This window comes from Schistocerca serialis, chromosome 4 (genome assembly GCF_023864345.2).
Source record: "Schistocerca serialis cubense isolate TAMUIC-IGC-003099 chromosome 4, iqSchSeri2.2, whole genome shotgun sequence".
In the NCBI taxonomy this organism is placed as follows: Eukaryota; Metazoa; Arthropoda; class Insecta; order Orthoptera; family Acrididae; genus Schistocerca; species Schistocerca serialis.
In genome coordinates, this window is record NC_064641.1 from 226,308,647 (window position 1) to 226,452,825 (window position 144,179).

The following is a 144,179-nucleotide window of genomic DNA, read 5'->3' on the forward strand; positions in this document are numbered from 1 at the left end:
GTGAAAATAGGATTGTTGTTACTGGATTTGTATGTTAAATCCACGGACTGATATAAGCACATGTACACATAATACATTGAATGTGCACACAAGGATTTGAAAGAAAGCCTAGATGTTTAATTATTGTTTAAAACTTAAGAAACTATTTGAGTGTAAAGCAAGGTGCTATGAAGTCTATAATTTCGTTTCAGATGGAAGATACTGTTGCTATGACTTACTGAAGATGTGAGTTGAAAAACAGTTAACGTTGATTTAGTTTTTCTGTACCATAGGATTGTCACATCATCATCTGTCTCTGGGGACTGTGAGGTGTAGCAGATTGCTTTGGCTTAAAGCAATGTGTTATACCTTGCTCTTCAAACAGATGAACATTATCCAAGGTTTTCAAAAGGAATTTTCTGTTTCTCTTTAGTAGATGTTTACGACTTTCCTTCTGTGTGCTCTTTTTTCCCCTGTGTGCTGGGGTGAACACAGCATATCTGCAAAACAGGGAGGCGATATTGTGGCACATTGTGTGACGTTTCACCCACTTTATTTATTTTTTCTTTTTTTTTGTTTGTTGTCCTCAGTGTCGACATACTGCGTTGCTATATATGATATAGCCAACAGGTGCACATTTGTGTTTCACAGTTGTTTACTTTCAGTGTTCACAACCCCCAGATACACATTTAATATGGCCAATGCACTATTGTTTAACTTTTGATAAGCCTCATTAATAGCTTGCAGGCGAACATCCACATGCTGCTACAATAGTTTACTATTGAACATCTATGAGCAGTAAAAACCTAACCACACAGTTCTTGAAGAATAACAAGGTATGTATGGAACAGACACTGTCATTGTTTTAACACACAGCCTAATTGTGTTACACTTATTTCACGGGTGCATTGTTGTTGATCTAATCAATACAGGTTCCTCGTGTAAAACTCGGACATGGACTGACTGACTCGTGACCAAAAATCGGGCCCTTATGCATCCTCACAATAATAAGTACTGAAACTAAACATTGTTCGAAGTTAAATTTACAGAAATTACAATTAAAACTTAACTCATTAAATTCACTGAATACATCAAAAAATTGGTTCTTTTTAACAGTTTCTTCTACTACAAGGGTTAAGCCAAATTGTTGGTCTAAATCATGAAATTATCATTTATAGTTACACTAACAATACTTTTGACAAAACTACTAATTACTTTGGAATTAATTAAGGGCTGGCTTTGCTAACATGTTTTTGAATAGAGCCAAATGGCTGCTTTAAGAATACTACTAGTTGTTCCTCCAAATGTTTATCCAATGGCTGCTTTAAGAATACTACTAGTTGTTCCTCCAAATGTTTATAATTAGTACAGAATTTATATTTGTTTATATGTCATCAATAGAATTTAAGTTACAAAACAATTACTGATTTCACCCTATAACAAAAGATACTAACTAGGAATAGTCAAAATAAATTAGAAACTCAATTACATACATAAAGCTACACACAAAATTAGATCTGGTGTTGCTGTTGTTATGGTCTTCAGTCCCAATACTGGTTTGATGCAGCTCTCCATGCTACTCTGTCCCATGCAAGCTTCTTCATCTCCCAGTACCTACTGCAACCTACATCCTTCTGAATCTGTTTAGTGTACTCATCTCTTGGTCTCCCTCTACGATTTTTACCCTCCACGCTGCCCTCCAATACTAAATTGGTGATCCCTTGACGCTTCAGAATATGCCCTACCAACCGATCCCTTATAATCAAGCTCTGCCACAAATTTCTCTTCTCTCCAATTCTATTCAATACATCCTCATTAGTTATGTGATCTACCCATCTAATCTTCCAGCATTCTTCTGTAGCACCACATTTCGAAAGCTTCTATTCTCTTCTTGTCTGAACTATTTATCGTCCACGTTTCACTTCCATACATATACTTTCAGAAACGACTTCCTGACACTTAAAAATCTATACTCGATGTTAACAAATGTCTCTTCTTCAGAAACGCTTTCCTTGCCATTGCCGGTCTACATTTTATATCCTCTCTACATTGACCATCATCAGTTATTTTGCTCCCCAAATAGCAAAACGCATTTACTACTTTAAGTGTCTCATTTCCAAATCTAATTCCTGCAGCATCACCCATTTTAATTTGACTACATTCCATTATCTTCATTTTGCTTTTGTTGATGTTCATCTTATATCCTCCTTTCAAGACACTGTCCATTGTGTTCAGCTGCTCTTCCAGGTCTTTTGCTGTCTCTGACAGAATTACAATGTCATCGGCGAACCTCAAAGTTCTATATTTCTTCTCCATGGATTTTAATTTCTACTCCGAATTTTTCTTTTGTTTCCTTTACTGGTGGCTCAATATACAGATTGAATAACATCGGGGAGAGGCTACAACCCTGTCTCACTCCCCTCCCAACCACTGCTTCCCTTTCATGCCCCTCAACTCATAACTGCCATCTGGTTCCTGTACAAATTGCAAATAGTCTTTTGCTCCCAGTATTTTACCCCTGCCACTTTCAGAATTTGAAAGAGAGTATTCCAGTCAACATTGTCAAAAGCTTTCTCAAGTCTACAAGTGCTACAAACATTAGGTTTACCTTTCCTTAATCTATTTTCTAAGATAAGTTGTGGGGTCAGTATTGCCTCACGTGTTCCAACATTTCTACGGAATCCATACTGATCTTCCCCGAGGTCGTCTTCTACCAGTTTCTCCATTCATTGGTAAAGAATTCCTGTTAGTGTTTTGCAGCCATGGTTTCTTAAACTGATAGTTTGGTAATTTTCACATCTGTCAACACCTGCTTTCTTTGTGATTGGAATTATTATATTCTTCTTGAAGTCTGAGGGTATTTTGCGTGTCTCATACATCTTGCTCTCTAGATGGTAGAGTTTTGTTAGGCCTGTCTCTCCCAAGGCTGTCAGTAGATCTAATGGAATGTTGTCTACTCCCGGGGCCTTGTTTCGACTTAGGTCTTTCAGTGCTCTGTAAAACTCTTCACCCAGTATCATATCTCCTATTTCATTTTCATCTACATCCTCTTCCATTTCCATAATATTGTCCTCAAGAACATCACTCTTGTATAGACCCTCTATATACTCCTTCCACCTTTCTGCTTTCCCTTCTTTGCTTAGAACTGGGTTTCCATCTGAGCTCTTGATATTCATGCAAGTGGTTCTCTTTTCTCCAAAGGTCTCTTTAATTTTCCTGTAAGCAGTATCTATCTTACCCTAGTGATATGCTCCTTTACATCCTTACATTTGTCCTCTAGCCATCCCTGCTTAGCCATTTTGCACTTCCTGTTGATCTCATTTTTGAGACATTTGTATTCCTTTATGCCTGCTTCATTTACTGCATTTTTGTATTTTCTCCTTTCATCAGTTAAATTCAATATCTCTTCTGTTACCCAAGGATTTCTATTAGCCTTCGTCTTATTACCTACTTGATCCTCTGCTGCCTTCACTATTTCAGCTCTCTAAGCTACCCATTCTTCTTCTACTGTATTTCTTTCCCCCATTCTTGTCAATCTTCCCATTAATGCTCTCCCTGAAACTCTCTACAACCTCTGGTTCTTTCAGTTTATCCAGGTCCCATCTCCTCAAATTCCCACCTTTTTGCAGTTTTTTCAGTTTTAATCTACAGTTCATAACCAATGTGGTCCACATCTGCCCCTGGAAATGTCTTACAATTTAAAACCTGGTTCCTGAATCTCTGTCTTACCATTATACAATCTATCTGAGACCTTCCAGTATCTTCAGGCTTCTTCCATGTATACAACCTGTTTTCATGATTCTTGAACCAAATGTTAGCTATGATTAAGTTATGCTCTGTGCAAAATTCTACCAGGCGGCTTCCTCTTTTCATTTCTTCCCCCCAGTCCATATTCACCTACTACGTTTCCTTCTCTTCCTTTTCCTACTATCGAATTCCAGTCACCCATGGCTATTAAATTTTCGTCTCCCTTCACTATCTGAATAATTTCTTTTATCTCATCATACATTTCATCAATCTCTTCGTCATCTGCGGAGCTCATTGGCATATAAACTTGTACTACTGTGGTAGGCGTGGGCCTCGCATATATCTTGGCCACAATAATGCATTCACTATGCTGTTTGTAGTAGCTTACCCGCATTCCTATTCATTATTAAACCTACTCCTGCATTACCCCTATTTGATTTAGTATTTATAACCCTGTATTCACCTGACCAGAAGTCTTGTTCCTTCTGCCATCAAACTTCAATAATTCCCACTATACCTAACTTTAACCTATCCATTTCCCTTTTTAAATTTTCTAACCTACCTGCCCGATTAAGGGATCTGACATTCCTCACTCTGATCCATAGAATACCAGTTTTCTTTCTCCTGATATCAACATCCTCCTGGGTAGCCCCGCCCGAAGATTTGTATGGGGGACTATTTTACCTCCAGAATATTTTACCCAAGAGGATGCCATCATCATTTAACCATAACGTAAAGCTGCATGCCCTTGGGAAAAATTACTGCTGTAGTTTCCCCTTGCTTTCAGCCTTTCGCAGTACCAGCACAGCAAGGCCATTTTGTTTAGTGTTACAAGGCCAGATCAGTCAATCATCCAGACTGTTACCCTTGCAACTACTGAAAAGACTGCTGCCCCTCTTCAGGAACCACATGTTTGTCTGGCCTCTCAACAGATACCCCTCCGTTGTTGTTGCACCTACGGTACGACCATCTGTATCGCTGAGGCACGCAAGCCTCCCCACCAATGGCATGGTCAATGGTTCATAGGAGGAATCTGGTGTTATATTCTTTAAAACTGAGGGCCAATCTTTCTCTTTTATTAAAATGCAGATTAAAGTCGTGTATGTTACTGCTAGTTAGTTAAAAGTGAAAAAATGAATTCAAGGAGGCAGATGGATAAACAAGAGAAGAAGTAAAAATATCCCACCTTGCTTCGTCACAGTTGTAATGAGCAGTTATTATATGCTGCTTACACCCAGCTTAGGAAGTATGTTCCACTCCATGGAACCCCCAAGAGTAGGAAATTTTGCTGTTGACATCTCTAGTAAGAAAAGTCAATCATTGGCAGACAGTCCTGATATAAGAGACATTGTAAAGTGCTAATGTTGTAAACTTGGAATTGTAAGTAAGTGTAAAAATATGATGTATTTGTTGTAATGGGAATGTATTGCAAAGAAAGAGTCCAAACTCATTCAGTAGTAGCTTGTTTTAAGCAAATACCTGGGCCACGATTCTTCTGCAACTGCTTTCAAATGCAGGATGATAAACAATTGTAATCTGTGGCAACTGTGAAATAAACTCATAAATTGACACTTACAGACGCCTGATTCATTGCTCTAAGGAGATATAGCACATATTGTGTCCCATGGTTCAATACTAGTGCCAGTTCTGTTCCTTCTTCACATAAACAACTTGCAGTTGAGCATCAGTGCCATTAGTACACTCTAAGCAGATAAAACTAGTATCTTCACTACCGGCGGAAATGACTCATGAATGCCAAAAGGCCATAACTGCAAGTGCAGGTGAGTTGTATGATTGGTCTGACAAGTTACCTGACAGTTAACACAAAGGACGCCACCTTTCTGAACTTTCACCAGAGAACCTTAGGCCTGTGGATCCAGGACAGCTTAAAATGGTGCAGACACATCAGGAAAACTAGAGTACACTAAACAAAGTGTATCACATCTTACACAGCCATGCAGACTGCAAAAACCCAGATACTCTTGACAGTCTCTACATATTAGAAATGTGTGTTTGTAAAAAGTAATTCTGTAAAACTCAACAAAAATGTGAATGCCCATGATCATGGTACAAAACAGAAAACAAAACTCCATGTTCACAAAACAAGTGTGCTGCTGCCTTTGAAAATTCACCATTTAACCAAGATAATGGACTTTACAACAATCTGGCGAAAAAAAAGAGAGAGAATGACCCAAGACACTTATATGTATAAGGTTCATTTGATAAGCCAGATAAAATTTCCATGAAAGAACAGAATATTTTTATTTATTTATTTATTTTTATGCCTTCATCGTTGGTAAGCTTGATTATTCCAAGGATCTTATTAAGAATTTCAAAATTGTACAGCATATAGTTCATTGTTGACAGCCATCTGAATTGGTCAGTGTGTCAACTGCGATAGAAAGTGGAGAAAAACGAGTTTTGTGCCGTTATTAAACATTTTCATTTGAAGGGGTGGACTGCCGCACGAATCGAACACAGATTGGATGAAGCTCAGGTGGATTCTGCACCATCATTGGATACCATTTACTTTTGGGTTAATTAATTTAAAACTAGTCGGAAAGCACCAAAGACAAAGCATGTTCTGACCATCCAATTGAAGTCGCCACAAAGGAAACCACTGTCAAAATCGACAATATGGTATTGCAAGACTGCCGAATAAAAATTTAAACAATGGAAAACTCAGGATGGAATAATGACAATATTATTAAAAGGTACGGTTGCTATTCTCCATATAGTGGAGATGCTGAGTCACAGACAGACACAACACAAAGACTTAAGGCCAAAACGCCTTCTTCAAACACAAAAAAACACACGAGTGTGGAATGCGCGAACAGTCTCGGGCCAGTGAGGTCATGAGATTGCAGACTCTATACGCATCTCAACTGAGCGAATGCATTATATTCCACAGGGAGAACTGTTTAAGAAGAAGCTGTGGATGATATGAACACCACAATTGTTTAGTCAACCAAAGGTGCATCCAGTACATTTCAACAAAATGTCTGGTGATGTTTAATCGCAATCAACAAGGCGTTTTACGCCACTTTACGACTGTTAATGAAACCTGGATCCATCATTTTATTTGCTGGTCAAGTTCTGTAGGACTAAATTGAGAAGTAAATCTCCAAGGTCATGGAACATGTCAGTACATGAAACTACAAAATAAAAGTAATAACAGATAAAAATAAAATGTTTATGAACCCAAAAAGTCAAGCCATAAGTTTAAGTAAATGCAATCAACAATATAACATAAGAATCAACTTTACTTTTCAAGGAACTCTTCAACAGAATAGAAAAAGTGACCCATGAGGAAAATCTTCAGTTTCGATTTGAAAGTGCTAAGATTTTTGAACTCTCTTGGTAGCTTATTGAAAATGGATGCAGCAGTACACTGCACACCTTTCTGCACAAGAGTTAAGGAAGTCCAATCCAAAGGCAGGTTGGGTTTCTGCTGAGTATTAACTGAGGGAAAGCTGCTTATTCTTGGGAATAAGCTGATTGTGTTAACAAGGAAGGACAGTAAAGAATATGTATGAGTATATTGAGAGGCCAATGTCAAAATACCCAAACTAGTGAACAGGGGTCAACAAGGAGTTCGTAAACTTACACCACTTATTGCACAAACTGCCTGTTTCTGAGCCAAAAATATCCTTTTAGAATGGTAAGAGTAAGTCCAAAATATAATAACATATAACATAAGCAAATGAAAATAACCAAAGTAGACTAATTTTTGTGTCGAACGATCACTTACTTCAGATACTGTCCTAATAGTAAAAATGGCAGCACTAAGTCTCTGAAGAAGATCCTGAACATTGGCTTTCCATGACAGTTGACTATCTATCTGAGCCCCTAGAAATCTGAACTGTTCAGTTTCACTAATTGTATGCCCATTCTGAGAAATTAAAATATTGGTTTTTGTTGAATTGTGTGTTAGAAACTGTAAAAACTGAGTCTTATTGTGATTTAGTGTTAGTTTATTTTCTACAGGCCATTAATTTATATCATGAACTGCACTATTTGAAACTGAGCCAGTGTAGCACACATTCTTTACTACCATGCTAGTGTTACCTGTAATACTAGAGGGCATATCATTTATATAAATAAGGAACAGGAGTGGCCCCGACACTGATCCCTGGGGCACCCCTGACTTGACCGTACCCAACTAAGACCTCACATCACAGACATCCTGTGAAATACAGTACTTCATACAGCCTATGAATCTCTTCAACATCAATCTCAGAAAGGCATTTGGCAAGAGAGTTATATGATTCCCTTTTGCTGTTCTGTTGTTAAAGTAAGAGGTGAACCAATTGTGGGCTACTCCCCATATTATGTAATTGGTCCAACTTCTGGAGCAATATTTTGTGACCAACACAATCAAACAAACGCCTTAGTTAAATCAAAAAATGTGCCTAATGTTCGAAATTGACCATTCCTAATGGAAAAATTACAAATATGGCTAAGTACAGAGCTAATATGTGCAGCACAGTACTTTAAAATTCTGCTAGGTGCTCCATCATATCCATGAGAGTCCTTACTCTTCAGAGATTAATTATTGACTCAATCACCCCCTTGTCAGTATCACACAGGACTATTTCAGACATCAATCTTGGAAAGGCATTTGGCAAGAGAGTTATATTATTCCCTGCAGAAACTAAATTTTTATTTAATTCATCAGCGATGCTCAGAAAATGATTTTTAAATACTATACATATATCTGCCTTATCAGTATCAGAAATATTTGACTACAGACTGACTTTACATCGTCGACCTTGTGCTGCTGACCAGACACTTCCTTCAAAACTGACAATATGGCTTTAATTTTATTCTGTGAATTAGCTATTTTATTTGTGTACCACATACTCTTTGCCTTCCTAATAACATTTTTAAGCACCTTACAATACTGATTGTAACGCGCTGTTGTAGCCTGATTGTGCTACTTCTTACATTTTGATATAATTCCAACTTTGTTGTACGCGATGTCCTTATCCCACTAGTCAGCCACCCTGGTTACCTTTCACTGCTAGTACAATGTTTAGAACATTCTAATGGAAAACAATTTTCAAAGATTATGATAAATGTATTAAGGAAAGCACTATATTTGACATCTATGTTATCGGCACTCTAAACCTTCTGCCACTCTAGTTCCTTAACGAGGTTTAAAAAAACTCTGTATTGCCATTGGATTAGCTTTTCTACATAGTTTGTGACATTTGTTTGAGTACAAAATCCTTTTGGCGTTAAAATTTGTGCATCATGGTCTGAAAGGCCATTCACCCTTTTACTAACAGAATGCCTGTCTAGTAATGAAGAATGAATAAAAATATTGTGTATGGCTGTACTACTGTTCCTCTGCACCCTTGTTGAGAAAAACACAGTCTCCATCAGATCATACGAATTTTGGAGATCTTCCAATATACTTTTTCTTGCACCATCATACACAAAATTTATATCAAAGTCACCACATATACCTAATTTTTGATATTTCCTATAAACTGAACCAATAACCCTCTCTAGCTTGAGAAGAAATTATCTGAAGTCAGAGTTAGGGGACCTATAAATAACAACTAGAAGTTGGGTTTCACTAAATTCAATTGCCTCTGCACAACATTCAAATATCTGTTCAGTGCAATGCTGTGATGCGTCTGTGGACTCAAACAGAACAGTTTTTTACGCACATGGCCACTCCTCAACTCCACAAGGAACTCCTTGAAAAACAGCCAACTAATCTGTATCGTGGTAAAGAAAGCCTCTGAATTGTCAAATTATTTGAGCGTTGCTCTGATATACCAATAATTTCAGTCAACATCTATAAACAGTTCACTAACTTTATCTCTAATACCTCTTATTTACTGATGAAATATACTAATTCCTTCACTACTTCGAAACATCTAAAAAAGATGCAGCTGTAACACCAATTACTACAGGATTTTCCCACCACCCACTACACCTATAAGCTTTGCCAGTCACTCCTTTCCGTACCTGTTGTGGTGCAGGCCATGCCTAGTGAAACCCGATATACTGATAGACTCAACTGGCACCACTGCACACATCACAGTCAAAATACTGGACAGATGCCCTGCAGAAGGCAAAGATCATTTTGTCACCTGGTACGGTGATTGCCACTTTTGTGATTCCGAAGGGATAATCCTCTTAGATTACTTGGGAAAAGGCAGGACCGTAACTGGAACCTATTGGAAACTCGTTTTGGCTGAAGGAACACTGAGGATGGCACACAGGAAAGTATTCCTATATCAGGACACCCCTGCCCCGTCCCCCAATCAGTTAACAATGTTGAAAGTCCATGAATTGGGCTTCAAAATGGTTCCTTATCCACCCTATTCACCAGATCTAGACCCAATTGACTTCTTCCTGTTCACTAACTTGAAACTTTGGCTTGCTGGGAAGAAATTTTCATCAAAAGAGGAAATGAGAGTTGCAGTCAACAAGGGGCTTGATGAAAACTATTCTTTCGACGGATGAAAAAGCTGGAGGATCACTGGACCAAGTGTATATCCCCCGAAGAAGACTTATGCCTAGAAGTAGGGTGAGCTGTTTAAGAAAGAAACATTTTCTCCTTGCTTTTTTTTTTACCAGACTTGGTTTTCTTTCCTTCCATCCAACAGATTATCTGATTACAAAACATGGCACCCAGAGTAATAATGATGATGATGATCATGATCCATGTAGAAGTTGGGCAAAACAAAACTGGCCTGGAAAACATTCCCAAGAATGACTCTGAACTGACCTCACTAATGAGCATAACTGCTCATCACAGAAAATATTGGATACAGTGATTTTGAAGGACAAATCAGTTGTTACATATACACTGCCGATGTGCCCTGTCCCAAGTAGTTTGCTGTACCATTACATTTAAGTGATGGGAGCATACATGTTTAGTGAACACTTGAATGCAACACAAAATGGCCCTCACAACAAAGCAGCGCGTTTTCAGTGTCGAGTGTTATGCAAAGCACAATTCGTAGAAAATTTGCAGAACTGTTTGTGCAAGTTTAAGACAAAGTGTTTTGGCCAAATATCCCATAAAGAGTGAAAAAAAAAGAAAGCTACTGCCATTAAAGAGGCTTTGTGACTAACAAAAACTAACTATCCAAAAGAAGTTCAAACACCAAAGAACACTACACAGGTGGTGGGAAACCTGGAGCAAAGTCCAACAAAATATAAATACAAAATTGTTAAGGCTATCGTCATGGCCACTTGTTGACAAACTGCCTATTGGCTTCTGTTTCGGGTTCTTCAGCCAATGTTCATCTAATGATTTTACTGACGTTTTGCCAGCACGAGTGGCTGTCATTGTCAAAGCTTCACCCTCCATTGCCAGTAGTGACCTGGAGCCGATCTCACGGCCGCAGCCTATGTGTACCTGGCGCGCCAACGCCCGAAGGCTTCTCCTCAGTCATTTCCGGTGAGGTTCTCCTCTTGCTACCTGCGACGGTCGTTTGCTGCGGTACAGGAAGCCAGGATCTGTTTACCTTACGGCTTTCCTCTTTCTTGTTGAAACTGTTTGCATGTTTTTGTATTTCTACAGCTTCTCTGAACAAGCGCGTATGATGGTGCTTCTCTACAGCCAGAACTTCCATGTCGGCAAATTTTATTACGTGCTCTGCCACAGCCGATTTCTCAACCTGCCCCAATCTGCAATGTCGCTTATGTTCTTTGATCCTGGTGTTGATTGATCATCCAGTCATTCCGACATAACCTTTTCTGCATGTACATGGTATACGGTATATTCCAGACATTGCTAGTGGGTCCCTTTTCTCCTTTGCCGGTCTAAGACTCTCTTTGATCTTCCTTGTCAGTTTGAAAATCGTCTTTATGCCATGTTTGCGCAATATACGGCCGATTCTGTCCGTCACTCTGGGAATGTATGGCAGAAAGGCCATACCCGACATTTCTTTTTCTTATTCCTTACTCTGCCGAGTATTTGGCTCTGTCACACTTCTAATATAATTTGTGGAGTACCCATTGCTCCTCAGAACACTTTCCAGGTGTTGCATTTCGTGTCTGAGGTGCTGCGGCTCACATATTCATCCTGCTTGCATTACGAGCGTATTAATCATGCCTCTTTTCTGGCTCAGGTGGTGGTTTCATAGTCTGTCCGCATGTGTTGGTTTTCGATACATGCTGTGTCCCAGGTTTTTGCCATCCCTTGTGACCAGCACATCTAGAAATGGCAGTTTTTTGTCCTTTTCTACTTCCATGGTAAATTTTATGTTGGCATCTAGGCTGTTGAAGTGTCTTAGGAAATCACCGAGCTGTTCTTCACCATGGCTCCACACAACGAAAGTATCATCGATGTATCTGTACCAGCTTTGAAAGTCGCCAAGTCCAGTGCCTGTGCTTCGAATTGTTCCATGAAGAAGTTGGCCACCACTGGACTAACAGGACTACCCATGGCGACACCTACCAGCTGTACGTAGAAATCAACATTCCACGTAAAATAGCTCGTGGTGAGACATGCATGGAAGAGCTTTGTGATGTCTTGAGGGAAAATGGAACCGATGTGCTCCAGAGCGTCACTGAGTGGCACTTTCGTAAACAAAGAAACAACATCAAAGCTGACCAGGATGTCGTTTGGTGCAAGTTTCAGTTTCTTCAGCTTCTTAGTGAAATTTCCTGAGTCCTTTATGTATGTGTCGGTCTTCCCCACATGTGGCTGGAGCAGAGGCCAAGTGTTTTGCCAGTTAATACATCGGTGAGCCAGGAGCGCTAACAAGCGGTCTTAGTGGAATGTTGTTCATAAGGATCTTGGGAATCCATACAGCCTAGGTGGTAGGGCTTCTGTGTTGCGCAGGTTTCTCTGTATGTCCACTGGCAGAGAAGACGCCTTGATTAATCGATTCGTATTCAGTGTGATACGCTGCGTCGGATGACGCACTGAAAACTAAGCGCAGATCCTCAAGACATCACAAAGCTCTTCTACGCATGTCTCACCATGGGCTATTTCATGTGGAATGGCGATTTCTACGAACAGCTGGTAGGCTTCGCCATGGGTAGTCCTGTTAGTCCAGTGGGGCCAACTTCTTCATGGAACAATTTGAAGCACAGGCACTGGACTTGGCCACTTGCAAACCTAAGCTGGTACAGATACGTCGATGATACTTTCGTCGTGTGGAGCCATGGTGAAGAACAGCTCGGTGACTTCCTAAGACACTTCAAAAGCCTAGATGCCAACATAAAATTTACCATGGAAGAAGAAAAGGACAAAAAACTGCCATTTCTAGATGTGCTCGTCACAAGGGATGGCGAAAACCTGGGACACAGCGTGTATCAAAAACCAACACACGCGGACCAATACCTGTACAAACTATGAAACCACCACCTGAGCCAGAAAAGAGGCATGATTAATATGCTCGTAACGCAAGCAGGACGAATGTGAGCCGCAGCACCTCAGACACGAAATGCAACACCTGGAAAGTGTTCTTAGGAGCAATGGGTACTCACAAATTGTATTAGAAGTGTAACAAAGCCAAACACTCGGCGAAGTAAGGAATCAGAAAAAGAAATGTCGGGCACAGCCTTTCTGCCATACATCCCCAGAGTGACGAACAGAATCGGCCGTATATTGTGCAAACCGACAAGGAAGATCAAAGAGTGTCTTAGATCGGCAAAGGAGAAAAGGGACCCACTTGCAATGTCGGGAATATACTGTATACCATGCACATGCGGAAAAGTTTATGTTGGAATGACTGGACAATCAATCAACACAAGAATCAAAGAACATAAGTGACATTGCAGGTTGGAGCAGGTTGAGAAATCGGCCGTGGCAGAGCGCACACACTGAGTGAGACCGACCACGTAATAAAATTCGCCGTCATGGAAATTCTAGCTGTAGAGAAGCACTATCACAAGCACTTGTTCAGAGAAGCTGTAGAAATACAAAAACAAGCAAATAGTTTCAGCAAGAAAGAGGAAAGCCTTAAGGTAAACAGATCCTGCAGCAAACGACTGTCGCAGGTAGCAAGAGGAGAACCGCACCGGAAATGACGGAAGAGAAGCCCTAGGACGTTGGCACGCCAGGTACATATAGTCTGCGGCCACGATCTTGGCTCCAGTTCACCACCGGCAATGGAGGGTGAAGCTTTGACAATGCCAGCCACTCGTGCTGGCGAAACGTCAGTAAAATTATTAAATTAAAGTCGGCCAAAGAACCCGAGACAGAAGCCAATAGGCAGTTTGTCAAAATATAAATACCATTTATCAGTGCAAGTGGGAACGAAGATTGTGTCGTGTCAAAATATTTAAAAAGGAACTGCATCTCCATCCTTACTAGTTTGCTGTTGTACACAAATTAAAGCATTTAATTAACTTTTGGATCTTCAACTTTTCCATTTCTTTAGAAGAGGCCTTGCTCAGCGATCAACGATGGCCAGTTCCTGCATCATAAATGATGTTCATGAACACATTTACTGCCGCACACTTAGTCATGGACGTTAGGGCAAAAACATGGCATTTGGCTATGCTGAAGCTGGCAACAGTCAATATGTTAACAATGGTCAACTCTGTCAGTCTTATTGTAAACATTTTCCAGGCCAGTTTTTTATGCAGGAAAGCAGTTAACTAATTGAGTTGCCACTCTGTTTTAGGTGTATCTTATGCGCATCACTTGCGTACTGTAGGAATTATGAGAGCTAATGGACTCAAATTCAGACAAACATCTTTTGTGACCAATACTCTGAAGTGAAGCTATCAGTGCAATAATGGTCTAACCCACTTTTTTTGGAAAAAGAGAGAGAATCGCACAGAACATCACTTTACACCCTACCATTATGTCCTGCAATCGTCAGACGTGTGATCGGACATCATCGACAAGTTGGCAGCATCAGATAAAGTTTATGCACTGTGCAGTGCCATACGATACAGGGCGTAATAGTGGCCTATGCCGCATAGGGCCACTAATGGGCCATGAATGCATAGGGGTGTGTGTGTGTGTGTGTGTGTGTGTGTGTCTCCATTTCAGACCTATTTTGTTCGGATACTACTACTGATGCCTCAAGACATGGAATGTGCACCTGGACGATTCAGCCAGCATGGAAGTGATTCAGTGGATGAGTTGTGTGTGTGTCATGTTAGCAGAGCCTGATCTACCCATTACACCTGATACCAAACCCACTACGTCAACCATGGATGTATCAGACGGGGATCGTAGTACTGGTACCGTAATTGCACCACAATGAGAAAAAAAAACATGTCCGGAATGCACACCTGTGGGCACAAAATGTTCAAAAAGAAAAGCAATCAAAAGGGGAATACATTAACGTGAAGGGAAATGTAGTGCCAAAGAAATGTCCTACCCTCAGAGCATGCGCTTCTCAGAAGGAATGTGGTTGACACATTTCACCTAACACCAGCAACATCTATGACGCATTCTATGCATTGGGGTAGTTTCAACTTGCAGTCGGCATACATTTTTGCTATGGTGAAGGTAGTCCCTACGGCACATGTGTATTCTTCTGCCACTACAAAGTCACGAGTAACATGCCTACCGTATTTACTCGAATCTAAGCCGCACTTTTTTTCCGGTTTTTGTAATCCAAAAAACCGCATGCGGCTTAGAATCGAGTGCAAAGCATGCGGGAATTCTGAAAAATGTTGGTAGGTGCCGCCACAACGAACTTCTGCCGTCGAATATATGTAGCGCTACACAGGCATTGTTTGTAGGCACAGAGATAAATACTGGCGCCAAAACCTCTGCGTCAGTAAATAAATTTAAAAAAAAAAGGTGGAAGACGAGCTTTTTTTTCTCCGCCCCGAGTTTCGACCACTGCATTTTCATACATTATCCAACGAAGTAAATACAAACTCCGTATTGTTCATCTTCGAATGTAGCAGAATTTCAATGTACTAAGAAAATCCGACTGGCAAGACTGTTTGGGATGTTTGTCAATATGGCCAACTCTACGTACTGAAATTTTTCCTACCTGTGACAAGAGATGGTTGCTAATAGGAACTTTTATGAATTGTGAATCACATGCAGTATTCTCTTCACCATAAGAATAATATGAATATAAACATTTTGCCATGTTTTCTTTCGTGTTTGCTGCTATCTCATTTAAATCCTGCCTGCCTAATAAACTACGAAACTAGAGTGAGACAACAGCAAACACGGAAGAATATATGTATTGTGTCATGTTTATATTTGTATTAAGTGATACAGTCAGAAATGAAGCACGGCAACTGACTTGATTTGCAAATCTAATTCTAATTTCTGTGCAGAATTTGATGTACTAAAGAAGCGGCCGCAAAGATTTTCAAACGGAGAAAAATTTTCGCCTAACTCTCGTTCAGAACATGTTCTATCATACGCAGTCTATTATTTGGTTCTTGTTGATCATTATCAAAGAAAGCAGCAGTGTATAAGTAACATCAAATAGCAGTCTCTTGCCATTGTTTCGCTAATGAGACGATTCCTCTTTTTTTTTATTGTTAGCAGCAGTAGTGCGCACAAAAGCAGGCCATGCCGCGAGCAGCGACAGTCCGTAAACACGCACTATCAGAATGCGATAAACAATGCATGACACAGTACAGTAATGCATTTTCAGCTTAGAGTGACGTAAACACCTATAACAAAAAAAACGGCACTTATCAGATCGAAGCAAAATAAGCAATAGATTCAAACCAGACGAAGCACGTGACGGAGCGCCTGACGCATAGCAATGGCTACCTGGTAAAGCTTAACTGCTAAGCTTACGACTCGAACCAAACTACTGTAGCTGTATCGTCATTCATTAGACCTAAATTGTGTCTCATATTGCAATGGACCAACTTTGATTCGATTTGGAGGTGCGGCCTAAAACTTTTCTCTCCCCTTGAATTTCGAGTCTCAAATTTCAGGTGCGGCTTAGATACAGGAAATTTTTTTTCCTTTATTTAGAGTCTCATTTTTCAGGTGGTAAATCATTGGAAGCGGTAACGACCGTAAAATACTTAGGAGTTACTATCCAGAGCGATCTGAAGTGGAATGATCACATTCATCGGAAGAATTCTAAGAAAATGTGACTCATCGACGAAAGAAGTAGCTTACAAAACGCTTGTTCGTCCGATTCTTGAGTATTGCTCATCAGTATGGGACCCTTACCAGGTTGGATTAATAGAAGAGATAGACATGATCCAGCGAAAAGCAGCGCGATTCGTCACGGGGACATTTAGTCAGCGCGAGAGCGTTACGGAGATGCTGAACAAGCTCCAGTGGCGGACACTTCAAGAAAGGCGTTACGCAATACGGAGAGGTTTATTATCGAAATTACGAGAGAGCACATTCCGGGAAGAGATGGGCAGCATATTACTACCGCCCACATATATCTCGCGTAATGATCACAACGAAAAGATCCGAGAAATTAGAGCAAATACGGAGACTTACAAGCAGTCGTTCTTCCCACGCACAATTCGTGAATGGAACAGGGAAGGGGGGGGATCAGATAGTGGTACAATAAGTACCCTCCGCCACACACCGTAAGGTGGCTCGCGGAGTATAGATGTAGATGTAGATGTAGAAATACGGTATACCATTTCCAGAATGAAGAGGGAGTGGACGTAAAGATGTGTAAAACCTTCTCAAAGAACATTTTGCAGATAAGATTACAAGGGTTCTTTCGCACAAAGTGCAGCGCTAGACTGAACCCATCGATAATCGAGGCGCATGCTCTGCTAAAAACAAAACACCAGTATCAAAAACAGTTGCGGTAGAGAACTTCATAAAACGGTTTCGAACATATTGGACCATTATGCACAAATGAATGAAACAGTGGATTGAAAGTATTTGTCACCAAACCTGAGCATTGGAAGTTACACCATTTATATAAAGCGAGCACGATATCTGGTCTCGTACTACATGTTTGGTGAGATATTTAATACAAGATTTAATCTGTCCTTTCATCGCCCTGTAAGCGATTCCTGCTATAAATGTGACCTCTATAACATCAAACATGCTGCAGCCGACACTGCGAAAGAGAAGGTTAATGGGAACTTGAAAGCACCGCGAAAGATAAGGGTATATGTGTACTTGAAAGAATTACATCAATGAAAGGCCAAGAGCCCACAGACGAGATTGCGTTAGAACGCAGCAGAATGATATGACCGTGGTTGCCTTTGATTTGATGAGGATGTCACCGACACCGGTACTTCCGACATGTATTTGTTACTACAAGCTGCAATTGTGGACATACTGCCTTGGAACACACAACTTATGTACCAAGAAAGCTACCATGTATGTATGTATGTATGGAGTGAGGATGAAGCATCCCGAGGACCGTAAGAAATTGGATCGTGTCTCATGCATTACATTATACATAACATCCACGCAAATCGACTGATTCTGTACTCGGATCAATGAGGTGGGAAAAATCTGAATATAAAAATGGCCTTAACGTGTCAATTCATGGTTCTGCACGCAGACTTCACACTGGAAGTAATCCACCATTAAATTCCTAGTCAGTGAACATTCATACCTACCATGCGACCAGGACTTCGCTATCATCGCAAAGAACAGGAAATTTCACCTGAACATATACATACCCTCTGACTGGAGAAATATCATCACTGCATGAAAAACAACAACCCTTCGCCACTATACAGATGCCACAGAATGTTTTCATGTCCAAAGCACGTTTAGAGAGAAACACACACAACTGTAAAGTGTAGTCACAAAACACCAGGATGCAATGGCTCTATACTCAGTGGCTTCAGTATAACGCATCCTCCCCCCATATGTTAAAGTACTCCAATGAGCCAATGTCCCGTTTGCCAAGGTCAGTTTTGCTAAATAAGGGTATACCCCAATGGAAATGCTATTAGCATGTTGAAAAAGACAGATTTAATGACCTTGCTGCAATTCGTACCCCTGGTGTATCATGGTTATTACCGTAACTTTGAAAGACATCTGTGACACCATTCCTGTAACTGATGAACATTAACACCTCATGTTTATCTTTAACTACAGTGTGTAAAGCAGTAACGCTCTATCCCGCATGTTTCGTGTATTACAGACATGTGTGCCGAAACAATAGTGGCCTAACCCACACAAAAAGGGTCTAAAAACACTATTATGGGTAACTACATATAGCCGATTACTGGACACCATACCACAATCGTTGCTATATGCCAGAATCACTACCTTAACACATCAATTCTGCAAATGTCAGTATCTTCCAGTGGGCATTCTCACAAACTAGTGTGCTGAGGAGTTAGGCCACTATAGTGCTGACAGCCTCATGTAATCTAGAAAAAGAAAACAAATAAATAAAAATAAAAAAACTAGTTGTCTTCACAGATTCAGCCACCCCTCCCACAACTTTTCGAATTCCATTAAAGCTCTCCATCTCCTCTTATAATAATTCATTTTGGAAATACTATTCCATCTGCAGTCTGAAGGAGCAACGCACTATACCTTACATTAGACTGATTATTTTCAATGACAAATTTCCTGGTATCAGTAAAATCACAGCACTCTTAAGTGATCTTAGTGCAAATAATCGCTGCAGTGTGCAAGAAGACTCATTACATCATTTCTGCAGGAATTAGGTCAAACATGAAATAAAAGTACACAAATTAGTATGAAATGTGGTATTTTAATTCTTCATAGCAATTTGAATTTTGTTTTGATTGCCTAGGAATGTCTTTCAAAGACTAAATGAAACTGGAGGAAATGACATTTTCAACCAGTACAGAGAGCACAAAAATGTGACAAATACATTTGTATGGCCAATTTTACAGTGCACAATTGTTGTTCCATATTGTGGACAGCCAAAAATTATCAATTGGCATTAAAATTTCAAATTCATAAAATTAAATGTTTTTAATTCATATGGCTGTGATTCAGAAGAGGAACTGGGCATGATAGAATAAAATTTGCACTCACAGTAAAAAACAACTGACATATAAAAACACACAGAATGAAAAACCTGTTATTAAAAATCAATAAATTACAAATAAGGAATTTATTTCAGTTTACACCAAGTCACAAAGCCACACACTGATCACAGTCAAACTGCAACCATGCTATTGTGCTAAAGGTGATTTCTTTTTAAAAATTAACAGTGCCATTTATCTGATCCTGTAACCAGTGGCTAAGACTTACTAGAACATAATATGCAACTACTACATAATCCCACATGCGATTGATAACAGATCATTTAGAATAAATATGAAATTCAAGCAAATTAATTGGACACACACAAGTATTACAACCAAGTATCATGGGGGCTACAATTTGTATTATAATAAATATGCATACCTACAGGCCTGTGGATGTGTCCACAATCTCATTTAATAAGGATGTATAGTAAGCTTTCATGAATAAATTGGCAATTGTTCAAGGCACACTAAGTTACAAATACATGATTACAATAGATGCTAAAAATTAAAAAATGTTTAAAAAGGAACGTACAAAATGAGAACAATTCACGAGGAAACAGCAAAAACTGAGTGACATTGTTAAATACAATATTAACTATGGTTTGCCTGTTAACAAATCCTGAGAGAAATGCATTTAAAATTAGTTAACAGGTCATTTGTATTTAAACAGTATACTAGTATAAAATTGAAATCCACTTTTACAATCAGCTCTCACAGTATATACTAATCTGTCAGTGATTTAACATCACCATTTCCTTCCAATGACAGATGAAACACCGTTCCACCTATACATCTGCATGCAAACCTTTTACAGTATCCTATGCATTGTCAAGAGCCACAAATAAACAATCTGAATAAAAATTACAACTTCAAATTACTGTAATATTTATTAATCTTTACTAACTTTCTTTTCATTTAAATGCATGCATCTGATTATCAAGCATATTGCAACTGTTACACAATACTTTCATTTAAGCCCAGCCGGATGAGTTCACGAACTTTACATGCATCAATTGGCTAATACTGGAGCTATAATTTTTACAACCCATTGTCAATTGTCTCCCTCATCTTCTTCTTCAGACTCTGCTTCTGCAAGCCACATCAGCCAAGTATTTACCTGCAAAACAATATTCACATGAGAACAAGATATTTGCTGCATACAAGTTGCTGCTTGTTGGGAAGACAGTAATTAAGCATTTCTTCTATGCACAGAAATTCAGAAAATATTTCACATACATGTACTTAAAATACTGTGGATAATCTTTAATGCCACACTGTCTCTACTTGGTATGTATAATTTTTTTGCAATACATTATTTCACTCATATTCTGAATTTGGAAATTGTCATTAAACATAAAAATACATGAACACTTTATGCACACACAAATAAAAATCTAGTGCAGAAAAAAAATTCAGTGGGTGGGAAATACCTGGAACAAAGCTTGACCCTTCCCTGGATACGCATCAGTGATATCTTCTTTCCATTTCAAGAAAGCTTCTTCCTCAACCACTTCCAGATTGTACAGATTCACAAACCAACGCAGAAGCATACCTGTAAGACAAATTAGAATGACCTTCCTATAAACATCAGATGTAATGTTTACCAGTTTGGCATGCAATCACATCACAACAATCATTACCAACACTGAAAATCTGTAAAATGTTGTGATACTATTAAGTATCAATTACTAGCTTCTGTTGGCTGAACTTGTCTCTATTCAACAGGGATTACGTAGAAACGCTTTTTTGTTCATAAAACGACAAAACTGAAGCAGATGAAATTAATTGTGACAACTACTGTAAAGAAACAGCAACTAAACCAATGGAGCTACAGTTAGTGCATTATTGCATATGCAAGAAAGTTAACCTGCTCGGCCTCATCTAAACTCATCACAAACCCCCTTAAATGAAAGGAAGAAACTACAGTTCCACAGCTCATTATCCATATTACCATTATACACTAACTGAAACAATAATTTGGGAAAATGATATAGGCAGAAATTCTAACATAACACCTTCACCCAGCTGGCTGTGCTCAAGAACTGCATGCAACTCTTCAACCCTTCAACCCTTTATGCAAGATGGTTTCATAGTGTACCTCCAACATTTTGAGAGCAACTTAGCAGCTCCATAAAACCACCATGTTGCTGCACTGTGCTACCCTCTGTCCGGAAACTCTACTCACTGCTGGTTTGGACATCAAATTGTCATGTGAAGGCAACAAACGCACTTAGCTGCACAGAGTAGTCCCACATTAGCCATAGTTCAATATCATATATTTGATATCAGCTATATTATCTTTCAAGTTGGTGTAGATCTGACATTATCAAAGTTAATTATAAAGTAGACTAATACTTTAGAGTGATCCATTTCTTGCATGCATGGGATGTAACAGAAAATTGTGAGTGATATCACCACCCAACCAGTGACAGTTTAGTGACAACTGCTGTTTTAGGTTTGGAGTGTGATCATGTTTTCAAGAAGAAAATTCAAAGCAAGTTAACTGAACAGCAAAAGCAAGTGAATCACAAGCCAAAATGTTAATGGAAACACTTTGTGGAATATCAAGTGATACTGAGTATTGTACATCAAATAGCGCATTTCGACAATGAAATACAAAATTCTTCATTTCTAAATTAATATACTTTCAAAGATGAAGCTATACAGCTGTGAAATAGAGTGAACAAAAGGAACTGGAAACAAATAAGCTGATAATGCAGTTATAGGAGAGCATTTTCCATCAACAAAAGCTGAAAGTTTCGTCATGATACACGACCTACACTGAAAGAGACAGCTTAATAGACATTTTCTGTACACTGTTCCCTCCAGAGATTTTACAGGTGATAGCATATGAAGCAAATCTATAAGCAACTAAAAAGATGGAAGGCTCAACAAATGTTGTGCATATAAATTAAGATTAAATATGTAGATTTCTTGCAATAAATCTACTAATGGGCATAAAGAGATCCCAAGGATTAGGGGAACATCAGGTAGTATTAACACAGGGCACAGTGTAACATGTGGATTTGTGTTTTACGTTATGTTGGCAGCCTTTTGTTTGACTTCTTTACAATCATTTTTTGTCACCACTTAGAGCAAGCATACTTTGCAAGCAAGTACAATTCAGCTGTGGTGTGTAGGGGGGGAATCCATTTTGAGATATGATAAGTAAATTTTCACCATTATATAACATCCTATTGTTCATAATTTTCTTCTTGTTTGTAACAAACAAAGGCTGTAATTCAGAGTAATATTCACAGTCATTATTCTGTATTATTCTGCATTTTGAAGAATTTGTGATGTTTTGCAGTTTTTTCGAAGCTTACAGAACTATATATAGTTGCCCTGTAGGCACAGTGTAACAATTTAATGTGAGGCACAGTGCAATACTGTTACTGTATATCCCATTACATTACATAGTAATAAAAGATAGTTATTTGCCTCTAAGATGATGTGTAAAGACACATAAGAACACAATATAAACTGTCTTACATAGGGACATTCAGTTACGGACTGTCAGTGATTCCTCAAAGAGCAGAAGAAACCGATATTGTTATCTTTACTGAGGATGATAGGAGGGCTTCTGCCAAATTGGTGCTTTCAGCACAAATTTTAACAAAGGCAGCACTTTACAAAAAATAGCAAATCAGTTTAAATTACACAATTTATGTTTCAATACATTCCAGGTATGCTAAGAGTAAGGAAAGATGAAAAACATATTTGCATGTGTCCAAAACATGTTTGTCAGGAATCATCCCTGATTAACAAGAACATTCTTTGGTATGCTACTTGATGAAACATATTCGAACATGCTACAGCCTAACACTGTAGAAGTTCCAGTTCATCAACGGTTGCTGCATTCAATGTAAAAAAAATGTTGGAATATTCTTTAGCAATCAGAAGAGTATTTTGAATTTTAATTCAGCTTTTAGTGACAGAGTAAAGATATTCAATCTGGATGAAATTGGTACCTCAACAGAACAGACTCCAAGAAAAGTTTTGTTGTGAAAGGAATTAAGCAGTTTAACAAGGTTACCAGTGGGGAAAATCTTATACCTATAACCACGCATAAGAGGTGCTTCTGGTACTTTTCTTCCTCCAGCAATGACATTCCCTAGTCATTTTCAAGGATCACATGCATACAGATGGCACATTAGAATTTGCAGCTTCAACAGGCTGCAGAATACGAAATTGTTCCCACATGTAATGGAGCATTTTGTGAAGCATAGACAATCAACGAAAAGTCTTTCCTATTCATTTTAATTCTGTGTAATTGACCCTGCTGAGAAGTCTCGTGAAATTAAAGTTTAACTACAGATCCTGTGACAGATGAAGCTAACAGTACAATCCCTGCTCTAGGAGCCACTGAGGGTCAAAGTGAGCCACAAACAGACCCTTCTATCACCACCATGGGCCCTATTCTGTATCTTTCCACCATTTTGCCAATCGGTTCGATACGCGAATGGACCAAATGGCCTTTTTTCGAAACAAGAGCCACAACATTATTTAGCAAGCATTTCAAAAGTGATGCCGAACAGTCCTAGGGAACTGAAATGCTGTTGTCAGTTCTCCCCATCCCATGCCAACCAATGAAAAGCAATCCGCACAGATCCGCGCAGGTGCACTGCAGTGCCACAAACTAAGCAGCTAGCAGCAGACATAAGCATGCCATTTTTCGCCCAAAAAGTGTGGTTAGAGTATGTAATACTTTTCGAATTTCGCTGACCATGGGCTTCCATGAATGCATGATAACGACAATATTGGCTGTGTTCTGGAAACTGTCGTAAATGTCACATTATGTCATTTTATTCCCATTCACATCGACGTCTTGTTTTGGATTTTAGGTTCCGGAATATGAATTAGGAATAGAGTGTAGTACCACACTGTATAAATACATCTATTTGTCATTTTTATCCTGTTTTCCGTCGTTCTTAAGTTGCTTCAAACTTCACGGAGGTACGTTCCATCTATGAAACTAATTGAACGCAGTTTGTTTATTGTCATACGTGTTTCGTTTCCTTTATTCGTGATGATGCTTCACAAATAACAGAAGCTAAACGCATATGGGAATAAACTGTCTTCAATTAGTTGCATAGACGTTAACATCTCCATAAATCCACAAAATTGTTTAAGACAGTGTCAAAGAATAAGAAGATGCATAGAATGTGGTTATAGCTTGCTCCTAGAGATCCAAATGATGAAGCTGCCTATTTCCCTATATGATACCTCAACAATTTGGTTCTTAAAAGCAAAATTTTAAAAAATGTCTTTTCATAAGCATGTGGTGAGTTCATTGTACTTTATAACATGCACCTGAAATCAAAATGCTTCATATATGGTGGTATAGTCCGAAAATATTGTGGTGGTAGCCTTCCATCTTTGTCTACTGTTAAAGATTTGATCACAGATAAATACCTGTGACACGCTAGAGTATAAAAATGATTGCTGCTACTTTCATTCACAGTAATTTACGTTGCGCACTTAGATTCTTGTCTGACCACATTCTTTGAAATCGCTACGTATTTCGAAAAAAAAAAATGTTGAATTATTTGTGACAAGAAGTATAAATGTCACTGTCAGTTGTTTCATGCACAGTAATTTCATCCTTCATTTATTGAATATATGGAGGTCACGAAATCGGAGATACTCGTTACTGAGAAAGCAAACTCTTAAATGTAAATCACAATGAATATTTCAGAAAAATGCTTATCTTTGACGATTAACGCAGTCTCTGAGCGTGTTGCAAACACGATGACGAAAAAAATATTTTTGTATTTGGCTGTATACGAACCAACGTCCTTTGCAACGGCAGTTCGTTGCCTTACTGACTTTGCTACTTCAGCTCGCGTGCTAGCGGAGCTTTATTTTATGTAATTGCTGTTGAGAGACACGCTGGCTGACTGTTGCCAATTGATGCGGGCGTAAGCCGTAAATGCATGAAATTTTGGAATGTTTCCTCTATCAGGCTTCACAAAATTCCTTTGCATTGGTACTTAAAAAGTTTTAAATGCATTTCGACACTTAATAAGTAAACCATTTGCGGACAAGAGTAGGCGAAGTCACTAGAACTTTCAGCTAACACTCGTTTCTAACAAAGGAAAATAGTCTATTATAAACTCACTTTCCAACTGAATACGTCCTGCAGTGATTCTTTAGTAACACAATCACTAAATCCAAAGCTAAAACCACTCAATATGTTTAAAATAAATTGTAGGTGTAAATAAACCACAGCTAACTTAATGGCAGGGCCATAGTGAAATCCAAAACCTCTCAGTACAATTGTCGAAAAATCGGCAAGATGACTATTCTGCAACAGGTCTCAGAAGCTTACTGAACAGGAAATTCAGATAAAGAACTAAAACTGATGTCACTACAGAGATTAACCTATTGCACCGATCAGTATGAACGATACAGGATACCGCCCCAGGCGAAGATCCACCATGCACGAGTTTAGCTGGCCCCAATATTTACAGAGCTTTCCCTAAAGCTGAAGAAAGAATGAGCAGCAGAAAAAATAGAAACATTATAACAAATATCCATGTAGAAGAAATGTTCGTCAGTATATTTGAAAGAATCTTAGTGACCTGGAATAGTTGAAGATAAAATGTGTAACCCTTTATGTTACCCAGACAGTGAACACATTAAAAGTAAAAAACTGAGAATGAAGAAGAAAACTGGCCAGCTGTTCTGTTTGCTTGAGAAAAACCAAGATACCATTGATGCCCTAATTAGATGTCAAATTAAAAAGTCTGATCTTTGATGCTTTTGAAAAAAATTGAAATTATTTTCAAAGATTCTAAATATTAATTCTGACACACACACGCACACGCGCGCGCACACGCACACACACACACACACACACACACACACACACACACTTGCAAAACCACAATGAGTTGTGAGCTTTAAAGGAAAACACAGACATATTGAATAGAAAAGCATATTCATCATAATTTTTTTTTATTTAAGAAAAATTCTGTTGCATTGTGTTCCACCTTCTCCTTCTGGTCTTCTGATCCAGCAAGGCAAAATGCATTTCTTCAACAATCTCACAAAATACAGTTTTCTTGGTTGCTGGATATCCAACATCTAAATGACAATGACAAGCAGCTACAGAAAGAAGAGGATGGCTATGTTTAATATAATACCCTCTCTTTTATGTTTTCTCTCCTTCATTCATCTTATAAACCAACAAAGAACGTGAATGAGGATGAATTGATAAGACAGCGACATTACGTTTGAAGCAATATTTACCCCACAAGCCAATAAAAAGGAGTTATATAATATGGGTGCATGCAAATGAAAATTGCTATATCTCTCAATTTGAAATACCTTCTGGAAATGTTGGAAATGCTATTAAAAAGTTAGGCGCTAAATTTGTCAGAACTATGACAAAGTCCCTATAGACTGAACTACAATGTATTTTTAGATAATTATTTCACTTCATTACCTCTCATGAAGTACCTTTAGTAACAAGAGTGTAGGTGTGTGGAACTGTTCAACACAGCAAGTTGGGACACCTTTAGATTCCACTGCCGAAAAAGTTATGGACAGGATTTCTGAGAAAGGACTTTCTGCTATATCATGGAAGGATTAAAAAATCTTGTTTCCCTCAAATTACCACAAAGTGGACGACGTCAACAGTCATGTAAAAAATAAGGATAGCACAGAGCTGTAATTTCATGCTCACAACTTTTAGGATCGCAATACCCATACAAGATGGGTGTTGAAATCACTGTGTGAAACTGACAGAAGTACAAAGTGGTAGCACTGTATACGAAGTAAACTGTAGCTGTGAATTGTGTTCTCATACCTGATTTTTGAAAGAAGAGCATGAAGGACAGCAGATTCATGTTGGTCAAAGAGTTTTACCTTTCAGTCATTGCATATCTGATGGGATCTACAGCTGTACACCACTGGTGGAAAGAGACTTTAATGGAAAAAATACTCTTCACTAAACAGATTTAGTGCAATATCTCTTAACTTCATTTTAGTCAGTGATTTCACTATACAACCATGTCTGATAAATGTGTTAACCCTGATGTACTGTTCTCACTCAAAGTGTTGTATGTAATATTTGTAATGTAAAATATATAGTTTCTTCTCCTCAAGAAAAGATTTTGGTGTTTGGGATTGGTTGGTTTAAGGGGGATGTTTAGAGTCACAAAGCATTAAAAACTGCATAAAATTATGTGAACAGCACTCACAACAAGATATTCACTAATTGCTTTGTTTCTGATGTGTGTCCTACTTTCTGTACACAATGGCACAGAAATACCTTCAATGCAATAAATGTTCTTCTTCTTCGGTTATCAACCCACAGGTTGGTTGGCAGCAGCACGCCATTCCGTTCTTTTGTCAACTTTCTTCTTCATATCTGCATAGGTCTGGCACCCGATGTCATTTATTACTTGTTGAATGTAGCTTAATCTAGGTCGTCCTCGGCGAGTTCTTCCTTCAATGATTCCTTCTAATATTCTCTTAATGAAGTTGTTATGCCGTAAAATGTGACCTATGAAGGTTATTCTTCTTTTCTGTATATTTCGCCAAAGAGATCTGTTTTCTTTCACTCTTCTGAGGACATCTTCGTTTGTAGCCTTGTCTCGCCAGCTGATTTTTTCCATTCTCCGGTAGCACCACATTTCGAATGCCTCTAATCTTCTCTTTTCTTCTTTTCCACTAGTCCAAGTTTCACATCCGTAAAGGGCTGTACTCCACACATAGGTTTTCATGACTCTCTTTCTTACGTCTAAACTAACATTTCTACTCGTCAGTAAGTTTCTTTTTCCATTGAATGCTATTTTGGCAAGTTGTATTCTGTTTTTAATGTCACTTTTGCTCCTTCCATCTGCTGTTATTTTGCTACCTAAGTAGTTAAATTCTGTAACCTGCCCTAGTTTCTCTCCCTTTATTGTTATTCGTATGGGTTCATTGTAGTTCAGGGCGCCACTCACCATCACTTTAGTCTTTTTCTTATTTATTTTCATTCCATACTGTTCTTTTAAGGTGTTTTCCATTTCATTGAGTGCGGCTTCTAAATCTTCTTTCCTTTCTGTAATTATGGCGATATCATCTGCATATCGCAACATATCTATTTTCATTCCGTTAAGTTTTATTCCTACTTCAATATTCTCTCTTATTTTGTCTATTGCTTCTTGGATATATGCGTTGAAAATTACTGGAGATAGTGGGCATCCCTGTCTCACTCCTTTCCTTATTCTTGCTGTTTCTTCTTTGTTTTCCTTCTTAACTAAGGCTGTTTCATTTTGGTATATTTTAAAGATTATCCTTCTATCATTATATTTCAGACCAGCCTTCTTCAGAATTCTAAACATTTCTGGCCATACAACATTGTCAAATGCCTTTTCGAGGTCTACGAAGGCTATAAATACTTGTTTGTTTTTGGAAATTTGTTTCTCAATTATTAGTCTTAAAGATAAGATTGCTTCCCTCGTCCCTACACCGCTTCTAAAACCGAATTGGTCTTCACTTAGAGTGCTATTCAATTGGTTTTCAACTCTTTTCAAAATTATTCTTATTAGAATTTTTGATGCGTGTGAAAGAAGACTGAGTGTTCGATGGTTTTCACAGTCCATAGTAGATGCTTTCTTAGGTATGGGGAATATGATGCATTTCTGATAGTCTTCAGGAACTTCACCTGTTTTGTATATTTTCTGTATGAGTTGCAGTAATGTAGCTTTCATTTTGTCTCCTGATTTCTTAATTAGTTCAGAAGGTATACCATCAACACCTGCCGCTTTCTTATCTGGTAGTTCTTTTAGTGCTTTTTCAAATTCATCTTTCAGAATTGTGTCCCCTAGTTCTTCTTTCTCTACTTCTTCGCTTAATTCTATCATATTATCTGTTAGAGGGTCTCCTTGATATAGCTCTTCAATGTATTCTTGCCATCTCTTCAGCGTGTCATATCCAAATAGTACCTTGCCCTCTTTGTTCTTTACTGTCAGATATTTCTTCAAGACTTCTGCCAACGCCGTCGTGGGTTAAAATCCCATTACAGATTGCATTATATCTTCAATGTATTCATACATGTGCACGCGCAATAATCTCCACTCGGCTACCAGAAATAATACTCTTTCGCATTTCCTGGCCAAGTTTCATACCATCTCTCTCAAACACCGAACTAATGACACCTCTCCTCTCCTCCCCCCCCCCCCCCCCAACACTAATCTTGATACTGTGCACAAGGCTTTTTAATGAGGGTACACATCAAAAGCAATCAAATTAAACTAACCTTTTGGAAATTGTTGTGAATAGCAGAAAACTTGTAAGGAGTAAACTGCTGTTACTTGAAGGTCTACATGCTCATGCAGGAATGCTTGCAATACAGCTTTGTACTTCTCCAACAAAGTCTTCTCCTTCTCAATTAAAGTTTTATCTGGAGGGGTGTTGGGATCACATCCTTCTGAGAGTGTTGACTCCTACAAATTAATAATAATCTTATTACTTTAACAAAAACACTGCAGGTATAAACAATGTAACAACTAAATGAAACGACAACTCATACCTGTGTGATATATTTCAGTAAAACAGTCATGAGAGCATTGATAAATCCAGGATCTGTGTGGTGTGAAGGATCAAGATTTTCTTTGATCCACTTGTAAAACTGTCCTGGATTTGGATCTGTCTGAAGCTGTTTCCACAGTTCAGACTGAATACGTAGTAAGGGAAATAAGAAACTAAGTCCACGACCTTCCAGAATATCTGCTAAACGTTCTTTTGTGCGATCCACTTCAGGAAGCATGTTGAGGAGATTCACCTGAAATCCAGGGAAACATTCATGAGGAGGAAACACACAAGCACAGTGAGCTTAAGAATGTCTGATATTGGGAGAGAAATGATGTCTTTAATAGGTTATTTAACATTTCTTCAGAAAAATTCATGTTTTTCACCTTTTATTTGGCAACGATATTTTTATTTATACTTACAATTGGGATGCTGACTTTTAGGCAGATACAAGTGTTTTCCTTATAAAGTGACTATATTTAATGAGTGAAAGAATATAAAGTAAATGGCTACCCAATCATTACAAAATTTAGAGTAACTACTGAATTGGATAAAACTCAGTTACCTTGCTTTCATTAAATAGCTGAGTTAATTTTGATTTATCTTGAGTCTTGAGAAGTTGTTGCAGTATAAGCAAGAACAAAGGGTAATGTGCACCGTTTTCAGTTACTTCAGAAATCTCTGCTAATGTCAGCAGTCCTTCAGACACAGCACTTGCAGCAAATCCTAAAAATTTAAGAATTTTATGACTACAGTGAAACCATAAACTATTACCACCAAACTGATAAAATTTCTCTTACCTGCCACATATGAATATATACGCGGTATCTCTTGCTCTTTTTCAGCCATTATTACAACCAGATCACGGAATGCGTCCATAAAGTTATTCGAGGTGATGAGAGACTCTTTCTTCATGGCCATAATTAAATTTGATGCCAGTTCCCTATCTGAATCTAGAACAGAAATGAAATGAGTATTAAGGACTTACCTATATTGCAATTATCTTTTTGTATGCTGTAAGTGGGTAAAAGAGCACTTACAGGTGACCTGGCTCATTTGTTGCATGCTGCAGTTGGTAACTGTTTGTACAATGAGCAATGTCAAATGAACAGGACAAATCACAAATCTGGCATTGCTCATTCGTAATTTTCTTTCCTTTGTAAACAAGTTAGATAGCATAAGCAGAGTTTAGGTCCCACCATAACCACCACCTTGGAATCACAGTGCATTTGTAAAAAAGAGCCACATGTGTGACAACCAAGATGAGATATGGTTCTCACTGGGTACCTCATCACCCAACTGGTTACAACAGACATATTGCCAACAGTAGTGCCCTACAGAAGAGCCTGGTACTGAATGTACACTCTAGCCCTGTTAGTGTTTGCCATTACATTTATTCATAGTTACAGAACTAAAACAGGTGGACATTAAACGAAATCCTAGTAACAAATACATTTGTACACAAATATAAAAAATTTTCCTTCTCTGCAGTAGCACATTAGACACCATAAGCTCAAGGTAACAGAGAAACTCATTTTTAGTGTCATTTGTTCATCATCAGTTTAATTCTTACTTGCTTCGTTAATATGTCATGAAGTTCAAACTACAATCTGCCACACTACTAAAATCTCTAATGCATTTGCACTAAACACTGTCTACAAAAACGTTTTAAATTTGTTCACAATTACAGTCTATGTATACTCTGGAACTACGTATGTCCAGTTTCCTCATACAAAAACAGATGCCTGAAGAAATGTGACACTTATGATTTTGGGACATTCAAATAAAGCATGTATGAATAGATGCAGTACACTTAACACAGCAGCATAAACAACTAAAATGAAGCATGTCTTGTGTTTTAGCACAAATAAGGTATAAAATTAGAACAATACTATTAAATTACTGGAAATATATACTAAGACACAATAATGCATTGGTCCACCTCTGGTGCTGATCCAAGCAGTTATTCAGTTTCACATAGATTAATAAGAGTTATTGGATATCCTCTTGAGGGACATTGTGCCAAATTCTGTCCAACTGACTTACGAGTCCTAAGCTGGTTGTAGGGCCCCATAATGGTCCAAACATTTCTCATTTGGGGAGAGATGTGGCAATCTTGCTAGTCAACACTGGGTTTGAAAGGCACAAACACAGCAGAGAAATTCTTGATATGTGCATTATCTTTCTGACATGCAAGCACAATATGACTTGCCATACACGGTAACAGAGGATGTAGAATATCATTGACATACCACTACACACAGAAGAATACCATAAACATACTAGTGTGCTTCAGACAACAACCAAAGAGGAACCGCTATGAAATGAAATGGCTCCCCAATCACTCCCGCATTGTCAGGCCATACAGCAGGAGACAGACAGCTTGGTACCCAACCGCTGTCCATGGCATCTACAAGCCCATCTTTAACCTGGAATGTCCTTTAATGGAATATAATTGTCTTCAGTGAGTAGTCATGTTTCGAATGAAACTCCAATGATCAGTGAGGACATATCTGGAGACACCACAGACAGTGGTGGGATAGCAACTTGACTTTTGCCCACCACACTGCCTGACATCAAGGAGTCTTAGTATGTGTGCCACTTTTCTTGCCATCCACGGCATCCTTACAGCATGCTAGTATGTCGACCATATTCTTCAGACCATTTTGTTGACCTGTATGGCAAGCCCTCTTGGGCCTACACTTCAACATAATGCCTGTCTGCACACACCAAGAGTTTCTACTATATGAGAAACCCTACGTTGGCCAGCAAGGTTGCCCGATCACTCCCCAATTCACGACATTTTGAGCAGTACTGGCAGGACCCTACACCAAGATCGTGATTTTGACACTAACACACCAATTGGACAGAATTTGGCACAACATCCAAAAAGTCTATCAAACAATGCCAAGCAAAATAACTGCTTGCATAAGGGCCAGGAGTGGATGAATGCATTACTGATATGCTGAATTTGTGAAGCTCTTTGTCTTGAATAAATAAAAAATTTCTGAAATTGTAATCATTTGTTCTGTCTTTGCACATACATAACATCATCTGATTTCTTGCCTATCTGACCAATTCCTTTAAGTGTATGTTTTTTGTCTTAAGAGTGTATTATTATACACAAAGCTGTCAGTATCAGGGAACTGTTCCACCTACAAAACACACTAGTACAAAAAAATTTAAGAATACTAACTGGGTGATTCCTTAATTTGACACAAAAGACCATCTCAGGCTTCTTTCATATTAGGTCACCAAGAAACCCAGATAAGAGATGGGGAAACTACCAGTTTTCAGAGGTATATGACAATTGTGAAGTTTTGGGTCTGCAAAGTCTGAAAACAAATTTACCTGCTTATCTCAAAATAAATGACTATATTTCTGGTTCTAATCCAGATACAGCAATGGAATTTTTATAGCTGCAAAGCTAATGATTATAGAGTTTTACACCAATATGCAACATGGCAGGTTTCTAAGTCTTTTCACATTCAAGATCACTGACCTTTACTATCTCAAAAGACCCCACTCCCATTTTTTAGAAATTACTGCAGTGCTCCAATATGCTACTATATACAGTGAAACCTCTTTATAACGTTCCTCCATATAATGTTTTCCTCTATGTTACATCTGTTTTTTTGGTCCCGACTAAAAGCCCATATAAACAATGTTAAATTTTCCTCTTTACTGCGTTTCCTCTATATTACAATTTCCTCCATGTAATGCTCATATTTTTGGACCCCTGGTTAATTATTTACCTCTTTATAACATTTAAGTGACTGGATGTAGACGCATCATTTTCCGTTCTGTGGATCCACAGTTTGCACCGGCTCGGAAAGCCTGCACTCGGCGTGTTTCATATGTCAGCGGCAGAACCTGGTCGCATTACATGTGACTCTCATTCTGCTTGCAATCTTTTTGGCACCATTTACTTTCACCCATCCACCTACCGGGTCCCATGTTTTAACTACAAAAACTAATCATTTGATACATTGATCATTTGCAAATGAATATCATACTACAGTATTGTGAAAGTTTAAAATGTCATCTATGGCACCATTTGTCAAAGCTGATTAGTGGTATCCTGATCTTCAGTAATGCCCTGTAATTATTATTTGGAAGCCTTCCTCTTTATAGTGTTTTCCTCTACACAGTGTTCAGAATTTGTGGTCCCTTGAAAAATGTTATATAGAGGTTTCACTGTATATGGTGAAAATCAAGATGACCCCCAAAGGAATTAGACTCAAAAATTTATTTTCATGGCATCAGTACAGAACCAAGTAGTGCACAAATATCAAACACACGTTATTAAAAAGTATTCAAGTAATGTAGTAAAAACACAGTTTATATTACTGCAGTGGTATTAGGAACAATGAAAAAGCAATAAAAAGTGGTTAAATCTCCTTTCACAAGTCTTCAATTAGATCGTTAATGTTCACCAGATATGATTCAAGGAAAGTGTGTCCTTCCAGAGGGTGTCACTGGATGCAGTCTTGTTGAGAATGTCATATCTTCTGGTAATACAAGTGACTGGTTTGGCAGGGAACTCGGGGGGGGGGGGGGGGGGGGGGGGGGGGGGGGGGGGGGTGATCCATATGGAGGCAAGAACCTGGTGTGTACTTCATTAAGTCTGTGAGATATGCATCCACCAATTATATAGGCAGGCAAAAAAAATTCACATATTTTACTTAACAGCATTTCACTCCCCATAGCAAAGAGTAATGACTCACTCTTCTCTGCTCACTAAAGAAGCAGTATTTCTTTTCACTAGTTATGTTAACACGTACTACACAATGAAGCTTATGGGTACCTACAATTCTCATTATATTCTTGAAATGATGTTTCAGCTTGGTTAACGTCTTTATAGTGAAGGGAAACCAATGTGTAGTCAAAGGCTCATTAAGGAAGATGTACGTTGCACAACAGCTGCTTTGGTGTCAAAAAATACGGTTTTCAGGAACTAGCATGAGGCTGGCAAGTGTTGCTACTCTCTTTACAGTCTCTCAAACCCACCACAAGGTCCTTTACCATGTGCTGTCACAAAAACATGCTACTCTGCTTTTACATCATCTTCCTTAGGGTAGGACAGATTCATGAAATTCTTTCTATTTTTGTATCGGGCAGCACAGCCACCAGAAAAGTAATAAATGACCCTTGTAGTTGGAAAGTGACAAACCGATGAAACTGTGCTGGAAAGTACCCACACGCATACATAGAGAATATCATGCTTATGGCAATCAGATATTTCCACATATTATATGGTGTGTTTTATCAGCATTTGCATATCAGAAGTAATCTACTAGAAGACAAATTGTAACCTGTGAAATATTCCAGTGAAATCTGTGTACTTCGTTCTGAACAGTGATGGAGTAATTCTCTGCAAAATTACAGATTACAAGATATTCATTTACTTTTTATTCTTCTTTAGCGATTTTAAAGACTTGACTGCCGCAACATGATACAGGAGTGTGGTAGGAACTGTGTAAACTCTATGCAAACACATCAATGGAATTGTCTGTTGATTTAGTTATAGTTTCTGTAACTACCCAGCTTATAGTTAACCAACCATTACACGTAATTTCGTCAATGAAGTTCATTATAGTTTATTTTTTGTCCATTGATCAATACCAACCTGACAGCCATGTCAAACTTTGACAATAGGGGTACACTTAAAACGTGCTGGAAGTGCACGATTGCATGTAACAAATGCTGTACAGTGCTTTTATTATCTAGAATTCAAAGAATACAGTGTCAGGACCTGTACAATTTCCTTTTCATTTAACTACTTTTCTGGAAGTATTTAGCTCAGCTGAGGCAACACCTGTACCCATTGACAAGTTCTGTGATACTACCTTTCTACATTGGCTGCAAATTTTTCTACCTAGCAATACATTAGGACACTTGTTTACAATCCACTCCTGAAAATTCCTTAAACTGTTATGTATCCTTGAATGCCTTTCTTTAAATGAACTGCAACACTACATTTTTGACGTGGAATTCATTTTTTACAAACTAGTACTTAATACTACTTAACAGCACTTTTACACAACAATGACTAAACAAAACACCATGGAATAAAATTATCTGGCTGTTAACAGCAAGAAATGTTCACCAATTTGTCAGAATAATAGTGACTGCTGCTGTTTGCTGTTCTGGAGAAAAAAGCCACATAGCCAATTACAGCATTTTGTTAGTGTAATAATGTTGACAAATTTTTTAGGCACGACACCTTTGGTGTGCTATCTTGATTATTTACCATATTTATAGTAGCATATTGGATTAATGCAACTATTAAAAAATGAAGATGGAGTGTTCCGAGACAAGATCAAAGGTTGTCAATGACCTTGAATGTGAAAATTCTTACAAACTCCTTATGTTTCATATCAATGTAAAGCTTTACTTATTAGCTCTTCAATTAGAGAAGTTTCAATGCTGTATCTGGATTAGAAGCTGAATTATAGCAATTTACATTTAGACAGATGCACGCAATTATCACACAATATCCAAACTTTCCATAATTGTAACTTTCTTCACATCAGTCACATACTTTTGCAAAATGATAGTTTTCTGCATCTTATTTGGGTCACTGAATGCACAAAATTTGGAAGAAATCAGAGGTGTGTGGGTCAAGATATATATTTACTTCTTACCATTTTTATCTAAAGTGTGTGTCATAATTTTGAGGATGACATATCGTGAAAAACGTTCTGGTACTTTTTGTTCCTTATATGTACTTATGGCATCTTCCAATTTTGTGGAAGATTGGTAATCATTCATAATTGACTCAATCTTCTTTAAAACTTCTTCTTTGTTTGGGCCCTGAAAATTCGTCATCTAGTTAGACTTTGACAATGCAATTTGAGTAACAATTTCTTTAAGTTTTGATCCACAACTTACCTTGTCTTTTTTATTGCTTTTTTTGCCTTCTTGTGGAGATGGTTTGATGAGGATATTATTTTCCTTCAGTAAGGGAGGAGTTGGTTTCAATACAGGAGAAGAATCTGGCCTTAAACTTGTCTGGCGTGCTATCAATTTAGAAGAGCAGAATTGATTAAGCTTTGACCTTTACACTGCAATTATAAACACATTAGAACAAAATGTTAATAGTTAAATCACACACCAGCATTAAGCCCAAGGGCTGGTTTTGCCATTGCCTGCTTGTAGACAATAGAACTTGAGGGAGGCCTTAAAGAAACATCATCCAAATTCTCTGGTCCCTGCGGAATTATTGTAGGTCGCTTGAATCTTGGTGGTACATCCTTTACCCCTAATACAGATAAAATTTTAAAAAATGAGGTGGTATACTTAAAGAATTTCAACAGTATGAAATATTAGTTCATAAAATACAAACCATTACTAAAATTTTGCTGATGAGAATTGTTCATGTTTCTGCTTTGTTTCCCATGATTCTGTCCAAAATCCTGTCTGTTATTCCCACCACCCGAATAGAAACTTTGCTGCTGCTGACGTTGCGGACGACCAAGACCACTGGTAAATCCATTTCCTGATGAGTACCTAGAAAACGAAGTGACATCCTGACAATTTACAAAACTTCTCTGAACAGATAGTAATTATCTTGCGCAAGATTAGCACTACTTACGGGAACTTGTCATGTGACATGCCAATACCACCAAGAGGAGGAGGACCTCTTAACGGAAATGAAGACATTGCAGGGCGTGAGAACATATCACTTGAGCTTCTGCTTCCTGGTACGCCAATGTGAGAACCAAATCCAGGGCGACCACCTCTGATATCATCATCTCTTATCTGGAAAAGAAGACAAATGTATTTATAAAACCTGTAACAAGAACACAGACTTAACCAGCAGACAAGAAATGTTTTTACCTGATGTATAGGCATTGGGCCCTCAACACTCGCCGCCTTGCGAGGAATCCAGTTGTTTTGTCTGAGTTCTATCACATCTTGAAGCATGAAGCGGATTCTCATTGGCAGATCCTTGTTATCTGCATGAAGTGCCATTCGTTCAAAGTATTGATTCATCAGCATCTGCAAAATAATGATACACATTCATATTTGGGGAAACAGTCACTGCTTCCTGTTCTGGATGGAAGTTCAGAATTTGCCTTACCTGGGCCCTTTCAGTGTCCAAGATGCGCCCACAAGTCTTCATTATCTGACAGAGGCACTCCAAATCCTCCGCCAGGTCTTTCGATGAGCCACCACGACTCTTTTCGTGTAATAAGGATTGAATACACTGATGCAAGATACTTTCTGCAAGGATTTCCAATTTTCCCAGTTCTCCAATGAACTATTTAACAGGAAACAAAAAGGGAAAAATCAAAAATTTAAGCTTAAACTTTCTCATTTAAGATTTGACCCATGTCAAATCAACCTACCTTAATGTTACCAAGCATTTTGCGTTTTGCGAACTGCCGCCTTTCCTCCTCTTCTGCCCCCAACGGTCCATTGTGCCCTTCAAATTCTTCAGTTGCTCTTGATCGGTTTTCAAATTCAGCGCGACACTTGCTGAGCAGCAGCCGACGGAATGTACAAGGCCCAGGTGGTGGTTCAAGATTTGGTGCTTCCTCTGACAATTTCTTGCACAACAGTGCATACATAGAACTGTACTTCGGCTCATCTAGTGCCTTTTCGAATATCTGCATGAAAAATTATGAAGAAACTTCAGTATCAAACAGCATTATATGGAGAACACACTTCTATGCAAATTTTAGTGTCATTCAAATAAACATCCTTCAAGCAATACTACACAAATGCAATCGACACTTTTCAATACTGGAAAGTCTGAGTGTCAAGTTATACTGATAAGCATAGCTCAAAAAATTGACAAAAGCAATCAAATTGTCTACTTTTACTAATACTATCAATTCAATTTCACAATTCAGAAATTAAGAGCACAGTACTCAAAATAACATAACATACCAGTAATATAACTCCTGTAAGAATCTTTGGGGATTTGAGGTCTGTACGGAGCAGGTCATCACTCAGCTTCTGGAATTTTTCTGGGGTAAGTTTATTGAGGATCCCCCGCACCTGAAAAATTAAACTATCAGCATCTGCAACAGCATGGGTTTCCTCTATTACCTGAACTGTGAACAATTCGAATTTTAAACAATTTATCTTCAATCTTCGCATCTGGATAAATAATCTATAGCGGTGAACTTAAGCAAATACCTAGTATATACCAGAGAGACAAGAACATGAAAGGAAGTTCCAACAAAAATGTTAAATGACAGTACTTTCGCAAGTGGCCTTTTGTCAGTCAAGGGTAAAATACTGACAGGATTGGAATAAAATGTCTTTAATGGCTGTGTGGGGCAGTTCTTGCACTTTGGTCTTTTCACACAGATATGGGTTGTAATTATGAAAGAAATTTATATGACAAAATGACCAACTTGAGAGCAAACATATACACTTTACACATTTTTTATAACTATCTTTTTGGCAAGTTTTTTGAATGAGATTACCAGTTTTGATTATGCAATAGCCATCTTCAGGGCCTAATTACTCCTGTTGTGTATGTATGAGTGAGCGACAACCTTTTCGGAAGGGTTGGAAAAATTATGGAGTAGTTCCTCACTTCAATTCAACAGACCTGCCCAAGTATGTGGTGTAGCTGTTCTAGGGTTCTAGGGACGGTTAGGGGTGTCTCTTGCTCGTGTTTGGTGGAAATTTACCAACAACTGCTACTGCATAGGTGAGATGCCTTCTCCCTCCAACATATCCTTTGTTCTCACAATCCTCGTGGCTTCAATTTATTTTAGTCCCTCTACTGAACCTACATTTCCCCATGTTCCTACTGGGCCATTCTGTGCCAAGTGGTCTAATATTGAGAAATGTTCCCACATGACCATCATGGATTTTGATGAAATTTTGTATGAACATTCACACATGTTCTCAATGAACACTGGTAAAGCTTCAGTTTCAGAAATTCAATACTTGCAGAGATATAGTAACTTGTTTGAAACCATAGCACAGCTTCCAATAGTGCATCCTTGAATTTTCAGCAACTTCGAGATATCTCGATAAGTAACTTGGCCACCTTATACACCTTTTAGAGCTCTAAAAAGTAAAATATTAAGAAAAGGATTTCTGAGCAATTTTCATATAGATAATTTGAAGCAAAGTTGGGTGAAAAAATAGCTGCTTAAAAAAAATGCGAACTTTAGTTTTTTATATCTCCAAAAGTAATTGTGGGATGTACATGAAACTTTGCACGCCATAACTCACCAACACAAGGTCTTCGAATATAAAATTTCATTCTCCTGTTGCTTTCCATTATTTCACAAATCTAGGGTGAAGTTGACGATTTTTCAAAAAGTGCTAAAAATGGGTATTTTTAGTCAAATTTTTCAAAAAAGTGTTTTCTCCAAACTCTTCTAAACTATGGTCATTAGAAAGAGCATATTCTAAACTATCTAGAAAAGTGAGTTTGGTTTTGCAATGCAAGCATATAAGGCCCTAAAAAGTAGCATCATCAAAGAGGCACACTGGAAGTTTGAACACATTTTTCTGGCACTCAAATTATACCTGAAACCTTTTATTATGCCTAATAAATGTTTATTAGTGCCTTGAATAACTGAAATAAAAAGATCTGGTAAATGGGCAATGAGACTGTCAGAAGTAGCCCTTCTGCTTTTATTGTAAGTGTTCATCTGCATAAAACTCTTCTCATTTGGACAAAAAAGGATCATAAAGAATTCAATGAATAACAACTTCATATTTTTTGTACTTCTCAAAATTGTAAATATTTACAAGTGTAAAATGAAGACCTAATTTTTGGATTCAATTGTATAAAACATTTTCCAAAAAAGAATCGGTTTGCTTGAATCATGCATCAAGTGATGTAAATTTTCCAATCAATATTGCCGAGATTTTAATACCTATGTGTTGTAACCTGTGAACTTTTGTCTTAAAGTTATTACGGAAACATGTGAAATTGGTTGGTTAAACATCTAAGAGTTTTAATTTTGTATTTAATCACACTTAAATGTAGCCTACCACCTTGGTAAATATGTAACCACTAGTTTCACACAGAAAATTATCAAGATTCACTGTTTATAGAAAATATAACTGCAACAATTACTTTAACAATCAGATTGTTTCATTATTGTGAGCCTTGTTTGAAAAATCAGTATTTCAGTGGTGTGTTTGCAGCATAGTGAGTGGGTTCTCTTGACATTGTGGCTTATTAAGTGATTCGCAAGACCATCAAAGTTTGTAATATAATTTACAAAAAATTGTTTTGATTGTGTCTTTTATAGCATATCTCTTATTAGATTTTTCCATTGGTATTATACATTGTGTATAATTTCATTCAGTAGCAATTTGTCTGAAATTTAAGCAGATTATAATTTGCACTTAGAGGCCAAATATATTATTTAGCTACTGATTAGAGATGGATGAAGAAGGGAACAGCATACCTTCCTGCTCAATTGGGCAAGGAGATAGTGGAACAAAGTGTCATGTCACTTTCTTTGCCAAAAAAGCTGCTTTAAAATGGTTTGCGGATTTTAGTGATGAGGAAAAAGAGTTGTTGGTCCAACGTTATGAAGCAAAGCTGGACAATACCTCTCAAGTTTGCCTACACTATGAAGCCCTGTCATTGACAATATGAGAGGGGAAAAATAATAAAAATAATAATAATAATAATAATGCTTCAATCCCTTTGGGAAGGTGAATCATAATGTTAAGGCAGGAATTTACACTCTTGATACTGAAACAGCTAATAAGACTTCTGATACGTTGAAGAAGCAGCTTGTTAATAACATAAAGCCAGGTCAGAAAATTTGTGCGGCTTGCAGAACTACCTTAACTAAACCCTTGGACGAAGCTTTATCAGCCTCATCATCACATTCTGATGAGGACTTTCTACACCAAAAGAAGAATTAAATAGTAGCTTATTGTCTATCGGTATTTCACCCCTGAAGAGAACAGTGAGCTACAGAGATAAGCCCCAATATGTGAAGAAGAAAATTTAAAAGGCTCAAAATGTGATTAAAAACAGAATTGTAAATGCAATGGTAGTAAACCAACAAACTGAAGATGCTAGTGAAATTAAGGAATGTGGAAACTGTGCCAATTATGCACATTTGCTGACTTAACTGAAAGCCAAGATGCAGAATGCAATTCATAAAGAACAGATGCAAATTTTAACCTTGACACCTGTAAGTTGGACAGTCAGACAAACAGCAGCTCAGTTCGGAGTGTCCGAAAGAATGGTGAAGAATGCTCGGAAGCTTAAGGCAGAGAAGAGCATTCTGGCACTTCCTGAAAATAGGCAAAGCAGGAAATTACCAGCAGAAGGTGCTAGTAGAGTGCGAAATTTTTTTGAAGATGATGAGTATAGTAGGGTGAGACCTGGAAAAAAAAGATAGTATTTCAGTTAGACTTTTAGATAGAAAGACATACATGCAGAAAAGATTGTTACTTTGCAATTTATGGGAAATGTATGTTATCTATAAGAATATAAATGGTCCAAAAATGGGATTCTCGAAGTTTTGTGAACTTAGACCCAAATGGTGTGTAACAGTAGGATCAGCTAGAATGCATGCAGTTAGCATCTGCGCAAGTCACCAAAATGTTAAGCTTATGCTTAGCGGAGCTGGTATATGTGAAAATTATATGGAGATATTCCAGCTCCATCAGTAAATTCGTCTGGCCGGCAATACACCATTCCTCTTGATATTCATCAGAAAATTAATGTAGCATACCAAAAATTGAAATAGGTTAGAGGAAACAATCTAAGGAACCCAAGAGTGCCTTCTAATTTTACACAGGGCACTTAATTTTACTATCCGGCTTGGGAACCTGTGTAAAGAAACCCTTATCAGGCTTGGGATCCGGTGGTAAAAAAACCACCCGTGGCTGCTGTTGCTAAGCTATCGGGCGTGGCCCCTATGGCAATGGGAATGATGGTTTTCTCAGGTGAAATGAAACTAGCAGTGGTTAAGCCACCATGGACCATAGCAACTCATTTATACACTTCTTTTCCATCAGTTAAGTTGGTGCTGTTCATTAAACAGGCAACTAATAATTAGATGATTATGCAAATAAATTTTACGTTTTACATTCATTCTTAATAATAATTTTGTGTGTGTGTGTGTGTGTGTGTGTGTGTGTGTGTGTGTGTGTGTGTGTGTGTGTGTGTGTGTGTGTGTGAGAGAGAGAGAGAGAGAGAGAGAGAGAGAGAGAGAGAGAGAGAGAGAGAGAGGGGGGGGGGGGGGTGACAATTAAGAAATAACATTGCTTCTATTTTTTCTTTTTTTGCTATTCGGACGTAAGCTAGGTCCTATTCATCAGGACTTCTTATTTCACTTATCCCAGACATTAATAAACGTGTATAAGGCAAAATAAAGGATTTCATGTATAATTTGAGTGCCAGAAAAATGTGTTCAAACTTCCAGTGTGCCTCTTTGATGATGCTACTTTTTAGGGCCTTATATGCTTGCATTGCAAAACCAAACTCACTTTTCTAGATAGTTTAGAATATGCTCTTTCTAATGACCATAGTTTAGAAGAATTTGGAGAAAACACTTTTTTGAAAAATTTGACTAAAAATACCCATTTTTAGCACTTTTTGAAAAATCGTCAACTTCACCCTAGATTTGTGAAATAATGGAAAGCAATAGGAGAATGAAATTTTATATTCTAAGACCTTGTGTTGGTGAGTTATGGTGTGCAAAGTTTCATGTACATCCCACAATTACTTTTGGAGATATAAAAACTAAAGTTCGCATTTTTTTTAAACAGCTATTTTTTCGCCCAACTTCGCTTCAAATTATCTATATGAAAATTGCTCAAATCCTTTTCTTAATATTTTATTTTATAGAGCTCTAAAAGTTGTATAAGATGGCCAAGTTTTGTTTCTTTCATGCAAATACTTACAGAGATATCTCATCTCAAATTTGCTGAAAATTCAAGGACACACTATAGAAAGCTGCGCTGTGGTCTTAAACAAGTGACTGTATCTCCGGAAGTATTGAATTTCAGAAACAAACTTTACAAATGTTCATTGAGAACATGTGTGAATGTTCATATAAAATTTCATAAAAATCCATGAGGGTCATGTGGGAGCCTCCAGACCACTTGGCATGGAATGACCCTACTCACTTCAGTCTGGGCCTCTCACTTTCGTTCGTTACATTTTCTCTCAGTGGCTTCCTACTCCAACCAAGTCTTAACATTCTTTACTTACAGTTTCTTACTGTGGCTGAAATAATGCTAATTGCTCACTGTTAAAACATACGTATAAAATCTACAACAGTTTTCATGGCTGAAATGTCAGTGTGTGCAAATCTCCTTTGCTTGAAAGCACAGATTGAATGCTCCAGAGTGACTTAACATGTTTCAACAATAATATTAATCAATCTAAAATAATGGAGAATATATGTGCTTGCGTGTTTCACCTAAGCATTTCAAGCACCTTCAGTGGCTTCCACTCTTACACCCAAGAATGCCCTTACTCTTCTACACTACACTACCTTCCTTACCTAAAAATTTACTGAATTTCATTTCACTACACTGTCACTGCAATTTAACCTTCCTCACAACTTGACGAACCAATGGAGAAGAATATAAGTCCTTTTAACATTGAGGTCATTAGAAGGAGCAGAAGCTCTGATTATGGAAAGATAAATTGGCCTTCCCTTTCAATGAAATTGTTTGCAGTGATTTAGGGAAATTGCACAAAACCTAAATCTGCATGGCCAGACAGTGATTTGAGTAGTCTTCCTCACAAATAAAGCCAATGGGCACACATAGGAAATTAGTTGACAAAAACCAGAGTACACTGAAAACTATAAGAAATACTTTGTTAAAAATTCAATTTCAAAAGACAAGTAACTTATGTTGTTGTTGTTGTTGTTGTTGTTGTGGTCTTCAGTCCTGAGACTGGTTTGATGCAGCTCTCCATGCTACTCTATCCTGTGCAAGCTTTTTCATCTCCCAGTACCTACTGCAACCTACATCCTTCTGAATCTGCTTAGTGTATTCATCTCTTGGTCTCCCTCTACGATTTTTACCCTCCACGCTGCCCTCCAATACTAAATTGGTGATCCCTTGAAGTAACTTATTCTAATATAAAAACAAAAAAATCTTGAAACTAGCAATATATGTTTAATTCATTAGTAACAAAGGACATCAAGCAGGACTATCTCTCTCTCTCTCTCTCTCTCTCACACACACACACACACACACACACACACACACACACACACACACACACACACACACACACACACAAAATCAGACTTATGCACAGACATACATAAAACTTCCAGAGGTTGCCAGAAAAACTAAAATTACACAAAACCATAGAATACCACAGAATAAATTAGAAGTGAAAGGGTCTAATACACAAGAGGCAACTTTGTAAACAAACTTAAAAAAGCTACACCCTAGTAACACTGACTTGATTCTGTCAAAGAAAAAAAATTAAGACATTTGTTTGTATATCATTAAATATTAATAGGAAAAATAATTAAGTGGCCACCTACAAAAGAATGTGAAATTCACAAGTATAACCATTACCAATTACTTCAACACCGAATTTACATTCTAACATCTGAAAAATATAAAAGCACAACTACATGTTAATGTTTACACTTCATTTAAGGAACCGCAGCTACTGATAAAAAGCAGACAATGAAAGGCTGTACCTTTCGAAAAACCAAATCTTCATTGCCTTCTGAGGTGAATGCATCTCGTCTTACAGCTGAAGGAGGGATCCAGCGCCGATTTACGGAGTGGGTGCGAGAATCGTCCCTGAAACAAGGACAAATGTTACGAGTAGTCTAGAGATTGTACAGTACTGGTATCATCACTTATGATACGGAAAAAGGGCCTCTACTTAATCCGAAAGAACACTTACCTTCCTCCTGAGACACGAGAAGCACCCCCCGGTCCTCTAGGGCCGTCCGTTGTTGCTTGTTTGTTAGCCCCCCGGACAATAAATAATTAAGAGCCTTGGGTGAAATGGGGTTGGGGTGCTGAAACAAATAATTGTATATTTACGTATATTTACATAACTATAGGTCAAATATAATAAAACATTTACATAAACCCTAACACTCTGGTGCTTTCGCAAAAGCCAGCAAATCAGAAGATATGAGTCATTAAAATGGCGTAAATTACTGTACGCAGACAAGGGACCCTTGCGAGTAATGACGGATCAGACGTCCGCCATCTTCACCTTTTTACGCACGCTTTCCTAGTACATAAACCATGAACTCACCAGGTAAATTAAACACTTATACTGTCCTTTGTACGTGCAACTTCGATTTAAAAATAAAATGTCCTCACACTCCCTTCTCGAAAACTGACGTTAGCACCACACGATTCAAGATGGCCTTAAAACTGAGAACTGTGCAAAATCACTTGACAAAAAGTTGAAATTTATTAAGAGGTCCGTTTCAGTAAGTCACCAAATAAACTTAAGACTTTATAAACGCTCGTTTAACACTGCAGTAACCTCCTACACACTTGTCTTTAACAACTGTCAGCAATGTTCTAGCTGTTTCTTCCTAGCAAGGCACTTCAACGGAAGCCTGGGAAAAGTCCGTGCGTTCACCCTTGTAGTCCCCACCACCACACTACACGTGCTTGGGACTAGAGATGGGTCGAACTCGTTCATTCCCGTGAAGTACTTCATTCATTTCACTCTTTGCCGTGAAGCGTTCAAATGAAGTAGTTCATTCATGAAGTACGGAAGCCTGGCGAAGTTGTCCAGTTCGCCGCTCAGCCGCGGCTACGCTCGCTTCGCCTCGCTCGTACAATAAAGCTTCGTAATACTTCATAATTTTACCAACAGATGGCCGAACTATGAAGAAACGTCCACGTAACGTTTTGCGTCTTACAGCGTCTGAGGTAACTTAAATACAGCATGGTCGAAGGGGACAAAGGAAAGATAAATAGAGAAGCCTGTCACATATAAAGAAGGTATTACGTTTAACCTTGCTCGACATTTTTTCATGAAGCGCCAAAAAGAGTCTTCATCTGCCAAGTGAAACCTTATTTGTTGTGTTTATGGACTGAAAACTAGGGCTACTAACGAAATTAAGTCCAGTTTTATGTTCCTTTTAAAATTTAATCCAAAATAGAATGAGTATGTTTACCACTGTCACAAAGTCTATATACCTACGTTAAGTAATTATTCAGAAGTTTTCCTATAGGTTTTTTTTTGTTGAGAATAATAACCCTCTAAATTCAAAACGTAAACTGTCACCTGTAGTCACTGGTACAATTTCAGGTAAAATCCCTCTTTATTTTATTCCGAAAGCAATTTTTGTGTCTGTTCACGCTTATACAATGGCTAGCAACTCGCGATCGCGTAGAAGTAGTGAAATTTGGGGTTTCTTCGCCGATTAAGGTGATGGGAAAGCAAAGTGCAACTGTTGTAAGTGTATTTCACCGCGCGATTCGTCGACAGGCATTAGAGGGAGGACTGAAGTGAAGGGAGAATGAGTGACGTAGCGCCAATGTAGTGGGAGAGGGAGAGGGGAAGAGAGTGAGAGAACGAACTAGAAAAAAAGTGTGGAGTGTGCTATCTGTGGAGAGTTTGAAGTACCAGTTCATTGAAATTGAGTGGTTAGTTCACACTTCGCTGGAGTGAAGCGTTCATTTGAACGACTCATTCACGAGCTCCCCACCACTACTTGGGACGCATCATTTGTCAATTAAAGAGCACTACGCTACGTAGTGCAACAGAACTGAAAATCCAAGAGCTTCATATTCTTAATTAAAAGCGCAATATCCAACGTTTACTTTAATTTGGATCTTATACATGCAATGCGATTCTCACTATGAAAGAATAATATTCTACGGGTTACACCAACTACCTTCAAGTGATTTGACATTTGCAGCGCTAAAAACGCCCACCTTGCAAGACGTTCCGTTGCATATACAAAGAAGGGGTAACCCGTACGATATTTTCAACGGAAAGGAAATAAATTTAGTTTTCTTCAATAAAGCACCCAGTGCCATAACTTGATACGCTTGAAATATAAATAACATCACTCGTAATACCTGAAGCCCGATGAATACTGTTATCCCGAATGTGTAGTCTCTAAATGAAGGGTTCAAGACTTAATACATAGAAACCATTTGCAAATATGACGACACGGATGTAGGTCGCATTCGCCTTCAAAGGAAGGTCAGCTGTTCTCTGACGTTTCCAATCCAAGGACTGTGTAACCTCAAGTTTCAACACGTCAAAACTACATATGACAATTTCCGAGAACTGCAATGTGTTTGCTTATCTTATCAGACAAAAAAATGTTTGTAGACTTTGGGATACATGATAAACTAGCATCATTCAGTTCCTAAATTTTGTTAAAATGATCAAACTTCATATTGTCACTTACTAGCAAGCTTTCAAACTATTTTTATCCTTTGTGCTAGCAACTGCTTCCATTTATATGGAAACAGCGAACGACACAATGAAAAGGAAATATTTTACGCGAATTTCAAAATGGCAAACATTTACTCTTCAAACTTATCTCAACATTACACATTTAATTCGAAGTGTAAGTCTACCTGTACCCTCGAAGCACGACAAGACATGTGTTACAAACAATTATATGGGATAAAATCAGCTACTAACAGCAATTTCATCCACGTTATTTTACCTCGGGTGTACACAGCAGAAATCGTACTCATCGAACGACTCACAATATTCACTAATTTATTTATTGCGGGGGAAATTCCTTACCAATCATAAACTATCACACAGACAAATGTCTGGTACACTTACTGAAAGATAAAGAATGAAACCAACGTCTTTAAGTTAAATACAATTTGAAGTTTTATTACTACTATACTCACGGGCCAACGGTTTTTGTGTGGACTGCACGCAGCAATCAATTGAGAATTTTCTCTCTGCACTTACTTCCGGTCGAGTCAAATGCGCAGCAAAGTGTTTTTGTGTCTTGTGATAATCAGTCACTATCATTTAATTTTACGAACAATTGAAAATGTAAATGTGAAAATCTCTTAAGTTTTGGTAGCTATTTACCATGCCAGACTAGACGTCCAATTGACACACGTGGCTCTTCTGCATGGTGAGAACGCTAATGGACACTGGAACTGGACAAGGATGTCGAGTCGCATATTGCGACGAGATGAGAAAGAATCATATCAGAGCCTCAATTGACAGGGCATCGTAGATATGTGGGCTACCGAGTTGGTAGTTCACTCGTAACTTTCATGTCTGTGCAAGCAGCATTGACTCCGAGACATTTTAAATTTGCACGCTGATATTTCTCTAATCGTGTTAGGAAGCACCTAATGACTTGCCGATACTTATGCAATTGTGTTGGGGGCGGCGGCGGCGGCACATGAAGGATGGCAACAGAAACATAGAACTCGGGCAATGGGTGCCGCCCCCCCCCCCCCTCTCTCTCTCTCTCTCTCTCTCTCTCTCTCTCTCTCTCTCTCTCTCTCTCTCTCTCTCTTAGCTGAGTGAATGTAGTGCTTCTCTCAGTAATGTTACATGTGATCTCTGCAAATATGAAAATTTTGATGACCACTATCATATAATAATAGCAGAGAAGGTGCTCGAAATGCTTAAAAAAAAAAAGAAGGAGAAGAAGAAGAAGACCTGTTACAAAGGTGACAAAGGCATCACCAGGTGATGTCAAAATAATTTCACACACCAATGTGAACACTGTGACACTTTGATTGCTTTGTCACCCCTCCCCCTGCCACTACCAGGGCTGAATTGTCATGTACAAAATGTGAAAGATGATCAAATATAATTGTGACAAACATACCATTCTCTGCATATGAAACTGATTGATGCATTATTACTAAATGGGCAACATCACAGTTCCATGGCTTCCATTTAACTTCAGCAGGGAAAAGACCGCTTGTTACCAGGGCAGCACCTGCCCAATCCCAGTAATAACACACATAGAACACTTGCCTTTATGACGTTAATGGGAAGAAAAACAAATAGTAAAAGAGCAGCAGTCCATGATTTGATGATTTTGAGTCGATGATTATGTAACTGCACAAACCTACATTAAAAGGATATCTGTGCATCAGTGAACATCCTACACAATTCTGAAAAACAATGTTATTTTTATAGGGGCATCATGACAAATGCACTACTACAAGTAAAGAGTCACCAGCCATGACTCTTACCCCTCTGAAGCTAAACTTAGCTAGCAGCACTTTCAATGTATGCTGCATATACAATACAAAGTCTGATACAAGCATGGTATATGCCTGTCACGAGGGTGCAGGCAAGAAGAGTGCGAATTAAATGTGCTCATTTATAAATGACGATACAATATACCACAAGAATACACCCACTCCGTCTCCAGGCCATGAGTGGCCTACTGGGACCATCCGACTACCGTGTCATCCTCAGTGGAGGATGCAGATAGGAGGGACATGGGGTCAGCACACCACTCTCCCGGTCGTTATGGCGGTATTCCTGACCGAAGACGCTACTATTTGGTCGAGTAGCTACTCAATTGGCATCACGAGGCTGAGTGCACCCCGAAAAATGGCAACAGCACATGGCGGCCTGGATGGTCACCCATCCAAGTGCCGGCCATGCCCGACAGCGCTTTACTTTGGGGATCTCACGGGAACTGGTGTATCCACTGCGGCAATGCCATTGCCGCTCAGACTACTGCTCAGCTCGTAATAAGAGACACTTAGCAGATTCCTGTTGTACCTAAGCAATTCTAAGCTTCAACGAAATTCAACAGTGCTTTTCAGTGAGAGAACACAGCAATAAGGATTTTGATATTATACAAAGGAAACTAATTAAATAGGGTGGACTTTTTACCATGCATTATGTCACAGAGATGATTCTTACAAGTTCAAAACCAAGTAAGTTTCTCGTTAGAGAGATTGCTGCTTCTTAAATACTAGACTGAAGTCATGGTAGCAGGCAAATCAGGGAGACAAGAACTTCTGAAGGAACTCAAAATATTGGAAGACAAAGGAAGGAAACATTTCTGCCGATACTTTTTCATATTCTGTTTTTATAGAAGGGCTTGTATCACAGCTTCCACAGTGAAGAATAAAATGAAAAGTCACACTTTACTTCTTGGTCCAATGGGGTCCACTGACTGTGGGTGGGGGTGGGGGGTGGGGTGGGGGGGTGGGGGGGGGGGGGGGTGGACATATTATCCTGCTGAAAAGATTCCATTTGTCCAATACACTCAAGGACTTCGGAAGACTCCAATGTTATCTGCCTGACAAACAGCTACCTTCCTATGCAAAAATTTTGAAGTGGCCAATAAAGAATGACAGGCAAGATGGCATGTGAATGAACTTTCAAATACTGATTATTGTTGTGGAATGATGCATTAGTACTATGAAGTGTAGAACTGCACTTGTTAAATTGTATACAGTTAAGATAATGTGAATAAAATGGTGTGTGCAATTTCAGTATCTTTTACATGTATTTTTTTAAGAGGTCAGTTTCCACCTTTTAATGATTAATTGCATTACCAAAATGTAACATTACAAAATCAATCCCTCATCTGGCAAGAAGTAGAAAGATATACTGGGTGTCTCAAATCCTTTGAGTCTAATTGAAACAGGTTTTGGTGGGTCCTCAACCTATTGTACTGAGATAAGGAACTAATGGTCAGAAATGAGTATTATTTTGTGTTATGGACATACACTGTACACTTCATAACAACAACATAGCTCACAGTAACTGTTCAAAGCAACAATCGCCAGTCTCAATGCCCGCATGGCAATGACACACGCAATTCTACTGCACTCTTGCAAAGATCCTAGGTGTCTGTTGTACACTGGACTGATAGTGGGTGATAAGCAGCTTGCACCCCTGACCACATGAACAGTCGTATCAAACACAACTTAGCTTATAGCACACGTGTCATGTGATGACTGCAAGCATCACACTGGTGCATTAACCTGTGCTGCAAACACACCACTATCCCTGATGTCAGGTGTCCATTGCATCAGACGGCTTGTGAGGTGTGTTACTGTGAACAGTGCATGACACATAGCCACAGGTAGAACATTACTTGTCACAAAAGTTGGCAGACATGCATTTAATGTATGGTGTGGCAGGATGTAGTGCCAGTAAATCAGCATTAATGTATACGGAAGGCTTTTTGAACAGGCATCATCCTTAGTGGAAGAAGTTTATCTTTATGTATACCAACATGTGAGAGATGGGGTCATTTGCTCCACAGAGAGTTGGCCAAGGTTCCTGCCAAAGACAAGCACCCAACAACTTGCCATGAAACACTCTCTTCAAAGGAAACAATGTGCACAGTACTGGTGGAACAAGTATTACACCTATATCATAAATAAGATGAGCAAGCACTGGGACCAACAGATTTTGAGTCCCATGTTCACTTCTGTAAATTGATTATGCACCACAGTGCTGTAGTACCAAGCTTTGTACAGTCTGTATTGTTCAAGATGAGCCCTCATTTACTCGTAATGCTGTTCTCAACAGCCGCATCAGCAGTGTATGAAATGAGAACAATCTCTGCATCCCTATCTCAATATAATTAGCTGCAGACCCTCTATCACTTGTTTCAATTTGACCCACAAGGCTTGGAACATCCTGTATATGTCCAACAAAATAGATAAAAAAGCAGTAGGTCATATCTCTGAGGAATGTGAAAATTTTAGGACAGGACAGGAAGAGGTAGAAGAACTAAGTCTCAGGTTTAAAAGAATAGTTGACCATGTACTGGACAGATATGAATGAGGTATCTCAAACAGAATGGATTCCTCCATGTTAGTCATCATGTATTCTGAAAACCTCAATCATGTGGAGCCCAACTTGAACTTTTCTCACATGACATACTGAAAGCTTTGGGTCAAAGCAGTCAAGTAGATGCAGTATTTCTTGATTTTGAGAAAGCATCTGACTCTGTACCACACCTATGCTTATTATCAAAAGTGCAATCACATGGGGTATCAAGTAAAATTTGTGACTTGGTCTGAGGACTTTTGGTAGGGAGGACACAGCAAGGTATCTTGGCTGGAGAGTCATCAACACATATAGAAGTAACTTGGAAGTGTGTTCAGACCCTTGCTGATCATGTTGTGTATTAATAATATTGTGCACAATGTTAATAGTAACCTAAAAATTTTGCAGATGATGCAAAGTAGTGCACAGCGTTCCTACTGTATAGCTGCCCAGTGGCTGCCAATGCATTATGATTAGAACTCTTGCACTGATTGGCCCAACTGCATGTTATGTATTACCAAATACTATAATTTCATACACTGAAGATGGGATTTTAAAATCTTGAAACAGGTCATGGTTTAAACAATTATTAGTAAAACTGAAGTGGATCTCCCTAAATAAAGTAATTGTGCCTCTCAGTTGCTAGTGTCCTACACACCAAATTTTGGGCATCTGTAATTAAGAAGCTGCATAAATATTCAGATTTTGATAAGATTTCAATGTGGTGCAAAGATTGGCAACTTGCTTTTAATGTTCAAAAAGTAAAATTGAGCACTTCACTAAAAAATAAACAAATAAAAATAAGCAAACATAGTATCCTACGGCTACAGTATCGACAAATAAGAGTTGGAGCTAGTCAACTCATACAAATACTTAGGTGTAACAATTTGTAGGGATAAAAAATGGTACCATCACATAGGCTCAGTAATATGTAAACCAGGGAAATGCAATCAGTCTACTTGCTTACAAATGACTTGTACAACTCATTCCAGAATATGCCTCACACTGTGGGACATATACCAAATAGGATTTACAGAGAATATTAAATGTATACAGAGAATGGCAGCACGAATTGTCATTGGTTTGTTTGCTCCATGGGAGAGTGTCACAAGATGGTGAAGAAACTGAATTGGTCATTTCCTGAAGAAAGTCTACTTACAAAGTTTGAATAACCGGCCTTACCAGATTAATTACAGTAAGCAGAAGATGCACTTAAACAATCATTCTTCCCACACTACGTACATGAAACGATTGGGTAAAAACCGTAATAACTGGTATAAATGGACTTACCCTAGGTCATGCACTTGACAGTGGTCTGCAGAGTGTAGATGCAGATATAAAGTCATTACACAATTTAAACAGTTTTTCTCAGTTTCCCAATGTATATTGGTTGACTAAGCCCTCTTTAAAAATATAAATTAAAATGTGCTACTTAATGAGAATAATGTATTTGCTGTAAAAACTTAAAAATAAGGAAAGTTAATAATGCAACAGATAACCTCTAGTGCTTAAAAATATGTCATCATATACTTAAAACAATCTCCTGCATGTATGTCAAGCAACAAGGGACATAAATGCAACAACTGCTAACAATCTGTTTAACTGATCATGACCTAGAAGCTAGAGAAAGTAATCAGTACATAGTTCTAGATAGTTCTTACTACAGCAGGACTAATGTAAGACAAGGAGAGTGTGACAGGAGGGGGTTTGTCAGTTTAAATGCATGACACTCTTTGGTCACAGATAGTAGATATAGCTCTACTGCTGTAACATTTTGAATACTGTGCCATAGAATTAAAACTGGAAACTCACTGTTTAATAATTATGTCAGTTTCCAAGTTACCTACATGAAATATTCGCGAGTACTTTCCTCAACAAGAAACCATTATTGTAAAACTATAGAAATGACAGTAAGATTACAATATGTGGATAATGAACATTGATTTTCTTTCAAATAACAACAACTATAAACAACTGGACTAATTACTGGCCACTTGCAACTTACTCTCTCTGATAACACTCACTACAATAGCATGTGGCTCAAGTAAGATCACTATTGATAATCCGTTTCTGAACATAACATGTTATAGTGAAGTAAAAATACAGATAATAATAAATGATCTGTCTGATCAAGTTGGTGACAACATTAAAACTTGTCAGCAGAACAGCAGTAAATGATCATACCGAAGTTAAACAAATTAGAACAATAAATGGTAGATCTACTAGTCTGCTTGGGAATAGCTTACATCAGAAGCAATGGAAAGAAATTTGCCAGGCTGACACAGTTGCCATGAAGTGATTGGCTCAGGCAGGTGAGTGAGTGCTGCAGAGTGCTCCGAGTCTCTGCTGCAAGCCACAATAAGAGGTGGGGTTCGTTATCCAGTGGACCAGTGAGCAGATGCAACCTGGAATTCCCATGATAGGTAAGCTGTACTGCCACATGCCTGTGAATGCCAAGGCAATATGACCAACTTCTGACTGTGCAAAAACTAACGTCTTTAAATTTTCACTGAAATCACAAAAATCACTTCCAGACTTTCTACAGAAAATCCGACAAAAGTGTTGAAATCATAACAAGATAAATGCAATAAAACTATTACTACATCTATAAAATAAATCTCAACGAAATCATTAACATTTATGTGTAAAATTTTTTGTAACAAAATCCTGCCTTTTGTATCTCTTCTCTGAAGAGTATTCTCTTATGGTATCTATTATGTCCATTCTAATTCTGATGTTTTCCACATCTTTGTCAATGTCAGTGAACCATGTAGGTTTGGATTTGTAGCTGTTTAGTACGTTGAAGATTTGCTTGGTTAGTCTGTTACTATCCATTCAGTATATGTGTCTACAAAACTTCTTTTCCCTGCTACATCAATGAGCTTTCTCAGTTTCAAATAGAGCTCTCTTGTTTGATCTTTATTTGTATTCCATATTACTATTACTTCTAGGTCACAGTATTTTCCTTTGAATTCTTCTTTCAACTTATTCCAGTTTCTCAAGATCCCAAATTTCATTAGTTTAAGAATTTCTGCTGCATATAGTGTTAGGTTACCACTATTTGATGGTGTCTTAGTTTTGTGTACTAGGACAATTTTTTTGTTACCTAAGATTTTTTGTTATTTGGAATGCCCTTTCCATTTTCTATGGCTATCTTTTCTTTTGTATTGCTTGTCATCCACTCTTCTAGGTATTTAAAACAGTTTGTTTTTTAAGATTTGGAGGAGCATCACGGATATTTATACTTTTTTAATTCTCTCACTACCTTCCCTAATGCACAGCTGGATAGTAGGGGTGCATCTTCCTATTTTACTACTGATTTTATTTCAAAAGTTTTTGACAGTTCCGCCATAAGTTTTACCTTCAATACTGTGTTTGTTAAAGTTCCTTTAATTATTACTGCTGCTTTATTGTCAAGTTGGAATTCCTCTATAATGGTGATTAGTGCATTTCTACCAGTTGACTCATACACTTTTCAAAAATCTACTGCAGTTATTACGTATTTCAAGTATCCGATTTTTCTCGTTTCTATTATGTTCTTTGGATTTAATCTATTAATCCTAACATTCATCCTGATGGTAAATTGTTTATTTTTCCAAATTTCATTAATGATTTCTGTTAGAAAATTTTGTCACTAGAATGTTTCCACAATACAGCAACTATATTGTCTTCTCCTTATGCTATGTTATTTTTAAACTGTTTTGTGATTTTTTTTATTTCCTCTACTGTTGGTGGCTTAAAGAGTCTGGCTGTATTTGGATTACATCAGTATTTTGGTGGATTGCAGTTGTGTAGTTCTTTGAAGTAGTCCGCAAGTAATCCTACAGTTCTCAGTGTTATTATATGCAGCCTTCTGTCTTTTTGGACCTTTTAACTGTAAACATGGTGCTTGGAACCAGCAGAGTGGAGTTATTTATCTTATTATCAAACAGATAAGTAAATCATTATAAATAATTTATTTAATATAGTATTTATGAAGATAGTGCCAATGTCCTTTTATTACAATTTGTTTACATTTGTTCAGAAGAATTTTAATAAGATAATGTTTGTAAGATGGCTGAATATTATAGTATGGCAGCAGCAAGCTGAATAATAATGGTAGTTTGTCTAGCTCTTCTCTTCCATTTTAATATGTGTAAGATATAAATCAAAGTTGATTGTTATGCAGTGTTTAGCATGTAATAAAGTAACGTCTGTCTGCAAATTGCCTAAGTATGTTTGAAATATCTAAAGATTATAAAGTATGTGCTTCGAACTGTGGCCTGATTCCAAATGTTCACTTGACTACAGTATTTGGTCAAATGGCAGAAGTTTTAACAAGACAGTAAAGCATGATTAATGGTCTTTTGATATTTGAATCTAACTAGATAAGGTCACAGATAATGTTTGCCTGGCTAGAGAGCCACATGTCTATAAGCAGTAAACAGAATTATTTCAACATGCTTCTATTCAAGACTTAGAGAATAATTGGGATTACAGCTTGATAACAAATTCAACTGGGAGGAGCACACCACAGAACTGCTTAAGTGTCTTAACAAATCTCTATTTGCAAAGCGAATTGTGTCAGACATAGGGGATATAAACATGAAAAAGCTGGCATACTATGCTTACTTTCATTCCATAATCTCATATGGGATTATTTTTTGTGATAATTCATCAAGCCAAGCTAAAGTTTTCAGGGCACAAAAACGTGCAGTAAGAGTTATATGTGGTGTGACCTCAAGAACATCCTGCCAGAAGCCTGTTTGGGGAAATAGGGATACTAACTACTGCTTCCCAATATATTTATTCCTTAATGAGATTTGTCATTAAAAATATATCACTTTTTCAAACCATCAGCTCAATTCATGGAATCAATACTAGAAATAAGAATAATCTTCACAAAGATTTAAAGTCATTTAGTCTTGTTCAAAAAGGTGTGCATTATTCAGGAACACATATTTCAATAACTTTCCAGCAGCCATAAAAAGCTTAACAACCAATGAAATTCAGTTTAAGAGAAGCCTAAAGGATTTATTGGTGGCCAACTCCTTCTACTCCATTGACGAATTTCTCAGTAAAACCAACTGATTTGGGTGTGTCTGTGAGTGTATGTGTGTAAGTACAATCTAACTTCTACACCATTTCAGTGCAGTAATGTGTTCATTGTAAATAAGTATTATAGTAGTTGTATTACACATTTATTACCTTATAAATAAATAAATAAACTTTTATTTTAAATTCAGTGCATTAGTATTTGTAAAATGATTCTTTCATATAGCGTTCATTAAAAAATGATGGGCATTCCACTTGGGACCTGTGGAATGGTGCATTAGCTTATTTGTTTTAGTTGTAAATATTTGTCATGTATTGTAGTTTTTCTGACATGTTCTGCATCCTGGAGGACCTCCTCACTACCGATCAAATGGAATGAAAGTTAATCTAATGTAATCTAATCTAACCAGAACAGAGAGGGATAGCACAGCTATCAATGACTGAGTTCTGTAATAGAAAAAATGGTTATTGTATATAGTCTTCAAAGAACTTATTGACCTTTAAAAATTTTATTCAGTTTGAGGAATTTAGGTGCACTGCACGATACCTTTGGCTTACATTTGTCATTGCCTACCAATGCTGTGCTGGATCACTTAACTGATCCAAACTGCTTATTGTGTTCAAATACCAGCCTGCATAAGGCCATAATTTGAAGTAATTTGAGTTTCATTTGAATAAACTTCATTTACTCATGTATTTTATACAATGTTCACTGACTGTCAGCTAAGTGTGCCTTATGAATAATCTGTGCTTCTATAAGGATTTAAAGCAAGAGTGCACCGCAACACCCCTAATTTCAGATGAGTCAAATGCAAGTTTAAGTCGTCTATTTGCCCTATGGCCACTAGTTACCAACAAATCAATCTTGACTGGTGACTAATTTCACAATAATTTCACAAGCACCATAATGAACGCATTTAATCAGCTAAACTATAGCAAATGCACTTACAATTGCGGTATAACACTAAATATGCACACTCGAAAAATTAGGCCTAAGCAGCAGTAAGTAAAAAAACGAACTTTTCGCGATTACTGGAACACTACACACATAAATGAAAAACTTTTAATGGTGGGCTTGAAGAATGGTGACTTCTAACTTTCATATACTCTGCTGGTCTTAATCTGCCTACATTTTGTGGTCTTAATGTCATGCTCTTCAGCGGCTCTAACCGTACATTCGAAGGCCACACTGCCTAAAGCCTCTTTGATCCCCGGGAAGATGCAAAGAGCAATTTCCTGCAAATGTAGGGCTTTTTCTATCTTTCCAACAAGTTGGTGAAGTGCTGTTTTACATGATTTGCCTGGTTAATATGCATGTTGGTTTACATGCTGGGAAAATCTAATATGGACATTAACCAATTTTTCTAATGGTCCCACACATCTAGCTCCAACTACCACTCCGCATTAGTCTCATTTCCTTAGCCTTCCTATGATCAATTCTCCCTGGCTTCGAAACAAGAAGAACCTTCACTGTCCATCCATAGGAGTGACTCCTGCTGCAACACACACTACTACTGGCCATTAAAATTGCTACACCAAGAAGAAATGCAGATGATAGACGGGTATTCATTGGACAAATATATTATACTAGAACTGACATGTGATTACATTTTCACGCAATTTGGGTGCATACATCCTGAGAAATCGGTACCCAGAACAACCACCTCTGGCCGTAATAACGGCCTTGATACGCCTGGGCATTGAGTCAAATAGAGCTTGGATGATATGTACAGGTACAGCTGCCCATGCAGCTTCAACACGATACCAAAGTTTATCAAGAGTAATGACTGGTGTATTGTGACGATCCAGTTGCTTGGCCACCATTGACCAGACGTTTTCAATTGGTGAGAGATCTGGAGAATGTGCTGGCCAGGGCAGCAGTCGAACATTTTCTGTATCCTGCAACATGCGGTCGTGCATTATCCTGCTGAAATGTACGGTTTTGCAGGGATCGAATGAAGGGTAGAGCCATGGATCGTAACACATCTGAAATGTAACGTCCACTGTTTGAAGTGCCGTCAATGCGAACAAGAGGTGACCGAGACGTGTAACCAATGGCACCCCATACCATCACACTGGATGATACACCAGTATGACGATAATGAATACGTGCTTCCAATGTGCATTCACCGCGATGTTGTTCATGCACCCAGGTTCGTCGTTGAGTACACTATCACAGGTGCTCCTATCTGTGATGCAGTGTCAAGGGTAACCGCAGGCATGGTCTCTGAGCTGATAGTCCATGCTGCTGCAAACATCGTCGAACTGTTCATGCAGATGGTTGTTGTCTTGCAAATGTCCCCATCTGTTGACTCAGGGATTGAGACGGGGTTGCACGATCCGTTACAGCCATTCGGATAAGATGCCTGTCATCTCGACTGCTAATGATACGAGGCCGTTGGGATCCAGCACAGCGTTCGGTATTACCCTCGTGAACCCACCATTGAATCTCGACCAACGCGAGCAGCAATGTCGCGATACGATAAACCGCAATCGTGATAGGCTACAATCTGACTTTTATCAAAGTTGGAAACATGATGGTACACATTTCTCCTCCTTACACGAGGCATCACAACAATGTTTCACCAGGCAACAACGGTCAACTGTTGTTTGTGTATGAGAAATCAGTTGGAAATTTTCCTCATGTCAGCACGTTGTAGGTGTCAACACTGGCGCCAACCTTGTGTGAATGCTCTGAAAAGTTAATCATTTGCGTATCACAGCATCTTCTTCCTGTCGGCTAAATTTCGGGTCTGTGGCACGTCATCTTTGTGGTGTAGCAATTTTAATGGCCAGTAGTGTATATTAATCAACACACTCTCTGGCTTCCCAGTTGTCCCTTCAGTTTCCTGTAAATCTTGGTCTGTTATCTGCCAGAGTGGATTAAGGGGAATGAGTACAGCAGAGCACATCCACCACCTCACACGTTGTCCTTGTATACATACCATCCTCTTTCTCAAGAGTACTTCCTGGATTGGTTGGTATTCTAGTGAGGATTTTATGAATTCTGGGACACACAGCTGCACCTTCCATCCCCTCACAGAATACATTCCAGGATAATAGTCTTGCTTGCTTAATCGCAACATTGTATTTGACAAGGACCTCCCGATATTTTGCACATCATCTTTTCCTTCCCCCAAAGTTAACAGTCTTCTTACCTGATTCTTTTGCAATTCCAGGTTATTTTTTATCCAAAGCATGTTCTTGTCTGTGCCCTTCTCAGTGATAGGATAATTTTTGAAGTACGATAGCTTAATGGCAGATTTTATTTTATCTGCCATTTCCTCAGGATCTGTTGGATCCCTTCCAGAAGTTCTAACTTCAGATATATCTGAGTTTTGGGTCTTCCCTATATAAGTCCCAGTCTCTTTACCCAGCATTCCTATCGGATAAGGTCTGGTTAGAACACATTTCAACCTCAAATATACGGTCGGATAAGGATGGCTCCAATGCCACTTGCCACTGTCTGACATAACTATCTGTACAACAGACCCACAAGTTATGTCGATTACTTCTTCCCTTCTTGTGTTCCTGAAGATAGGTTCCCTGACCCTATTGAGGATCTCAAATGTTATTCTCAAGTAAATATTCATGAAAGTACTCACCTTTGCTGTTGGTTTCAATGCTTCCCTATACCTGGCATCACAACCAACAAACATTTGCTCATTCACTGTGAACAGCAGTCTACCAGTTTCCTCACATCCAGGGAAGGAGGAGCACTGTCCTCATAATATAGGTAAGCTGAGGATAGTGCATGTTCCTCCCTGCAACCTTTCTTCCACTGCTTTGTCCTGAAGGTCAGTAAGTACCTGGAACAAAAGTCCACCATCGGCATGAATGGACTTCCATTCTTGGCATAAATGCATGTTTCAGCATAAATAAAATTACGTCCAGTGCCAGACCTGGAAGACCCCCTTCATGCAAATAGGGTTTTGTGGATCAGGACCAAGTCCACCTCCTGTTTTTGCAGTAGACAATTAAGAGCTGTAGTTGCATCTGTACTGTGTCGCAAATGTATCTGCAACACTTGCAGCCGCTAACTTGCCGCCATGGTCACTTCTGATGGCTTTGGTTGTCCTGGCAGTAACCTCAAAGGACTCTTTAAGTACAGTTTAAGATCTGGTTCTCACTTTGCCCTTATCATTCTTCACCAACTTCCACCACAAGGGTTTGGCAGTCTGATACAACCTTTCGTTTGATTACCCTTCAGTTCTCTGTCAAGACTTTCTGGTTCTGCGCCCGTATTTTCTCAAGCACAGTCCTTGGAGCAGTGTCCTTAAGAAGATCTGGTATCCAAATTAATACCTTTACTATCCTGAAGAGCTCATCCACTATCTTGACCAGCAGCTTTGCCTTTTCCCACAGACATATCTTGTGCACTGTCATCTTAAGCCAGTCCACTGTACCCAATTCAACACAGACAAAATAAGAGTATCTTTGTCAAGCCGGACCTTCCAGAATTTAGGGGCCTGGACTTGCCCCCCACCCCCCACCTTCCCCCCACCCACCTAAACAAGCTCCAACTGCTGTGAGGTGATGTTACCCAGATGATATCCTTATTTGATAATTGCTACTTTGAAACAAAGACTGCATTACTATACGTGGGTTTCCTATTTCACACTCCATCTTTTTCTGGTCCTGATTTTTGTTTTTATATATTAACAAAGCATCAATAAACTCCACCATAGCTGGACCCAAGCCAAGTTGAAAAAGGAGGAGGGGGAGGAGTAACACCTCGTAAAAAAAACCTTGGTTCACCTGGCCCAGGTGATAGTACCTTGTGATGGCCCCTTGCCAGGGACACGGTGAAGACCTCAACGGCAGTGAAGGCGGAGATGAAGATCATCGGTACGGCGGAACTGGCAGAAGAGGCAACCTTGCTTTTTGGGATACTATAAAAGCTATTGTCCAAGATTATCTGGACAAAGGGCACGACAGTTCAACAGGTTAGTGGCGGTAACCCTACAGTGTCTGTTCCACATGTTAGTGGCGGCTGATCTATAAAACTCAGAAGTGGAACTCTGAGCTTAACCCGAGTGAAATCTCAATTTCAGTCACAAACCCAGTCCAAATAAATCAACATGGATACAGCACCTTCAAAGACAAAATACCCCAGTGGGTCAAATCCCACGGTTGAGAAACCGGAAGTGGTGTATTCGGATTCTGGGGAGACCACAGAAGTGTGCATGGAGGTAAATCGGAGTACCTCAAAACGCCGTAATAACAAAATCAAACCAAAATCTAGAATTTGACTAATGACATTTCATGTAAATTCTCTCTTAAAAATGGGAAAACTAAAAAACATCCTGGACAATTCCAGAGAACGTAAAATCAAAATTACTGCATTTCAGGAATCACAGTATACAGATCAAAATCCTTTTGATTTAGAAGGATACAGGATATACAAAGGAAAACCTGGAAAATGAGCCATGGCAAATTGTCCACAATTTGGAACTGGATTTAAAGTAGATACATCAATACTTGATTCAGTCACGACTTCCAAATCTTACTCGGGTCGGCTCTCCATGATGGCAATAAAATCAGCTAAAAAGATATACACCCTAATCAACGGACATGCACCAACTAACATCACTTACAAAAACAAAGTAGAAGAATTCTGGAACCAATTAGATAATATTCTCCAAATAACCATGTCAAAATCCTTATGGGCAATTTCAATGTACAAATCGATAAAGAAAAGAAATACCGATATTGGGTAGGTAAATGATCAGGGCATACACAGACCAACCGGAATTGTATGCGACTCATTGAAATCTGCAAAAACCACGACCTATTTTTCAAAACAACATTTTTCAAGAAAAGAGCCTCGAAAACGAAAACTTGGATCTCACCTAATCCATTATTAGGTGAATATCAGTTGGATCATGTAATGATCTCCTGCGTAAATACAGTAGAAATCACGAAACTTAGTCCTTAATGGACTAGACCTAGATTCCAACCATTACCCAACAAAATTCTCCCTAGATGTCATTCCAGAAAAAAGAAAATTCACTAAGAAATCTCCACACCATAAATATGATGTACAAAAGATAAATGGTAATGAACAATTTACAAAAGAAACACAAAATTTAAAACCACAAAATTGGCAACAACTGCAAGCAGGACTTTTAAAAGCAGCTGAAACTGTAGCGCCGCAAACAAGAACACGTAAACACCCATGGTGGACAGATGAGTGGGACCAAATGATAAATCTCAGACAATAGGCGTGGCAAAATTGGTTGTGCAACAAAAATCAAAAGACCCTGGAAGATCTCAAAGATACCAGGAAAACAGACACAAAAGCAATACGAACAGTCCGTAAACAAAATGAAGACAAAAAATTGCAAGACATAGAAAATGATTTCAAGAAAAACAATTCCTGAAATTTCTACAGAGTATTCAAACAAAAATTAACAAAGTACTCTCCTCCATCACTCCAATTCAAAAATGAACATGGGGAAATTGCCCATACCAACACCGAAAACTGTGAAATTCTTGCAAAATACTTTTCTAAATTAATGAATAGTGGTAAAGGCCTGCAGAAAAATTTGAGTTCCATCACACACAATGAAACCCAGACTAAAAGCCACCACGTTTACAGGAGATTAAAAGAGATAATTCAGTCAATGAAAAATAACAAAGCATCAGGAGAAGACCAAATCACCGCAGAATTATAGAAAAATGCAGGAGAAAATCTTATTGCAAAACTCAAAGAAATTATACATGAAATCTGGAAAAATGAAAAAATCCCCACAGACTGGAAGACAGCAATCATATATCCTTTCAATCATACATCCTCTGTACAAAAAAGGAAGTAAAAAAGACCCCAACAACTATCATGGAATCTCTTTATTGTCAATAACCTTCAAAATTCTGTTTAAAGCCCTACTAAACCGAGCAGAACCTCAGCTGGATTCAAAACTAGGCGAATACCAAGGTGGATTCAGAAAAGGTTGATCATGTGTAGAACAAATCCTTAACTTGAAAAAGTCATTGAAATATTTGCATAGTACTTCAAACAAAAGTTGTGTCATCACGTTTGTCGACTTTAAAAAAGCATATGACAGTATAGACCGAGAATCCCTTTTTGAAGTATTAGCAGAATTTGGACTAGATCAAAAGACAACAAACATCATAAAAGAAACACTCACGGAGACCAAATCCAAAGTAAAATTTAAGGGAGAATTGAGCACAGAATTTGAAATAGACACAGGAGTATGACAAGGGGATGTACTGTCTCCAGTGCTCTTCAACTGTGCTCTTCAAAAATCTGTTAGAGAATGGAGAAAAGCAGGTGCACCAGCACACAGACTGGGACTAAGACTTAAGGGCATAGAATTAGACTGTTTAGCATTTGCTGATGAGATGTCACTGATCACACAAGACATTACTGATGCACAGAAACAGCTAGAATTATTACAAGAGCAGGCAGCAAAACTAGGATTACAAATTTCATTTGAAAAAACAAAATTTATGACTGACATCAACGATGCACCTTCTGATCTCAAAATTGGTAATAACTACATCTCTCGAGTAAAAGAATTTAAATATTTAGGTGAATGGATTGCAGAAAATTGTAATAAAAAGAAATCTGTCAGATCAAGAGTCCAGAAAATGGAGACAGCGTTTCAGTTAACAAAAAACATTTACAACAAAAAGAGTCTCTCGTGGAACTGCAAAATACGACACTATACAACAGTAATTAAACCCGAAGCTTTCTACGCACCTGAGACACTAAACCTTCAACACAGAACACTAAAAGAGGAATTAGAAGTGAAAGAACGCAAAATAATGAGGAAAATCCTAGGACCAAGAACTAAAGATGGTGTGTATTATCCAAAACCCAATGCAGAAATATATAAAAATATCTCCAAAATAACAGACACAATGCGCATGAGAAGAATCCAATTCATGGGGCATTTAGAAATAATGGACTCAAACACGTTAATGCACAAAATCCATACATTTTTAAAGAACAAAACTACAAGACCAAAATGGTACAAACAGACAGAAAAAGACTTGAGAGAATTAGGGTCTCCAAATCTACATGATAGAAATGAAATCACAAACACACAGGGTTTTGAGGAAGAAGGGAGAAAAGCTAACCGACATACGTGGTCTATGCAACGAAAACTAGCCCATTCGTTGTTCATGAAGGAATACTGGGCGAAAAGGAAGGCCAACAAATGTTGATTATGCGTGGTCCTAAGTGATCCATCTGTGAAGAAGAAGAAGAAGAAGAAAGCATCAATATTTCTCTGTAGTGACAAAATTAATATATGAAGTCTTTCAGAACTTTAGTGTTCGGTTTCTTTTGTATTAGAAAACAGAATACTGGAGACCCAAAACTACCACCATTAATAAACTAGATTTTAATATTTGTAAAATACTCCTGAAAAAAATAATGTGTAATGACACTAAAAAGCAATTCACGACTTTCTTCATTATTCAGTTGAATGCTTGCTTTCAAAATAGTAATAATGTATGGTGACAACAGTTTTATATCATTTTTAAATCGGATGTGATCCGTCATTTTTCTTTCTAACACTAAAGTGGTAAGAATTGCCCCAACATTAATTGGATTAGTAATTATAACTTGCAGCACACAACGAGTCTGGCATATGACTCTGGTAATTGAAATCCAATATTATATAACTGACAGAACATCCATCTTAATTAATTTGTCTTCAGCAATGCGTTAAATGATTCTTTCTTTGAATTAGTTTAGAAATTAATAGAAAAACAATGCTCTTATATTCAAATAACAATTAAAATACTCTTTATAAGTGTGGGGTTCTACCCATATAGGGTGCCTAAAGGATGCTGTGTTCTCAGAATGCTATATAACAATTCTAGCAAATAACATTAGTAGTTTTATTTCAATAAAGCAGATTGACAATACTTAACTTTGGAGTTACATCAGTGTCGCAAGCGATGGGCGACATGCAGGCAGTAATGTTCTTCGCCATAGACAATGTTCAAGCATGCAATGTATATGGATCACTAATAACTTTTCTCATAGCACTCTCTGCTAGTCCATGCTAATACTCTGTGAATACCTTCCACTAATGTCCGGCCGAGGCTGGCGGGAGCAGCACTTACATTCACTTCAGCTAGATGCTGCTCTTATCATGGTGATGTCCTGGTCAGCGCACCACTGGCCGACATTGCCTCACTGCCTTCTCTGGTCTTGCATTCTTCCTCTTTGTTCTGGCGTTTGTGCTTACACCAGAACATTCCTTCCCCCCAAAGCAACCAACCATTGTCATGTAAGGAGTGTGATCATGGCGGGGGTGGCAGGAGTGTGGGTGCATCATCCGGCTAGAAGCTGTGGCTGCAGGGGATGTCAAGCTTCCGGCCATACCCCGCCATCCGGCCTGCACTCTGGTGGAAATGTCCCCTGGAAAACAACCAGAAGGGTATGCGTCCGCCTCCTACTGCCATGAACCAGAAGAAGAAGGTGGCAACTGCTGCTACAGTGTGGGTGAGTTCAGCTCAATCGGTAGGACGAGAGGAAGTGAAGGCTCCATCTACATGGGATCGTCCTGCCGCTGCTGTGGCCGCACTGCCCTCTGGACCTGTGAATCTGCAGGAAGAAAGACTGAAAGATCATCGTGTACATGGCAAAGTTGATTTTGATGGCGGTGCTGCAAGCCATCTGGGCCTGAAAGAAGATACATGCAAGCGCCACGTCGACGGATGATCTCGCCTCGCACCCACTGTCTGCTGCCACTAAAAACCCTGTAAAAGACAATATCATGCGGCGCGAAGCAATACTGGCGCCTTTGGTGCCGGATGCTGATGAGGATGGAGCAGTGTCCAATGGCAGTGGCCATGAAACAATTCCAACGGTGATTTCCATCTTTCTTGTGAGTGCTAATGGTATGAGGTGAGAAACAGTTGCAATTTATCCCTGGTGTGTGCACGGCGAAGTTTGGCCATTTGCTGCTTGAAGGTTCTGACAAAACATTCCATTTCCGCCATCTGACTGTGGATGGAACGATGCACTAGTTACATGCTGTATGCCACTGCATTCACAGAATGTTTCAAATGTGTTTGACGTGAAATGAGGTCCGTTGTCTCACACTATTACTTCACATGAAACTTCGAAGCAAAAAATCCATGACAACATCTGAATTGTGCTATGTGACATTGTCAGTTTCACTGGCACAGCAAAAGCAAACTTGCTATGCAAGTCAATCACAATCAACCAGCAAGTGCTCCAAAAAGGTCCCGTACAGTCTATGTGCACACGTTGCCACGGCAATTGCGACTTATACTAAGCAGAGAATTTTTGTGGTGGAGCAGACTGATTTTCTGCTCGTGCATAACACTGTGATGTCATCTGTTCTATTTGGGCGTCCATACCCTGCCGAGTACAGTGTCGACACGCTAACTGTTTCGTACGAACAATCCCCCAGTATCCTTTGTGAAGTAACTGCAACACTTCCTTTTGCAAAGCCTTTGGGATCAACATACGTGACAGTCCACTGTCATCCTGAACAAGAATTACGCCTTCCTTTATAGCAAGGTTACACCGACGTGCAAAATATCGGCGCACAACAGATTTCTATATACTATGCAAGGAACAAGGCCAAGATGTGTTAATGTACTTGCACAGAATGTTCAAATCAGAATCAGCTTCCATGACCTGTGCAATCTTCTTATGGATCAGAGGCAAAGATAGAAGCAATTCAGAATCCTGAGCATCGATGTGACAACAAGATGCAGCAGAAGCGTCAAGGTCTGTGTCAGCACCAATCGGAGGATGTGAAAGTGCGCCCGCATTACCATGTTGAGCTGTCTGACAATACACAATTTCGTACTGGTATTGCGACAACAAAGCCCATCTTTGCAATCTTTGGGAAGTTTGCACAGGAACTGGTTTCATTGGATGAAACAAGGACTTGAAGGCTTGTGGTATGTTACTAAGTAGAATTTTCTGCCATACAAATAGCGGTGGAATTTGGTGACACCATACACAACAGCCAAAGCCTCTTTTTCAAATGGTGAATAGTTACACTGAGCTTTGGACAACACCTTTGATGCGAAAGCAATAGGTCTGCCTTTATCACCAATTCTGTGCAAAAGCACTGCACAGATTCCGTAAGAGGAAGCGACAACTTGCAATACAACCGGTTTGTCAGGGTCAAAGTGAACTAAGTACTGATCACTGAGCAATGCATCTTTAAGTTTTTGAAAAGCTACTTGGCATTCATCTGTCCAAACAATGGGGACATTCTTGCGACGCATGCGATGCAATGGATCCATTACTAAATAGAATTTTCTGCCACACAAATAGTGGTGGAATTTGGTGACACCATACACAATAGACAAAGCCTCTTATTCAATTTGTCACACTGAGCTTTGGACAATACTTTTCATGCGAAAGCAATAGGTCTGTCTTTATCACGAATTCTGTACAAAAGCACTGCACTGATTCCGTAAGAGGTAGCATTAACTTGCAAAACAACTGGTTTGTCAGAATCGAAGTGAACTAAGCATCGATCACTGAGCAATGTATCTTTAAATTTTTGAAAAGCTACTTGGCACTCATTTGTCCAAAAAAAGGGGACATTCTTGTGACGCAAGTGATGCAATGGAGCTGTGATTTACGCAGCATTCGGTATAAACTGAATATAATAGTTCATTTTCCCCAAAACTGACTGCAATTATATGAGATTGCAAAGAATTGGCAAGTCTCGTATGGCTAACAAGTGCAACTGAAGAGGATGTACACTGTCCAGTCTACACTTTAGTCCTGCATCAGATAATATACAAAACAAAGCATGTAAATTTGCAATATGTTCTTCAGGTTAATGACCTGCTATTACAATATCATACAAATAGTTTGAATAGTTTGGTACTGGCACAGTCAGCTGTTCCAAATACCGTTCGAAAATGGCGCATGTGGAAGCACTGCCAGAAGGCAAATGCAAATATTTAAACAAACCTAAATGAGTATTTACTACACACACATTTTGAGATTCTTCATTGAGCGGTATTTGAAGAGATGCACTGCACAAATCAGTTTTTGAAAAGTAGGTCCAGTGCCTAATTTGTCCATGAGATCCTATGGGCATGGCAATGGGCAAATATCAATCACAGTTCGTGGGTTGACTGCAGACTTAAAGTCAACACAGAGGCGAATGCGACCTGAAGGTTTAGGGAGAAATACCAGTGGACTTGGCCACTGACTAGCTGATGTGGGTGCAAAAACTCTGTTACCTTGCAATCCTTTAAGTTCAGCTGAGACTTTGTCCCGTAATGCAATGGGAACAGTTCTGTCCCAGCAAAATTTTGGCTGAGCATTGTCTTTCAGCATAACAAAATTGTTATGCTCCAACAAAATTGTTAGCTTAGCCTAAACCTTCAGAAAAGAGTTCAGGGAATTCTTTTAGCAAGGTAGCTACACTGTCTTTTGCATTGAATGCAGACACTGACAACACATTGTCCTGAATGTAAAAGACAAACAAATCAAAAGTATCAAGACCAAATATGTTCTCACACTTGCGAGATTATAGTACTGTAAAAGTCACTGTTTGTGAATGCGAGGGGAGTGATACATGGCAGACAAATTACATGTTCCAAGAACGGGGATGTCTTGTCCACTATAAGCCATCTGTCGAGTGCTGGTTTTAGACAGCCATGGGGAGCCTAACAGTTCATATGTGTGACGGCTGAGCAATGTGGCAGAAGCACCCGTGTCCAACTGAAATTTCTCATGTTTCCCACAAATAAGTAAATGAACAAAAAGTGTGTTTGACTGACGTATCACTGATGAAACGGCATGCTTGCTAGTTGCAGACTTGGAATATACTGCATTAATCACATGGGCCTTGTGACTAGATTTTTGTGAGTGGTCCAAATTCATATGTTTGTTCTGTCGCAAACATACGGATTGCACATATCCTTTCCTACCACATGCATGAATAACACTTAGGGCAAGACTTAATTCTGTTCAACTGTGTAGCCGCCTGTTTAGCGAACTGCTTACACGGCGTGCAGCATTGTTTACTCGGCTTGGCTAGCTCAAGCCGCCAGTGTAGAATAGGGTGATCGCAAGCAAGGGACTTAACCCAACAAATGGCTGGCTGCTCAAATGTGTGAGCCAACAAGGCACCAGAATCGTACTGATCCAGTATTTGCACTACCTGCTGAAATGAAGAATCGGACTGTTTCAACATTTGTTCTCTGAGTTTGACATCAGGCACACTGTACACGATCGCATCATGCAACATAAAATCTAAATATAAAGCATCGCAAGCACATTTAAATTTGCATTTCCTTGTCATACTCTGCAATTCTGTTACCCACTCACGATAAGTTTGTACTGACCGTTTTTTGCAATTAAAGCATTGGTACCTAGCTACTACCACATTCACTTGTTGGTCGTATTAGTCAGTGTAGAGATAACATTGTCATATGCAAGTTCACTCTTAGTGGCATTAGGAAAGAGTTTTTGAATTAATCTGAACACTGCAGTTCCTGTTGTGGATATGGAAGTTTCACACTACCTGGGACATTGTGAGCTAGCATAGGGCCATCGAAATGGTGCAGCCACTTGAACCATTCCTCATCTTGTTCACTAAACTGTGGAAAAGGTGGTATACCAGCTGTAGTAGGTTGTGCTTGTTCCGTCTGGCGCGCAGCGCTGACAAGTAGTTGCTGCACCATGTTGAGTAATGCTGAGATCAGCTGTATCTGGAACGGAAACAACTGCATTAGCTGTGTGGCACCTAACTCTTGTGGCTGCTGCGCCTCAGCAGGGGGCAGGACAGGTGATGTGGGAATGCTGAAAGACACAAATGCAACAGACTACGTAAGCAAGTAAAATTAGGACACAAGCAAAGAAAATTTCTGTAACGCCCACCTGAAAACACTGATCAGCAAAAAAGATGAGAAACTGTTAAAGCAATGAAGCACTCCGACAAAAAAAAAGACAAAAGAGAATTAAGGCGCCAGCAAAGAAACACAAAAAAAGTCTGTGGCCACCTGGAATGTAATTCGGCAGATTCTCATCGCCAAATGTGGGGTCCTGCCCACTCAAAATGTGGGGTCCTGCCCACTCATTGCATATAGGGTGCCTACAAGATGCTGCATTCTCAGAATGCTATACAACAATTCAAGCAAATAACATTAGTAGTTTTATTTTAATAAAGCAGATTGACAATACTTGAGTTTGGAGTTACATTGGTGTCGCAAGCAATGGGTGACATGCAGACAGTAATGTTCTTTGCTACAGACATGCAATGGATATGGATCACTAATAATTTTTCTCATAGCACTCTCTGCGATGCTAATACCCTGTGAATACTGTCCACTAATGTCGGCCGAGGCTGGTAGGAGTGGTGCTTATATTCATTTCGGCTAGATGTCACTCCTATCATGATGATGTCCTGGTCAGTGCACTATTGGCCAACGTCGCCTCACCGTCTTCTCTGGTCTTGCATTCTTCCTCTTTGTTCCGGCGCTTGTAGTTACGCCAGAACAATAAGGATTTTACATTTGGCTTTCATGCCTCAGGTACATAGGTATGCTTCTGATATGTTCACAGACAACCTGGACTCTTTGTTCATGTGTATGATTGGAGCAATTTTCATGATTTCTCCTTTGATTATTTTTCGGTGTGCATTACCGCTTATATTGTTTTAATACTTTGTTCAAATGCTGCAGGCCTTGGGCTTTTTGCATCTGGCACCGTACACCACAGCATTTGAATCCCCGCCAGACGTCATGGACATCGAAAACCCCTAGAGGTCTCTGCATCATCGTGCCTCCTGGCCCGCTTTTAGTGCGAGGGCACCACAGTAGAACACGTGGTTCCAGCAGCCAATAGCGGCGCCCCCGATAGATTATATAAGCGCCTGCCTCTCGCTCAGCCAGCCAGTCTAATCTTGCGTACGTCTGTAGACACATCGCCTGCATTAGACAGCTTATTTACTTTGTTGTTCTGTGTACGAGTGGACGTGTTTGTTAGGTTTCCTTGTGACTCCGTTGTTCGATCTTGTTGTTGTTCGTTCTGTCCTTCATTGGTCGTGTCCATCCTCTCCCGTTGTGTTGTTGTTCGCGGGCCTCTCCGCAGGTCCCGCAACGCTTTCCGTCATTTCAACCCCGCAACCGTCCCGGTTGCAGTTACAACATTGCACACAAAGCAATTGCTCATTTATATTGATCTTAATGTGGTAGGACTTCTGCCTATGAAAAGCACAAGGTTGAGAGTTGGTCACACCCCCTTTTCACAGGGTCTGCTTCTGTAAGACTAAACAAATATGAATTTGGTTGCCAAAACTGGCCAGATTCTGGATGCCACTAAAAATTTTATTCTTTACATGTGACTACTACGCCTCATTAGACAACTACGCAGTTTCTCAATAAAGTGCCCATGAAATACTTCTCCCCCATCTGCCTCTACATCTACATGATTACTCTGCAATTCACAATTAATTGCATCGCAGAGGGTTCACTTAATCACCTTTAAGCTACTTCTCTACCGTTCCATTCTCAAACACTGTGCAGGAAAATTGAACACTTAAATCTTTCCATGTGAGCTCTGATTTCTCTTATTTTATTATGATGATCATTTCTGCCTATGCAGGTGTTATTAACAAATGACGATAAATTTGGTGACTCAGATTTCATGAAGATCTCCTGCCGCAGCGAAAAACACCTTTGTTTTAATGACTGCCACCCCAATATGTGTATCATATCCATGGCACTCTCACCCTTATTTTGGAATAATACAAAATGAGCTCCCTTTTTTGAGCTTTTTACAGTTTTCAGGAGGTTTGCCTAATTTGTTATTTGCTTTCTTAAAACAAATTCTTTTTCTTTTTCATGTTGTGGTGTAGTCTGTTGTCACGTGCATGGCACTTCTCTTTCAATCGATGTAGATTGAGTTCCTTCCTAAAAATAAATACACACTGACATTTGCAGAGAAATAAAACAGCATAAAATAGTGCTAAGCCACAACACTTCACATTAGGCCTAAAACAATGTTAACCCTCAAACATTTTAATTACTAGTATAGGTTTTCCTATTGTTAAAACATAAAATAAAATGCTGACTGTAACAACCCTACAGGAATTTAATGATATCTTCAATACCTGATGTTCTCTCAGCTACTTAATCATGATCTGCGTTATTGTCATCAATAAAAGGATGTCTATCATGGCTGCAATTCTCGCCAATCCACCACCTCTTTACTGAATAACAATATTCCAATGCCACTACCACACTGACACTGTGGCAAGACTGTTTTCAGCCAAAGACAAGAACATAAATATGGTAAGGCAAAACAATGTATATAGCCAACAAGCAGTTTCTAGCAGTTCAAGTGCTTGTTTCTCAGATGCAATGCAGATGAAATGAAAGTTCAGATAGTGTGACCAGTCTAAATCTCAATAAATTGAGGGTTAGAACTTTCTTCTGACAATCCCTTCAATTACCAGAAGCCCAAGATACATTACAAGTCCCATCAATAAAAAGATTAAATACTAATATATAAACAAGAAAATGGAAGGGCCGATGCAGTCAGCATAAGATGGCACCGATCAAAAAATCCAATGAAGATTGCTCAAATCAAACAGATGTGTTGTAATTGTTGGATATTTGTTTACCAAGGGTAAAAAAAAGACAATCTTGAATAAAAATAATTTGGAACATCAGCTTTGGGGTTGATGCAATGGGACAAATCCTCATTCATCACATTACAAGGCCCGAGAGAATACAGCCAGACAGAGTAAATGATAAACAGAAAAAACTATACAAACGGACTACAACTGGAGCATGGAATATTCAAGGACTAAAGAATTAAAAAAAGAAAAGCAAATTATTATAGAATTGGAAAACAAAAGAAAAAATCTCGATGTTACAGGAAACAAATAAGAAGAGAAACAGCATAGGAACTAAAGAAACATGTATGTACATTTATACAGCGGGGTACAAAAACATCCCACGATCAAAGAGAGAAATGCTGATAATGATAAGGGAAAGCTTACAGAAATATCTATCAAATTAGGAACTTGCTGGTGAAAATATGGAGCCTATGCAATAAATGAATATGAACCAATCATATCAAACAAACCCTCTTCAACAAATTAAATGACATAATAGAAAAGACAGGAAATAAAAGAGAAATTATTACTGGTGGGGATCCTCAACAGTAGAACATTAAGACAAGTAAGAAATAAAAGAGCAGGACCTCATGAAGAAAACAGCCTATAACAATGGTATGAAATTAATTAATATATGTGAAAAAATTCAGAACCAATTTTAATGGTTTTTATCCACTTAAAGAAATTCATGAATATACATGGCATCCGGATGCACTGCAATTAAAATCAATAACTGATTGTATAATAATTAGGCAGAAACAGTGTAAAAACACAAGACATCTTAGCATATAGAGGGCTGACCCCTAGTTATCATCATATGGTTAATGCCAAATTGATTTACATGTGTAGATAAGTCAACTAAAGAAGAAATTGTTAATAATGAGGAAGACTTCAAAACTGAAATTAAGATTCCAAAATGTAATTAAATAATCTAGAAGATAAAGTTACATTGAATTTATAGAGAAAAAGGTTCACTGAAAACTTAGCTGAAATGGAATTTGGTAATACTTTACAAAAGAGGCAACCAAAGGTGCTCTAGGCAAAGCAGTTCATTGTGAACGAAGAAAATCATTGTATTACATGGATTCAGATGTTGAGAAAGTATAAATAAAGAAAGGTCAATATTTAAAATACTGGTAGTTAATACACAAAATAGGCCTATTCAACACAAGATAGAACTAAGAAAAGAACAAGAAAAATGGTGATAGAAATAAAACTAAGACTTGAGAACAGACATTTAAAAAAATTGATACACTTATTGGAGTAAAAAGAAGCTCATAAGCATGGAGACTATTTAAAATGCTGAGGAAAAATTCTACAGAAACACAACAAATTAAAAAAGTTTTCAGTCTTGGGAAAAATATTTTAAACTGTCAGAAAATAGGGAAGAACTTTTGGGGACAATTAATAATGAACAGACATAAAACAAAATAATGAAGGCATTTGTTTGGACATAAAAATAGTAAAATATTCAATCAAATCTTGAAAGAGTGGAAGAGCTACAAGAATTGGACAAATCCTAACTGAACAGCAGATATATAGTACAGATAAATTATAGGAAAACTTTTCAAAAATCTTTTTTAAAATTATTAAATGATGAGGTCACGCCTGAAGATTGGAAAATAGGATTTATAACAACAGGGATGCCACAAGTTTCTCCGAGTGAAATTCCGTGATATTTCCCAGATTTCCAGACGAGTTTTAGCATCTTTCCCTGACAAATTTTGAGATCTCAAGGACAAGTAAAGACATAAGTTGACAAAAAAATATAAGGACTTTCATATTTCTCCCCTGTTTGAGCAAAAATCTTAAGTACTAACACCCACATCTTTTGTAACGAACTGTTTTTAGATGGAGAAAGCAAGCCAAATGGTATATGTGTGTTATTAAGGCCGCTGATGTTATTTCAATAAAACAAAATACATCTGGTGACAAAATACACATTTTCTTGGAATCGTAAGACAGATTTAAAATACCTTCACTGATTTCATAAATAACCTCAGAAAAAAATAGGCCTCTAGAAACAAGTATATAAGGCAGGGAAGAGTTGTGTAAACCAACACTATAGGTGACCACTAATAAAATATTGGTTCTATTATGTTTGTTATTATCAGCTATTAGTCACTGTGTCATGTCTATTATTTTGAGGTATTATGAGATTTTTCTTTCGAGAAATGCGTGAGTACACAGCGTACAAACTGCCAGTGACTGCCACAATTTTTTTTCTTATCGTACATACTTTCTAATATACAAATTATTTTCGAAGTGCCAAAATGTACTAGAATAAATAAAATGTCTATAAAATGCTGCACTGTATAATATACCTGTGGTGAGAGAGTCACAATTTCTGAAATGCCTGTGGCCTCTGGGCTGCTAAGGATCACCACAGTCCTGGGTCCTTGGATAAACTACGAAAAACAGCTGCATTATACCACACACAAACAGACCCACAATGCAGGCAGATTGTTGAGACTAGTGAGGCCAGGGGTTTTGGCCCATCGTGGAAGTCCACTAATGTGGCCAGCTGTTCATGTGTCAGAGACACTATGTTGATAAAATGAGACCACGGTGATCAATCCATGCAACAGATAACTCGCACAAATACTGTGAGAATCAATACTAATGAGGATAGGTAGCAACTTACTGTAAAGATGATCGCTGAGCCGCGGACAGGCAAGGAGAAAAGACAATCACACTCTCACAACTACCTTTCCCGCCATAGCCTGTCAGAAAATGAGAGTGTACACAGACTCACTCAGACACAACTCATGCACAAATGACCTCCGTCAACAATCTCTGGGAATCAGATCCAAACATATCATTCGTCATGCCTCCCTGCCTCTTGTTGGCAGCTGCAAGGCTAATGGCAAAAAATGGTGGCAGCACCGACTGCAAGGTGAGGGGAATGCTAAGAAGGGAAGAAGCAGTAAGAATGAGGGAGTAGGGAAGCAGTGCATGTACTCAGCTGTGCCCAGCCAGCGACGATGCATGACATCTCAGTGAACAATCCATTTCATCTGCTGAGATAAAAATTACATGTTTTTATTTATTTATTTATTTATTCGAATTTCCCTAGTATTTTCCTGACTCGTTTGAAATTCCTTGATATCCAGAACTTCTGGCAACACTGAATAACAATTCATAGGAAAGGAAAAAAAAGATGGGTAAAGATAATAGAGAAATAACTGTGACTAGTGTATTTAGGAGATTTTATGGAAGGCATATTACACATTATTAAAAAAATTTAAAAAAAATGGGGGCAAAGAACAAGCTGGCTGCAACAAATCCTTGAAAAGAAAAGATATTCAAAATCAGCCCTTCCCTTTGTGTTTGTAGGCACTGAAAAAGTCTATGATAATACACCTTTATGCAGTTTGTGTACGGCTTTAAAATCATCTAATATTAATCCTTCATAATTCAAGCAAATCTATATGAAATCCCTACACCTAGAGTACAAATACAAAGCTTTTTCTCATTTGGATTTAATGTTACAATAGGATTATCTCACAGACATAGCCAATCACAGACTCTTTATAAAATATATATCGAAATGGCCTTGAAAAACTGGAAGGAAAAAATTTAGGAACATGGGAATCCCAATAACTACATTTTGTTAACGACCAGCTAATTTTAGTACAAGATGAAGACATGTAATGAATCATCAGAAAGTTAATGGAGGCCTTCAGGTCAAAAGAAATGAAACAAAATGCATGGTAATAGGAGGAACAAATCAAGATTTGACACTGGAGGAATGTATGGGAAGAATTACATACACCATAGGGTACAAATGTTGTTGTTGTGGTCTTCAGTCCTGAGACTGGTTTGATGCAGCTCTCCATGCTACCCTATCGTGTGCAAGCTCCTTCAACTCCCAGTAACTACTGCAACCTACATCTTTCTGAATCTGCTTAGTGTATTCATCTTTTGGTCTCCCTATACTATTTTTACCCTCCACGCTGCCCTCCAATACTAAATTGGTGATCCCTTGATGCCTCAGAACATGTCCTACCAACCGATCCCTTCTTCTAGTCAAGCTGTGCCACAAATTTCTCTTCTCCGAAATCCTACTCAATACCTCCTCATTAGTTATGTGATCTACCCATCTAATCTTCAGCATTCTTCTGTAGCACCACATTTCAAAAGCTTCTATTCTCTTCTTGTCCAAACTATTTGTCGTCCATGTTTCACTTCCATACATGGCTACACTCCATACAAAAACTTTCAGAAACGACTTCCTGACACTTAAATCTATACTCGATGTTAACAAATTTCTCTTCTTCAGAAACGCTTTCTTTGCCATTGCCAGTCTGCATTTTATATCCTCTCTACTTCGACCATCATCAGTTATTTTGCTCCCCAAATAGCAAAACTCCTTTACTACTTTAAGTGTCTCATTTCCTAATCTAATTCCCTCAGCATCACCCGACTTAATTCGACTACATTCCATTATCCTCGTTTTGCTTTTGTTGATGTTCATCTTATATCCTAATTTCAAGACACTATCCATTCCGTTCAACTGCTCTTCCAAGTCCTTTGCTGTCTCTGACAGAATTACAATGTCATCGGCGAACATCAAAGTTTTTATTTCTTCTCCATGGATTTTAATACCTACTCCGAATTTTTCTTTTGTTTCCTTCACTGCTTGCTCAATATACAGATTGAATAACATCGGGGAGAGGCTACAACCCTGTCTCACTACCTTCCCAACCACTGCATCCCTTTCATGTCCCTCGACTCTTGTAACTGCCATCTGGTTTCTGTACAAATTGTAAATAGCCATTCGCTCCCTGTATTTTACCCCTGCCACCTTCAGAATTTGAAAGAGAGTATTCCAGTCAACATTGTCAAAAGCTTTCTCTAAGTCTACAAATGCTAGAAATGTAGGTTTGCCTTTCCTTAATCTAGCTTCTAAGATAAGTCGTAGGGTCAGTATTGCCTCACGTGTTCCAATATTTGTACGGAATCCAAACTGATCTTCCCCGAGGTCGGCTTCTACTAGTTTTTCCATTCGTCTGTAAAGAATTTGCGTTAGTATTTTGCAACCGTGACTTATTAAACTGATAGTTCGGTAATTTTCACGTCTGTCAACACCAGCTTTCTTTGGGATTGGAATTATTATATTCTTCTTGAAGTCTGAGGGTATTTTGGGATTGGAATTATTATATTCTTCTTGAAGTCTGAGGGTATTTCGCCTGTCTCATACATCTTGCTCACCAGATGGTAGAGTTTTCTGAGGACTGGCTCTCCCAAGACTGTCAGTAGTTCTAATGGAATGTTACCTACTCCCGGGGCCTTGTTTCGACTCAGGTCTTTCAGTGCTCTGTCAAGCTCTTCACACAGTATCATATCTCCCATTTCATCTTCATCTACATCCTCTTTCATTTCCATAATATTGTCCTGAAGTACATCTCCCTTGTGTAGACCCTCTATATACTCCTTCCACCTTTCTGCTTTCCCTTCTTTGCTTAGAACTGGGTTTCCATCTGAGCTCTTGATATTCATACAAGTGGTTCTCTTTTCTTTAAAGGTATCTTTAATTTTCCTGTAGGCAGTATCTATCTTACCCCTGGTGAGACAAGCCTCTACATCTGTCCTCTAGCCATCCCTGCTTAGCCATTTTGCATTTCCTGTCAATCTCATTTTTGAGGTTTGTATTCCTTTTTGCCTGCTTCATTTACTGCATTTTTACATTTTCTCCTTTCATCAATTAAGTTCAATATTTCTTCTGTTACCCAAGGATTTCTAGCAGCCCTCATCTTTTTACCTACTTTGTCCTGTGCTGCCTTCACTACTTCATCCCTCAAAGCTACCCATTCTTCTTCTACTGTATTTCTTTCTACCAATCCTGTCAATTGTTCTCTTATGCTCTCCCTGAAACTCTCTACAACCTCTGGTTCTTTCAGTTTATCCAGGTCCCATCTCCTTAAATTGCCACCTCTTTGCAGTTTCTTCAGTTTTAATCTACAGTTCATAACCAACAGACTGTGGTCAGAGTCCACACCTGCCCCTGGAAATGTCTTACAATTTAAAACCTGGTTCCTAAATCTCTGTCTTACCATTATATAATCTATCTGAAACCTGTCAGTATCTCCAGACTTTTTCCATGTATACAACCTTCTTTTATGATTCTTGAACCAAAGGTTAGCTATGATTAAGTTGTGCTCTGTGCAAAATTCTACCAGGCGGCTTCCTCTTTAATTTCTTCCCCCAATCCATATTCACCTACTATGTTTCCTTCTCTCCCTTTTCCTACTCTCGAATTCCAGTCACCCATGACTATTAAATTTTCGTCTCCCTTCACTACCTGAATAATTTCTTTTATCTCGTCATACATTTCATCAATTTCTTCATCATCTGCAGAGCTAGTTGGCATATAAACTTGTACTACTGTAGGAGGCATGGGCTTCGTGTCTATCTTGGCCACAGTAATGCGTTCACTATGCTGTTTGTAGTAGCTTACCCGCACTCCTATTTTTTTATTAATTATTAAACCTACTCTTGCATTACCCCTATTTGATTTTGTATTTATAACCCTGCATTCACCTGACCAAAAATCTTGTTTCTCCTGCCACCGAACTTCACTAATTCCCACTATATCGAACTTCAACCTATCCATTTCCCTTTTTAAATTTTCTAACCTACCTGCCCGATTAAGGGATCTGACATTCCACGCTCCGATCCACAGAACACCAGTTTTCTTTCTCCTGATAATGACATCCTCCTGAGTAGTCCCCACCCGGAGATCCGAATGGGGGACTATTTTACCTCTGGAATATTTTACCCAAGAGGACGCCATCATCATTTAACCATACAGTAATGCTGCATGCCCTCGGGAAAAATTACGGCCGTAGTTTCCCCTTGCTTTCAGCCGTTCGCAGTACCAACACAGCAAGGCCGTTTTGGTTATGTTGCAAGGCCAGATCAGTCAATCATCCAGACTCTTGCCCCTGCAACTACTGAAAAGGCTGCTGCCCCTCTTCAGGAACCACACGTTTGTCTGGCCTCTCAACAGATACCCCTCCGTTGTGGTTGCACCTACGGTATGGCTATCTGTATCGCTGAGGCACGCAAGCCTCCCCACCAATGGCAAGGTCCAATGTAAAGGAGTAAAAATCAGACAAAATGATAAAAAGATAAGGAAATTCAATAACAAATGTCGAGAAGTTCACACAATTAGAATATTAAATGATATTTTACGGGCTCAACGTATCACAAAGGAAACAAAAAAGGAAAATCTTCAAAACCACCATTAGAAGCATTATTATATATGGATATATTGACCATTTCATCTGTACCTACGTCCTTCCTTTCTATAATATTGTTTTCCAGTCTGTTCCCCTTATATAGAGTCTCTACACATTCCTTCCACCTTTCAGCTTTCTCTTCTTTACTTTGCCCTGGCTTGTCATCTGCACTGTTTGATGTTCACACAGCTTTATCTCCTTTCTCCAAAGGTCTCTTAACATTCCTATGCATTTTCTCCTTTCTCCAAAGGTCTCTTAACATTCCCATAAGTGTAATCGGTCTTTCCCTTAATTATACATGCTTCTGCCACCTTGCATTTGTCCTCTAGCTATTTTGCACTTTTTGTCAATCTCTTTATACTTCTCCTTTTGTCCGTTAAATTCAATACCTCCTGTGACAGCCAAAGATTTCTACTACATCTTGTCTTTTTAACTGTCCCATCCACTGCTGCCTTCACAATTTCATTTCTGAAAACTACTCATTCCTCTTCTCAAGTATATTTTCTCCCCAGTCCAGTACAGTGTTACCTGAAGCTCACTGTGAAACTCTTAAAAACATCTGTTTCTTTCAGCTCATTGAAGTCCTATATCCTTAATTTCCTACCTTTTAGCAACTCCTTGAATTTAAGGGAGGAACACACTTCTGTCCCTGGTAATGTCTCACAGTTTAAAATCTGGTTTTCAAATCTATATCTTACCATTATACAATAAATCAGAAGCCTTCCTATGTCCCCATGTCTCTTCCATGTTTACAATCTTCTTTCACAATTGTTAAACTAAGTGTTAACAATGATTAAATTATGTTCTGTGCAAAATTCTCCCATTTGGCCTCCTCTGTCATTCCATTCTCCCATATTCTCCTATTATTACTCTTCTCTTTCTTTCCTACTACTGTTTTTTTATTTATTGTCTGCTTGTAACACATAATTTTACATGCATGGCATTGTTAACAATATTTAATTATTTTCCAATTATTACTATTATTTTAGAATATGCTACAATTACTATACTTATTTCTAGCACAGGATTGTTTCATGCATTAATAATCACGTTGAATCTAAGTTACATATGCAGTTTTTTGATGAGCCACTGCTTCAGTCACTTTTTAAAAGTGAAAAATGTCCTTTGCCAACATCTTAACTTCCTTTTGCAACAAACTAAGAAAATTAATTTGCTGTTAACCTGTGAAAGTCTTTTTTGTGCCTTATATCACAGTTGTGAATTTCCATATTCCTGTTTGTGACCTTAGTATCTCCTTTCACTAATGCAATATTTCCAGCATATACACACATCAAAAAAAGTATTGCATCACCTTGCTTCCGAGAGTTCCGGAACCTGTACAGAAAATTGGAACAAAGATCAACAAAAACATCATTTCTGCCCTTTTTATTGCTCATGAAAACCACACATTGGATCTACATCTACATCTACATTTATACTCCGCAAGCCACCCAACGGTGTGTGGCGGAGGGCACTTTACGTGTCACTGTCATTACCTCCCTTTCCTGTTCCAGTCGCGTATGGTTCGCGGGAAGAACGACTGCCTGAAAGCCTCCGTGCACGCTCTAATCTCTCTAATTTTACATTCGTGATCTCCTCGGGAGGTATAAGTAGGGGGAAGCAATATATTCGATACCTCATCCACAAACGCACCCTCTCAAAACCTGGGGAGCAAGCTACACCGCAATGCAGAGCGCCTCTCTTGCAGAGTCTGCCACTTGAGTTTATTAAACATCTCCGTAACGCTATCACCCTTACCAAATAACCCTGTGACGAAATGCGCCGCTCTTCTTTGGATCTTCTCTATCTCCTCCGTCAGACCGATCTGGTACGGATCCCACACTGATGAGCAATACTCAAGTATAGGTCGAACGAGTGTTTTGTAAGCCACCTCCTTTGTTGATGGACAACATTTTCTAAGCACTCTCCCAATGAATCTCAACCTGGTACCCGCCTTACCAACAATTAATTTTATATGATCATTCCACTTCAAATCGTTGTACCACCATAGAGCAAGACCTCCAGAGGTGTTGGTCCAGACTGCTGTACACACCAGTACCTCTAATACCCAGTGGCATGTCCTCTTGCATTGATGCATGCCTGAATTCAACATATCCACAAGGTCATCAAGTCACTGTTGATACATATTGTCCCACTACTCAATGGCAATTCAGCATAAATCCCTCAGAGCGGTTGGTGGGTCACATCATCCATTAACAGCCCTTTTCAATCTATCCCAGGAATGTTCTGTAGGGTTCATGGTTCATGTCTGGAGAACATGCTGGCCACTCTAGTCGAGTGATGTCATTATCCTGAACGAAGTCATTCATAAGATGTGCACGTTGGGGGCACGAATTGTCGTCTATGGAGACGAATGCCTCGCCACTATACTGCCGATATGGTTGCACTATCGGTCAGAGGATGATGTTCACGTATCATACAGCCATTACGGTGCCTTCCATGAGCACCAACAGTGTACATCAGCCGCACATAATGCCACCCCAAAACAGCAGGGAGCATCCACCTTGCTGCACTTGCTGGAGAACATGTCTCAGGTGTTCAGCCTGACCAGGTTGCCTCCAAACATGACTCTGATGATAGTCTGTCTGAAGGCAAATGCGACACTCGTCAGTGAAGATAACATGATGCCAATCCGGAGCGGTGCATTCGGCATGTTGTTGTGCCCATCTGTAGCATGCTGCATGGTGTCGTGGTTGCAAAGGTGGACCTCGCCATGGACGTCAGGAGTGATGTTGCGCATAATGCAGCCTATTACGCACAGTTTGAGTCATAACACGTCGTCCTGTGGCTGCACAAAAAGCATTATTCAACATGGTGGCGTTGCTGTCAGGGTTCCTCCGAGCTGTAATCCGTAGGTAGCGGTCATCCACTTGTGCAGCCTTTGCGACGCATACCGTCGACAGTTCCTGTCTCTTCATATCTCCTCCATGTCCGAACAACATCGCTTTGGTTCACTCAGAAACAATGCGGACGCCATTGAACCGTGGTACTGACCGTCTAGGCATGGTGGAACTACCGACAACACGAGCTGGGTACCTCCTTCTTGGTGGAATGACTGGAATTGATCGACTGTCGGACCCCCTCCGTCTAACAGGTGCAGCTCATGAATGGTTGTTTACACCTTTGGGCAGGTTTAGTGACATCTCGGAACAGTCAAAGGGGCTGTGTCTGTGATACAATATCCACAGTCAATGTCTATCTTCAGGAGTTCTGCAAACCGGGGTGATGCAAAACTTTTTTTGATGTGTGTATTTGGCACAGACTGTGAGAATACTGGATCTTGTGAAAAGGCTTTTGCAAATATGTTCCTTGTTTTACTTTCACTAGAATCCTCAAGGCCCTCTTCTGCACTACGAAAATCATTTTTATGTTAGTGTGGCAAGTCCCACCCCACAGTACTATTCCCAAAGACAAGAATGGGGATTCTAATCCTTAGACTTTCAGTATTAAGATATGGAGATAATTTCCTTATTGGTTGTTAATTTTTTGCAGACATTGTCAATTTGCTGCTTCCATGAAAGTTGGTCAGCTGTGTATATACCCAAAAATTTATATTCTTAACACGTTTGACGGAATTTATCAGTCACAAAATTTTACCTATTTGAACCACTCAGTTTAAAATGAATCATATGTATAAACCCAAAAATTTATATTCTGAACAAGTTTTTGACAGCATTTATCACTCAACATATTTTGCCTATTTGGACCACTCTGTTTAAAGTGAATAACATTTGCTTTTTCTATGTTTACTTTTAAATTGTCTCTTTCAAAGTGAGCTCTAGCCTTTTCAATAAAGTTATGAACCTCTTCATTTTTTTACACTGCTGTCAAACTTTTAAAGAGATTTCCCATAATTGCCTGAGTCTTCCAGTTGACACTACTCATCAGAATTTTTGATAAGAGCACGTAATGATGTACTACTCACTTCCAGTCACCCAGTACTATTACATTTTTGTCTCCTTTAACTATCTGAATAATTTCTTTTACCTCATACATTCTTTCGATCTCTTCATCATCTGTGGATCTAGTCGGCATATAAATTTGCAGTATTGTGGAGGGTGTTGGCTTTTTTGTCTTGGTTACAATAATGCATTCACTATGCTGTTTATAGAAATCTTACCCGGATTCCTATTTTCTTATTCATTACAAGACCTACTCCTGAATTACCCCTCTTTGATTTTATGTTGATAACCCTGTACTGAACTGACCAGAAATCCCATTCTCCCTGTCAACGCACTGCACTAATTCCAAATATATCTAACTTCAGCCTATCCATTTCCCATTTTAAATTTTCAGACTGACATGCCCCATTAAGGGATCTGACATTCCACACTCTGAACCATAGAATGGCAGTTTTATTTGTCCTGATGATGACATCCTCCTATGCAGTACCCACCTGGAAATCTGAATGGAAGACTATTCTACCTCCAGAATATTATACCCAAAAGGATTGAGCCAATCTGTAAAGCTTAATGCTTTTTTTGGGGGAGGGGGGGAGCACATAAAGTTGTCTGGATTAACATGACAAGGTCAAGCAGTCAACCATTCAGATTGTTGGCCCTGCAACTGCTGAAAAATCTGCTGCCCCTCTTCAGGGACCAAGGGCTAGTTTGGCCTCTCCACAGATTCCCTTTCATTGTTGTTGCACCTACAGTATGGCAAGCAAGCTTTCCCACCTCAGTAAGGTCACCCCCCCGCCCCCTCCCACCGTGACATTTTATTTCCGTGATGGATTGTCAAACAGTTTTACAGCTGCAAATTTCACCACTTGCTGTGCCAAAGTTAGATTCATGAAGGCCTAATGTAAATCTTTTTCCTTCCAGTATTGTAACTGAGAATAGTTTTGTTACTTTCAAACTCACAATCAGATGGTTTGTTGATAACAGATTTCATTAAGTGAATAAACATACTGTGAACCTATGGTTAACATTACTAGCTGCTCAGAAAGTGATGCCTGCAACATGTATGTGTGTGAATCCCACACATAATTCTAATTACTTTCTTTTGAGCTACGAATACCATCTGCCTAAGTGATTCAAACAAAGTAGAATATCATTAACACACAGAAAGAACAGCACTGGTCCAATGATCAGACCCATGGGACTCTAACTGCAGTTTCCTCTATCGCTAATGACGAGTTGCATTCTTCATACTACTCAAACAGCCTAGGATAACTCTTTAAATTCTGCTTTTTAAGTAAGGACTATACAAGACCTTTCCTGAATTATGTATCCCATTGAAACTCAATTCCTCTAACAATATATTATGATCAACATGATCAAATGCCTTTGACAGGTCACTGAAGTTGACTGGTTAGTTTCATGTTTCTCAGATCATTTGCCTGTCACAAATTAACATAAATATAATAAATATGGCTACATGTTGAACACTGATAAGTTTCTTGGTTATTATTAAATATACATACGTGAATTAGTAATTTGTATCACCAACTTTTACATATTAAAATAACAGAAATTCTTCTACAGAACAGAAGAAGTTGTCAAGGAGAAACTTTATCAGTTTGCTTTCGAACTTTACTTTGCTGTCTGTGAGAATGTTCATATCACTGAGTAAGTTATCAAAATTCAGTTGCAGCATTGTGCACCCCTTTTTGTGCTAAAGACAATGTTAATGTGGAGTAATGAATATCTTTTTTTGTTTTTTTTTTTCCTTCTGGTATTTAATTATCTACATCATCATTCTTTTTGAGCTGCAATGGGTTATTTAACATAGTGTGAAGTGAAGCGGTAGCCAGAATACCCAACTTGTTAAACAGATGTCTACAAGATGATCATTAGTGAGCACCACATATTATTCTTACATCATGTTTCTCTCTTAATGATGGATTACACCAGAACGTTATTTCACATGATATAATTAAATGAAAATATGCAAAATATGTCAATTTACTGATATCCCTCTCTCCAAGGTTTGCAGTTATTCCAAGTGCAAATGTGCTGAGAACTAAGTTGTTTTAAGATTTCCAAAATGTGCTTTTTCCGGTTTAAATTCTCATCAATACAGGCACTTAAATATTGGTATTGGGTTTCCATCATACTTTAGATATACAGAACTGAATATCCACAGAGACCACCTGCAGAAGAGAGAATAATAAAGAACATTTTAGTCACTTTAATCTTTCTTAATAAGTAACATTTTCAACATGATCTCTGGGCTCTTTAATGCATAAGTTGATGTGCTTTGCAAGATTAAAGTGAACTGGATTTCAGCACACTGGTAATGCATTCTGTCAGGTGGTTTAAACTTGTAGTCTTCATCGAGTAAACTTTCTCTTTCAATCAACGTATCCCAGAAAATGAAATCAAGGGGAGAAAGGTCTGGTGAAAGAGGGGACCACTCCACATGACCTCTTCTCCCAATCCAGTGAAGAAAACTGTCATTCAACTAATCTCTAACAGCTGCAGCAAACTGGGCACAAGCCCCATCCTTCTGAAACCAGCCTGCAAGTCCCTCACACAAACACTCGATTTGAGGCATCAATTTGTCTCTCAGCTTCTTTAGGTTAAGTGTCCCTGTTATATGTTCATTGAAGAAGTAAGGTCCTACCATATAAGCTTTCCCCAAAGCATGCCACACCATCACCTTTTGGCAGCCCTGCTGTATGGATGGACCCATCCAATGTAGATTGCCTTGAGACAGTATCGAAGATTTTGTCTGTTCACTTCACCACAGACGTAAAACACGGCTTCATCACTGAACAACACACGATCTTTTGTAAAATTCATAACTTCATCCACTTTATCTGCAAACCATTCACACATCTGCATGCATCTATCAGGGTCATCTTCATTCAAATGATGCAATATCTGCACCTTGCATGGATGAAACCTCACCTTTCCCAGGATTTTACGGATGGTTTACCTCAGAACACCCAACTCCATGGATGTCCAACAAAGTAATTTCTTTTGGCTAGCATAAACCTTGGCCAAGACAGCCTCTTCCATTTCGCCTGAAGTCTTTGGTCATTCGGAATGGGGTTTGTCGAACACACTGGTTGTTTCTTCAAACTTGGTGATTAATTTTCTAACTGCAGTAAAATAAATAGGTTGACGATGAGGGTGTAGAGGGTTAAATCTTCCGCAACTTTGGAATACGACCATCTTTCTCATCCACTTAAAATGAGTACAAGCTCCATTCGTTCTTCTTTAGACAGAGCCATCATTCAGTCTAGAAAAAACAAAATTGATCAGAATTATTAGAATTTATTTTATTAACATTTATAATATATTTATTAGAATTTCCTAGTACCCAGACTTTGTGGACACACTGTATTTTAGACAAAAGATCATTTATACACGTGATTTAGTCTTGGGGACCACATACATGATTTCTCACAGTTAGAATAATGTCCCCAGACTACAGTGACTGAATTACTAAGTACAGCTTTCTGCATTTTTTTGGTTTAATATGATGTTATCCATTGGTTAGCTATACCGTCAATCCCACAAATTTCAGTTTGTCTAGGAGAATATAAAATCCTTTAGATAGGTAACGGAAAACACCAACCAGTGCTATTTTATTATTTAATGCAATTGTAAAATTTGGCGAGTGAACATATAAATAACATTCTGAGTAGAGGAACTGTTCTGAAATCCAAACTGTGATTTACTGAGTATATTGTTGTTGGTCAATGATACTATTCTAGAACACACAACCTTCTCAAAAATTTTGGAAAATGATGTCATTAGTGAAATGGGTCAGTAGTTATCTCTCCTATCACATTTCTTAAAAAGAGTTTTAACAATGACACATTTCAGTCTCTCTGAAAATTGCCTTGAGTTAGTGATGCATCATGTTTTTAAGAATATAATGTAAATGGACAGATGAAAAAATCTACTCACCAAGAGGCAGCAGGGGAACACACACACACAACTGGATTTAACTTTCACAAGCTTTTGGAGTCAGTGGCTCCTCCTTCTGGCGGAAGAGTTGAAAAGGAACAAAGGGGGTGAAGGCAAAATACTTGAGAGGCTTAAGGAAAGGGGTAAAGTTTAGAAAAGTCACCCGGAACCCCGGGTCACGGGATACTTACCGGATGGGATAAGAAAGAAAGACTTCCCTCTCAACCTGTCTGGCTCCCCTGACCCGAGAGTCTGGGTGACTTTTCTAAACTGTACTCCTTTCCCTAAACCTCTCCAGTCCTTTTCCTCCACTCTTCGTTCCCCTTCAACTCTTCCACCATAAGAAGGCACCAATGGCTCCAAGAGCTTGTGAAAGTTAAATCCATTTGTGAGTGTGTTCTCTACTTGGTGAGTAGATTTTTTATCTGTATACTTGCATTCATTATATTATCAATAACTGATTATTTTCTTTGTTACATAACATATTTAAGAAAGACAAGGATTATTTTTGAGAACAAATCTTTAGTACTCTATTGGAAACACCATGCAATCCAGACGAGCTTTTATTCATGAGATCAGTGTCCTTTAATTTCTGAAGGCAAAGTTGTGATACAGTCATATGAATGAATTTTATGAGGTTGCTCTGTGGCTGATTGTCCTCACTCTTGATTCATTTCAGTCCATACATTCCATATAGCCTTAAGCCTGTTTTCAGATGTAGGTGAACTGACTACTATACTTTAATGCCTGTAAGTTGAAAATAAAGCATTTTCCTCTAATTTGCTTATTTTAGGAAAGGAATTAATTTGCCTATTTTCTATCTTCAAACTTGGCTGCACTGTATGCCTACTGGTATGAGGCTAATGTTACCAATTTACCTCCATAAGCTATGTCAGAAAAAGCATTAGGACATGGAATTGAAAATGGTGCACTGTCCACAAAAGAAAACACAAATGTAAGTCATATAAATGTGAACAAACGTAAACAAACACTAATGAAACAGGTAAGAGAAATGAAAATTATGTTGCAGAATGTCTAGCAAATACAGCAGTGATCTATGTGTTTGAGGATTTTTTTCTGAGGAGCTAGTGACAGAAAAAAGAAAAATCAATGCTTCCTAAGAGAACAACATAAGTTTTCTTCCAGCCAAAGATCTAAAATCCTTTATTGGATATCACAAGATTCCCCATGAGAACATGTGCTGGGAATAGACACTGATCTACTGGACAAGCAGATATCACCAGATAGGATGAGGATAAGATCAAAGAAGCGGTGGGAGCCATTATTCATCGAGATGATTGACAGCTACTTGGTGAACATCAGGTGCACATATCAAAATGCTAACCAAATCAAAAAACTCTACTTCTTTATGTCCAAATGACAAAAGTGATGTACCCTTCAAGGTAAACCTGATTAAAACAAAACATGCAGAACAAGGAAGCAAACTGATGAGAGTTTGTGGTTGCCTATGGAACCATGATCCGACCCAGGCATGCACATGTTCATCCAAAGCATATCGACGGCCACAAATGCCTTTCTTCAGGCCTCTAAGAATACCGAATCACATGAAGAGAAATTGGGATTATAAGGAAGATGTTACAGGCTTTCCAGCACAGCTTCGGCAGTACAGACGAAACAACCGTGGCAACATGTAGATGAGTATGTCAAAAGCCTGAATAACCACCTTTTCCAGTACAAATTGCTGTGAGATGTGCAGGAAGACAGTCAATGACATTCTGGAAGGTACTAGCAAGGATTTGGAGCCGTAATGATTCCAGTGCCATGGCCAGCTGCACTAGATATCTCAGTTGAGGATCCATGGAGTGAACAGCCTGATCGAGGTGGTCCCACAGATTCCCTATCGAGTTTAAATCCGAGGCGTTTCGATGGCCAGGGGAGTACAGTACCCTCATCCTGGTGAGTTCTGAGGCATGCACATAAACCACGAGCTGTGTGAAATGTTGCATTGTCCTGCTTGTAGATGCCACTGTGTTGAGGAAAACCAAACTACATACAGGAGTGGACATGGTCCCCAAGGACAGATGCATACTTCTGTCGATCCATTGTGCCTTCTAGAATGACGAGATCACCCAGAAAAAGACACGAAAACATTCCCCAGACCACAAGGCTCCCTCATCCAACCTCGACCCTTCCAGTGATTGTTCCAGGGTGTTTGCTTTCAGATGTTTCACACCATACACACCAATGGCCATCTATCCGATGGAGCATAAAACATTTTCATCTGAAAAGGGCACCTGCACCACTCAGTGGACATCCGGTTGTGATACTGGCATACAAATTCCAACCTTTGTCACAAATGAACAGCAATCAGCATGGGATGCGTGAACTAGGCATCTGCTGTGGAGGCCCATATGCAGCAATGTTCACTGAATGGTCATGGAGGGGCCACTGCTGGTAGTCCCTTGGTTCATCTGGGTGCTCAGTTGCTCAAACAGTTGCATGTTTGTTTGCCAGCACACAACTTTGCAATCATAGTTCGTAATTCAATCCTGTTATCTATGGTCGCCCCCCCCCCCCCCCAATAAACCATGGACCTTGCCATTGGTGGGGAGGCTTGCGTACCTCAGCAATACAGATAGCCGTACTGTAGGTGCAACCACAACGGAGGGGTATCTGTTGAGAGGCCAGACAAACGTGTGGTTCCTGAAGAGGGGCAGCAGCCTTTTCAGTAGTTGCAAGGGCAACAGTCTGGATGATTGACTGATCTGGCCTTGTAACACTAACCAAAACGGCCTTGCTGAGCTGGTACTGCGAACGGCTGAAAGCAAGGAGAAACTACGGCCGTAATTTTTCCCGAGGGCATGCAGCTTTACTGTATGGGTAAATGATGATGGCGTCCGCTTGGGTAAAATATTCCGGAGGTAAAATAGTCCCCCATTTGGATCTCCGGGCAGGGACTACTCAGGAGGATGTCGTTATCAGGAGAAAGAAAACTGGCGTTCTACGGATGGGAGCGTGGAATGTCAGATCCCTTAATAGGGCAGGTAGGTTAGAAAATTTTAAAAGGGAAATGGATAGGTTAAAGTTAGATATAGTGGGAATTAGTGAAGATCGGTGGCAGGAGGAACAAGACTTCTGGTCATGTGACTACAGGGTTATAAATACAAAATCAAATGGGGTAATGCAGGAGTAGGTTTAATAATGAATAAAAAAATAGGAGTGCGGGTAAGCTACTACAAACACCATAGTGAACGAATTATTGTGGCCAAGATAGACATGAAGCCCATGCCTACCACAGTAGTACAAGTTTATATGCCAACTATCTCTGCAGATAACGAAGAAATTGAAGAAATGTATGATGAAATAAAAGAAATTATTCAGATAGTGAAGGGAGACGAAAATTTAATAGTCATGGGTGACTGGAATTCGGTAGTAGGAAAAGGGAGAGAAGGAAACGTAGTAGGTGAATATGGATTGGGGGAAGAAATTAAAGAGGAAGCCGCCTGGTAGAATTTTGCACAGAGCACAACTTAATCATAGCTAACCTTTGGTTCAAGAATCATAAAAGAACGTTGTATACATGGAAGAAGTCTGGAGATACTGACAGGTTTCAGATAGATTATATAATGGTAAGACAGAGATTTAGGAACCAGGTTTTAAATTGTAAGACATTTCCAGGGGCAGATGTGGACTCTGACCACAAACTATTGGTTATGAACTGTAGATTAAAACTGAAGAAACTGCAAAAAGTTGGGAATTTAAGGAGATGGGACCTGGATAAACTGAAAGAACCAGAGGTTGTAGAGAGTTTAAGAGAGAGCATAAGAGAACAATTGACAGGAGTGGGGGAAAGAAATACAGTAGAAGAAGAATGGGTAGCTTTGAGGGATGAAGTAGTGAAGGCAGCACAGGACAAAGTAGGTAAAAAGACGAGGGCTGCTAGAAATCCTTGGGTAACAGAAGAAATATTGAACTTAATTGATGAAAGGAGAAAATATAAAAATGCAGTAAATGAAGCAGGCAAAAAGGAATACAAACGTCTCAAAAATGAGATTGACAGGAAGTGCAAAATGGCTAAGCAGGGATGGCTAGAGGACAGATGTAGAGGCTTGTCTCACCAGGGGTAAGATAGATACTGCCTACAGGAAAATTAAAGAGACCTTTGAAGAAAAGAGAACCACTTGTATGAATATCAAGAGCTCAGATGGAAACCCAGTTCTAAGCAAAGAAGGGAAAGCAGAAAGGTGGAAGGAGTATATAGAGGGTCTACACAAGGGAGATGTACTTCAGGACAATATTATGGAAATGAAAGAGGATGTAGATGAAGATGAAATGGGAGATATGATACTGCGTGAAGAGCTTGACAGAGCACTGAAAGATATGAGTCGAAACAAGCCCCCGGGAGTAGGTAACATTCCATTAGAACTACTGACAGCCTTGGGAGAACCAGTCCTCACAAAACTCTACCATCTGGTGAGCAAGATATATGAGACAGGCGAAATACCCTCAGACTTCAAGAAGAATATAATAATTCCAATCCCCAAGAAAGCAGGTGTTGACAGATGTGAAAATTACCGAACTATCAGTTTAATAAGTCACAGCTGCAAAATACTAACGCAAATTCTTTACAGACGAATGGAAAAACTAGTAGAAGCCGACCTCGGGGAAGATCAGTTTGGATTCCATAGAAATGTTGGAACTCGTGAGGCAATACTGACCCTACGACTTATCTTAGAAGCTAGATTAAGGAAGGGCAAACCTACGTTTCTAGCATTTGTAGACTTAGAGAAAGCTTTTGACAATGTTGACTGGAATACTCTCTTTCAAATTTTGAAGGTGGCAGGGGTAAAATACAGGGAGCGAATGGCTATTTACAATTTGTACAGAAACCAGATGGCAGTTACAAGAGTCGAGGGACATGAAAGGGATGCAGTGGTTGGGAAGGTAGTGAGACAGGGTTGTAGCCTCTCCCTGATGTTATTCAATCTGTATATTGAGCAAGCAGTGAAGGAAACAAAAGAAAAATTCGGAGTAGGTATTAAAATCCATGGAGAAGAAATAAAAACTTTGAGGTTCGCCGATGACATTGTAATTCTGTCAGAGACAGCAAACGACTTGGAAGAGCAGTTGAACAGAATGGATAGTGTCTTGAAATTAGGATATAAGATGAACATCAACAAAAGCAAAATGTGGATAATGGAATGTAGTCAAATTAAGTCGGGTGATGCTGAGGGAATTAGATTAGGAAATGAGACACTTCAAGTAGTAAAGAAGTTTTGCTATTTGGGGAGCAAAATAACTGATGATGGTCGAAGTAGAGAGGATATAAAATGTAGACTGGCAATGGCAAGGGAAGCGTTTCTGAAGAAGAGAAATTTGTTAACATCGAGTATTGATTTAAGTGTCAAGAAGTCGTTTCTGAAAGTATTAGTGTGGAGTGTAGCCAAGTATGGAAGTGAAACGTGGACAATAAGTAGTTTAGACAAGAAGAGAATATAAGCTTTCGAAATGTGGTGCTACAGAAGAATGCTGAAGATTAGATGGGTAGATCACATAACTAATGAGGCAGTATTGAATAGGATTGGTGAGAAGTGAAGTTTGTGGCACAACTTGACTAGAAAAAGGGATCGGTTGGTAGGGCATGTTCTGAGGCATCAAGGGATCACCAATTTAGTATTGGAGGGCAGCGTGGAGGATAAAATCGTAGAGGGAGACCAAGAGATGAATACACTAAGCAGATTCAGAAGGATGTAGGTTGCAGTAGGTACTGGGAGATGAAGAAGCTTGCGCACGATAGAGTAGCATGGAGAGCTGCATCAAACCAGTCTCAGACCACAACAACAAACATATCTATGGTCTGTGGTGCACTACAGCTGCCTTAGCGTTGGTTTTGGATAGCACTATTTTGTGCCATAATGCACTAAGGAAAATGTATTGGTAACTGATTAGTTGCAGCAAAAACTGAAAAAAATCTGACAGAAATGAACAACAGAAGTGACAGTTTCTGTATAACTAAAGATAAGAGAGTTTTACTAATCAGTCTTAATTTCAGAAACATTGGAGTTAAAAAGTAGCTTCCTTCCACTTAATTTAACAAATGTTTAATCATGTAAAATTCTGTGTAAACCTATTTCAATATTTTTCCTACTATGAGGACTTATTCAGTTCCTTGGGGGTTAGGAAAAAACTGTGTAATTAGGGTTGCCACAAGTTTTCCCATGAGAAATTCCCTCATTTCCAGACAAGTTTTAGGTTTGTTTCCATGACAAATTTAGAGATCTCAAAGGTAAGTTAAGACGTATGTTGACAATCTGTCTGCAGGTACGGTACAAGAAACAATGACGCAAATGAGGAAATATCTAAAAAAAACTTGTGAACAGATGGCGTTTCCTGATGTAAGCAATAATCTTGAGTACTAATATCAATATTCTTTGTAATGAACTGTTTTTTATATGGAGAAAGCAAGCCAAATGGTATAAGTGTTTTATTAAGATGACTGATGTTATTTTATTTCAATAATACGAAACACATTTGATGACAAAAATATGCAATTCCTTGGAGTCCTAAGACAGATTTAAAATACCTTCACTGATTTCAGAAATACGCTCAGAAAAAGTAGGCCTGTTGAAAGAAGTGTATACGGCAGGGAAAAATTGTGTAAACCAACACTGTAGGTGATCACCAATAAAATGTTGGTTCAACTATATTCGTTAATGTCGGCTATTACCCACTGTGTTATATCTATTATTTTACAGGTATTGTGTGATTTTTCTTTCGAGAAATGTACGAGTACATAGTGTACAAACTGCCAGTGACTGACAACAACTTTTTCTTCTTGCCATTCATATTTTCTAACATATAAACTACTTTTGAAGTGCTAAAATGTACTATAAGAAATAAAACATACTTGTGGTGAAACAGTCCCAATTCCTGAAATCCGTCACCCATGGTCTCTGGCCTGCTGAGGAGCACCACAGTTCTAGGTTCATGGATAAACAGTGAAAATCCATTGCATTACACCACACACAAACAGACCCGGCCTGCGGGCAGATTAGTGAGAGTAGATCCGACAGGCAGGGTCTGCACATTAGTGGGAACCAAATGGCTTCAGTTCGACAGGCCTGATCTATTACAGGTACCTGCAGAAACAACCTGCAGTTTTGGCCCGTCGTGGAAATCCACTCGCATGGCCATCTATTCACGACCCACAGACAGCACATCGATGAAATGATCCATGCAACAGATAACTTGTTCAAATACTCTGAGAATCAATAATAATGAGGATATATACAACACACCATGAAGTTGATCACTGAACCACAGACAGGCACATAGAAAAGACAATCATCCTATCACAGGTACATTTTCAGCCATAACTTTTGTCAGAAAACAAGAGCACAAACACATTCACACAATCACTCAGACACAACTTACATACACATGACCACTGTCTAAGGGCACAGCGTCTACAGTCTCTGAGAATCAGATTCAAACAAACCACTTGTCATGCCTCCTGTCGGCAGCTGCTAAGCTAGTGACAAGAAGTGGTGGCAGCACTGACTGCAAGCTGAGGGGAGTGGTAGGAAGGGGAGAAGCAGTAGTAATGAGAGAGTAGGGAAGCGGCGCACATACTCAGTTGCACCCAGCCAGCGACAATGCATGACACTTTGGTAAACAAACCATTTCTTCTATTGAGACAAAAAAGAGATTTTTCCAGTGTTTTTTTTTCTTCAAATTTCCCTGATACTTCCCTAAGGTGTTTGTAATTCCCTGATTTCCAGAAACTGTGGCAATCCTGGTAATTGCACAAATTTAGAATATTTTGTCAGATTTTCCATGTATATATAGGAACTGAGAAATATGAAACCCGTGGACACTAAAGAAAAGTGACTGAGGAATGGATCCACAGCCAGAACTATTCGAGGCTAGGGGTCAGGTTGGAACCAGAAGTGTGTGTCTCTCAAAAACAATGCAACAGAAAAGAGTGAGCAATACTGTAAATGAATTTTATCTTATTGATTCAGAAGTATAATGAAATTGTTAAAACAATTTATAAATGTATGTACTGAAAACTGTAATGAATTTGTATTTTATCAATATAAAAAAATGATGACCAGATTAGGCTTCAGTTTCAGTTGCATACTTAATATTGTAAATTTGTATTCAGTGAAATATTCTACGATTGATATGAGGATACATAATGCTCCCAGTAACATTGTCAAACATTATTTATTTGGTGGCCAGGCCTCACAGTATGAAAAGAAATTAAATGATCATGTGGCACTGCTGGCCAGGAAGCCCCATCCGAGAAAGCTGGGCCACCAAGTGCAAGTCTTACTTCAGCTAACGTCACACTGGAAGACATACGTGCTGGTGATGAGGATGAAACGACGATGAGGACAACACAACACCCAGACCACAGACGAAGATCTCCAACCCGCCTGGGAATCGACCCACACATGCTGCATTGTAGGTAAGCATGTTACCGGTCAGCTAAGGTGGCGAACAGTCTCATAGTATAGGATAATGTTGCTTGGTTGTACTGAACTCCAAATCTTTGAACACAAAACACTCACCACTTAACGTTATTGTGGCACTATTCTCCTTCACAATGTGCATCATTTCATGAGTGCATCCAGATCTGACTTCAATTTTATGGACAAAAATGCACAACTGCATCAAACTGTGCAAGTGTAGAAGCCTCTGGAATAAGAGGACATTCAGTGAATGGACTGGCCTGCCAATTTCCCCAACTAAAATCCCATAGAGCATGTGTGGGATGCACTGGAGAGATGTAATGAAGCATGTCTACACATACCAGTGAACATCCAGCAGCTGTCAACTGTGCTAGGGAAACAATGGGACACCCTACCACAAGAACTCTTTACCATCCTTGTGGCCAGCATGGGATTGTCTTGCAGAGCACGCATTCCCTCTGATGTGTTTCATAACAAAAAAAAGGGCCCCTTTTTAAACATAACATAATCATGTTGAGGTTTTCACCCTGCAGCAGAGTGTGCGCTGATATGAAACTTCCTGGCAGATTAAAACTGTGTGCCGGACCGAGACTCGAACTCGGGACCTTTGCCTTTTGGAGGCAAGTGCTCTACCAACTGAGCTACCCAAGCACGACTCACGCCCCGTCCTCACAGCTTTACTTCTGCCAGTACCTCGTCTCCTACCGATGCCTACCAAGTTCGAGTCTCAGTCTGGCACACAGTTTTAATCTGCCAGGAAGTTTCATAACACAATCATGATACTGGAGGAAAATAAGACGTCCACTATGAGCACACAAACTGTACCTGTAACACTCACATGCATCCCCAAATCCTTATTTATTTTTACTTTTATTTTACTTTAACAGAAACTAAGTTGTACATATCTTAAAAAAAAAATTGATTAGTACTATTTACATAGGCCTACTACCATAGAAAGCAACCACAAACAAACTTGTAAAGCTGTCACATTCCATATCCTCTGACATATGCACAACATCAAATAAATAAATAAAATGATAAATAAACAAATGTGTTGCTTCTTCAATGTGCTTCCCTCCTGAACTTCTCTGCACCAATTTTCTCACCATCTTCTAAAATACTCCTATTTTCTTTAACACAAATAATGTCATCCTTTCATGGCTTCTTTCTGTCTCTATTTTACAGCATTCCACGTTGATATTGTTTATCGTCTAATATTTCAATTTCAGACAAGAATATGTATATAGGGTCTGCTACAGGATTTTTTGCAAGCTTTTCTTAATATGTTACAATGCTGTTTACCATGTAAAAGCACTTCTGCATCATTTGGACGACTTGTTACAGATATTTTGGGTATGTCCTGTTTTTGTTGTGAAGAGACTGATACCTGTAACAATCCAAGGTTTCTTTAACGATGCCTGATTTTTACATATATCTCTTTAGGAAAAATAATTTCAGACATGGAACTCATTAAGAAACATGTTGACTTTAGAGCCAGCTTTAGGCTCGTAAACATAACCCCCATCAACCTCTTTTCAAAAATCTTCAGTATTTAGTTTTCTCATTCGTCATCCTCTGTTTCCTTACGGTGTTTGCGCATTTACAAGAACTAAGTTACATAATGCCAACAATTGTGCATCATGATTTCACAATATGTTTACCACAGGATCGGTATGCCCTTCTTTAAGCTCCATTTGTTGTATGAATACATCACCCATACTGAAGTGCCAAAGAAACTGGTATAGGCATGCATAATCAAATACAGGTATGTAAACAGGCAGTAAACAGCACTGCGGTCAGCAATGCCTATATAAGACAAGTGTCTGGCACAGTTGTAGATTGGTTATTGCAGCTACAATGGCAAGTTATCAAGAATTAATTGAGTTTTAATGTGTTATTACGGTCAGTGTACAAGCAATGGGACACAGCATCTCCAAGGTAGTGATGAAGTGGGGATTTTCCTGTACGACCATTTCACGAGTGTACTGTGAATATCGGGACTCCAGTAAAACATCAAATCTCCAACATCGCTGCGGCTGGATACAGATCCTGCAAGAACGGGACCAACAAGTGCCAATGCGTGAACCATTCAACAAAACATTGATATGGGCTTTCGAGCCGAAGGCCCACTCATGTATCCTTGATAACTGCATGACAGAAAGCTTTACCTCCCCTGGGCCTGCTGACATCAAATCTCCAACATCGCTGCGGCTGGATACAGATCCTGCAAGAACGGGACCAACAAGTGCCAATGCGTGAACCATTCAACAAAACATTGATATGGGCTTTCGAGCCGAAGGCCCACTCATGTATCCTTGATAACTGCATGACAGAAAGCTTTACCTCCCCTGGGCCTGCTGACACCAACACTGGACTGTTGATGACTGGAAACAAGTTGCCCGGTCAGACGAGTCTCATTTCAAATTGTTTCAAGTGGATGGACGTATACAGGTATTGTGACAGGCTCATAAATCCATGGACCCTGCATGTCAGCAGAGGATTGTTCAAGCCGGTGGACGCTCTGTAATGGTGTGAAGTGTATGCAGTTGGGAGTGACATTGGACCCCTGATGTCTAGATATGATTCTGACAGGTGACACGTACGTAAGCATCCTGTCTGGTTGCTTGTATCCAGTCATGCCCAATGTGATTTTCCGTTGGACTTGGGCAATTTCAGAAGGACAGTGCAACACCCCACATGTCCAGAATTGCTACAGAGTGGCTCCATGAACACCCTTCGGAGTTTAAACACTTCTTCTGGCTACCAAACTCTCCAGGCACGAACATTATTGAGCATATCTGGGATGCCTTGCAACATGCTGTTCAGAAGATATCTCCACTCCTTGTACTCTTACGGATTTATGGACAGCCTTGCAGGATTCAAGGACTTGATTCCCTCCAGCACTACTTCAGACATTAGTCAAGTCCATGCCACACCATGTAGCGACACTTATGTGTGCCCGTGGGGGCCCTGCACAATATTAGGCAGCTGTACCAGTTTCTTTGGCTCTTCAGTGTATTAGAGTACTGCTCCCCCAAGCAACTTGAGTAGGGAAACCTATGGCTTATACTAAATTTCTGTACATTTAAAGCAGGTTGCCAATCTTTCACCCCTGAAATCCTATCCCAGTCTGACTGAATATTCCCGCATCTTTTATCAGACAGTATGGTACTTCATTAAGGATAACCATATCATCTGCAAAATGTCTGATTGTACTACATTCTATCCTTACTAACATTCCATAACCTCACTGGGAATTATTTTAAGGGGTAACTCATCAAGCAAAGTTATAGCTTTCCCAAACCCAAAAACACGCATTACGAATCATTTGTGGTGTGAACTGGAGAACATTCTGTAGTGGGCTGTTTGCGGAACTTGGGATACTAACTACTGCTTCCCAATATACTTATTCCTTAATGAAACTTGTCATTACAAATATATATTTTTTTTCAAACCAACGGCTCAGTTCTTGGAACTGAGATTTAAAGTCACTTACTTTAGTTCAGAAAGGTGTCCACAATTCACCAATACACATTTTCAATAACATGCCAGCACTATGAAAAGTTTAACTAATAATTAAGTCAGTTTGAGAAGAGTCTAAATGATTTATTGGTGGCCAACTCCTATTCTACTGAGGAATTCTTTACAAGAACCGACCGATGCACGTATGTTATTATTAATATCATATAATGTGAATATTACACACAATCTTAAGTCTGTAGCGAATCCACGTCCACAAGGGCATTTTGGATATGTGCTAAGTACATTACAATATCTGTTCTTATTTTGTAAATGTTGTTGTTGTTGTGGTCTTCAGTCCTGAGACTGGTTTCATGCAGCTAAATATTACTGCTTATTTGTGTCGTTTGACATCTCAGCGGATCTCCTCACTGTGGATAAATTCAAACAAAAAGTACTTCTAATCTAATCACTATTGTCTGCAAGATCCTTAACATATAATATGAACAACATGGATCCCAACCCACTTCCATGGAGCGCACCTGAGATTACTTGTAGTTCTATGATGTCTTCCCATCCAAGGTAACATGCTGTGTCCTCCCTACCAAGGAATCTCATTACGACTTTTATTTGATACCTGATGTTTAATGCTACATGTTGGTGTTGTGCCAAGTTAAATACTTTTTCAAAGTCAAAGAACACCGTATTCACCTATTTCCTTCATTGGTGGCTTTCAGGACGTCATGCCATGAAGCCAGTTATCTTCTGTAGAGAAAGCCATAGTAGACTTCACAAATGAAATGGTGACTGAGGTAACTAGAAAAATTATCCTGTTGGTCAGAAACTATTTTATGTGCAGTGCATCTGCAACTGCTGAAGGTCATAATTAATGAGAATACCACTGATACCTGGTAAAACCTAGTTTTTATTAACCACACTAATGGCTTCAAAGCCTACAGCAACATCTTCAAGTGCAGCCTACACATTTAACAATTGAAATATCAACTGTATTGAAAGTTTGTGCTATAATGTTAAAGATTATTATTTTCACAAAAATTAATACATTAATCCACCAAAGGTGAACCCATTATTCTTTGTCAAGTATAATTGAGAAGGTGGTCCTCATTATATTCTCTAATAATGTTGCCATGTAGATCAAACTGATATACTGGCCATTCATTGCATGGGCACTTGACAATATTCTCAAAATATCAATACCTTGACTAAGGTCACTGGGTTCACCTATGCTGGATTAATGTAATAATTTTTGTGAGTTGCAATACAGTATAATTGTATTAAACTTCTGAAATATGTAGTTTGTACCTGTAGGTATGGACACAAGTGTGAAACTGATAGTGTGATCAGTTGGAACCAAGTTTTACCAGCTGTCAGCAGTGTTCTAATTCATTATATACTGTTGGTACATTCTGTGACCTTGGAATCTTATCTTCACAAAAGCATGCCGAGGCTGACATTATCAGACAGAGAGTACAGAAATGCATCTATCCTTAGAATGGTAGAAAGAAATGTAACATTCCAAGAGCATTGGTATATTATGGGTTTATTCTTGTTTTTAATTTACATGAACGATCCAATGACTTTCGGGCAAAGTGAAATATTTCTTGATTGACAAGTGTTTATATTCTTTAAGTGAATATTAATATTAAACTAAAATAAAGTGTAAAATTTGAATATTTGTAATAGGTACGATGTAACACCCAATATTGTGCCTTATTAGGTACAATGGTACATTTGTATCATGTATATGTAATCACATATGTATATATGACTACTGAACTTGCAAAAAAATGCTATGACGTTTGCAAAAGACACCAGTTGGCGCCTCCATGGAGAAAGGAAAAAAAAAAATTACAATAAGAATAGTTACAAAAATGGCTCTGAGCACTATGGGACTTAACATCTGTGGTCATCAGTCCCCTAGAACTTAGAACTACTTAAACCTAACTAACCTAAGGACATCACACAAATCCATGCCCGAGGCAGGATTCGAACCTGCGACCGTAGCGAGAATAGTTACAAAACGGAATCATAGTGTTTACTGATGACTCGATGGTAGCTTGTTTCTTTATGTATTTAAGTTCCTCATGCTACGATGAATGCATGGAAATGTATTTTTCCTTTCATACAGAGTTGAAGGGAATCGTAACAACATGGTGCAGTACAGGCATCGTCATTTATTGATTTGAAGCAAACCATCGCGTTGGCGAACAATGTTCTTTAGATGGCCAGTCATCAGAAGACCATTGTCAGGCCTTTGTATGTATTTTATTGTACAAATAAATGAAAAAATGATTACACAATAAGAGTAAACTTTGTTATGTGGTGTAATGTTACATTTTCGTACTATGGTCTACAACAGGCCAATCTGTCAGTAAAGAGATTCAAACTGTATTAAGGTTGTAGAAAGCAATTTTATGTAAACATGAAGTTAATGTACCGCGATACTGAACAATTCACTCACGTACGGTACTGAGTTACTTAAAATGTAAGCAACACAAAGGACTGCCATTATGCAGAAGGTGAAAAACATTACGAGGTAAAATTGAACTGTATTTCCCCAGCACAAGCGGCATTTTTTCAAGCAAAACGGCTATAATCATGGTGCGAACACTTCAACAAAGTTTATTTATTTTCTCCTACTTCAACTATCAAAAGTCTCGTCTTTACTAAAAAGCAAGCTATGAAGTCTCTGAACTGTGAACAAATGTCAACTATGAAAATAACGAAGTCTTTCGCTATCACTTTCTGGTTGGCAACTTCACAGTTCGTCACTGATCTGAGGTTCATATAAATGTTATCACAATAATAGGCTTTTACGCCTCCTCTATGAAAATAACTGTCTCACGAAGTTCCGCAAGTAAGACAAAGTAAGTTTATTTCTTTGCAGATGCTAACAACTAGATGGACTTGGCCAGTATCCATATTAAAATAGTTTTCGAAATGAATAACTTGGGAACTACGGATTTCCCCACAGTTACTTACCTTTTTCTCTAGATCATCATTCAGTAATCCTTTAGTACCCACAGTCGGCATTGTGAATTCTACCCAAATATCTTGTGGGCCGCACATATTCCCCAACTCATTATATTGAATAGAAAATAAGTTAAAATTCAACTTTTTAGTTAGCTAGTAACATGTTAACTGCACATTCCGAAACAAATATTTCTAGTTCAACTAGTATTAATGCAGTCCTGGTCTTAACGTTTCACATAAACTAAAATATAATAATGATTAAAACTTGGCTTGTGTTTTCATCGACTGCAGAGCAATTGATGAGTAGACACAGCTATTCGAAGAATATTGCTTATAAACATTCTCACGCGTCAACCCACGTTTGCTACAAAATAAAATTTGAGATACCTGCAAGCTACTGTAACCGAGTCACTATCCACGCCACGACAAAGCTGTTGGTGCTGTTCTGCGCTGCCATCGACAATGTAAAAGCACGTTGATTGTTAGGCCTGAAAACATTTTGAGCACGTTGGATTATTTCCTTGTACAATAAACGCATGAAATTTCTGGTTGTTTTTTGACTTTATCCTTATATCGTGATTAAACAATGGTGGCTCTGCGGATAACCGGCGTTCATTTGAAGGGGTTTTGATGGGGGGAAGGGGTATCGTCACAGTTTGTTTACTCTCTTTCACCCCACTGTTAAAGTGCCGATGGTTTATATTATTTAAATAATAACAATAAAATATTCAATATATTTCAATAGTATAACAGATTGTTTAATTATTTGTACGATAAAGTATACCAAATGCACTGATAAGCCAAAGTATTATGACCACCGCCCAGCGTGAGGTTGTATGCTGTCTGGTGGAGTGGTCATGTGACACGGTAAGAGGAGGGTGTGTGTGAGCTGAGCAGAGGCGAGTGAGGAATCATTCTAGCGATGTAAGTGGTACAAATGCAGAAATCCACCGACTTGAGCGACTGTGACAAAAGCCAGATTGTTGCGGCCCAGTGCCTGGAAGCGAACAACTTGGAACAGCGAAGCCTGTGGGCAGTCCGCGTGCTGCTTGTTGCAGTTATCTTTTTTTTTAGTGTCAAAGTGAGTTTAGCAGCATTTCTGATGTAGACTCTTCGGTGAACTGAACAATGTAAACTTAACAGCGTGTCTTTGTGTCTTAGTGTTTGAACATGTGGTTACAAATGTGAAATAAAACCTAAAAGTGCAAGATCTTTCAGCCTAAAGCCATCATAAATGTAACAGGTTATGGGCCCAGTTTCGTTTAAATGTCTCAAGTTAATTAACGACTCGAAACAGTGACTAAAAGTCAGTGAAAATGCGACAACACGTGCTTTGAGTGAAAACTGTGTTGAGAAACCTTCCTCCGAATGGTGTTGCGTTAAAACGAGTGATTTTTTCGCCCACCAGCAAATACAACACTCAGAATTGGGGGCTTAAATTTCGTCAACTGAGTTTCAAGCAAAGTAGAGGCAGCTGAGTTTTGAGGTTAGAAACATCGGCAGCTGAGTTTTAGGTTAAAAGATCTGCATTTAGAAGTAACTTTTAGGCCGCACAGTGTATTCTGAGATAAAGTTCTGCAGACATGGATATCTTAAAAAATATAAAACCAATAACTTGACTAGTGGATTGGCCAATTTGGAAAAGGAAAACAAGAGACTTGATGGATTACCATGAAGGTGCATTGGATGCCATTATTAAGAAATTAGTGAAGCCCAAACCACTGGAAGATGACACAACAGCTATAGAAGTTAAAAAGCACAAAGAACAATCTGAATTGTATTGAAAGGCAAACAGTTATGCAAAGTGCATGACATGTAGTGCAATTAGTGCTAAAGTTTATCTAAAACTTATGGACAGGAAATTGCCAGTGATACAGGGAATGCCTTAAAACAGCAGTTTGAAGCTTCAGCCAAGGATCAGTTGTTCGTAATCTGCACAGGCTTTTTCTGTTTTAGCTGGTTACCAGGTGAAGATGTTTCTACCCACATAGCGAAACTGAAAAGTTTTTGGAATGAGTTAAACAGTGGACTTAAAAAATGAAAGTGTTTTACGAGACTTAATGTTAGTTTGCAAGACCTTGCAATCAAGTTGGATGTTGTTAATACAGGATGAGAGGAGAACATCTGAAGAATTAACAACACTGTTATGTTATCTTGTGGGGTATGGTGAAGATGTGCATTATAGAATTTGGGTAAAAGAAGAAAACAAATCATTCTCAGCATGATGTAATCTTTCACAAAAGGCCTGAAAGTTGTGAAGCACAAGTCAAGTTATCATTGCAGGACATTGAGCAAAACAATAAGGGAAAGTGCCCAGACAAAAGAAAAAGATGAAGAAAGTCCCAGCAAAGAAGAGTCTGAAGACTCAGAGACTGAAGAAGACAGTGCTGATACCAGAGAAGAGAAACTCCTTGATCAGCCATATCACCAGCTGTGAAACTGCTCAATATTAGAGAAACTCTCATGACTGGACTTTGTGATGTTCACTGAAGAGATGATAAATCAAACAAATAAGAGACAGCATCATATGAAGAAGCTGTAAAAAATACACAAAGTGTTAACTGGAAGGAAACTATGAGAAATGTAATGAAGTCATTACAAGATAATCAAACATGGGAACTGACTGCTCTACCAGAAGGTGCAAGAATTATACCATGTAACTGGATTTTTCGTGTGAAGACTAATACCGATGTAAGTATTGAGAAGTATAAAGTAAGATTTGTTAAAGGTTTTAATCAATGATATGATGTAGATTACAGTGAAATGTTCAGTCCTGTAGCTAAGTTGAGCATAATTCGTTCAATGTTAAATGTTGCTGCCACTGAGAAGATGTGCCTCATACAATTTGATGTGCATACAGCATTCTTGTATGGAGAATTAGAAGAATTAATATATATTCATCGGCCAGAAGGGTACAGTGATGGCACAGAGAAAGTTTGCAAATTAAAGAAAAGTCTTTATGGACTTAAGCAACCCCCAAGATGTTGGAGTAAATGTTTTGAAGCATTTCTTTTGTCTGTAGGTTCAAGGCAAGTGATGCAGATCCTTTCCTACATATCAGAGAAGAAGATGACAAGAAACTGTTCATTGCCTTTTATGTTGATGATGGGCTAGTTATGGCAAGTGATCAGCAGGATGCTAAGGTGTTTGTTGATGAATTGAAGGCTGAATTCAAGATCACTGTCAAACCAGCGTCATATTTCCTTGGACTTGAGACAAAACGCATAATGATGGTGCAATCAAGATAAGTCAAGAAGCCTATATAAAGAATATCTTGGAGCATTTCAATTTTCAGGACTGAAAATCTGTCTCAACAGCAATTGTGAAGGAACCAGATACATTACAGACAGAAAGGAAGAATGCACAGAAGTGCAACTTTCCCTGACGACAAGCAGTTGGGGCACTGATGTACCTGATACTTGGAACAAGACCTGATCTAGCTTACAGTGTGAGGTTCCTGTCTTGAATCCTGGACTCACCATCAACAGACGATGTAGTGAGGTTGAAGCAGGTACTCTAGTATGTAGCATATACATGTGACCTAGGCATAATCTATCATCCAAATTGTGTAGTGGATATTAGATTTCTACAGTGATGCAGACTTTGGGGGTGCAACAAAACTGGATGGTCAACATCTAGTGTACTTATCGCACATGCAGGTGAAGCCATCTCCTGTCCCAGCCAAAGACAGGCAATGACTGCCACATCTTCAACAGAAGCTGAGTTGGTAGCTGCAACAGAAGCTGTTATGAGGTAATTTACCTGTGTAGACTCTATATGGGAATGAGGAATCTAGCAGAAGTTCCAGTTCTTAAGGCTGACAATCAGGCAACAGTGAAACTCGCACAAAATCCTGAATTCCATCATCAGACAAAACATATAAAGTATTTTTTAATTAGAGAAAAGGTGTAGGAAGGGGAGTTGGGCGTTCAGCACATTTCGACTGAGGATCAGTTAGCAGATATACTGACAAATCCCCTGGCAAAACAAAGACTTAGTTTTATGTCAAAAATTGAGTCTTTCATGTGATATGTTTGTGTTGGACTGCCGGGGTGGCTGAGCGGTTCTAGGCGCTTCAGTCTGGAACTGCGCAACCGCTACAGTCGCAGGTTCGAATCCGGCCTCAGGCATGTATGTGTGTGATGACCTTAGGTTAGTTAGGTTTAAGTAGTTCTAAGTTCTCGGAGACTGATGACCTCAGATGTTAAGTTCCATAGTGCTCAGAGCCATTTGAATGTTTGTGTTTCCCATTTCCTCCTTTTTTTCTCAATTAAATAAGGGAAAGCGTTGAAGTTATCTTTGTTTGTATTTAATTAAGTGTCAAAGTGAGGTTGGCAGGCAACTGCTGTATACTCTTTGGTGAACTGAGCGATGTAATCTTTACAGTGTGTCTTAGTGTTTGAACATGCAGTTTACAAATGTGAAATAAAACGTAAAATGCAGACAACTGAAATCTCTTTTTTCAGCCTAAAACTATCATAAATCTAACACTACTGTTGTGAGCATCTATGGAACGTGGTTGACGAATTCTGAAACCACAAGTAACAATATTAGAGAAGGGAAGTTGCCACTCACCATATACCGGAGATGTCAAGTTGCAGATAGGCACAATAAATACATTCTCATAGTTACAGCTTTCAGCCATTAAAGTCTTTGTCAACAATAGACACACACTCATGCAAACACAACTTACATACACAACTGCAGTCTCAGACAACTGAAACAACACTGCGAGCAGCAGCACCAGTGCATGACGGGAGTGGCAATTGAGTGGGGGTATGGATGAGGCTGGGGTGGGGAGGGGGAGGGATAGTATGGTGGGGGTGGTGGACATTGAAGTGCTGCAGTTTAGACAGAGGGCTGTGGGGAGGGGGGAAGTAGCAGAAAAGAAGAGAAATAAAAAGACTGAGTGTGGTAGTGAAATAAAAGCTGTATAGTACTGGAATGGGAACATGGAGGGGGCTGGATGGGTGAGGACAGTGACTAATGAAGGTTGAGGCCAGGAGGATTGCGGGAATGTAGGATGTATTGCAGGGAAAGTTCCTACCTGCGCAAATTCAGAAAAGCTGTTGTTGGTAGGAAAGATCCATATGGTACAAGCTATGAAGCAGTCATTGAAATGAAGGATATCATGTTTGGTAGCGTGTTCAGCAACAGGGTGGTCCACTTGTTTTCGGCCACAGTTTGTCAGTGGCCATTCATGTGGACAGACAGCTTGTTGGTTGTCATGCCTACATAGAATGTTGTACAGAGGTTGCAGCTTATCTTGTAAATCACATGGCTGCTTTCATAGGTAGTCCTGCATTTGATAGGATAGGTGATGTTAGTGACCAGACTGGAGTAAGTGGTGGTAGGAGGATGTATGGGACAGGTCTTGCATCTGCACCTGTTACAGAGGTATGAGGCATGACGTAAGGGACTGGGAGCAGAGGTTGTGTAAGGATGGACGAGTATATTGTGTAGGTTCGGTGGACGGCGGAATACCACTGTAGGAGGGATGGGAAGGATTGTGGGCAGAACACTTCTCATTTCAGGGTACGACGAGAGGTAATCGAAACCTTGTCGGAGAATGTAATTCGGTTGCTCCAGTCCTGGGTGGTACTGAATTACGAGGGGAATGCTCCTCTGTAGCCAGACAGTGGGACTTTTGGAGGTGGTGGGAGACTGGAAAGATAAGGCATGGGAGATTTGTTTTTGTACAAGGTTGGTATCTTATCTTTATTAGTTTCCTTTTCCAGAATGAATTTTCCTCACTATCAGATAATAATCAACAATCTTTAACCTAAATGGGATTGAGTTGCTGCTCCAGTGTGAGAAATCTGAGTGCAAAATAATAGTCAGGGTCTGTTTAAAAGTATGGTTTGAACTCAGCTGGTGGAAGTTTTAAGTGTTGTACAGAGGTTGGCTGTTTTGATGAACTATTTCATGTTTGTGTAAATAACATAGGTTGACATCAAAAGTAATGGCAATAATTAACATGTTACATTTGTATTACACTCCATTGTAGGTAAACATCGCAATTTTCTAGTGGCAGTGTAAATCATTGACTGAAAAAAAACATCTTGTAATACTTGTTGAGAGATAGAACTGCACTATGCAAGAAACATTGTAGCAAGAGATAGAACAGTTGTGTACTGGTAACAGTCGTTACTTCTAAATGCGAGATTTTTCTGTCTCAAACTATCCAACAGTACTAATAACATTATGTGAGATGGCAATTAACTTACTCTGCAATTTCTAGGTGTTCAAATTGTGCCACAAGAAGTAGTTTCTGACTGACTCTTGAGTGGAACATAACACATATCTGCACTTGCATTCACTTGCGATCATATGAAATCCTGAGAAATGGATTACTATTAAGCACTTGAGAGGCTTTTTGCTATATTTTGAGTCTATTTTTCACTTATAGTGATATTATTCAAACTGATTATGTTTTCTATTGCCTCGTGTCTTTTGTCTTCCTTGGCGTGCATTAATTAAAGTCAAGCAATGCGTTACTGTGGATTCATAACAACTTATTCCCTTCAGCTTTGCGACCAAATGTAAGTGGTGGGCAACGTCTAACTCACGTTATTTGTGCCTGCTGTATCATAAACTTGCTCACACTTTCGTATTTTCCTATAACTGGCAGAAATTCGTCACAACTGAAAAAGCGTTTACTAATTAGCTCACTTATCAGTTAGTTCTCGTGACTTGAATCTTACCATTTTCCTCTTCTCTAGCTGCCGATGCTTAACACTGCGACTTATAACATAACTAGAAGCATAAAAGAACGCCAGCGACCCTTGCAGTTTCTTGTTCTAGCGGAACAGCATGCATATCTGTTGCACTCAGTCCTATCTGGCTAATACATTTTACAGATACAAACAAACATTTAAATGATTTGTATCTTTCTTTTCCTATTTTGACGCATTCTTATCGCAAAATCTTTCTCATTTAGTCCCTGGATCTCAGGGTGCAGGAAAGCTTGTTTCCCAACGTATAGCGAGGATGTGCTGATAACACCCTTATCTTTCTTCTTTTTCTGCTTTGTTATGGTGACACCTTAACACGTCAGTGCGGCTTTAGGGATAGAAGCAGGTGGTGCTGCTTGAGGTGGACACAGCAGGGCCATGGTAAGGCTTTGGCCGATCAAAGTGTACTATTGTAGTACGATCATTTAACTGAATTTCGGCATTCACCAGGGAGGTGATGTGCAAGACAGGCAAGGGGCCCTCGTACTGAGAAGTGACTTTTTAGTTCGTTCGTTTTTTACCACAGGGTTTCGGAGCAATACCAAATCGTCAGGTTTATATTGAGGGAGTGTATAGTGCTTTTGTTGTTACATTCTAGCTCTTTTTGTGTGACTTTGAAGTTATTGCATTTAACTTGGTTCCATTTGGCTTTGAGACAGTGAACAAGCCTTTTCACTTCGCTTATATTGACGTCAGGGGGCAATTTGTCAATCTTAAAAGGCGGATTCATGTGTCTTGAATAGACTGCTTCGTTACTGGGTCTTCCCTACATACTACGACACCATTCACACAATAGTTTTGTGCACTCACTCGAGGCATGTATTGGCTTTAAGCTGAAAGATTCACCATTTTTTGATTCATAACATTTTGCGAACTTCTGCAAACAGTACCGACATAAAATTTGAGACTTGGTCATTGAGTATACGGTCGAGACTTCCGAACGGCAATACCAAATGACTGACAAAAGCGCAAGCAACAGTTTCAGTGGTCATATCCGCAAGTGGTATTAAAATTAAGTACTTTGAAAAGTGATAAATTACTGACAATATAAGTTTATTATTCTTGGTGCTTTCTAGAGCTGGGCTGCAGATATCCAAGGCCACAATTTGAAATGGTTTCGATGCTTATTGTAGTTTTTGTAAAGGAACTTTAGTCCTTGGTGGAGGCGCTCTTCGCACACAAGGTGGAAAATTTTGTATATACTTCTGAACGTTGATTCGTCGACCTCTACATCAGTAATTTGAGGCTATTCTTGCATTTGTGGCTCGTCGCCCATTATGGCAGGCCTGCAAACTGTTGTGACACTGTGCTATTATTAGTTTTTGTAATTCTTTAGGTATTATTTATCTGTTACCCAATAGGCTCTTGCGATATGGTATGCCGACTTCTGTAACAAGATCAGAGAGTGATGCATACCAGTGGCATTCTACAACTCTCTCTTATGTTTCTTTCACTTCTTCTATGGAAACATCACCTGTTTGAGCAACTCTAACCTTTCTGTTTAGGCCGTCGGCATTGCTGTGGAAGCGTCCAGGCTTACGCCGAACTGTGTAATCGTATTCTAATAATTTTAATGCCCTTCCAAGCAGGCGACTATTGGAGTGTTTTAAACTCAACATTCATACTAAAGCGGCGTGGTCTGTAACCACAGTGAACTGATGTCCATATGAATAACACTGAAAGTAATTTACTCCAAACATGAGAGGTCACAGCTGCTTCTCGGTACTACTGTAATTAATTTTTGCTGAGTTCATTTGCATGGAGGCATAACCAGTTCGTCTTTCCTCACGATTATATTCCTGACTTAAAACAGTTCTGACAGCATAGTCTGATGCATCTGTCGCAAGAATAAAAGGTTTTTCAAAATATGGATGTATTAGTAAAGGTGAACTAATCAAAATTTATTTAATTTTCCTCATTGCTGCTTCGCGCTCACCTTACTGCATTTTTCTCTAGTAATGTTGTTAATGGTTTTGCTGTTGTAGCACAATCCTTCTCGAAACGCCTATAGTAGTTGGCTAAACCTAGGAAAGATTGTAATTCTTTGACATTTCGTGATGTTAGAAAATTATCCACTGTTTTAATTAGCTTTGGATCTACCTTAACTGTATCTGAACTAATGATGTGCTCCAGGTACTGAACCTGTGACTGTGCAAAGGAACATTTTTCTGGCTTTAAACTCAATCGTTCACTTTACAACCACAGTCTAACATAACAGTCGCGACACTTCGCCTCGATTTTGTTGCCTTCAGCGCCAGCAGCGCTCCAAGCGGCCGGTAGGTTGAACTGTGAGTTCGGCGCGATCGTGAAAGCGAATAGTGATTGTTTATTTTGATTTATACAAAGGTTTTTACCATCGGGAGCGTTTGTAGCGCAATAAATTGCAGCAGCAATAGGAAGAAGACACCACAGCTGTCTTTTTTAGGTTTCCTAAGGATCCTGATAGGTATATACCATCATGTTACTAAACTGTATCGTCACGATTCATTTGCAAATGTATGTGTATAAATCATGAATGTTTCGTTTTAGGAGGAAATAAATGGCTAGTTAATAGCAGACGAGAAGACCTTATGAAGAAAGACCCGGTTTACCTGTATAATAATATTAGGTTCTGTTCGCTACATTTCGAACAAAACCAGGTCATGAACGCAGACAATAACAAACTCGTGTGGAATGCAGTATCCACACTGTTTGACATTCCAAATAAGCCACCTCAACTGACGATGAAGGAGAAACTGCCACAAAGATTCGACAGTCAATCTAAAGCTGTAAAACAGTCCTATGGCACAGAAGCAGCTAGTTCAACTCTCCATTTATTAGTGCCAGATTCGTGAGAATCATCAACACAGGACCTGCTTTGACGATGAAGTGGTTAGATTAAGTGCAGCTGTTCGTGTCTTACAAAAGCGTGGGAAGTGTCAGAATGTGCAGATCGCTAGACTTCGAGCGAAACTGTTATGGGACAAGGAAAGTGCCTACAGACAGATTGTTTGAAAATTATTCAAATATTTGGTTTTTCGTGAAATGTAATGTAATCAGCTCATTGTGTTTTCAGCATATTTCTCCCACTATTTGTCAGTTGCTTATCCCACTTAGAATAATATAAAGATGAAAGTCGTGGAAACAAGTGACAAGTGACAATTTATCGTTCTGTAGGCCTACTGTGTTAGTAGGCCTACAGAACGATAAACGAACTGTCCATCGCTTTTGCATGTAGAGGTACATGTCTGTGCTTTTTACATGTGAATCTGTGTGTTTATATTCTTTTGATATCAACGTGGTAAGCTGCAATTCTGTCCAATGTCACAAGTGTTTCTTCACGAATGTGTTGTAGCTTGCCACTCTATTCATGGTTTTTGTCCATACTTGCTTATTTTAGAATTATTTTTAGAAACATATATGGCTTCTGATACTACACAAACTCTTGGAGGCAAGAAACTAACTCGAATAATTCGGAAATTACGTAGGAAATGGATGCAAACAAACACTACGCTTACGACGCGTCTGACGTTCACCTCACCTGCCGCTCTGAGCGCTAGTGTCGCTCCATCTGTCAAACGGCAACAAATTTTACAGCAGTGAGTGTCGCGACTGTTATGTTAGACTGTGTTACAACCTAGACAATATATTTCTTAATCTTTCAGCATACTCTTCAACTGTTGTTGCAAAAATTACGATGTCGTCGAGATACACAAGACACATATTAGGCTTTAAACCTCTCAAAGACGACACGGCAAATCTCTGAAAAGTGCTGGTGCATTTCTTAGACCAAAACGTATGCGTAAGAATTCATACCGTCCAGCTGGGACGACAAACACGGTTTTAAGTCTATCTTGTGGCGCAATTAGAATCTGATAATATCCAGAATGCCGTGTCCAGGGAGGTAAAATATTTGCAATTTCGTACCCTGTCTAAAGTCTCGTCGATATGTGACAGAGGTTAAGTATCCGGTGTGGCAACCTTGTTTACCACTCCCAAACCGATACAAGACGATGGGTTTTCTCCCCATAGATTGATTTCTTTTGCACAATGACAATTGGACTGGCCCACGGGTTTGCAGGGGGCTGAATTATCCCTGCCGCTGTTGAATCGTCTCTTCAGCAACAGATTGCAACTGAAGGGGTAAACGATACAGCTTTGCGCTGTTGGTTAGCGTCTCCCATGGGTATCTCGTGTTGTATGAGGTCATTTGCGGGCAAATATTGACTTTCCTCGAATAACCAAGCATATTACTCTAAAACTGGATACTAAAGATTGTGCTCTGACTCTGGCAAATGTGCCAACTTCTGTTTCAACTGATTTCTTGTCGAAGGTGCTAGTGTGCAAACTACCACACAATCTCATATCTAATTCCTGACCAAAGCAGGATACCCCAGCTAGTACACAAATAAAATCGTTTGTTTACATATGAAACCACTTTAACAAATATTACCTAACCATTAACAGTCTTCTCAGGTACAGGAAGGTGAAATCTCCAGTATCTTGTCACACCACAGTTGCTTTCATATAGTGCTGAACACGAAAGACGACTCCCACTGATAGTGTTCCATACTTCATCACTTATAGAGATATTGTGGAATGAAAATCATGGCATCTCGAGATTAATCTCATTGTAGTAGAGTTTACTCATTCATCCATTTCTGCTTTATCAAGTGTACTTGGTAACAGGTAATAATGGTAAAAATTTTTATTGTATTCTGCTTCCATCATTTTAACTTAGTCTCAGGCAGTAGCATGAGCAATTACTTAAACTACCCCACAGTTCTTGTGGCCGGCTCCCACGCAATTACGCTGAGATAGGGTAGCCACTATGGTATTGCTGAGTGAGAGATGCCAACTTTCTGACACAAATCCACCAATGGGAGACCGGGAGCCATCAAGTGAGGTACGCAAGACTATCGGTAAAATAGTGGCTGCAACAGTGGGTCACCCTATTGCCTGCCAGCTTCCTTACCCTCTATATGCGTCCACCAGTCCTTCCTGTTGAGGGCGAAATGCTCTTTCCATATCATGTGAGGTTCACTCTGCAGTCATAGCCAGTTTTCGCTTATATTGACCCTTTAGTGGTAGTTGTTGGGAATAAAACCCCCTTTTCTCTGAATCCTAGCGTTTCTCATTTTACATGTAGGAAAAACACCCTGGAGGTAACTGCTTATGTTTTTTTTTCTCTTGACACTGTTTCTAGTTCGAAACTTCTTTTGGGTAACTTCTTTGCTGCTGCTGGTTAGTGTTGTGTCACATGAAAAATCTGTGTCCCATTGACCAAAATTGTCAACACACACAGGTATTTTACACCTGTTCCCTTTTATTTCGGGCCTACCTACACCTCTCTTAACATAGATTTGCAGCCTGTCGAGAAAGCCATTCTGGGTATGCGGGTCGACTAGAAAGTCCGATCTCGGCGGTACCCGGTCTTTGACGTCAGTCCAGAGAACTTTTCCCGTTTCACCGCTAATTGTTACATGCGTGATAAGTTTTCAACAACCGTCTACGCGGTTCAGTTGGTGCTTGTGAGGCAGGCCTTCCTTCACTAATTCCTCATGAATGAGACGCACATTCACTATACGCACAGTGGTGTGTATCACTGAATCGAAAAGTGCGCGTCCTATAAACTATTACAACCTGATAGCGTTTTAGACAAACGTTCCCTAAAACAATATCAAAGTCCCGACTGTTTTTCCTTACTACTTCCTTATCAAGGACATAATTTTTCCGTTCAGTGTGCAGGTCCATTGTACATATGCCGGCAGCAATGACTATCGCATCTCGAAGGCCACTTATATTGTAGCATGGCAGTTTTAGGACATGCTTGAAATTATTAAAAACAAAAAGAACACTAATATGAAGTCCAGTATCCGTAATAATTTGATGGTTTTCGCTCTGAGCTTTCCCTTTAAAACTAAATTTTCCGCCTCAATAGGCTCTCCCCTTTTTATAGGGGCAGTACTCCTGTTTGACTTTTTTTTTGTGGGCAACGATTCTGTTCATGTCCGACGGTATGGCATTTCTTACAACAGGAAGCCCAGCAGTGGTGGCTTGTATGGTTGGACTTTCTGCATCTTTGGCATTTCGTGTCATTAATGAACACATCTCGCCCTTTGCTGGTGTGTGAGGAGGTGGATACAAATCTTCCCACTCCCTCACGTAATAGAGCAAGTCCCATTGCTTCATGCAAGAGGGTGGGGGGGGGGGTCTATCTTTGTCTCAGTCTCTATTCGTGGATTGATTCCGAGTATGAATGCATCGATTGCTCTTGCTTTAGCTTCTTCAATTAACACTTCATTACATGTATTGTCATTTCCCAGGGTGTATGTGCGACAAGACACTGTCCTAATTCTGTCTGCAAATGCTTCAAAGTTCTCCCCGATTTTCATTTTAAGGGTAGACGAACGATTACGGTAATGGCTAACCACCACACTTGTCGGAGTAGCATTCTGCTAACCCCTTTGCCAAGAATTCAAAAGTGAGTGCTTCCTGAAACACGTCTACTGATTCAACATAAGTTCATCACGCGAAAACTCCAGGTTGGTGACGTTTAACAAAAAATGGTCTGATCATGCGCATGTATGTCCCACATCCCTGACGTTTTGCAACAATGTTGTTCCTTTTTCGCCTGGTTTTCTGGTAAAAGAAGGTACAAAAGTTACTGCTGGAAGCATACTGACTAAATCTGGTACTAATTTTTCTGTTTCAACTTTAGGGGCTCTTGAACAGCCTGGAGTTGCCGCATTTTCGTCAGCTCTGGGTTCTCGATCGAGAGTTATCGCGTTAAGCCTTTTCCGTAGCTCTAGTTTTTCAAGTGACAGTGTGGTTATCGGCTGTTGCAGTAAAACAATGCGATCAGCATCAAAAGCCGATTCGGTCCTCTCCGCCGGTTGGCGAGGACATAAGTCAGGCATGGTTACAAAACTAGGACTGAGACCGAACAGGTCTACACAAAAAAAGATCTCGCTCTATTCTAGGCGATGAAACGACCCCTCGGCGGATGTTCGTTGGGGTTGTTAACTAGCAGAATGCACTGCAGGGACACTTATATCACACAGAGGTGGCGACGGCCTCGACGTCGGGTGCAGTGACGACGGCGGCGTCAGGGGCGGATGTCCAGTTACAGCACCCAGCAGTAGCGCACAGTGCGGCGGGGTCCGCAGTGACTCTCTTCTACTGCTGGAGGCTCGACCCAGCATGGGACACAATGTAGCGGCATTGGCCATATAGCGCTCTCGCATGCTTCATTGGGCCGTCAGGGCCTAAACGTCGGCATTGGCCCACGGCGTCAAACCGCTAGGCATCTCTGTGGTAGCCAGGACATATGATCTGCGGGAAAATATCGATTCGGAAGGAACAATGGGAAAGCTCCAGCCCCTCTGACACCAGTTTGTGAACGTCAGGATGGTATCAGGAGCTCATGTAGGCATCCAGGGTGTTTTTCCTACATGTAAAATGAGAAACGCTAGGATTCAGAGAAAAAGGGGTTTTATTCCCAACAACTACCACTAAAGGGTCAATATAAGCGAAAACTGGCTACGACTGCAGAGTAAACCTCACATGGTATGGAAAGAGCATTTCGCCCTCAACAGGAAGGACGTGGACGCATATAGAGGATAAGGAAGCTGGCAGGCAATAGGGTGACCCACTGTTGCAGCCACTATTTCACCGATCCTCTTGCGTACCTCACTTGATGGCTCCCGGTCTCCCATTGGTGGATTTGTGTCAGAAAGTTGGCATCTCTCACTTAGCAATACCATAGTGGCTACCCTATCTCAGCGTAATTGCGTGGGAGCCGGCCACAAGAACTGTGGAGTACTTTAAGTAATTGCTCATGCTACTGCCTGAGACTAAGTTAAAATGATGGAAGCAGAATACAATAAAATTTTTTACCATTATTACCTGTTACCATGTCCCATTGCTTCATGCATGCATTAAAGCAGAAATGGATGAATGAGTAAACTCTATTACAATGAGATTAATCTCGAGATGCCATGATTTTCATTCCACAGTATCTCTATACGTGATGAAGTATGGAACACTATCAGTGAGAGTCGTCTTTCATGTTCGGCACTAGATGAAAACAACTGTTGTGTGACAAGATACTGGAGATTTCACCTTCCTGTACCTGAGAAGACTGTTAATGGTTAGGTAATATTTGTTAAAGTGGTTTCATATGTAAACAAATTATTTTATTTGTGTACTAGCTGAGGTACCCTGCTTTGGTCATGAATTAGATACGAGATTGTGTGGTAGTTGGAATAAAATGATAATCTTTAAAGTATAAAAGACAAAAAAATACTGAAAACGTATTCTAATTATTTCCGAGGGTTTCCCAGAAACTAATGCATAGCATTTTTTTTTTCTTCAACAATTCTTTATTGAAAACAGTGAGAGTTACACACAAAAAAGAATGGTATTTTATCTACACTCCCTATTTTTCCACGTAATCGCCATCTCGTTCTATGGCCTTCCTCCATAGCGAAACAAGGGCGTGTATGCCCTGCCTGGACCAATTTGTCCTGGTGGCAGTGACAGTGCTTCACTGCGTGAACTTCCTTTGCCGATTAACAGATGCAGCGCCAACTGCCGGGTCGTAATGCGTCTGTCCTCGTGAATGACGTCAGCTCACTGCAACATGTCAGGTGTGACAGCTGTGGATGGTCTTCCCGGCCGCTGAAGATCGTGGAGCTCTGCCGAACTGCCTTCTGATAACCTCACCCTCTGTGCCAAGTAACTGCATTTCAGTCGACACAGACGCTCGTGAGAAATTCAATGACGGCACGTCGCTTGTAACGTACATCACCTACAGACGCCATTTCGAAACTGTGCTGCAGCTACGCTATCTGTCAGAAGTGACAGAAACTTGGCGCGCTCACTCAGACTTCAAATAAAACATACGTAACGTTTCGCAATCGTAGCATTGTTTTCGCGTTAGCCGGCCGGTGTGGCCGTGCGGTTAAAGGCGCTTCAGTCTGGAACCGCGTGACCGCTACGGTCGCAGGTTCGAATCCTGCCTCGGGCATGGATGTGTGTGATGTCCTTAGGTTAGTTAGGTTTAATTAGTTCTAAGTTCTAGGCGACTGATGACCTCAGAAGTTGAGTCGCATAGTGCTCAGAGCCATTTGAACCATTGTTTTCGCCCGAGAAAAAAGCAATGCGGTGCATTTTTGAAATTGTAATCTGTCATTAGATTCTTTACAATGTAATAGATTTTCAAAGTATTCAGCTAAAATTTGGCAGTTATTTTTAATGCTTAAATTCATTTTTCCATTTTTATCTTTAAAATGTAGACTTGGTGACTCAAATCCTGTCAAAACTTCTTTGAAAGTCTTATAGAAGTCTCTAGTGTTGTTCTTCTTAAAGTCTGGATCCATTTCTTCTAATCTGTCTTTGTCATATTTTCTCTTCACTGATCTGATGATTTTTGCTGTCTTTTTCCTTTCTTCCTTAAACTCTTCCCAGATTCATGTTTCTTATTACTGTTCCATTTTTTCCGTGCCTTTACTCAACTGCCAATTGCTTCATCACACAGCTCGTTCCACCATCTGTGTCATGGTATTCTTTGTGGTTGTCCCCTTTCCATAACTGACTCTAGCATTGTTTCTTTAATTTCCTCCCAATCATCCATTTTCTTGTGTTTAATATATCACAGAATTTTTCCTGATTTTGCGTGATAAATTTAGGGTTTACTCTCGGAAATCTTTTTGGTTTTGGTTTAGGTTTGTTTGGTTGGAAAATGGTCTTCATTTCAGTCAGATAATGGTCTGAGTCTATGTTTAGGCCCTTCCTCACCCTGACATCCAAGATTTCCTTGTAGTTACCAGTCGTTATTACCATATGGTCTAATTGATATTCACCTTGATTAAAATAAGGTGATATCCACGTTTTTTTCTTTGTAGCAAGTTTCCTGAAAAATGTCGACATTAGTTTAGGTTAAATTGTTTACAAAATCTATGAGTCTTTCCCCGTTTCTATTGCTTCTTTCATGTGCTGGATAATCTCCAACTAGTGATTTAAATTTTATTTCTTTGCCAACTTGTGCATTGAAGTCGCCCACTAAAATTTTGATATGTTCTTTAGGTAATTTGGATGTTTCGTGTTTAGCATTTCCCAAAAATCTTCCACTTTTCCAACGTTTGTTCTGTTATGTTGGGTGATAGGTGCATGTGCATTTATAGTGGTGTAACGTTTATTGACTAACTTTCAGAAATGAAATTCGTTCTGATGGGGAGCTAAAATTAGTTATTGATTCTTGCTGTTTGCTGTTTGACCAGAAAAGCTGTCCCTAATATAGTCGTATTATGTGAGTTTTTAATGGCTGGTTTTCCTTTGTAGATCCTGTATCCACCTGACTCAAATGCTTTTTCATCCAGATACCTTCTTTCTTGAAGTGCTAATATAAGTATGTTGCATTGAGTGAGATTGTCCGTTAGATGTTTTCGTATTTCAACTTTCATAGGTGTGTTGATGTTCAGAGTCCCCAGTAGGTGCTTTTCCTTGGGTCTTATTTTTGAAGAAGTTCTAGGAAGCTCCAACTCTTCCTTACATGATGTTCTAGACTCTCCATAATCCAAAGGCCTAGTTGTACCGTCATGAATAGCGATGCAAGATTGGTTACTTCTTGGAACAGCTTTCCTTATGAAATTTATCATCATGTCTTAGGCTAATGTTTAGTTTGGTAGTCGAACCTTTCCATAATAAAAATTCAAGCCTTTAGCTTAGAATTATAAGTGAGGCCGCCACTAACATGTGGATCAGACGCCTTTTGTAGTCGTCCACTGTGGGAACAGACGCTAGAGTATTGTACTTTTATACAAAAGCCTGCATCTTTTGTCAGTTCCGCCATTCTGATGATCTTCATCGCCGCCTTCAATGCCGTTCAGGTCTTCACCGTTTCTCTGGCAAGGGACCCTCACAAGGTATTATCACCCAGGCCAGGTGAACCAAGGTTTTTTAATGAGGTGTTACTCCTGTCCCTCCTCCATTTCCAACCGGGCTTGGGACCAGCTTTGACGAAGTTTATATACCCTTTATATACTAAATTACTCGTTCAATATCCTCATATAATTTCAATATCCTCATATAATCTCTTCATCATCGATTTGCAACATGCGCGTGTATATCTGAACTATCATTCTCCTATGTATCCACTCCTAAAGAATGCATACAGAATCATAGCGGTGTAATGGAGTTAAGACTACTCATGGAATTTGATGGCATACAACCAAATACGAAATAATCTGTTGTGGAGCTTAGCGTGAAACTAGCTATCATTTAAGGCATAGCTGCGGATGATGCAACAATATGATATAGTAGTAGAAAAAATAGAGCGTCGGCCCACTCTTCATTGTCGCCAGATTTATTCAAGATGGCGGATCCAAGATGGCGGCAATAGATATGGTAATATCGCAATGACGTCATAGCAGGAAGTTCAAATTTTGGCGGGAAAATAGGTCAATTGGGCTACCTCCACTAACCTAACCCCTCCCCTCTCTCCCTCCCCCATAAAATGGCGGGAAGTGCAAATTCCATCAGCACAATGCTACACAACATGGCTACCTCCACTAACCTAAGGAAATCTAAGGAAAATAGGTGACTTGTGCTACCTCTATTAACAACCTAAGTCACCTGACCGTCACCTCTTCCCAGAAGCTGGCAGGAAAAGGACTGTCCGTGCTGGATAGGATGGACATAAATCTTCATTTAAACAGTCTTTATTTAAACAATTTGAAGCAGTACCTCCTTCCAGTGTGTTCACCATTAGGTCCGGAGTCCAGCTGACCTTCTACACTGTACTGCCACCAGAGGGCACTGTCATCCCTCCTGTGATGTAATTATGGCGGTCTGGAGGGGAAAATGGCGAGAAAAGGACTCAGCCTGCGCTGATCTGCTGGAGAGAGGAAGGAGTGTACTTTACTTATTTTGGAACAGTTTATTTAGGGGCGGATTTCACGTAGTTCATTTATTACACTGATACAAAATACTCGCTCTGACGTGCTTGGGGTCACAATACACGGTTTACAGACCTGCAAACTGCTTGTCAATGACCGAAGTAATGGAGGACACTGATATGCAGACACGCTCACTAATTATAAAATGTCGTTATAATGCATACAGTTTATTTAGGGACGGATTTCAGGTAGTTTATTTATTATACTGATAAATAACACTTACCCTCCTATGCTTGAGGTAGCAGTAAATAGTCTACAGACCTGCAAACTACTCGTAAATCACCGAAATAATTAAGTACACTGATGTGTAGAGACACAAACAACTCCTAAATAGTCAAAATAATGCCTGAAAAGGCTCTCCAAACATGCTTGCTAATCGTCAACTGTCCAAATCATGTATTGCACAGCCTGCATACCTGTTCACAAAATAATGCAACAGACATGAAAACAACTCGTAAAATGTCAAAAAATAATGCATGTGTAACGCTATTCAACATGGTCACAACACTTAAACAACCGAAAATAATGTAGTAGCAAACACTCAGTGCACATAAAAAACGCAATGTATCAGTGAACTGTTCAAATGTGCGCATGTGCCTTGCAGGGCCAGCCGGACACAAGCCAGTGCCAGAGCGCAAGCCATTGCTATCGCGCCGCTGCCGACAGCAGATGAAAGTCGTGTCTATATTCATCTATACAGTCAGAGATTTTCGAGTGTTATACTGACGTCACATTTCTATGTAAATAAGTGCCAAGTCACCATCTGGACAGCGCGCACGTGTTCACCATTGCTGGCGCGATCTCTCTCTCTACCTACGGTCCAGCAAAGACCTAATTGCCGAACAACTCAATCTCACAGACGCTACCGAAATCCGTTCCATTGCTTCCCAGAATAGCACAGGCTGCATTGTTCCTAGAGATCCTAATGGGACAAGCAAGCTGCGTCTAGCCGTGTACATGTTTACCAGCCAAGCGTGGCTGACACATCACCATAAAATGTTCGCATAGTTACACACCATCGCAAGTGCATTTAAAAGGTTTTCAACGTTATACTGATATCACATGGCTGCAAAATAAGAGCGAAGTATGTTAGTAGTAGGGTATGCATGATAGGTTCACCTTGAGCATCCGAAATGTGCAAAGGGAACGACTATGTCTGGTCGTAAGGTAAGTATGGATTTTGCGTGGAATACTGTGATACAATGAGAGAAGTATGTCAGATCATAAGAATGGTACAGATATTTCTATTTCCAGGGTTGCAGCCATCAGCAGGGTGTATTTCCGATACTTCACTCATTGGCGAATGTCGTCCAATTGATACCGCGATTGTAACATTTAGGTGTAAGTATAGCGATCAGATATGTTTGGTTTCCTAGGGTAATTCTGTCTAGGGGTGTGTGGCGCTCCGGCAGTGGCCTGTAGGGTGAATGATTTACATTTATGGCTAATGGTAGGAGCTGTCCGAATGGAGAAGCCTGTTGGGATGCAGGAAAGTAGGTCACACTTAACTGTGTCGTCCTTTAGACGGCCAAATAGCGAACTAACACTTAGTATGTGTTGGATACCTTTCATGATCATGTGCAAATTTGAGAAGGTTCAATATGGTCATGTGTTTGCACTGGACCATTATTCCGCCCTCCCCCCTCCCCCCTCCCCCCCCCCCATATAAATTGTACAGTTGACTGCTTCTTCACATTTAACGTCTTTATTTAGTTGAAAAAAATGGTTCAAATGGCTCTGAGCACTATGGAACTTAACATCTATGGTCATCAGTCCCCTAGAACTTAGAACTACTTAAACCTAACTAACCTAAGGACGTCACACAACACCCAGTCATCACGAGGCAGAGAAAATCCCTGACCCCGCCGGGTATTTAGTTGAGAGAACATCGATTGTGGTGTGTGCATCTAGCAGGTGAAAGGCGGATGGAAGACACGTTTGCTGGTTATCTAGATATGAGGACCACCTTAGTTGACTTTGTGAATTATAAGGATGATTTGGAATCTGCTATATCACCGACATCGGTATTCGCAAGTGGAAGTATCAGTTTCCTGTATTTTTTTCGGATTTCCACGTAAAGATCTTAGCAGGCGAGATAAGTTTCTGTTTTCTCAGTGGTTTACAGCACGCTACACCTCGCTAAAGTTTAGGGTTTCTACAGAAATAATTTCCAGTGTGTATCTTAGGAATTATAATGTGCAAGCAATCAGTAGGACACTGCTATGTGTTTGATATCGAAAAGCATCGCGAAAAAATGGTATGACATTCTGACAAACCATATGAAATTACATATGTTCTTGTAACTCCAGATTCTGGAGATCGGTGCAGAAAGCACACAATCAAGCAGGTTCAGACGCGAAACGGTGACATCTTTCTGTCGAGGGGGACTGGCCAAGCCTTTGTACAATAGTCTTCGCAGTATACGCGCGAGAGTCTGGTGGTCGCTACTGCGTGTCCTATCACGGGGGAGGTATAGATTCAGCACATCAATAGTCGTAAAGGGAATGAAAAAAATTTTTACATGGAAAATTATGTGCACTATATACAGGGTGAATCATTGATCGTGACCGGGCCAAAAATCTCACGAAATAAGCGTCAAACGAAAAAACTACAAAGAACGAAACTTATCTAGCTTGAAGGGGGAAACCAGATAGCGCTAGGTTGGCCCGCTAGATGGCGCTGCCATAGGCCCAACGGATATCAACTGCGTCTTTTAAACAGGAACCCCCATTTTTAATTGCATATTCGTGTAGTACGTAAAGAAATATGAATGTCTTATTTGGACCACTTTTTTTGCTTTGTGATAGATGGCGCTGTAATAGTCACAAACATATGGCTCACAATTTTAGACAAACAGTTGGTGACAGGTAGGTTTTTTAAATTAAAATACTGAATGTAGGTACGTTTGAACATTTTATTTCGGTTGTTCCAATGTGATACATGTACCTTTGTTAACTTATCATTTCTGAGAACGCATGCTGTTACAGCGTGATTACCTGTAAATACCACATTAAAGCAATAAATGCTCAAAATGATGTCCGCCAACCTCAATGCATTTGGCAATAAGTGTAACGATGTTCCTCTCAGCAGTGAGTAGTTCGCCTTCCGTAATGTTCGCACATGCAGTGACAATGCGCTGACGCATGTTGTCAGGCGTTGTCGGTGGATCACGATAGCAAATACCCTTCAACTTCCCCCACAAAAAGAAATCCGGGGACGTCAGATCCGGTGAATGTGCAGGCCATGGTATGGTGCTTCGACGACCAATCCACGTGTCATGAAATATGCTATTCAATACCGCGTCAACCGCACACAAGCTATGTGCCGGACATCCGTCATGTTGGAAGTACATCGCCATTCTGTCATGCAGTGAAACATCTTCTAGTAACATCGGTAGAACATTACGTAGGAAATCAGCATACATTGCACCATTTAGATTGCCATCGATAAAATGGGGGCCAATTATCCTTCCTCCCATAATTCCATATCATACATTAACCCGCCAAGGTTGCTGATGTTCCACCTGTCGCAACCATCGTGGATTTTCCGTTGCCCAGTAGTGCATATTATGCCGGTTTACGTTACCGCTGTTGGTGAATGATGCTTCGTCGCTAAATAGAACGCGTGCAAAAAGTCTGTCATCATCCCGTAATTTCTTTTGTGCCCAGTGGCAGAACTGTACACGATGTTCAAAGTCGTCGCCATGCAATTCCTGGTGCATAGAAATATGGTACGGGTGCAATCGATGTTGATGTAGCCTTCTCAACACCGACGTTTTTGAGATTCCCGATTCTCGCACAATTTGTCTGCTACTGATGTGCAGATTAGCCGCGACAGCAGCTAAAACACCTACTTGGGCATCATCATTTGTTGCAGGTAGTGGTTGACGTTTCACATGTGGCTGAACACTTCCTGTTCCCTTAAATAACGTAACTATCCGGCGAAAGGTCTGGACACTTGGATGTTGTCATCCAGGATACCGAGCAGCATACATAGCAAACGCCCGTTGGGCATTTTGATCACAATAGCCATACATCAACAGGATATCGACCTTTTCCGCAATTGGTAATTTTCTTTACATACTACACGAATATGTAATAAAAAAATGGGGGTTCTTATTTTTAAAAACTCAGTTGATATCCGTTTGACCTATCACAGCGCCATCTAGCGGGCCAACCATAGTGCCATCTGGTTTCCCCTTCAAGCTAGACGAGTTTCGTTCTTTGTAGTTTTTTCGTTTGATGCTTATTTTGTGAGATATTTGGCCCGGTCACTATCAATGGACCACCTTGTATACTGAGATCGTTCCACGACAACGGTCGTAAAGAGGAGATATATCCAGTACATTGCACGGTGTCAGTCTGCAGCAGCAATCCTAATATTTAACTGTAGTCACACTAATAAATATGTGTCTGGTTATCCAATATTCTTGTGGGTCTGGAGATGGCTGTAGAAAGCGTAACAGCAAACAAGCAGGACAGGGCCGGAAACATTAAAGCCTTTGTTCCAAGATGAAGCTTGCCCATCCTTTGTAAACGAGTTCAGAGAGTCTGAGAAAGTTTCTGGCATATGATGGTTTGGCTCGTGGCTACCCCTGGACGGGTGAATAGTGAAATAATACCCAGTTTGTGTTTAGCTGCTTTCGGAACCGTGTGTGTCGCATGTATACCCTGCAGAAATTTGAGAAGATTCAATACGCTGAGTGTTTGCACTGGAAGCAAAGTGTTCAAACTCCTACCACTTAGGTCCTCCTGGGGTGGGCGCTAGTCCACGGCCGGTTGGCCTCTCTCTGGCAGACACGTGCTTCTGTGTCGGCACTGCACTGCACCATGGTGGGTATGTGGGATGTATTTGACTATCTGTAAACCAATTTTTGGATGGTTTAATTGTCCATGCAATATGGTGATCTGTACATAATAGTCCTGCCATTAAAAATCTCGTCTACAGCAAGAAAAAGGCGACAGTGCTTCCACACCGGTAGCATCAGTAATTTGGTGAGTAAATTCAGCAAGAGCCAATCAGAATGTCATTCACTAAGACATCCTTGGTGCCGGGATGTAGGAGCCTTTACATAGCAGTTAGAACGTTTACGTTTTGGAGATGTTTGTTGAAAGCAGGACTTAACGATCTCCAGGAAGGGTAACACATGACAGACAGGGTGCCTCGTTAGGGTCACGAGGGAGAAAGCAGTCGCCATTATACTGGGCTATTTTCGTAAACAGGTCCTGTCAGGAGAAGAAATTCCATGCAGACAAACTGAAGCATCATGAAAGCTCCTACAAAAGCGACTGTTAACTATTGCTGTGGCACTTCACAATCTACGAGAGATTGGCTTGGCTCTTACTTACATAGCCAAGTTATATCAGTATAGCATTGAGAACCTGTTAGATGGTGAGTCACCGCACGAACATTTCATGGCAATGCGTCAGTCACACTTGGCATCTAAATGTGTGCATGACTAGACGCAGTTCGTATGATCCGTTAGGATCGCTAGGAACAGATTTCTATAGCGCAACCTGTGATGTCAGTATCCATAGGTAGAGAAGTTTCGCGTCAGCAATTGTAGACGCATGTGCGGCCCAGGGGGTGACTTTGCTCTTATTTACAGAGACATGTGACATCAGTATAACACTCGAAGAACTCTAACTGTATCCCTGAAAAATAGATGCGACTTTCACCTGCTGGCTGCCATCTGTAGTGGCACGTGAGCAATGGCTGATGGCGGCATCGACGCGGTCGCGCATTGGAACAGTTTGCTGATACGTTGCGGTTGATAATAGTTCGGAAGTGATTTTTATGTGCATTGAGTGTTTGTGAACTGCATTATTTTCGGCTGTTTAAGCGTTGTGTGTGCGTCTGCAGAGCATTTTACATGCATTATTTTGACAATTTACTACTTGTTTGCATGTCTGTAGGCTGTGCAATGCATTATTTCGACAGTTTACGAGTTATTTGCGTGTCTGTACATCAATATACCGCATTATTTCGGTGGTTTACGAGTAGTCTGCCCAGTACATAACATGTTGTGTACTGCATTATTTCGGTAATTTACGAGTTTATGCGTCTGTACATCACTGTACTGCACAATTTCGACAGTTTGCGAGTAATTTGCAGGTCTCCAAACTATTTACTGTGATCCCAAGCACGTCAGAGCCAGTGTTTTGTATCAGTGTAATATATAAACTAAGTGAATTTCGCCTGTAAATAAATTGTTCCAAAAATTAAAAAAAGAACACTTCTTCCTCTCTCCAGCAGCCCAACGTAGGCTGAGTCTTTTTCCCACCATTTTTCCTCCAAACTGCCATCTCGGATTACATCTCGGGAGGGACAATGGTGCCCTCTAGTGGCAGTAATGTGTACTAGGTCAGTTGGACTCCAGATCTCATGGTGAAGACACAAGATGGAGGTACTGCTTCTAATTGTTTAAATAAAGACTTATGTCCATCCTATCCATCACAGGCTGAGTCATTTTCCCATTAATTCCTGGGTAGAGTTGGCTGTCAGATGACTTAAGTTAGTAGAGGTAGCCCAACTGACCTTTTTCCCCACCAAAATTTGAACTTCCCGCCATTTTCTGGGGTAGGGGAGGTGAGGGGGAGTGGTGGGGGTTAGGTCAGTGGAGGTAGCCCAATTGACCTATTTTCCCAACAAAATTTGAACTTACTGCCATGACATCATTGCCTCATTGTCATATCTATCACTGGCATCTTGGATCCACCATCTTGAATAAATTTCGAAACAATGGAGAGTGCGGTGATACACAGTTTGTTCCACTACTGCCACTTACCGTTGCAACAGACGCTTCTAATCTCATAGAGGCAGTGTTGTCACACCAAGTAAGCTCCTCGGAATGACCCATTGCGTTCACATCCAAGTTGATTAATGAGACCATACGCAGATACAGAAGGATAGATAAGGAGGCACTGGCCATCATCTCTGGCGTCTTTCAGTTTCTTCAGTATTCTATGGAAGACTGTCTACTTTAACCACTGACTACAAGCCATTGATTTCTTTGTGTCATCCTTTCAAGAATATACAAAATTGAACAGTTCAGAAATTCAACATTGGACATTGATTCTTTCCAATTATAATTATGAAATTGTCTATAGGCGCACCACTTACCACGCAAATGCAGATACGCTTCCACAGTTTCCAGTGAGTAAAGACGAAGTTTTTGATTCATCGGAAGATTCTTGTTGTCAACTGCATCAATCTGAACTTAAAACATTGCAATTCTTTCCGACTAATGTGCAGGTCATTGCTTCAACCACTGCATGCAGTCCGCAATTGAAACGACTTTTTCAATTCATTCAACATGGATGGCCAACTAATGGACTGGTGACCGTGGATCCTGTTGTTCATTGTTGCCTTCCACAATGTCAGGCATTGACAATACAGCAAGTTGTTATTGTCGTTCTCTCACCAAACAGAGAAAAAAGAATCCTATGTCCTTCCGAGTGTCAAGCTTCTGTTTTCCGTCACCTCCACATGGGACATTGTGGTATGGTCAAGATCAAACAACTCGCTCATCGACATTGTGCTTGGTTTGAACTCAATAAGCAGATTGAACGAACCACTGCGCACTGTCACGCGTGTTCTGAGAATTCTGCAGCGCCTCAACAAAAATATTTCAGTTAGCCTCATCCTACTATTCCGTGAGAATATATTTACATTTACCCTTCTGATACTCAGTGGTGGTTCCCTGCCTCGACTATGAGAAGCTTCATAGGTGTGGATAGCATGGCTCCAGTGTTTATCCAAATACATCGATACAGAAGTTTTTCCAGCTTCCATGTAAAATTTATTGACCTTTCGTGATAAAATATGCAGCCAAAATCTCACAAGAGTGCTATACAGATGAAGCAAATTTTTTGAGTTTGATTCCCACCACGTGCCAGCTATACATCTCAGTGCATTATGCACGTTAGTCTCGAGTCAATTCTCATGACTAGAAATTTATGTCTAATCCTGAATGGTATATTTATTCCACCAACCCTCATACTATTTTGGAAAAGTGGACCTCTTCTTCACGTACAAATAACTATTGGCTATTTTTCCGGTGTTATTTCCAGGCCAGTCTCTTTCAGGTAAATTCTAATTTTGATACACCAAGATCCATAATTTCTTTCGCTGTTTCTACAAAATAAACGATCGAATACAGGCGCAGAGCATCATCAAATTGTAAGCTAATGTTACACATTAAGAAAGCACGGGAACAGGAGAGTGAAATTTTCTAAATCCAAACAGAACGGCATTACTCAAGTACGTGAAGTATCAACATGAGACAGCCGCTAAGTACACTCCTGGAAATGGAAAAAAGAACACATTGACACCGGTGTGTCAGACCCACCATACTTGCTCCGGACACTGCGAGAGGGCTGTACAAGCAATGATCACACGCACGGCACAGCGGACACACCAGGAACCGCGGTGTTGGCCGTCGAATGGCGCTAGCTGCGCAGCATTTGTGCACCGCCGCCGTCAGTGTCAGCCAGTTTGCCGTGGCATACGGAGCTCCATCGCAGTCTTTAACACTGGTAGCATGCCGCGACAGCGTGGACGTGAACCGTATGTGCAGTTGACGGACTTCGAGCGAGGGCGTATAGTGGGCATGCGGGAGGCCGGGTGGACGTACCGCCGAATTGCTCAACACGTGGGGCGTGAGGTCTCCACAGTACATCGATGTTGTCGCCAGTGGTCGGCGGAAGGTGCACGTGCCCGTCGACCTGGGACCGGACCGCAGCGACGCCCGGATGCACGCCAAGAACATAGGATCCTACGCAGTGCCGTAGGGGACCGCACCGCCACTTCCCAGCAAATTAGGGACACTGTTGCTCCTGGGATATCGGCGAGGACCATTCGCAACCGTCTCCATGAAGCTGGGCTACGGTCCCGCACACCGTTAGGCCGTCTTCCAATCACGCCCCAACATCGTGCAGCTCGCCTCCAGTGGTGTCGCGACAGGCGTGAATGGAGGGACGAATGGAGACGTGTCGTCTTTAGCGATGAGAGTCGCTTCTGACTTGGTGCCAATGATGGTCGTATGCGTGTTTGGCGCCGTGCAGGTGAGCGCCACAATCAGGACTGCATACGACCGAGGCACACAGGGCCAACACCCGGCATCATGGTGTGGGGAGCGATCTCCTACACTGGCCGTACACCACTGGTGATCGTCGAGGGGACACTGAATAGTGCACGGTACATCCAAACTGTCATCGAACCCATCGTTCTACCATTCCTAGACCGGCAAGGGAACTTGCTGTTCCAACAGGACAATGCACGTCCGCATGTATCCCGTGCCACCCAACGTGCTCTAGAAGGTGTAAGTCAACTACCCTGGCCAGCAAGATCTCCGTATCTGTCCCCCATTGAGCATGTTTGGGACTGGATGAAGCGTCGTCTCTCGCGGTCTGCACGTCCAGCACGAACGCTGGTCCAACTGAGGCGCCAGGTGGAAATGGCATGGCAAGCCGTTCCACAGGACTACATCCAGCATCTCTACGATCGTCTCCATGGGAGAATAGCAGCCTGCATTGCTGCGAAAGGTGGATATACACTGTACTAGTGCCGACATTGTGCATGCTCTGTTGCCTGTGTCTATGTGCCTGTGGTTCTGTCAGTGAGATCATGTGATGTATCTGACCCCAGGAATGTGTCAATAAAGTTTCCCCTTCCTGGGACAATGAATTCACGGTGTTCTTATTTCAATTTCCAGGAGTGTATAATCATTTCGACAGGGTTAGTCAGTCACTGGAGTGCGGCATCAACACTTCTGTGTTTGAGTGTAAGTGAATTCAGCGAAAAATTGTCAGACGAGTGTAGACCAACATGCCTAAGTTACTCTCGTAATATTATTTAAGAAAAGCTAAGGAGGATGCAACAAAGCATGTCAGGGGTTTGAAAAAGTTCTTAAGATACTGAACTAAATTAGTTGAACAAATGTAGCAGAACGTAAGAGCACTCACAACTCGTAAAGGAGGACACGACAGTCGCGCGGTCTGGGGGGCGCCTTGCACGTTTCGTGCGTCCCCCCCCCCCCCCCCCCCACACACACACACACGGAGGTTCGAGTCCTCCCTCGGGCATGAGCGTGTGCGTTGTCCTTAGCGTAACGTAGATTAAGTAGTGTGTAAGCCTTAGGAACCGATGACCTCAGCAGTTTGGTCTCACAGGAACTAACCACAAATTTCCGAAATTTTCTGATCACGACAAATGACACAAAGCGGAGCCTGTCCTCCATGTCAAAAATACTCTTTCCCAGTAGTCTAGAGTCAGTCGATCAGCAGCATCGATAGCATTCTTGACGTCCACACTCGATTCTCTGATTATTGTATTGTAACATCTTGTGTAAGAGATTGTTCCAGTACCAGTCGGAATACTGCCACTTTATGAGACGAACACTGATCTGAGGCCAAAGATGATAGAAGACAGTGACCTGAGAGGGACAGAATACTCCCAGAACAGCGCGTGAGACACAGCACACATGCGCCGTGCCCACTGCCATCTCTGTGCTTTCCACACCAAGGGCGCAACCCGTTTACTAAAAGTCACTGGCCTGAGCAGAGGGTTCACGCAGTGAACTAAGGCAGCCTCTCCCAGCGCCTAGGATCAACAGATTCTTCGCTCAGCTTCTAAGCCACCAGCAGCTGCCAAAGATATGGCAACGAGGTGTATACAGATAAATAAATTAAGTAATATTGAAACGTCCCCTTAGAAAAATTATAAATGACTGTGCTTAAACTGACACACAATATTTTTAGCGCAACGCAATCTGACTTTCAAAAATCCCTACAAAAGAATGGCCCTGACTGACAATAACCTATACCTTTCACGAATGAATTACCTCACAAAAATCTTCGTTACTCAAACTACTGCAATACAGCGTGCGCCAATACTGCCAGCTGAATAAAAGATTCTAACTACTGATAGGCATAGTTAGCAAATGAAAGATTTTGATAAAGAACATACAATGTATTTACCTTAATAGTGTTCAAAACTCATAGTATACAGGGTTATTACAAATGATTGAAGCGATTTCACAGCTCTACAATAACTTTATTATTTGAGATATTTTCACAACGCCTTGCACACACATACAAAAACTCAAAAAGTTTTTTTAGGCATTCACAAATGTTCGATATGTGCCCCTTTAGTGATTCGGCAGACATCAAGCCGATAATCAAGTTCCTCCCACACTCGGTGCAGCATGTCCCCATCAATGAGTTCGAAAGCATCGTTGATGCAAGCTCGCAGTTCTGGCACGTTTCTTGGTAGAGGAGGTTTAAACATTGAATCTTTCACATAACCCCACAGAAAGAAATCGCATGGGGTTAAGTCGGGATAGCGTGGAGGCCATGACATGAATTGCTGATCAAGATCTCCACCACGACCGATCCATCGGTTTTCCAATCTCCTGTTTAAGAAATGCCGAACATCGTGATGGAAGTGCGGTGGAGCACCATCCTGTTGAAAGCTGAAGTCGGCGCTGTCGGTCTCCAGTTGTGGCATGAGCCAATTTTCCAGCATGTCCAGATACACGTGTCCTGTAACGTTTTTTTCGCAGAAGAAAATGGGGCCGTAAACTTTAAACTGTGAGATTGCACAAAACACGTTAACTTTTGGTGAATTGCGAATTTGCTGCACGAATGCGTGAGGATTCTCTACCGCCCAGATTCGCACATTGTGTCTGTTCACTTCACCATTAAGAAAAAATGTTGCTTCATCACTGAAAACAAGTTTTGCACTGAACGCATCCTCTTCCATGAGCTGTTGCAACCGCGACGAAAATTCAAAGCGTTTGACTTTGTCATCGGGTGTCAGGGCTTGTAGCAATTGTAAACGGTAAGGCTTCTGCTTTAGCCTTTTCCGTAAGATTTTCCAAACCGTCGGCTGTGGTACGTTTAGCTCCCTGCTTGCTTTATTCGTCGACATCCGCGGGCTACACGTGAAACTTGCCCGCACGCGTTCAACCGTTTCTTCGCTCACTGCAGGCCGACCCGTTGATTTCCCCTTACAGAGGCATCCAGAAGCTTTAAACTGCGCATACCATTGCCGAATGGAGTTAGCAGTTGGTGGATCTTTGTTGAACTTCGTCCTGAAGTGTCGTTGCACTGTTATGACTGACTGATGTGAGTGCATTTCAAGCACGACATACGCTTTCTCGGCTCCTGTCGCCATTTTGTCTCACTGCGCTCTCGAGCGCTCTGGCGATAGAAACCTGAAGTGCGGCTTCAGCCGAACAAAACTTGATGAGTTTTTCTACGTATCTGTAGTGTGTCGTGACCATATGCCAATGAATGGAGCTACAGTGAATTTATGAAATCGCTTCAATCATTTGTAATAGCCCTGTACATATATCAGTTCATGATATCCAGTATTACAAATTTACTCTTTCTGTCGCACACACGTCCGGATCATCCACTCTTAAAATTCTGCCATCTCTCTCCCCACATCCACCACTGCTGGCGGCTCACCTCCAACTGGGCAACGCTACGCTCTATTAACAGCCAACTGCCCAACACTACAGTAGCAAATTCCAACTATGCAAACCAGCCACAGACTGCACACAGCACAGTTAGTGATTTTCATATAGAGTGCTACATGGCGTTACGAACATAAAAACCTAAACAGCCTACTTACATAGCCCCCGTGCTCCCCACAAAAATTTGGGCAGTGGCCAATACAGATTTGAAATTTTTTTTATCATTATAATAACAAAGATATCAAATGCACTCACTTATTGATACAATGTTCGTCAAAAGCTAAAATTTTCTCACAGTCCATAAAGACAGTCATGATCATTCATCACAGTAAAATTGCAGTGTTTTTTTTTTCTCAAAGTCTGAGCAGTAAAAGAAAATGCACACGGAAGTAGTGGATTTCCATGCAATCTTGAAGAAGTAGTGTTGTCCTTCCAACGAAAAGACAACGCTGACTCTTGACATGCAGACAGGTAATGGGTCACAACAGGGCAAACCCACATCAGAGTCAGTCGAAGTTTTGAAGAATATTGGTAGGCAGGTCATCACAGAGTAGACCCACTATAGTCCTGGTAGAGATTATGGCATTGGTGGACCACCAGAGGTGCAGACCCACTGCAGACCTTGTAGAAATAACGGTATTGGTGGGCCAATGAAGATGCAGACCCACTGTAGTCCTTGTAGAGACAGCCAGCAGCAATCTGTTGCGACTGTGCAGGTGCACAATCACCATCAAAGAGTCTTGCAGACAATATAGCAAGTCCATGAACCACCACTTGTGCACTCACAAAAATTTTTTTTGAAATGTCCTTAGAACCAGCAATGCTGTTATCCAGTCCCTTGCTGAATTATTAACACATGTGCAAACACTAACAGTCCCAACTTCTCATATATTGTGCGTTACTATGACCAACAGAAATGTGTGCAGTGAAATGTAACTTAATTTGAAGAACTGGTGGCTATACAATTATAAATTTACAACATATGAATACAATTACAAAGGTACAACATACATCATTAAAGAACATAATAGTACAGGTAACATTTGTAGTAATACAGGCTTTACAAAATAATCGAAATTACATATACATCAGTGTTACAGGAATTATGACATAAGTAAATATATAAAAGGTCAGAATAACTTTCTAAACATCAATTTCACACGTGAGCATTAAAACAAAATAGAATAAATAATGTCTAAACATCTCTACAAAGTAAATAACATATTATAAATGCAAATTATATTTGAGGATAACAGTATTCCTCATCATAGTGAATGTAGCTGAGTATTAGAAACATTCTACAACATACGTCTTATCAGATAAACACATACAGACAAGAAGAACACAAATACACAAGGTACACAGACACATAATGGAATAACACAAAAGGAAAGGACAGGGTTTGTTTTCAGTGTAACATTTGGTACAGCAGTCCAACCCAAAACTTCATTTCATAGATGTTTCCTCTCATTTCAACATTTTCTGACCCTGTTGTCCCTAAACCCTACTGTTTTGTTCATATCCTCTATTAAAATAAATATTTCTCATTGTACAATACTCATTTTTGCCCAAATCTTTTTCATATAACTTCTCAATGCATTCTTTCCCTATTCTTCATAGTTAGTTTCTTATATAGTCTACCCCCTCTTAAGCTAACTTAAATCTACTGAGCTCATATATATATATATATATATACTAAGGGACAAAACAATTAACACAAACAGCAATGACAAAAAAATGCAAATTGACAAAGCAAGCAGCAGTATATCTAAATTAGCAGAGCACATGCAACAATACAACTAATATGAGCCAATGTGCAGCAACAAGAAAAATAAATCAGTTGTAAAACTGGCTTAACAGAGTAATACAAAGTGAAATTCAGTAGCACTAAGCTTGGCAAACAGCAGCAGCAAATACAATAACTTATATCTAAACATGACAAACCCACAAGCAGAAAAAATAGTACACTAAAGACAACAATACAGATAAGGGAAATGTCTATTCACATCTCAATGTCTATGTCATTAAAGTGGTGCACCACAACTTATTCTACAAAAAAAATTACCAAGTACTTGAAAAGAAAATTATGTATGCAGTTACTGTTATTAGTCCCTTCTTACTGTTCTTTCCTTTCCAAGTGCTCCTTTTTCGAAGAATGTGGATCATAAAATTATTATTTAATAGATATGTTGACAGAAAGAGTTCACATTAGTAAATGCATTTAATTTTATTTTATAAAACCAGTGCTGCGACACAGCTGGAAACCAGATATCAAATGAAATAAGCAACTATGTAAAGCAAAGCATAAAAATATCATTCAATAGTCATGTGGCATTTCATAAGTTAGTAGAAATTCTCTCAACTCTCGTAGAAAGACACTTGTCATAATCAGGTGTGCAGATGTAAAAATACACTCCTGGAAATTGAAATAAGAACACCGTGAATTCATTGTCCCAGGAAGGGGAAACTTTATTGACACATTCCTGGGGTCAGATACATCACATGATCACACTGACAGAACCACAGGCACATAGACACAGGCAACAGAGCATGCACAATGTCGGCACTAGTACAGTGTATATCCACCTTTCGCAGCAATGCAGGCTGCTATTCTCCCATGGAGACGGTCGTAGAGATGCTGGATGTAGTCCTGTGGAACGGCTTGCCATGCCATTTCCACCTGGCGCCTCAGTTGGACCAGCGTTCGTGCTGGACGTGCAGACCGCGTGAGACGACGCTTCATCCAGTCCCAAACATGCTCAATGGGGGACAGATCCGGAGATCTTGCTGGCCAGGGTAGTTGACTTACACCTTCTAGAGCACGTTGGGTGGCACGGGATACATGCGGACGTGCAATGTCCTGTTGGAACAGCAAGTTCCCTTGCCAGTCTAGGAATGGTAGAACGATGGGTTCGATGACGGTTTGGATGTACCGCCGTGCACTATTCAGTGTCCCCTCGACGATCACCAGTGGTGTACGGCCAGTGTAGGAGATCGCTCCCCACACCATGATGCCGGGTGTTGGCCCTGTGTGCCTCGGTCGTATGCAGTCCTGATTGTGGCGCTCACCTGCACGGCGCCAAACACGCATACGACCATCATTGGCACCAAGGCAGAAGCGACTCTCATCGCTGAAGACGACACGTCTCCATTCGTCCCTCCATTCACGCCTGTCGCGACACCACTGGAGGCGGGCTGCACGATGTTGGGGCGTGAGCGGAAGACGGCCTAACGGTGTGCGGGACCGTAGCCCAGCTTCATGGAGACGGTTGCGAATGGTCCTCGCCGATACCCCAGGAGCAACAGTGTCCCTAATTTGCTGGGAAGTGGCGGTGCGGTCCCCTACGGCACTGCGTAGGATCCTACGGTCTTGGCGTGCATCCGTGCGTCACTGCGGTCCGGTCCCACGTCGACGGGCACGTGCACCTTCCGCCGACCACTGGCGACAACATCGATGTACTGTGGAGACCTCACGCCCCACGTATTGAGCAATTCGGCGGTACGTCCACCCGGCCTCCCGCATGCCCACTATACGCCCTCGCTCAAAGTCCGTCAACTGCACATACGGTTCACGTCCACGCTGTCGCGGCATGCTACCAGTGTTAAAGACTGCGATGGAGCTCCGTATGCCACGGCAAACTGGCTGACACTGACGGCGGCAGTGCACAAATGCTGCGCAGCTAGCGCCATTCGACGGCCAACACCACGGTTCCTGGTGTGTCCGCTGTGCCGTGCGTGTGATCATTGCTTGTATAGCCCTCTCGCAGTGTCCGGAGCAAGTATGGTGGGTCTGACACACCGGTGTCAATGTGTTCTTTTTTCCATTTCCAGGAGTGTATTTCCCATCAGTTCATATGCATTTCAATAAGTAGCACAAAGTATGAGTAATCATATGTTTCCAAGTAATGAGCGTGTTGTATTTGCGATGCTTTCTACAAAGGAATGTCAATAGCGAGGTTAAGGGCCTCTTCTTTCTTCACCTAATGGCTGTTTCTCCAGGCGGCTGACACGTGGCCTGTAATTGGAAAAGTGTCAAGATGACCTCAGCATTGACAAAAGATTCCCCGATTGTCACCCATTCAGATCTCCAGGAGAGGACTGCCAAGGGGAAGGTGACCATTAGAATAAGCTCGAAAGGATAACGTTCTATGAGTCAGGGCATGGAATGTCAAAAGTTTGAACTTGGTAGGGAAGCTAGAAAATCCGAAAAGGGAAATGCAAAGGCTCAGCCTAGATATAGTAGGAGTCAGTGAAATGAATAGGAAAAAAGACAAAGATTTCTGGTCAGATGGGTATATGGTAATATCAACAGCAGCAGGAAGTTCTATAACGGGAGTAGGATTCGTTATGAGTAGGAAGGTAGGGCAGAGATCATGTTACTATGAACAGTTCAGTGGTAGCGTTGTTGTCATCAGAATGGACAGCAAACTGACACTGATAACGATAGTATAGGTTTACATGCCGAAGATAAAAAGATAGAGAGAAAATCCAATACTAAAGGGGCACTGGAATGTGGTTGTAGGGTAAGGAACAGAAAAATGGTTACAGGAAAATTAGAGCTCGGTAGTAGGAATGAGAGAGGAGAAAATTAATTGACCTCTGCAGTAATTTCAGCTAGTAATAGCGAATACTCTGTTCAAGAATCACAAGAGGAGGACGTATACTTGGGAAAGGCCGAGATATATGGGAAGACTCCAGTTAGATTACATCATGGTCAGACAAAGATTCCAGAATCAGATACTGGATTGCAAGCCATACTCATTTAGTAGTGATGAAGAGTAGGCTGAAGTTTTAGAATCAATACGCAAAGGAGCGGGATACGGAAGTACTAAGGAATGAAGAGATACGCTTGAAGTTCTCCAAGGCTATAGATATAAGGAATAGCTCAGTAGGCAGTTCACTTGAAGAGGAATGGATATCTCTGAAAGATATAGGTACAAAGAAGGTAATTGCGTAGAAACCATGGGTAACAGAAAGGAGGAAGCACAAAAATGTCCAGGGAAATACAGAGATACAGAAAAATAAGTCGCTGACGAATGAAATAAATAGCAAGCGCAAGGAAGCCAAGACAAAATGGCTGTATGAAAAATGAGAAGAACACAACAACCTTAGGGGAAATTAAAAGCGAGAGTGGCAATATTAAACGAGCAATAAGAATTTCGCTGTTGAATGAAGAGGAGAGAGCAGATAGGTGGAAAGAGTATATTGAAGGCATTTATGAGGGGGATCATTTGTCTGATGTAATAGAAGAAGAAACAGGACTCGATATAAAAGAGTGAGGAGATGCAGTACTAGAATTAGAATTTAAGAGAGCTCTGGAAGACTTAAGATCAAATAAGGCAGAAGGGACAAATAACATTTCATCGAAATTTTGAAAGTCATTAAAGGAAGTAGCAACAAAACGACTATTAACGTTGATGTGTAGATTGTTTGAGTCTGGCGATATACCATCTGACTTTCAGAAAAACGTCATTCAAACAGTTCCGATTGTAGAGTCTTGTGCCATAGAAATCAAGGGAGAGGTTGTTGTTTGGTGGCTGGTATCCTCTTTCTGCACACATGTATTAACAGAGTTCTTTATTTACTTGAACAGATGGCTGCTACTTAATTTTAAGAGTCCATGTGTTGTGGTACAAACTCTTCCGTAATAGTCCCTGTTAGCCTCACCGCTGGTGCAGTACAAGTCCCGTTATGTGATGAATGACAGATGCCAAACTGGAGTGCGAGCGGGTGCGTCAGTGACTGAGCTAGTGGATGAGGGACTGCGCTAGTGACAGACTGAGCCCTCCAGCCAGTGGCGGCGATCTAAATACTTGCGGTCGAGAAGGAGTTGGCAGCATGTTGCTTGCGAGTCTGTCATTGACCTGATAAGCGCGCTTGATCCAGCTCCTATCGATCTTTTTGCTACATCTTTGCTGATTGGTGTGCTAGCGACAGTTTACACCAGCACACCGATGACTGCAAGAGCCGAGAAGCACGTGGACTACCGCAAAACCAGCTTAACAAAAAATGGTTGAAATGGCTCTGAGCACTATGGGACTTAACATCTGAGGTCATCAGGCCCCTAGAACTTAGAATTACGTAAACCTAACTAACCTAAAGACATCACACACATCCATGCCCTTGGCAGGATTCGAACCTGCGACCGTAGCAGTCGCGCGATTCTGGACTGAACCGCTCGGCCACCGCGGCCGGCCTCAGCTTAACAGCTCATGCGCGCATCCAAGAATAATTTACAGAAAAATTGAAAAGAAAATTGAGGATGTGTTAGATGATCAGTTTGGCTCTCGGAAAGGTAGAGACGCCAGGGAGGCAGTTAAGACGTTGCTGCCGATAATGGCAGCAAGACTAAAGAAAAATCAAGGAACGTTCGTAGGATTTGTCAGCCTGGAAAAATTGTTCAGCAATGTCAAATGGAGCAAGACGTTCGAAATTCTGAGAAAAGTAGCGGTAATCAATAGGGAGAGACAGGTAATACATAGTATCTGCAAGAGCCAACAGTGGACAATAAGAGTGAAAGACAAAGGAAAATGTACCTGGATTAAAAATAGTGTAAGACGAGGATGTAGTCTTTCGCCCCTACTGTTCAATCTACGTATCAAAGAAGTGATGACAGAGATGACATGAAAGGAAGGTTCAAGACTGGAATTAAAATTCAAGGGAAAAGATATCAATTATAAGATTTGCTGTCATTGCTATCCCCATTGAAAATAAAGAAGAATTACAGGATCTGCTGAATGGAATGAACAGTCTAATGAGTACAGAATATGAACTGATAGCAAACCAAAGAGAGCCAAAACTAATGTGAAGTAGCAGATATGAAAAAAGTGAGAAGTTTAACATCAGGACTGTTGATGAAGTAGATTAAGTTAAGGAATTCTGCTACATAGGCAGCAAATTAACCCATCATGGACGGAACAAGAGAGACAGAAAAAGCAGACTACCACTGGCAAAAAGAGCATTCCTGGCCAAGAGAAGGCTACTGGTATCAAACACAGGTCTTAATCGCCAGCCGAGGTGGCCGAGCGGTTCTAGGCGCTTCAGTCTAGAACCACGCGACCGCTACGGTCGCAGGTTCAAATCCTGCCTTGGGCATGGATGTGCGTGCTGTCTTTAGGTTAGTTAGGTTTAAGTAGTTCTAAGTTCTAGAGGACTGATGACCTCAGTTGTTAAGTCCCATAGTGCTCAGAGCCATTTGAACCATTTGAACAGGTCTTAATCTGAGGGAGAAATTTCTGAGAATGTACATTTGGAGCACAGTATTGCATGGTTGTCAAACAGGGACTATGGGTAAACCTGAACAGAAGAGAATCGAAGAATTTGGGATGTGTTACTACAGAAGTATGCTGAAAAATAGATTGACTTATAAGGTAAGGAATGAGGAAGTTCTCCGGGGAATCGGCGAGGGAAGGAATATATCGAAAATATTGACAAGAAGAAGGGATGGGATAGTAGGACATCTGTTAAGACAACACGGAATAACTTTCATGGTACTAGAGAGAGTTGTAGGGGGTAAAAACTGCAGAGGAAAACAGAGATTGGACTACATCTAGCAGATAACTGAGGACATAGGTTGGAAGTGCTGCTCCGGGTTGGCACTGTAGAGGAATTCGTGACATGTCGCACCATACCAGTCGGAAGACGGATAACTCAAAGAAAAAGATGATCGTGGTAGTTGTTGTATGATTGGCGCACAGACAGATACACGAATCCCTACCAATTTTTGCCTGTCGTCATTTGTGCATTGTCTTTTGAACAGTCTTTGTTTCCTCAGATTTTTCGAAGATCATTTCTGAAAGCACGGCGAGTCCTTTTCTTCCTTAATCCGGTTTATTCGGCACTATGCCATCTCCTGGCGTATTTTTCCCTGTGAATATACTAGAAAAAATGACTAACATTTTTCTGTATTATGTGAAAAAATTGACTTTCTTCATGTGAAATGCATCAAGTGAAAAGGACAGACAATCAGCACGATTTATTATCTGTGTAGGCAATGATTAAATAAGACAATCATGCATCTGACTTGATTATTTTTTGTTACAATAAAAGTAGTGGTAGCTCAAGATATCTTTAGCACCCCTTCCTTGAGGTTTTTCTGTATCTGCCACTGTGTGTAGTGTAATTGTAACGTGTTGTATAAAATCGTCTTTTAAACAGATAATGGCGAGCTATTTTCATCACACATCTTCTTAGAATCAGAATGGTCATTAGTTTCGAATTAATATTTTGTTTCAAATATATCGACAGCTGTAGCAGAATTTTACAAATCTGCCTTCTGTGAAACAGTGTTTTTCGATCACAAGGCACTTGTCTAGTACTTCCTCTAGGACGGAAGTTATTTCTTAATTTGTGTTTACGGTTTAAATTTATTGAATGCCATTCTACGCTAAATTTTAGACTGACAGCATACCATGTTTTATCGTTTTAACTCCCCACTTGGCTCTATATTTATTCCTAGAGTAGAATATAAACTGTCAGTTGTATAGTTTACACATTTTGAAATAGTCATGAAATGTATTGTCCTTTAATGGTGTAAGCGACCAAGAAATTGTCTTTCTTTTT

The 144,179-nt window shown here is 39.8% G+C and overlaps 1 protein-coding gene and 1 non-coding gene across 2 annotated transcripts; both read right to left on the reverse strand.

The window, feature by feature from the left end:
* Positions 1-19,293: 19,293 nt before the first annotated feature.
* On the reverse strand, positions 19,294-46,025 carry LOC126473375 (eukaryotic translation initiation factor 4 gamma 2). The gene is made up of 17 exons (XM_050100382.1): positions 45,971-46,025; positions 45,759-45,864; positions 39,022-39,132; positions 38,478-38,738; positions 38,210-38,389; positions 37,966-38,127; positions 37,721-37,887; positions 37,472-37,635; positions 37,241-37,387; positions 37,018-37,145; positions 36,771-36,939; positions 30,924-31,076; positions 30,689-30,849; positions 30,125-30,376; positions 29,852-30,038; positions 21,030-21,151; positions 19,294-20,716 (listed from the first exon to the last, which is right to left on the reverse strand). Exons 4-17 carry the CDS (start codon positions 38,697-38,699, stop codon positions 20,651-20,653), a joined length of 2,280 nt encoding a protein of 759 aa, XP_049956339.1. The 5' UTR covers positions 38,700-38,738; positions 39,022-39,132; positions 45,759-45,864; positions 45,971-46,025; the 3' UTR covers positions 19,294-20,650.
* Positions 46,026-98,587: 52,562 nt separating this feature from the next.
* Positions 98,588-98,662, reverse strand: Trnal-caa (transfer RNA leucine (anticodon CAA)). The gene has a single exon. It is a non-coding gene; the product is annotated as a tRNA-Leu (tRNA).
* Positions 98,663-144,179: the final 45,517 nt, after the last annotated feature.

Coding starts and splice junctions, on each gene's coding strand:
- LOC126473375 (XM_050100382.1), bottom strand. CDS start 38,699: ATGTATGCACTGTTGTGCAAGAAATTGTCAGAGGAAGCACCAAATCTT. Junction 31,077..36,770: donor ACACACTTTAGATAAAAATG/GTAAGAAGTAAA, acceptor TTTCTGTTCTAG/ATTCAGATAGGGAACTGGCA. Junction 20,717..21,029: donor AGGGTCAAGCTTTGTTCCAG/GTATTTCCCACC, acceptor ATTGTTTTGCAG/GTAAATACTTGGCTGATGTG.